The sequence below is a fragment of the Adiantum capillus-veneris genome, chromosome 20 (genome assembly GCF_014529385.1).
Source record: "Adiantum capillus-veneris isolate H3 chromosome 20, ASM1452938v2, whole genome shotgun sequence".
Taxonomy (NCBI): Eukaryota; Viridiplantae; Streptophyta; class Polypodiopsida; order Polypodiales; family Pteridaceae; genus Adiantum; species Adiantum capillus-veneris.
Window position 1 is genome coordinate 15,942,450 of NC_140950.1, and position 144,179 is coordinate 16,086,628.

The following is a 144,179-nucleotide window of genomic DNA, read 5'->3' on the forward strand; positions in this document are numbered from 1 at the left end:
GGTGGAGAGAGCAACAAAAAGCATAACACCTAATTAGATAGCATCGACAATACTTTCAAAAGAGAGAGAAATTAAGCTATTGACAACAGTTGAGGACCGGATTTGCATGGAGCCGGTCCCCCCTCCAAAAGGCTTTGTATTATAGTTTCTCCCATCAAGAGAGACATTGTACAATACAATTCTTTGTGTTCCTTCAAGACTAGCTAGTGCAATGAAGATGGAAGCTTCATACACTAAGCAAAACACTAAATCAAACACAACTTGAATTATCCCCGTTCTCAGACCCAAGACCTCACACACCTTCGAAGATGGTGAGAGCTAGCAGGGTATGAGAGTAGATTGAGAGGAAGAAGGAGTATCTTACGAGAAAGATGTACATCTCCTCACATTATCACTCATATTAGCATAGCTTAGCTTAGTAATTAGCTTGGTAGAGAAGATGAGCATGCATTGAAGCTTGGCTCTTGGTTGGATTTGCATCCACATGCCAAGAGAGTGTTGATGTAGGCTTCTATCTCACAAGCTTGGAGTAGGTGACGAGCTCTCCATTAAAGCTTGGGAGGAGATAGAGTATTCTTCCTTCACACATGGTCAAGTGTGAGTGTGTGTGTGTCAATGCCAAGCAAAAATCATCCCTCCCTCTCTCTTGGGCGAGCCCTAGCTGCTAATTAGGTCTGGCTTTTGCCTCATTGGACCTCCCCAGGTCAAACCAATAGGAATTAAGCAGCATAAGTGATAGCCTTCTGACATGTGTCCCCCTTTCCCCTTTTGTGAGAGCTTTAGGTAATTAAATAATTAAACAAAACTCTCATTGGACCCCTTTGTCTCCTGGCCAATAGAAATCAGGCAAGCCATGAGGCTTCTGAATGCTCATTGGACCCTTTGGGAGACTGCCCAATAGTCTTCTAGGAGACTTAATTCTCATTGGTTTCTTTTATTAAATGTTTTTAAATTAATTAAACTACATTTACTCTAGCTTAATTCTCATTGGTCCACTTCAAGGGTCTTCCAATAGGAATTGGGCACACCTTGTGGGCATCTGGCCTAGGGAGCTGACATGTGTCCCTCATTCCCTTTGTGTAAAGGGAGCCTGTGTGTGTGTGTGTGGCTTTCTCTCTCATCCCCTACCTTTGGGGCTCGCCCCCTCCCATGTAGGGATGTGAAAAGACTTTTAGGGCACACACTAAGCATCCAATTTTCCCTAGGGTTGACCTTTGGACACAACCTTTGAATTTTGGAACCTTAGCATTTTGGAAGTCTTAATGGGCTGAACCTTAGGGTCTTTTTGGCCCATTGTTTCACATGGCTCTTTTGCAGATGGCCCCCCCTTTGGATCCCTATTTTCCCTCCTTTGGATCCCTACTGTGGCCAGTCTGCTAGCTTAACCAATATTCTAGCTTTTTCTCCCTTGGCACTTCCCCACATTAAATGATCAGTTTAATATGAGAAAATCATTTAGGAGAATTAGATATTGATTATTATGACATTACCTCTCTCTTGAAATCATAGTCGTCCTCGACTATGGTGTAGAGAAGATAAAGCATATGCATGAGTCCTTTTCTTAGCGGGTAGAGGATCCCTATGTTACCCTATGACATCATTCCATAATGGATGACTAGTCCATTTGGCGCTTGAGAGCCTGAGGCTGCCGCAAGCATGTCTGCACATTAGTCCTATCAATCTTCCATAGTAGAGTGACAAGCTCTACTTGGTGTTTGGGAGACGTTGTCTCCGCAAACTTGATCTAAGCATGCATACTACTTCATTTTTGTGCACAAAAAAAGAGAAAGAGAGTCTTATAAGACAAAAATTTTGTTAATTTTTAACATTTTGTACATTTGCTTACTCTTGGGAAGCATTGTAAGCATTGACAAGGTTTAGGTTATCCTTTAATTGTATGCCTTGCATCCATCTAGCATCTTCAAAAGGATAATTCTTAAACTTAATAAGATATCGTCGGATAGTCTTACCGCCTCTTAATACCTTGTCTTCATGTCGGAGAATGGACTCGGGCTGCAGCACCTCCTCGTGGTCCTCGATCTCCGGTGGGTCTTCAATAGTTGGTTCTTGAGGTGGCTCTCCTTTGTAAGGCTTTAATAGGCTCACATGAAAAGCATTGTGTATGAGCCAATGATTGGGCAACTTAAGTTGATAGGCCATCTCATTGATTGGCCTAAGAATCTGGAAGGGACCATAATACCTTTTTGCTAGTTTAGCATAGTACTTTTGGTGGCCCGTAGGATTCTTGCCCGTCGTGTGCCTTAATCGAGCCTTGGGAAACTTTAACAAGACCCAATCGTTTTCTTTAAAGGCTTGGGCTCTTCTGTGCTTGTCAGCAGCAGCCTTTTGCCTTTGCTGTGAGATAGAGATAGCATCCTTAATCTTTTGGAAAGATTCTTGTAGGTCTCGGCTATACTCATCTGCAGCGAAGATCTTCCCATGTACCTTAAGTAGCAAGGGACTTTTTGATCTTCCCTCAATTACCTCGAAAGGTGCTTTTCCTGTGGAAGTATGTACAGTGTTATTGTAAGCATACTCTACTAAGGTAAGTACTTCTCCCATTGGGATCTTTGATCTACTTCCGTTACATAGGCTTTTAGTAGATCAAGAATGGTTAGGTTAGCTATTTCACTTTGGCCATCAGTTTGTGGATGATAGGCCGAAGAGAAGTTTAGCCTTGTTCCTAAATTCTCAAAGAGACCCTTCCAAAAATTACTGGTCATTCTAGGATCTCTATCCGACACTATGGACATTGGCAAGCCATGGTACTTGAAAATTTGTGAAATGAAGAGGGTTGCCATTTGATGGGCTTTGATAGTCTTTTTGACAGGTATAAAATGAGCTTGTTTACTGAACCTGTCTACTATCGTCCATATTCCCGTATTCCCATGGATAGACTTAGGCAATCCAAAGATAAAATCCATGGATATGCTCTCCCAAGGTGAATTAGGGATTGGCAAGGGTTGAAGCAATCCAAGTTGCTTCCCTCTATCAAATTTTGTCTTTTGACATACCACACATTTGGAAACATACTCGTGTATGTTCACTTTCATGGTAGGCCAATAGAAATATGTTTCAATTCCCTTTAGGGTAGACTGAATCCCTCTATGCCCCGCATATGGGGGAGCATGAGATTCATACATTACTTTCTCACGTAGTGAGTTAGTAACGCATAGTCTATTGCCATAGAGAAGATAACCATCTTGTAAAGTAAATGGTTCTTCTTTCTTCCCTAATGCAAGGGCTGAAATCACATCTCTAAAATCGGGATCAATAGCATACTCATCTATCATTGAAGATAGATCATTGTGAGTTGCTATGGAAACCGCATTCACTCTCGGTCGTCTTGAGAGTGCATCGGCTACTTGATTATGCTTGCCAGCAATGTGAGCAATATGAAAATGAAATTGCGAAAGGAAATTTGCCCACCTCATTTGTTTGTCGGAAAGCTTGGTCTGCGTCATGAAGTACTTAAGACTTTGGTGATCCGTTCGCAGAATGAAAGGAGTCCCCAATAAATAGTGCTTCCATGAGTCTAAGGCATGTAGAACTGCAAGGAGTTCTTTTTCGTATATGCCTAGAGCTTGCTCAACAGGGTCGAGCCTTCGACTCTCATAGCCTATGGCGTGCCCTTCTTGGAGCAGAACAGCCCCAAGGCAATCACCACAAGCATCACATTGGACCTCAAATGGTTTTGAGAGATCCGGTAGTGTAAGCACAGGTTGAGAGATAAGCTTTTCTTTAAGCTTTTCGAAAGCATTGTTCTCCTTAGCAGACCACGTATACCTAACATTTTTCTTTGTTAGGTCATGTAATGGTCCCGCAATTTGTGAGAACTTTTCTATGAAGCGTCTATAGTATGCACACATACCTATAAAGCTTCTTAGTTCATGAAGATTCCTTGGTTTAGGCCATCCTTTTATTACCTCTAACTTGGATGGATCCATTTGGATTCCATCTTGAGAGATAATGTGACCTAAATATTGAATCTCTTGCAAGAAAAATTCACTTTTCTTTCGATTAACATAAAGTTTATTCTCTCTTAAAACTTGAAATATTACCTGGAGGTGTTGCTTGTGTTCCTCCAATGAATTAGAGTAGATGATAATATCATCAAAGAACACTCCAGTGAAGGTTCGATGAGGCCTGAACAGCTTCTCCATCAAGCGGTTGAATGTGGCTGGTGCATTAGTCAAGCCAAAAGGCATGACAATGTATTCGTAAAGACCAAATGTAGTACGAAATGCGGTCTTTACAATGTCTTGATCAACTATCCTTATTTGATGATAGCCACTTTTTAGGTCAATCCTACTGAAGTAGGTCGATCCTTGTAGCTTATCAAATAGGTCTTCTACCCGTGGAACGGGAAACCTATTCTTGATAGTGATCCTATTTAGTGCTCTATAGTCGACACACATACGATATGTGCCGTCTTTCTTTTGCACTAATAGCACAGGTGAGCAAAATGGAGATGAGCTAGGCCTAACCATGCCCTTCTCAACTAACTCATGCACTTGCCGCATAATCTCCTCTTGTTGAGCTTGAGAAACTCTATAAGGAGGTTTGTTAGGCGGTGAACTTCCTGGAAGAAGTTCAATTGCATGGTCGTCATTACCTCGTTTAGGAGGTAGCTCACAAGGGATGTCGTCAATAAAAACATCTTGAAACCCCTTGAGAAAATTGGATAACTCTAATTCCTTTTGGTTGCTTTTATTTTCTTTTGCTAAAGCATTAGGTTCATTTTGAGAATCTTTAACAAAAATCATGTACACGGAAATAGAGCTCTTTATTGACTTGTTGAAAGCTGGTGTATGTACAATGGGGATGGTGTTACCCATCTCCTTAGCATCTATATACATGTCCTTTTCCCTGAACTTAAAGGAGATTCTCCTTTCAGGAAATTTAACATCGGCAGCCAGGCGGTCAAACCATGGTGCCCCTAGGATTACATCCTCATGCTTGAGAGGAGAGATAAAGAAGTCCTCTTTGTCCACATAGCCTTGGGACATGAAGCCTCAATTTCCCGATTAAGGGAGTGACTGAAGCTTCTTGCCCCTTGAAGGCACTGTCTGCGGGTAGGATATCTCCCATCTCGTAGGATTGTATGCCTAGCTTGGTGGCTAACTCCATAGATATGAAATTGTGGGTAGAACCAGGGTCAAAGAGAATAAAAGCATCATGTTCTCTTACCTTTCCCCAAGCATGGCATAGAGGAGATCCTTTGTGGTGAGTTTGGTGAATCTCCTCCTCTTGGATTTCAACCAAAGAAGCTCTAGGAGGATCTTGGCGGTTGTTCTTTTGGGGACAAGCGCGGTACGCATGCCCTTGTTTGCCGCACTTGAAACACCGGTTATCCTTACGATAACGCTCAAGCTCTTCAGGAGAGAGTTTATTCTTTCCTTTGTAAACTCCCTTCTCTTTAGCTTTGTTGGAATTGCCCTTAGGAGACTTTTGGACATTGTCCTTCCCCTTAGGCTCATTGGAACCCTTGTTTTCCGGGGGCTTATTATTTCTTTTACCCCCCGTTTGGAAATTGATTCGCGAGGCCACCATAGTATGGCGTATTACCGCCGATATGGTACGTGGCCTTTGGGATTTGACATACTCCGCCATTTCTTCGGTTAAGCCCGCACAAAATTGTTGCTTTTGCTCTCCAAAATCCAACTTTTTGAAGACAGTGGCTTTGAGTTGTAGGTCCCAAAACTTGTCTACATATTTGTGGATGGATTCATTGGGAGAGAGCTTTAAGCTTCGCCATTCGGTGAGTACTTTGTCTTTGGCATCGGTGGCCAAAAACTGCTTCATAATGGAAGCTCTTAAAGCCTTCCATGTTCGTGGAGCTTCACCGTTGGCTCGTAGGCTAGACCACCATTGTCTGGCGGACTTTTGAAAGTGCATAGCTACATGGCGTAGCTTAGAGGACTCCGTGAAGCCCTCATCTCCAAACGCCGCATCGAATTGCTGGATAAAGGCCAAAACTTTGTCTGTAGCACCGAAGGTGCCATCATAGGTAAGGAAAGAGATGCTCTTCCCTCCCTCTTTGAATTTCTTCAGCTTGGACGACCTCTTCCATGCGGCATAGGATTTCCTATGGCCTCTTCTTTTTGATGGTTCAAAAGTTGCACCATCACTTTCTTCAGAAGGTGAAGAATTTGAAGAAGGTGGAGAAGAGGGTGACCTCTTTCTCGCCTTTTTCTTGTCTTGATCTTTGTCGTCTTCACCATAGCTTTCATAAGAGGAAGAGGATGAAGAAGATGGAGAAGAGGGTGTCCTCTTTCTCGCCTTTTTCTTCTCTTGTTTTGTTATCATCCCTCTTTGAATTATGGCGTGGAGAAGAGTGTGATGGTCTTCTCCGCTTTGGTGGTGATGGAGAGCGTTTAGCCCGCCGTCTTCGTGGAGCCATCTCCGCCGAGGTGGCGGGAGACTCGCTTCTTTCTCGTTCCTTCGATGGAGGCTCTTGAGTTCTCCTTTGAGAAGGAGATACATCATCAAGAAGTAAATTCTTGAGCCCTTCATATGGATTCTCTTCTTCTTCCCAAATCGGAGAGAGACCTCTTTTGGTAGTCTCACAAGGAGGCTTCCTAGGTGTTCTCTCGTCATGGTGATGAGCTTGGAGAATCCCGTGAGCACGGAGCTGCCGTTGCACTTCACTTTGGAGAGATGGATTGCCCATGGCTTGTTGAAGCCTAGAAACAAGATAGTTAACAAGCATTGAAGCATCATTAGTAGCTTGCTCATGAGCAAAATCAAAGTTATCAACATTAATTTCACTCTCTTTACTATTGTCAGCCATTCTAACAACTTTTAGGTATAAAATTTTTAGGTGTACTTTGGCACTTCAAGCCCTAGTTGCTACTCCTCTTTACCCCTTTAGAAAAAGCACTCAAGCTACTGTACCCGCGGCTCGAATACCATTAATTGCAAGGAATAGAAGAGAGGGTCTTTCGACACCAAGACAGCACCGGCTCCTGTCAAGCTTCTAATAGCTCAATAGTGGTTAAGCCGTAGGCAAGCCCCGTAGGACTCCACTATTAAGACCATAGCTCTCGACGGTGATGCCCCGTTAACTGCACAAAGGCAGGCGCACTGCAAGGCTGAAAAATCCCTATTCTACTTACTCACAGGCAATTAATAATACCAACCATTTGTAGCTAGCTTGAGGACCTCCCTTCTTGAGCAAGAAAAGAGAAACCTTGTGCTCTGATACCAATGTAATATTTAATGGCCTAATAACTTTTGTGTAGCGGAAATCAGCATGAACATAGTGGGCATTTCATTAGAATAGCTTCCTAATGAGAATTACAAGAGTGCTTGGGTGGAGAGAGCAACAAAAAGCATAACACCTAATTAGATAGCATCGACAATACTTTCAAAAGAGAGAGAAATTAAGCTATTGACAACAGTTGAGGACCGGATTTGCATGGAGCCGGTCCCCCCTCCAAAAGGCTTTGTATTATAGTTTCTCCCATCAAGAGAGACATTGTACAATACAATTCTTTGTGTTCCTTCAAGACTAGCTAGTGCAATGAAGATGGAAGCTTCATACACTAAGCAAAACACTAAATCAAACACAACTTGAATTATCCCCGTTCTCAGACCCAAGACCTCACACACCTTCGAAGATGGTGAGAGCTAGCAGGGTATGAGAGTAGATTGAGAGGAAGAAGGAGTATCTTACGAGAAAGATGTACATCTCCTCACATTATCACTCATATTAGCATAGATTAGCTTAGTAATTAGCTTGGTAGAGAAGATGAGCATGCATTGAAGCTTGGCTCTTGGTTGGATTTGCATCCACATGCCAAGAGAGTGTTGATGTAGGCTTCTATCTCACAAGCTTGGAGTAGGTGATGAGCTCTCCATTAAAGCTTGGGAGGAGATAGAGTATTCTTCCTTCACACATGGTCAAGTGTGAGTGTGTGTGTGTCAATGCCAAGCAAAAATCATCCCTCCCTCTCTCTTGGGCGAGCCCTAGCTGCTAATTAGGTCTGGCTTTTGCCTCATTGGACCTCCCCAGGTCAAACCAATAGGAATTAAGCAGCATAAGTGATAGCCTTCTGACATGTGTCCCCCTTTCCCCTTTTGTGAGAGCTTTAGGTAATTAAATAATTAAACAAAACTCTCATTGGACCCCTTTGTCTCCTGGCCAATAGAAATCAGGCAAGCCATGAGGCTTCTGAATGCTCATTGGACCCTTTGGGAGACTGCCCAATAGTCTTCTAGGAGACTTAATTCTCATTGGTTTCTTTTATTAAATGTTTTTAAATTAATTAAACTACATTTACTCTAGCTTAATTCTCATTGGTCCACTTCAAGGGTCTTCCAATAGGAATTGGGCACACCTTGTGGGCATCTGGCCTAGGGAGCTGACATGTGTCCCTCATTCCCTTTGTGTAAAGGGAGCCTGTGTGTGTGTGTGTGGCTTTCTCTCTCATCCCCTACCTTTGGGGCTCGCCCCCTCCCATGTAGGGATGTGAAAAGACTTTTAGGGCACACACTAAGCATCCAATTTTCCCTAGGGTTGACCTTTGGACACAACCTTTGAATTTTGGAACCTTAGCATTTTGGAAGTCTTAATGGGCTGAACCTTAGGGTCTTTTTGGCCCATTGTTTCACATGGCTCTTTTGCAGATGGCCCCCCCTTTGGATCCCTATTTTCCCTCCTTTGGATCCCTACTGTGGCCAGTCTGCTAGCTTAACCAATATTCTAGCTTTTTCTCCCTTGGCACTTCCCCACATTAAATGATCAGTTTAATATGAGAAAATCATTTAGGAGAATTAGATATTGATTATTATGACAAGCAAGGAAGTTGTATGGTTAGCTCACCTAGTGAGAGATCTTGGCATTATTCAGATTCTAGTGTTGCATTGTGATAGTCAAAGTGCAATAGCGTTAGAGAAGAACCCCGTGTTTCACTCCAAGTCAAAACACATAGAAGTTTGTTATCATGTGATACGGAACATATTGGCTCGCAAGTGCATTGAACTTTTCTTGTTCTTCTTTATTAAATTTACCCCATTTTCTAAACAATCTATCCAACTATCTAATGCGTTGGATGTTCTCTAGTGCTCAAAATTCTTTGCACTCACATGTTAGAAGCCCATGTTATGGTGCATTTTTTATGCTTTACTTTTGTTGTTGTGCATAAATTTTTCTACATGGAAACACATTTCACCAAAAAATAGTATTGCAAGTCAACATTTTTTTTCATGTGAGAAGCTTTCATAGTGAGTATAAGATCCATAGAAAACACTTGGGGTGCAGTTGTAGAGTTGCAGGAATGTGGATCCATAAAAAACACTTGGGATGCAGTTGTAGAGTTGCAGGAGTGTCTATATCGATTACAAAGATGGTAAGTAGAAAGTTTACGTGCATCGCAATGAGTTAATTGCTCTACGCTACATGGGACCTGGTCCCCATTGATGTTGCCTCATAGTTTGCTAAGAGCGAGGAGCACCATAAATAGGATTCGGGTGAGGAGCAGCCAACATGCCTCGAAGTCAAGCAACAACAACTGAGGGCCAAGCACAACCATAACACAACATCCAATAGGCAAGGGAGTGCAATTAGGACAATTTTTGACAAGGTTGCAAGGAGGTAGACACCTTCAACATGCTCGTGCAATTTCCATGCTAGTGAAGAACAACACTACAAAGCCAGGCTTGTTGGTGGTTTTTGTGTCAACCATGGAACAAATGGGGGTGTGCTACAATCTCTAGTCTCCTCGAGGCTTTCAACTATGCGATGAGAAACAATCCCGACCCTCCTACAATACCTCCTGCTCGCATTGCCCTAGGACTGGAAGTGAAGTAAGTTTCAGATGTGTCGGGTCTTCAACTCCTCGACGGTTTTAGTTAAGCATCCGGCTCAAAGTTTATCACATAGGCCATTTTGAGAGGCAAAAGTCCAATAACCCAACTTTTCCTATGTGCTTGAAAAAATCTCCTTTGGGAACATCGAAGGGGATTGATCCTAAGGTTAACCTTGGCGGGTGATCTTCTTGGCATAATATGGAATATTTGATTTTGATTACACTCCTGCTAAGGACTAAGAACTTGAATGCGTCATGAGCCTCAAGAAGACACCAGTTGCAAAGCCAGGTGGAAGCAGAGCAGGAAGCCTTTCCGGCAGTTATGCTCTAAGGGCTGCTAAGCAGGCCTCACGATCAACCGACAAAGCAGCAGGCGATCAGAGGCCTTCACTTACTGCTTTGATTGATACCAAATGCAAAATCAACCCCAATGTTCGAGAAGAAGCCATAGCTACACCAGAACGCTCTGCTGCTGCAGGTGTTTCTCCGAAGAGCAATTGCAGAAGACCGCAGCTTCATCCTCCTCAAAACAGCCTATCTCCATTGCCCTGCGAACCACGCTTTATAACTCCATCTCCTCTCCATTTAGAGAGATGGGCTCATGGCCCTGTCGACAGTGCAGGCTCCATCGTGAACCTCTCTGATCGGCCGAGCCTATGTATGAGCTTGATGGGTACGCAGGCTGCCATTGGCTCGTCAGACCATGCTGTCTATATGGTTGATGTCCCCTCTGCCCAATTCCGGAAAGCTTTGTATGGCGGCAACCGAGGCCACACTGAATGGGTCACCTGCATTTCGCACCTGCCGGATGGTCGAATCCTCAGTGGCGGAATGGATAGCAAGCTCTGCCTCTGGGATCGCACAGGTTCCCGCTGTACGGACCTCCTCTCACACACGGCTTCCATCTCAAGTTTGAAAGTAGCACCAAATGGATGCTTGGCATTAAGCTCCAGCTATGACAAGTCAATTTTATTGTGGGATTTGGGCATAGGCAAGGGCAGCAGGGTGAATCAGAAACCGCTTGCCAGCTTGCAGGGGCATAGAGCTCCTGTAATGGCATTTGCATTAGGCTCCTCTCACACCAATAACAATATCAGCAACATAGCAAGTGGCTGCAGGGAGGGTGCTGTTATTCTATGGGATGCATGCACATGCTCTGCAATCCTACAATGCAAGCAAGCTCACACAGGTCATGTCACTGCACTTGAATGCTTAGGAGACAAAGAAACCATTGGGCCCGATGTTTTTTTGAGTGGTGGACAAGATGGGGCGTTGCAAGTTTGGGATTTTAGAGTCAGATATCCTGTTCACAGAGCCGTTTTACACAGGTAAGGAGCTATTGTTTGACACATATTCAAGCCCACAGAAGACATATTGACATTCTATGCCTGGCTGAAATGTGGCCTTCAACAATTTTCACATCAAATTTAACAGACTAAGCTCTTATTGTTGTTGCCGCTGGCGTTGCACACCCCATCAGAGCCGTGCAGATGAAGCTTCAGTACTGAGGTTGCATGGTTTGTTGCAGTTCATCAAAAGGGCAAGGAGCCTTGTCTTGCATTAGTGTCTCCTCAAACTCTGCATGTGGCTGCCCTCTGGTTGTCACAGGAGGAGCGGACAAATTGATGAAGGTTATCGATCCCTGTTTCTCATTTCAAGTAGTCCACACATTGAGTCATCACCGTGATTTCATTTACAGCTTATTTGCATCAGGTACCAATTTCTGGCAAAGAACATGGTTGTATCTATCTCACTCTGTGTTCTAATACACATTTGCATATGAAATGTGTAGTATGCGTTGTGTGTGTTGGTGCATGCCTGAGAAAAGTGCAAGTGCAAAAACTAATTACTCTCGCTAGAAGAGAAATATGTGCATATGTACACATGAGACAAACTCAATCACACTTGTAAGTAGACATTTTATGGGTCATGAGAGAGAGGGTGATGTTACGAGATGGACCCCTTCTCAAAGTAGATGAGGCTAGATTCTTATACACACAAAAACCAAGACTCGAAAATATGCTTTTAGTTAAAAGTTTCACTGCTATATGTGGTGGCTCTCTCCCAGGAGCAGATTAGGGAGTGGGAGCTGTTTTGTGGCTGTGCCCAGCCAAAGCGGTACACCACTATTATGGCTTTGTATTTGGAGGCAAGCTTTGGAAGCCCATCTATCATTTTTCATTGTGCGTGTGTGCATGTACTCATATCTTCGCTAGCCTTGGGTTTTGATCCGAGTTGCTAGGGCCAGATGGGCCCTATGCCCATGTTCAGGGTGCGATATGACATTTTCAGAGTGCCCCCCTGTTTTATGATGTCGTGGTCTGCTTGTGCTGAGTCTGGCAGACGGGAAGGGTCACTATATTGGTGACCCAAAAGCCCCCTCATGTATTTAGCTACTCACTGTAGGGGCGCCAATGTTTTGGGCAGATCTCTCTCTCGCTAGGTGCATGTGGGTGAGATTGAGAGCAGAGACGGGCAGATATCTTTACATTGCTATTTGCTACTTTCCCCCGAGTACGTCAGTTTATGCACCACCCAGAGGACAGTCCCCCTTCTCTATTTTGGATGATGACATATGGGAGTTCTCTAGAGATGGTGACATCATCATTCTAGGGGATTTCAATTGTAGGACTGCCCATCATCAGACAATATTTTATGATACTTCAGAGGAGATGCTGAGAGAGTTGGATGTTGCAGAGACGGGCCTATCCAGACTATCACAGGATGGAGAACACACTGAGTATGGACGACACTTGATAGACATGGGGACTGCACATGGATTGGCCATCTTGAATGGCCTATAGAGATTTCCCGCTGTGGGGGGTTTTACATGCTTTCCACACAGACATGGAGCCAGCACAGTGGATTATGTCATGGTACAGCCTCACCTCACCTCTAGTATCCAGGATCTCACGGTTGGACCCAGACCTGTTGGTGTGGTAGTGGACCATGCTCTTTTGTCGTTGACCATCTCTTTTCAGTTTAGTGTAGCACACACGCTACGGGCAGCAGCCCCTACTCGCTACACCTTCACGCGGGAGACGGACTCTGTATACATAGATGGGATCTACAGACGCCTGTGCACAGAGGAGCCAGGGCGACCTCTGGAGGAGCTTACTACTATACTGACACAGACACTACATGATGCAGCAGCAGAGGCATACCCACATACCCAGCCTGAGCAGAGACGCCGTTTGGGGAGCATGCCCCAGAACAGCTGGTATGATGAGGAATGCCGGGACACTAGAGCTAGACTTCAGAGGGAGGTGCTTTTGGGGGACATCACTCACAGATAGTCACAGATTGACTTCCGATGCCTAGTGCGGCGGAAGAAGAGGGCATTTTTGGCTTGCCTAGAGCAGGATCTATACCAGCTATTCTTGAGTCAGGACTCACGTGAAGCATGGCAGCTCTTTCATGAGCACTCCCCCCCCCTTGCCATCACTTCTACAGAGGCCTAGGGCCAGTATGCATCATCTCTGTACACAGTTCTTGAGCAGCCCCCCCTTCCTGACCCCCCCGATCCATGCCCCCACACACGTGCTTTTTTCACCGCTGAGATGGTGAGGAAGGCCATTGACAGGATGAGGATTGGGAGTGGGCTAGCATTTTCATTGAGGAGGGCAGCAGAGACTAGATTGACCAGAGACCATGCAGCATTGGGTAGATTGGAAAAGATGTGTTCATAGGTTCAGTTTCAGGAGCCTCGGACGAAGCTCTGGCTTCTGCATTGCTTTATGGAGCTGAGATTTGGGGACCTTCACTGGATCATCACGAGAGGACAAGCCGCAGTGATGGATGGCGGGACATGGAGAAGCCTCTGGTCTCTATGATCTCGCGGCTCATTAGAGCCAAGGCTTTAGTACCACGTGCTATTGTACGAGCAGAGCTAGCTGCCCCCCCACTAGTGGTTGAGGCGCTCACCAGATCTGTCTCCTTCAAACATCGCATGTGGGAACTTCCCAGAGACAGATATGCACGCCTTGCTCTCGAGTCCTCTCGGCAGTTAGCCATGCAGGGAGATACAACATGCTGGTATGGGGAGATGACATCATGGTTTCAGGCGCATGGGTTCGGCATAGACAGATTGCCTCCCTTCCAATACTCACTGGATGCGCCCTCTCTGACCATACACAGTCCGAGATCACCAGGCTCATTCGCCAGGACTTGACTCAGCTAGACACCAAGAGGACATGGACACCCACTTGTCTCATGGGATACGATGTGCTATTGGCCAGATACGCACATCTTCACACCAGCTGCGGATCGAGACTGGGAGATACAGCGGAGTACTGGGAGAAGCCAGGACATGCCCCCTGTGTGACATCGAGCCTGAGACAGAGTTGCACTACACATGCCACTGCCCCGTCTACTACGAGATACGAGGCCGCTTCCATTGCTTGTTCAGAGAGGGCTTTGGACCATTCTCTAGAGTCATGCGGTACGAGGATCAGAGATGCCCGAGTTTGTTTTTGCTCGAGCTGCGTAGACACAAAGAGAGCCTGATGAGAGGAGAGACTAGCCAGTCTCAGAGACAGATCACAGACTTGTTTAGAGCTGCCACTGGACACCCGGACGAGTTACTACCACAGCAGAGCTCGTCGCCTTACACCAGAGGCACACTGATCGACCGAGCGACTGAGCTGGGGAGATCCAGACGCCCACGACTGCGGAGGACTACACAACATCGGCGGAGGCTGCATCAAAGGATTCGGATCACTTTGGCTCGACATGCACGACGCCCGGTCAGACTATTGACCATGGAGGAGATTGATCCGCATGCGACCGATGCTGGGATCTCCTGTGATCTAGCTATCCTAGCTAGCTGTTTAGCTGCTTAGTTCACACCTAGCAATTTAGGATTCCATAGTATTTTATTTTGTCATTTTGTCATTCTGTCATTTTGTCATCTTGTTACTCTTGTTACTCTGACTTTGTATCAGATCCACCACATTGTAACTTTCTGGTCTCATAGGTCACTTTGGCCTTTTGAAGACGTTAATATAACATTTCATTTCATCTCTCTCTCTCTCTCTCTCTCTCTCTCTCTCTCTCAAAACTCATCTAAAGCTTGGAGAGGACACTCTAGTTCCTTCTGTCACTCAGATACCATCGTGGGCATGTTGTAGTTTCCCTAGGTGGTTCTCTACTCTTTCCTTGAGTATTGGTGTCATGTTGTGTATTGGATATATTTATTACACAGGTCAATGGTGGGTATATTCTCTTCAGCACAAGTGGAAAGGACAATTTTGGTGAAGATTAAGGAAGCAAGTTACAACAGTGGGAGTATATGTGCTATGCCAAGTCTGTATGCAATTTTGCATACGGTATTGGATTGTACCTATAGGTTTGATCTTTGCAGATGCAGAGAAGTGGCGGACATTAGGTTTGATCTCGAGGAGTTTTTTGGAGTAGCTAGGTCCTTTTGGACCTTGACTTCTTCTTTGGAAAACATGATTCTCAGGTGATGACCTTTTAGGTTTTCCTATTTTTAGGAGTCCGAGTTTACTGATGGTGTGATCCTCTTTGAGTCTAGAGTTCTATGAGATTCAAGTTTTGCTATTCAGTTAGAGAGGAAGCAGTTTTACCCCAGTTTGTCTCATATTTCTTTCTAGTGGCACTCATTCTCTTTTCCTAGGATTGAGCAGGAAGGGGGCTTCCTATCTTGAGGAGAGCTCTCAGCTTTAGCTTTGGAGCTTTCAGTGACAACGTTTGCTACGTTCCAATGTGGGGTTGAGTTGTTTGTTACCTCAAAGCGCACTTTTGAGGATACTTTTCTTTTAGAGGGGGCTTCTAGGTTATTATCTTTAGTTGACAATTGGTATTTAGTGGAGTACTATGCACCGTGTCTTCTTCCTTGCTCATTTCTTGTGGCTTTGGATGGTGTGCTTTAACCCACAATACAATTAGTATCTTGGCGGATGTTTTCTTTAGTCACATTGGTGGTTGCTTTGTCTTTCAGATTTGTGGTGTGACATTTGCTCTTTCCAGTGCATCCGAGCAGTTGTTCCCATGTTTTGTCTTCGACATTGATCCCTGGAGATTGTACCATCGAGGACGTACCTACTTCCCTTATCCTTAGAATAGAGGAGAATAGGAGACCTTGTGTTTGCAGGGGCTAAAACTCACTAACAATATGTGAGCCCCCTTATTCTCTCATGTACATAATGAATAAGTATAGTGGGCGGGCGCCTGGCCTAACCGGCCAATGGGGCTTTATCCCAACAACCTCCCACGTTAAGGCCAATGTGGCCGTGAGAGAAAAGAAAACCATACAAGACCTGTACAAGGCCATCACAAGTATGACCTTAGCCAATGCCCACTGGCTCACTGAATCTGTGTACATCCAGCTCTAATTGTAGAGAAAGTATAGAGCGATCGACACCATACTCCTCACCAAAGCCGCACACATCTCGCAGGTATCTCACCATACGCTGCAAAGTCCCCCTATGCCCAAGGCCAATATCAGCCATTGCATGACTGCTCCACTGTAAATGCACCTAGCGCAAATACAATCTCGGATCTCGAGATCAGTATTTCATACATGAGACTCCCGAATGGTGATGCAACCCTGGCAATCTCTACCAATCTGACCATCTCAGTCAAATCTGACTCACAACTCTACTCATGGCAATCACCCTGACAGCTAAACTTTGATCCTTGGAATCCATCCTCGTCTCTATCGCATGTCACATGCGCACCAAGAGCATCGGTCTGTCCTGAACCCTATGTGGCAAGAGCAATACCTAGCTCTGATACCAGTTGAAGTGCGCGAGCGGGAGTGTGTGTGAGTGTGTGCAACAATGGAGAAGAGAGGAGAAGGCTAAAGTAAGAGCAGTAGACTTGGCCGCCATTAGAGATGGTGAGGTTCCAGTAATTCAGGTTGGAGACCTCGTGTTTGCAGGGGCTAAAACTCACTAGCAATATGTGAGCCCCCTTATTCTCTTATGTACATAATGAATAAGTATACTGGGCGGGCGCCTGGCCTAACCGATCACATGGGGCTTTACCTCAACAACAGGGTCACTAGATCTTGCCGAATTAGCTGCAGTCTCAGTGTTGATGTGTGTTCCTTTCTGCTGTATGTTTGTTCCCTATTCACTCTAAGAGTGGGGTGATATTCTCTTGGGATGTGTTCCAGACTGATGAAGATCAGTGCAGTTTCACTTTCAATTTTGATGAAGTTCCTTCAGATACAGTTTGCAGTTCATCATGATTTATGGTGGTTGGTGTAGTTCTTTGGTTCTTCGTATCGGATAGTTGATTTCTCAGTAGCCTCGGTTTTCCGCATTCTTTGGACGTCCCGTAGTAGCTTAGATTCTGGCATGTGGTATGTGACTGGAGGTGCAGGTTTTCGACTCTTTCCTCGAGGGTGGAGCATTTGATAGTTGGGAAATGATCTGGATTTGAAATAGTTTATGCCTTTACCCCCCAGTTATGATGCATTCTCTTGGAGCGGTCAGTAGTAGTACCTTCTGCAGATGTTGGTTGTGCAACTTGTGACTCGGTTGAGTTGAGGAGATCCTTGTTAGCCGACAACACGTTAATTCCTGAGCGTCTTTCAGGGTTAGTGGTTGGATGGTGTAACGGCCATGTAATATTTGACCTTGGAGTTCTGTTACAAATATCCTTGTCCATGAAACCCTCTCTTTACAGTTGCAGATTGCTTACTCCAGCTTCCTAGTTTGTCTTCCTTTCCAGGAGTTGAGAGGGGGTGTTGAAGTTATGGCATCTCTCTAGATTCGTCCAATTGGTCCCAATTTCTCCCAAGGAAGATGTTAGGGAGTGAGGGCTGTTTTGTGGCTGTGCCCGGCCAGTGTGAGGTAGTTTTCTCATGTGGAGGCATTCGGTTGCATGCCCATATAGGCTCTTGCAGGCTAGGAGTATTTTTCCCCAGCCTTGGCACTCTTTTCCCATGGCCCTACTGCGCATTGGTGCCCGTCTCCAACATTTTTCCCTATTTATGAGGTCGTGGCTGGTGGACAACGGGCCGACCAGCATGCTAGGGATTACTTATGTTGTGCATAGGCAATAGGGAGAGTAGTTGTGCATAGGCCCTTGGGGTGCAGGTTGCCCGTAGGGGGCAGCCCTAGGTGGGTGACATGCGGTGGAGAGGTTATCTTGCTGGCATTTTGTTAAGCATTGCCCAGCGTTTTCCACATTCAGCTCTGGAATTTTTCATCCCCAGTAGTAGGGCAGCACTTCGATAGTTCATGAGCAACATGGGTTCTCTCCTTGAGTTTTTTGTCTGAGAGCATCCAGACAGCGACAATGTGATCATCTTGATGCAGAGCACCACATCCGAGGTGCAGGCAGTGGAGGAGATGCCCCATGCTCTCTAGATGGCACCATGCCACAAGGCATGTTCTTGTTCCTCCATATCAGTTCTCTTGCTAGTAGGAGATCCCACCAGAGCCTTGCTCTTTCAAGAGGCTAGGGCAGCCCATGTGGAGACCGTGTCAGTGGTCTTGTGTGCATGAGTAGATGGCTATAGCAGTCGCAGTTGTGTGTAGCTCAGGTCTATCAATTGGGGCATGTCAGGACCACCCTTGGTCACGTGTATGAGCAGTTGTTAGCAGCATGGAGAGCCTTTCCCAGATCTCTCTCTCTCTCTCTCTCTCTCTCTCATTCTCAGGTGTCTTAGTCTCTTTCTACCTTAGTGATCTCTCTTCTCCACAGGTGCCTTGTTCATGTATGTGGCATTGCAAATGTTATAGATCGAATTCGAGGTGTCCACCAGATCGTGAGCCAGTTCCGTTGCTTCCTTCGACAGGTTCTGATCTTTCATGCACCTCGAAAACCTGCAAGCTAGCACATGCGGCTTCTTCATGGCAAGTATTGTTAGAGTCACTCTGTTGCTTCACATAGGGTAATGGCATGCTTGTATGGCTAGTGTACTCCGGTCATTCACCACGAGCATTAGCATTTAGGCTGCGTCTGGTCCGGGCTGGACCATCTTGGCCAGCCGGACATTCTTTTGTCTAGTGCCCAATCTAGGGGCTATTTTCTTGTGTGCTTTGTTTGTCCAGTTGGGTGTCGTGGGGCTATTGGGGTTGGCCGACTGGGACATAGGTCCTATGTAAGCAGCCCCTCTCTGGTAGTGGTCGGCTGAGGCTGGTATTAGGACACACACAACATGACCAAGCCAAGGTTGGGTTATGGCATGCTTGTATGGCAAGTGTACTCCGGGCATTACACCACTAGCATTAGAATATGTAGGCTGCATCTGGTCGGGGCTGGACCATCTTGGCCAGCAGAACATTCTTTTGTCTAGTGCCCACTTTAGGGGCTATTTTCTTGGGTGCTTTGTTTGTCCAGTTTGGTGTCGTGGGGCTCTTATTGGGAATGGCCGACTGGGACGTAGGGTCCTATATAAGCAGCCCCTCCCCTCACTAGAACATACACGACATGACCAAGCCAAGGTGGTGCCTTTTCATTCGTCCAAGAAAAGAGTATTTCAGGCTGAAGGCCTTGTCAGATGGCTGGCCTCACAAGTTCAACCAACTTTCCAAGGCGATGGCCATCTTCCAAAGTTGACCCGCGAAGATGTGCCATTGGTGTTGAACTTTGATGGCCGGCATGAAAGGTTGAGACCCACGAAGATGGCCATTGGCTGTTGGTTGTGAGAAATGGGCATCTTTTTATATTATGTAACCCACTGTGATAGGAACACATGCGCCTGCTGTAACAGACTTGGACACTCCAAGTCAAGAATCAACCGTGATAGCACCAAATAACCACTTCAAAACAATTCACAGATCACAATAGATTTGCACTGGCCCGGCGGAGTTCCGTGCCTAGAGATATTGGCCCCAAAGACTGGCGCCCCTTTCGGTATTTCTTTTTATATTAATCAGATCAAAGTACAAGAGAGTGGCTAGGGTTTCACTCTGAGACTCTACGTCCAGATGCTCTGAGAAGTGAGGCCCTTAAAGGTTACAAGGGATGCCCAAAAGCAGAGCCCCAAAAGCTTTTAGAATAAAAAGCATCAGTTCTCTCTCTCTCTCTCTCTCTCTTAGAAAGTCTTTTCTCTTTTTTTATTAAAAAAAAGCAAAATTCGCGTCGCTCATCATTTTCCCAAAATTTTTTTTCCAGCCTCCGCGATTTCCGGAAATTAGGGTTTCTGGCAGAAATTAGGGTTTGCAGGAATTTTAGGGTTTCTGGCAGAAATTAGGGTTTCTGCTGTCCGCCACGTCATCACTTTGTGACATACCCCCCTCTTGAAAGCATTGTAATCGACCGCGATTACGCCTGCAAAACCGACAAAAGCCATAAACCGTCTTAGCAGACACTGACTTTTAGTACCTACGTACTAGGAACACACATCTAGCACATGTACAAAATCGACAGTCACATCACACGACATCACCAGACATCACATGACATTCAACATTCATTCGGATCTTAGACCATGATTTATCAGCAATGTAGCTAGCAATCACATCTAGGTCCAATCGGGACCTCATCGATGTCCGATTGACTAACCCCTATTGCAACCATGTCTATTGGAGATCAATCAGACCAAAATGCTGCAGTCATTTCGGCTATCAGTTCCTGCACTCACAAGAAGTCAAGAACAAATCAGTATCATTATTAGGAATTCCATTTCATAAAGTCATCCCGCAGAATACTGTCAGCTCTTAGTATCCCTGAAGCTCAAAGAGACATCAGTGACTTTAGTATCAAAATCAAGGCATCTGTTGACAAAGGAGCGGAGTAACTCCCCTCTTGTGCATCCAAGTGCACCAGATCTTCGGCCAAGCTGAGTTTCTGGGTTCCGTTTGGAGTAGACTATGCTAAACCAAAACATCGAGGTAAAGTTTCACAATCCGAGGAGTATCTGCTAAGTCCTTCTCCTCCATCCACTTCGCATCAAATGTAGGAAATTTCTTGAACCAAACCAAGAACCGCCTTCGGACTTTACCTTTCTTCGTATCATTATGTGCCAAAATCTGTTCAGGAACAAGGATCTCCTCGTTTTCTTCCACTGCGGGTTGCTCATCAGGCTCCCCATCATCACCTTAACAGGGTTCAAGAGACTCACATGCAATGCATTGTGAATCCTCCAAGTATCTAGCAGTTTCAATCGGAAGGAGACATCATTTATCTTTTCAGTAATCTGGAAAGGTCCGTAGTATCACATACTAAGCTTTGGAAAAAGCCTCTCCTTTCCCTTTTTCTTTCTTAGGCGTGCCTTCTCAAAAGTAAGAGCACCCAATTATCCTCCTTCAATTTCAAGTCGCGACGATGGCGATCCGTTGCCTTTTTCTGTCGTTCTTGAGACTTCTGCAAAGTCTCGCGAACCTTGGCAAAAGCCGTATCCAAATCTCGCGAATATTCATCCGCTTCCAATATCTAATCTTTCGTGCTCAGGAAGGATGGAACCTTCGCAGCACTTTCAACAATCTTACATGGCGTCTTCCCCGTCGAAGAGTGTATCGTGTTACTGTAGGCAAATTCCACCAAAGATAGGTTCTTTTCCCATTGAGTCTTCTGATCCGAGATACAAGACTTCAATAAATCTAAAATCATTGAATTGGCAATCTCAAATTGCCCGTCAGTTTGCAAGTGGAACGATGACGAGAACTGCAACTGCGTGCCAATGTTCTCCCAAATTGCCTTTCAAAACAAACTCATAAATTTGGGGTCTCTGTCGGAGACAATCGTTTCAGACGTGCCATGTAATCGGAAAATCATCGTGATCATTCTGTGTTCTTGGGAGATCAAAAATGAAATCCATTGCAATACTTTCCCAGGGGTGGGTGGGTATGGGTAAAGGCTGTAACAATCCCTGTGCCTTATGCCTGTCAAACTTGACCTTCTGGCATACCAAGCAACTGCGCACAAACTCTTCCACATCCTTTTTGAGTCTCGGCCCTAAGAAGTATCTCTCTACCCCCTTCATGGTGGTAGCAATGCCGCGGTGACCCGTAAAAGGTGGACAGTGGCATTCAGTCATAACCTTATCCCTCAACGATTGTGTAACGCACAACATAGTCTTTTTCATCAAGTAGCCTCCCCGAAGGGAGTATCCAGCTACTGTCTCCCCATCCCGTATCTGTGTGAAAATATCTGCAAAATCTGTATCTGTGGCATACTGATCGACCATATCCTCGAAGCTCCTATGATGTATCGCGGAAACAGCCAGAACCAACGTTTCCGAGACAAAGCATCTGCCACCACATTCTTCTGTCCCTGCACATGGACAATCTTGAAGTGAAACTGTGACAAGATGTTCGCCCACCGCATCTGCTTTTCCGAAAGCTGCTTTTGTGACAAGAAGTAGCGCCAACTCTGATGGTCTGTAAAGACAGTGAAATCCGCTCCGAGTAGGTAATGCCGCCACTGAGTAAGAGCATGGATAACCACCAAAAGCTCTTTCTCATAAATATGTGCTGTCATCTCCGGCCTAGAGAACATACGGCTCTCGTAAGCTATGACATGACCTTCTTGCATCAAGACCGCACCCAGACTACAACCACAAGCATCACAATATACTTCAAATGACTTCTGCAAGTCCGGCAAAGTCAAAATAGGTCCCGTAGTCAATTTCTCTTTCAGTGTCTGAAAGGCAGTCACCTCTGTGGGTCCCCACGAGAAAGGTACTCCTTTCTGTGTCAAGGTATGCAAAGGGGAAGCAACCTCTGCAAACTTTCGTATGAACCGCCTGTAGTACGAACACAGTCCCAAGAAGCTTCTAACTTCATGGACATTCCTCAAATCGGGCCAATCACGGATAGCCTCTATCTTGGCTGGGTCCATTTGCACTCCTGCTGCTAACACAATGTGTCCCAAAAAGTGTATCTCTGGTAGGAAAAATTCACTTTTCTTTGCATTAATCACTAACGTGTGATCTCGTAATGCCTGAAAGACTTGAAGAAGACGATCTCTGTGTTCTGCCTCATTCTTGGAGAAAACAATGATGTACTCTCGAAAAATCCTGTCCATCATCCAGTTAAATGTCGCAGGAGCATTGGTTAAGCCAAAAGGCATCACCAAAAACTCAAATAACCCAAAAGTCATCCGAATAGTTGTCTTGTAGACATCCCCTGGCGCTATCCTGATATGATGATATCCACTCTTCAAGTCAATCCTGCTAAAGCACGAGGATCCCTGTAACCTGTCGAGTATATCATCGATCCTAGGAGTCGGAAATCTGTTCTTGATGGTGATTTCGTTGAGCGTGCTATAATCGATGCACATTCTCCAAGATCCGTCTTTCTTCAAAACCAACAACATTGGAGAGCAATACGGTGAAGTACTAGGCTGGACAAGACCCTTTTCCAAGAGGTCTTTCATTGGGTTCATAATCTTTTCATTCTGTACTCGGCTCACACGGTAAGGTGGCCGATTCGGTGGCGTGCTTCCAGGTATCAGATCAATTGTTTGATCTTCAGGCCCTCTGAAAAGTAATCGGCATGAGTGTGGAGAAAAATCTTGGCGTTCTTTTGATCAGGTCAAAACATATTCAACCTTTCTCCATCGTTCAGTTCTCTTCCAAAAGAATGAGTAAGAAACTGAAGTTCATCAAGTACAATCTCTAAGCCCTTCATTTATCAAAGTCGCTTTCTCGGCCCGGCAGTCAACCACGGCGTAGTTCTTGTGGTACCAAGGGATCCTGAGTAGAACGTCACTCGCGTGCCCTGAACACCCTTGTCATTGCAAACAAAGTTTGCCAATGCTCGGTGTAATGGCAATATCCCATCCGGGTGCCAGTCGAACTATCTCTGCCTGTGGCGTCAGTCTATCGGGCGTAATTCCAAATCGAGCCGCCAATTCCAAGTGAAAAGAAGTTGGCCTTGGCTCCTTCAAAAGAGCGTCCTGATCCTTCACTTTGCCCCAAAAGCGGCAAAGTTTGTACTTTCATCATTAGATTCGGTGCAGGTCCCACGCCATGTGGTACCAGTTCTGCTTTTCTATCTGCCTTTTCTGCCACATTCCTCAGCTGCTCTCGAACTCTCAGGCCTGTCGTCGTTCTTATCATTCTGTTCTTTCTGTGCCTTTTTAGAGCACTTCGCGGAGATATGTCCATGTTCCCCGCATCCAAAGCACTTCCCCTCTCTGATGAAGCGAGCTCTCTCCTCGGGAGTAAGCTTGGGTCGTGCATCATTTTTCTCTGGGTTGTTCTTTTTCTTTCTACTTCATTCCCAGAAGTCTGTTCGGCTCGTTGTGTCATGGCCTCATCTGTGGGGTAGGTCAGACTGCCAGAGTGAATGGCAAAGCCCCGCTTCGCATGACTCATCAACTCCTGAATAGAAGCTGACTTCTGTTCCAAGCAGTGATCTCGGATCTCTGTAGGTAGACCCAAGATAAACCGCTCAATCTGTTCTCTGAACGAGATGATCTTGAATGAAGAGACGGGTAGAAAAGAGCTCCAGAATCTTTCACAATAAGCATTGATTGTATCTTTCTTGGTCATCCGAAGATGGTTCCAAGCAGCTCGTATATCTCGTTCATATTCTTGCGTCAACCAAGAAGAAATAAAAAGCTTCTTAAATTTCAGCCATTTAACTGGGGCACTCTTGTTAAGAGAAGCGTGGACCACCAAGTACGAGCATTCCCCTTAAGGTAAGAGGTAGCTCTCCGAATCTTGGAGTCCTCTGAATAGCGTCCTCCCGCGAGAGCGACGTCAAAGTGTTGTATGAAAGACAAAGCCTTCGAAGCATCTGAGTATCCTGAAAAAGTATCAAACTTGATCGAGTGGCCACCTTCCTTAAACTCTCGGACTTTCTTGCTTTTATCTTCGAGAAAGTCATACTGGTTGGCTTTGTAAAAATTCTTCTTGTTCGCATAAAAGTTTCGGTCATCGGAATCTGAGCTGTCTGTAGACGAGTCCTCAGTAGAACTATCAGTCTCTGGGCGAGATGTAGCCTTCTTTGCCTTTTTCTTGCCCTTTCCGAAGCTTTGTTTCTTGCTTCGCTTTTTGCTTTTCCTGTCTTCTTCGCTTGAGTTTGAAGAGCTAGAAGAATTGTCAGAAGAAGAAGAAGAAGAACTGGGTAGGTCTTCAAACTTGACGCGCTTCTTCAGTTTCTTTGCCTTGTCAAATGTCGACCGACGACCCAAATATCCCGGGAAGTCAATGCCTTTCTTCTGCTTTTTGCCATGCTTTTTGTCCTTCTTTTGCACGTCGAAAAGTTGAGCAATCCGTGCATCAATCACGTTCTCCAGTTCCTTCTCCGTATATTTCTTGGAGACAGAAGGTTTCTTGAGAGTGGGTTTCGGGAGTGGTGTTGTGGTTCTTTGCCACTCCATCTGTACCTCTTCCAAAGAGGTCTGGTTCATATATTTTGCCATCTTCGGGTCCTTGGCAAAATTGAGCATCATCTTTGTTGCATCGCCAATCAATTGACGACGCTCCATCTCTCTTTGTTTCGCCTGAGTAGGCCGAGGCGGGCCATACTCTCTGTCTGAATCTTCGTTGTGATCCCAGCCCGCATCTCCAGATGCAGAGGGAATCGACTGATCATTGCCTGAAGCCATAGGTGCCGCGGAAAAAAAAATTCGGGGATCGGATTTCCCGTAGAAGAGAAATCGGCCGTGCTCTGATACCACTGTAACAGACTTGGACACTCCAAGTCAAGAATCAACCGTGACAGCACCAAAATTTTTTTTCTGTTTTCATGCTTCCGATGCATGTGCACATGAGATCTACCCTATCTTGGACCTATGGAACACCCCAGTACATGTCAGGAGGAGCGGACAGGCAATTCGATTTTTGTTGGACATCATCATTTTCAGACCTCTTAGGCGTATTTGTGGGTAGACACCAAGCTCAAAGTTTGCCACCTTGCCTCTCCTATGGTTACCCACTGATAGGACACCATCCAGTATGGGAACAACGGCTTCTTAGAGAAGACACCATCCTTCACTGCTGATGGAAAGAGACTTACCACCATTGGATCTTACTACTTAGTACGCTAGGTACATTGCATATGGAGGAGATTTCTCTCGACCTTGATCTACAGACTGGAGAACTTCAGGTCTTGGAATTGCTTGGGGAGTATATCCACGAGATGTGAGGGATCATAATTGTTTCGATTGCATACGGAGCTGCTTTGAGCAAAGCTTGATCGGTTGTATAGTTGCAATTTTACTCTCCCCTACTCACCCACGAGTAGGGCTTGACTAGCTGTACAATTGTGTACACTCACCCTCTGTAACCTTACCACTTGCACATCCCTTGACGTCGGTAGCTATGCTCTCCCAGCTCGGCAAGAGGATAGGAGGCCGGAGAGATAGGCATGACTTCTCAAACATGTTGTCTAGCCACCCATCTTCTACAGCCCAGACACCTTTGGTTTGGCAATTTCTTAAGGGATGACAACAACAAAGACTGCTCAGTCTTGCTTGGAGTACACTCTATCTATTAACAGGACACCATCCTGTGGTAGTCTGTGCAGTTTAGTAGTGACTGTTGTAGCACACGGTAGAGAGATTGCTGTGCACACTCCATAGTCTAAGCTTCATGGATTTTTTGTGGATTAGCTGCTTGGCCACTGTTAGGTGCAACGGATGGGTTTAAGGATTTTAACTTAGAACTAGTACTTCGTACAAACACAAGCTTCCTTTGAATCACTTGAGAGAAGCTGAACACAATGAAAAAGAGAGGCAGAGAGAGAGAAGAGAGATGACACCGCATATCAGGTCCCAATCACCCTCAAGGGCTCCCTTGCTCTGTTGTCAAAGCAAGTACTTGCTTTAGATTACTTGCACAAATGTTGATACAATGGCTATATGCTGAATGTTGAGTGCTTCATGCCGATGATTGCAAAAATGCTGGGTCCTGATGCTAATGCAAAAATGCAAGGTGTTGAATGCTGGTACTGTGGATGCTGATGTTGAGGCTGAAAATGTTGATGGTAGATGGCTGAAAACGCTGCTGGTAGATGGCTGAAAATGCTTATGCTTGATGGTTAGGTACTACGGGTAATTGTCACAAACTGCTGACGTGTCAAGCCCTGAAGAATGGAGCCAACTTGCAGATCACAGCCGAAGGGCCTAAACCCTAAGAAGAACAAGTAACAGAAGAAGAAGTCCTACCAACTTATGGGGACCCCGTCCGATGGGGCCCCAGTGACATAAAGGAATTAAAATAAAGCAAGACCCACCTACACACACACGCGCAGTTGATGACGTGGCAGTAGTACGGACGCAGACAGTGCTGACGTGGTAGGCGGTACGGATTTTCGCATTTTGCGCTGACATGTTGATGTGGCAAGATGTATGGATTTCCGTAAACCGCTGGCAGTTTTTGGGCATTGCTTTTGGACCAGATGCTTTTGAGTTTGAAGGCTTTTCATGTAAAACTGCTTTTGGGGCCTAGGGCCTTTAAATATGAGGCCATGGGCTCATTCTCTTGTATGCTTCCTGGAGAAGGTGCAGAGTATGGAGTACCGGCTTGTACTGTGTTGATGCGATATAAAGAAATACCGAAAGGGGCGCCAAGGTTTGGGGCCAATACCCTGTGGGGTGGAATTCCGCCACTCCGTGTCGCGTGTTGTCTCTCTCTCAATTTAGTTGTTATTGAAGTGCTAAAAGTCTGTTCAGTTTGTTCTTTTCTATTGGCACGTGGTGCCCGATTTGTGACAGTGGTATCAGAGCATCAGGCGTGTGCTTTTCTGAAAGCATACCGGTCCTACAAAAGAGCAGACAGAGTTACTGGAATTTTATTTGAAGTATCTTCGGGTATCGACCCCGGACTTATTAGCCACTCCCGCCCTTACTTCATCGTGCATTGGGCGTGCTCCTGTCTTCATCGCTCTGTCTTACAGGGCATAAGCCATAAAGAACCCAAGACATGGATTCAACAAAATATTTGCAGTTTCTTCTCAATGAGCTTCACTACATTCTTTCGCGGCATCCTCAACAGAATCTTTCGATATTGCAAAGTTTTCAACAATTTTTTATTACATGTTACTCCCTCTGATGCCACAGGTGGTACCCCCTCCTCCGGCACGAGAAAGTACAAGAGCTTCTAACCGGCAACCTCCCAGCCGTATGTTCTGATCGGGGGAGTCTTCAGGAATATGGTGCAACCATCTGACCGTGATCCAGTGTAATCGCCTTTGCCACCACCATTGCCCCCACCTCCACCACCACCACCGCCACCAGGCTACAACGGTTGGAGCCCATATGGATACCCTTATTATCCATACGTGGGATATGCACCTATCTAACCCAAAGATTTCAAGGATGGCGGCACGACAGTCAAATTTTTCACTTTTTCCGGGGTGAAAGATTGGAAGAAAGCATTGCAGTTTTTACAGCAATTCGACAACATCTATACTTTGGGGAATTATACAGAAGAATCCAAGATTTCTCGAGCAGCGGGATTTCTTGAAGATAATGCTATGCAATGATGGAGTTCAATCGCGACACAACCGCATGCTCCAAGGGCTTGGCAAGCTTTCAAGACATTTTTTGCACGCAGTTACATGACTTCTATAACCGGCCTATACAACGTAGAGGGCGGTACTATTTCAATTACATGTTAACTTTACACAGAGCACTGAGAAGGGAAGAGAACACTGTTGCGTCCAGCGACTAGAATGTCACTGCGCACACGAGACCGACACCCTGTAGGCCCCAGAGACTGGCGCCCCTTTCGGTATTTCTTTAATTTAGAGAGCGGGAATTACAAAAAGAGAGTCCTTGGAAGATAACACCTGCATCTAGCTAGTACGCTCCAGATTCGGCAGAATTTCGGCAGCATAACGGTACCGAAAATTAATCCGAATCAGTTTCCAAGCTCAAGACTCTATCCCACCGGCGTTATCCCTCAGTCGGGAGCACAAAACAGTAAATTCCAGGTCGCTGTAATTTCTGGTTCAGTTCTGTTTTTGACCTGATTTGGGCACACGACGGTCCCTACACTGTTCCCTGCACCTTGGGCTTGGTGCCCCTTGATTCTGGAAGCATCCTTGGCACAAAACAGTCTCAAAACAGAGTAAAAACAGCAAGCAAACAGTGTTGAATTTATTGCGCAATCGAGAGGTTATCACCCTCTCATGGACCTGCTCTGGTGCAGCAGCTAGCTACACCGGTTCCTGTGCAAAGAGGCTCTTGCCTCGGCATGAAAGCATATTTCCCCACAGTTGTACATAGGTCAAATGAGAAGCCCACTAGTGGGGCATAACATACTACTGTACGTAGGGGAGAAAGAGAGCAGTATGTAGCGTGCGGGGCATCACTCGCGTCACCATACTGTGCATAGAGGGCAAGGTAAGCATTCCATAGCTTCTGTACCTGCTACAATCCACCTGAGACTGAAAATGGCGCCCCCTCTGTTGATATGCAGCTCGTTTTTGCCTCCCAGAGTGGCAGAATTGCTCACAGGCTGACACGTCGCCCAGTTTTCGAGTTTGGGCTTTCCCTGCTAAAAATATCTCAACTGGTGCGTCAGTTGACTTGGCAGCAGAGCAATAAAATGTTCCCCTTGTCATTCCAGAGCTAATGACGCGAACACATTTTCCGATCAAAAATAGCAGTTCCCTAAATTTTAGGAGATGCTTCCATGGCGTCCCTATCGGTGTCCTGACCATCATTGAAGACTACCATTTGACCAACATCTACAATGTGGGTTAATTTACTGGCCCCTTTCAACTTATAAAGTTGCAGTGACTTGACGAGTGGCCCAAAATCCAGTTTGGCGCACACGAGCTTCCATAGTCATCAGAATTCAGTGCTAACTGGCCCGGGCAGTCCTTGTCTGACCGACCTAGATTCCCCGATGTGAGAAACCCATTTGGTTGCAGCCGTTTCACACTGGCCATGCAATGTCCACTTGCACCTTTTCAAGGGTTCCGGGACAAACAAGTAAAAATAAAATAAATATATCTAATACTTATTTACGGAAGGCAACAGGAAAAATACACCTCCTGGTGACACACCCCACCCTTGAAATACTGCAAGCGACCTCGCTTGCATGCCAATAATACATGCGGATATCTCCTGATATCACATATATTCTATGATGGGAATCCAAGATATACATGCTTCCGGAAATGTAGCGTTGGACGATTAAACAATCCCACCAACCTGGCTACGACACATATATCAAGCATAGAAGACTTCTAGTGTACTCTTGAGCACAAACTTCTCTAGCTAAATTCTGTATGGAAAGAGTAGATACAATTGCTTAACTACTCTCTTGAGCATCATGAACCATGCTCTTGCCTTGCTCCAAAAAGGCTGCATCAAGTCACTGTGGGTTCCATCTGAAAGGCTTCAAGATACAATTGCAATAGCTGAGGTGAATCAACCAATTCAGAGTCTTCCATCCATTTGGCATCTAACGATGGATAGTTTTTGAACTTCACCAAATAGCGTCTTGCAACTTTTCCTCTAACCTTTCTTTCTTTATGTGCCAATATCTGTTCAGGAACAAGGATTTCATCCAATTCTTCCACTTTGGGTTGTTCCTCATCAAGCATATTCTCTGGCACATCACCAACAAAGGGCCTTAGAAGGCTGACATGAAAAGCATTATGTATTTTCCAGCCTTCTGGTAGCTTTAACCTGTAAGCTACATCGTTGATCTTTTCTGAAATCTGAAAAGGACCATAATATCGCATACTGAGCTTAGGAAACAAGCGTTCCTTGCCTTTCCTTTTCCTTAACCTGGCCTTTTCAAAGCGCAAAAGTACCCAATCACCAAGTGAAAATACAAGTTCACGACGGTGACGATCAGCAGCTTTCTTTTGCTTAGCCTGAGTCTTCTCAAGAGCAATCTTTATCTTCCTGTATGTTTCATCCATATCTTGCACATATTTGTCTGCCTCAAATATCTTGTCCTTAGTCTGCAAAATGGGCGGGACTTTCTTTCCTCCTTCCACTATCTCAAATGGTGCCTTACCTGTTGACGTATGCACAGTGTTATTGTAAGCATATTCAACCAATGGGAGATGGTGTTCCCAAGTTGCCTTGTGCTCTGAGACATAACATTTGAGCAGGTCCAGGACAGTAGAATTTGCCTCTTTTGACTGTCCATTAGTTTGCGGATGAAACGAAGAAGAGAACTTGAGCGTAGTGCCCATGTTCTCAAACAATGCCTTCCAGAAAAGACTCGTCATACGTGGATCCCTGTCACTGACAATTGACTGAGGCATCCCATGATACTTAAAGATATTGCTCATGAATATCTTGACCATGTGTTCTGGCTTTATCTTCTTCCTAACAGGAATGAAATGGGCCTGCTTACTGAACCTACAAATGATAGTCCAAATCCCATCATTTCCTGTTTGCGTCCTTGGAAGATCAAAGATAAAGTCCATTGCTATACTTTCCCATGGCCTATCAGGGATCGACAATGGCTGCAACAATCCCGGTTGCTTTTGTCTGTCAAATTTGACTTTTTGGCATACTAAGCATGATCTTACAAATGTGTCAACATCTTGACGCAAAGCTAGCCAATAGAAGAATGCCTCAATCCCTTTCACTGTCGCATCAATTCCACGATGCCCAGCATAAGGTGGAGCATGACTTTCCATCAAAATCTTTGGCCGTAACTGTTTAGTAATGCATAACTTTCCATGCATCATGAGAAAGTCATTCTTAAGCATATAGTGCTCATGATGTTGCCCATCAACAAGCTGGTCATAGATCCTTGCAAAATCTGAATCTTCAGCATATTGTGTCTTCATTTTGTCTAGTTCACAATGGTACGGAATTGACACTGCTGAAATTTGGGGCTTTCATGACAACACATCAGCCACCACGTTCTTTTTCCCTTGTACATGCACAAACTGAAAATGGAACATTGACAAGATGTTTGCCCATCGCATGTGCTTCTCAGACAACTTCGTCTGTGTGAGAAAATATCGCAAGGTTTGATGATCCGTTTGGACAACAAAATCAGCCCCTAGCAAATAGTGTTTCCAACTAGTGAGAGCATGAATTACTGCCAGCAATTCTTTCTCATAGACTTGCAAGTTCCTTTCAGTCTTCAAAAGAATTCTGCTCTCATATGCGACTACTCGGCCATTCTGCATTAGAACTGCACCAAGACTATGGCCACACGCATCACATTGAACCACAAAAGGTTTAGAAAGATCTAGCAAAATAATTACCGGATCTGAAGTCAGCTTCTCTTTCAAGTGTTTGAACGCTAAAATTTCCTTGGCTGTCCACTTGAAAGTAACTCCTTTTCCTTGCAGTGCATGGAGTGGAGAAGCAATCTCAGCAAAATTTCGGATGAACCTCCTGTAATAGGAACATAAGCCTAGAAAGCTTCGAATGTCATGTACGGACTTCAAGTCTGGCCATGACCTAATTGCTTCCACTTTAGCGGGATCCATGCGTACCCCATCCTTTGAAACAATGTGCCCAAGGAAGTGAATCTCTTGCAAAAAGAACTCACTTTTCTTCGCATTAATGAGTAGCCTATTCTTGCGTAGCTCATTGAAAACTGCGGTCAAGTGATCCCTATGCTCCTCTTCAGACTTTGAGTAGACAATCATGTCAACAAAGAAGGTACCCACGAAGTTTCTATGTGGTCTAAAAATTCTGTCCATCATTCTATTAAATGTGGCAGGAGCATTTGTGAGACCAAATGGCATGACAAGAAACTCATAGAGACCAAATGTTGTCCTGAACGCAGTCTTATGGACATCTTCTGGTCTAATGCGTATCTGATGATACCCGCTCTTTAGGTCTATTCTTGTAAACAATGACGCTCCCTCAAGCCGATCAAGAATGTCATCTATCCTCGGTATGGGGAACCTGTTCTTGATGGTATTCTTATTCAAGGCGCGATAGTCAATGCACATGCGCCATGAACCATCCTTCTTCTTCACTAAGAGTACAGGCGAACAAAAAGGGGATGAACTGGGCTGAATCAGCCCCTTGTCTAAAAGCTCGTTGACCTGACTCATAATCTCTCTCTGCTGGGCTGCACTAACCCTGTATGGTGGTCTATTTGGTGGACTAGAACCTGGCACAAGATCTATGGTATGATCCTCAGGTCTCTCAGGAGGTAACTCCCCTGGTAAAGAGTCCGAAAAATAATCACTGAAACCACTCAAAAAAGTTGACCTGTCTTTATCTAAGGTAGACAAATTAGATACAACTTGAGGTACTTCTTTTGCAAAGATCAAGTACGCAGAAAGATGATTCTTTATTACAGATGAAATAGCAGAAGCAGAAACAACTGGAATAGACTCGCCTTTAAGCTTTACATCAAGGACATGAGTCTTTCCTCTATGTACAAGGGTAATCTTTTTGTTGTAAGTATCCACCATAGCATGCAACCTGTAACACCATGGGATACCCAATAACACATCACAGCCCTCAAGCGGCATAATATGAAATTCTTCCGCATCCACATAGCTCTGAATGTGTAGACGAAGCTTTCCCAGAATGGGAGTAATAGGCTCTGAATGTCCTGGGCATGCCAAACCCGCTTCCCGTGTCATACCCATCTCCTCTGCACGAATGCCCAACTTTGATGCTAATTTTGGTGATATGAAATTTGCACGGGCTCCTGGATCAAAGAAAACCAGCACTGTTTGGTCTCTAACTTTGCCCCAAGCTCTGCACAGCTTCGCGGCATCTGTGTTTGGCTGATCTCCAACCAAATTTGGAACAAGTCCTGCACTCGGCTTTGGCTTCTTCCCTTTATGGTCTGACTTGTCATCCTTATCCTGTGACTTCTTCTGTGGGCACTCATTTGCAAAGTGTCCTTCCTGTTCACAAATGTAGCATTTCTTGGCCTCCCTAAGAGCTTTCCTTTCTTGAAAAGTTTTGCCAGAAAAATGCCTTTTTTGTCCTTGTCCTCGTTCCGAAGAAGATTTAGACTGCTTCTTGGACGTATCAGCTTCTTCAGTGGAGGGCTTCTTTGCAGGAGACTCAGAAGGCTTTGCTGCAACATTGCCCTTGGCTGAAAATTGTTTGCCCTGGGCCTCTTTCTTGTGGCTATTAAATCCATCGGAATCTCCCTTCGACAGATTGTTGGCCACTCTTGCATTCTCTATCAATTGAAACATATTCATGACAGTAGTCTTTGTGTAGTAGTCCCCGATTTTCTTGGGCAATCCGCAACAGTACTTCTCAATTTGTTCTGACAAAGGCACAAACCTGTAAGAGGTGACTGGCAACAGTGCGGCCCAAAACCGTTTATTGTACTCTTCCATATCCGCACACTGTTTAGCATTCAACTCGTGCCATTCCGTCATTACATCCACTTCAAAAGTGTTTGTCAATCATGCAGGCGCAAAAAGTTGTTTGAATTGGACCCACGTTGTTGGGGCTTGACCTTGGTACAACAATGCGGTCCACCATTGAAGCGCATTCCCTTTCAAGAAAGTGGCAGCCTTGCGTATCTTTGAAGATTCCGTGAAGTTGCCTCCAGCATAAGCTGCATCGAACTGCTGTATGAAGGTCAAAGCCTTTAATTGGTCCTCAGTTCCTCTGAAAGTTTCAAACTTCACTCCTTGCCCACCTTCCTTGTAATCCTTAGGTTGACTCAAAGGAGCCACATTATCATAAACAGGTGCCTGTAACAGTGGTGCTCCATGAATGTTCATTCCAGCACTCGCATCAACTGTTTTCCCTGTCATATCTGCATTTTGTACGTATGGCTGCGAAAAACCAGCCATACCAAATTGTGTTCCAGGCACTCGAAACTGGCCATAGGCACCCTGAAAACCTGGTTGGACACCCATGTTCGCGTACATAGGGTTACCCATGCCTGTTTGCATTGTCCCGAACACATTCCCTGGCATATAACCTGTGGAGGTCTAGCCATAGCTTGAAACACTGAACCACCTCCAAAATAACCAGGATAAGTATTAGGTAATGGAAGGGTTTGACGCATAGCCTGTGCATTGCTCCCTTGACCATTCATAAACGGTTCCTGTCCAGCTAAAGCAAGTTTCTTTGGATCATTGGACACCGCTAGTTGCTCAACCACATGGCCTTTCCCTCGAGCATCATGAGTCCTCTGCGCATTGGAAATCTCCTTTTTCTGCAACGGCTCAGTCATGCCCTGTGTAGGAGGCTGAAAACCCTGTGTCGGAGCCTGTAAGAATTCCTGCATCCTTGGGTTGTTAGCCAACTGCTGAAACATGTCCATGCAACAACGCAGTTGAGTTCTAAACAATCTGTCCTCTTCTTGAAGAGTTGAAGGAATTTTCTCTGTGCCATGTGAGGAAGATCCCTCTTCAGATACTTGGTCTCTCTTCTCTGCCATATCGACAAGCTCTGTGTTGCTTTCACCCACAACAATCCACGTTGCACTTTTTGAAGAAAAAGTGACTATCCCGTCGATGGAACCATATAACCGGCCTATACAACGTAGAGGGCGGTACTATTTCAATTACCTGTTAACTTTACGCAGAGCAGTGAGAAGGGAAGAGAACACAGTTGCGTCCAGCGACTAGAATGTCACTGCGCACACGAGACCGACACCCTGTAGGCCCCAAAGACTGGCGCCCCTTTCGGTATTTCTTTAATTTAGAGAGCGGGAATTACAAAAAGAGAGTCCTTGGAAGATAACACCTGCATCCAGCTAGTACGCTCCAGATTCGGCAGAATTTCGGCAGCATAACGGTACCAAAAATTAATCCGAATCAGTTTCCAAGCTCAAGACTCTATCCCACCGGTGTTATCCCTCAGTCGGGAGCACAAAACAGTAAATTCCAGGTCGCTGTAATTTCTGGTTCAGTCCTGTTTTTGACCTGATTTGGGCACACGACGGTCCCTACACTGTTCCTTGCACCCTGGGCTTGGTGCCCCTTGATTCTGGAAGCATCCCGGGCACAAAACAGTCTCAAAACAGAGTAAAAACAGCAAGCAAACAGTGCTGAATTTACTGCGCAATCGAGAGGTTATCACCCTCTCGTGGACCTGCTTTGGTGCAGCAGCTAGCTACACCGTTTCCTGTGCAAAGAGGCTCTTGCCTCGGCATGAAAGCATATTTTCCCACAGCTGTACATAGGTCAAATGAGAAGCCCACTAGTGGGGCATAACATACTGTACGTAGGGGAGAAAGAGAGCAGTATGTAGCGTGCGGGGCATCACTCGCGTCACCATACTGTGCATAGAGGGCAAGGTAAGCATTCCATAGCTTCTGTACCTGCTACAATACACCTGAGACTGAAAATGGCGCCCCCTCTGTTGATATGCAGCTCGTTTTTTCCTCCCAGAGTGGCAGAATCGCTCACAGGCTGACACGTCGCCCAGTTTCCGAGTTTGGGCTTTCCCTGCTAAAAATATCTCAACTGGTGCGTCAGTTGACTTGGCAGCAGAGCAATAAAATGTTCCCCTTGTCATTCCAGAGCTAATGACGCGAACACATTTTCCGGTCAAAAATAGCAGTTCCCTAAATTTTAGGAGATGCTTCCATGGCGTCCCTATCGATCTCCTGACCATCATTGAAGACTACCATTTGACCAACATCTACAATGTGGGTTAATTTACTGGCCCCTTTCAACTTATAAAGTTGCAGTGACTTGACGAGTGGCCCAAAATCCAGTTTGGCGCACACGAGCTTCCATAGTCATCAGAATTCAGTGCTAACTGGCCCGGGCAGTCCTTGTCTGACCGACCTAGATTCCCCGATGTGAGAAACCCATTTGGCTGTAGCCGTTTCACACTGGCCATGCAATGTCCACTTGCACCTTTTCAAGGGTTCCGGGACAAACAAGTAAAAATAAAATAAATATATCTAATACTTATTTACGGAAGGCAACAGGAAAAATACACCTCCTGGTGACAACTTCTATGTTTGAAGTCCGGAGTTTGGCAGAGTGGGGCAACTTGAAAATGCTTGCCACCGAAACCATGGACGACTATAACCAAAGGTTTCTCGACGTGTACCTTCCGGTGTCCTTCTTTAAGTTCATTTCCTTGGAGGACCAGTGCGAGCGCTACACCATTGGACTACTATCACCATTGTAGGAATATTGTCTTTCCAAGCAAAGTCTCTACCATGCAAGATCTTATGGACCATGCCGTGGTCGGCTACAAACTGATGAAGGGAAAGCTAGAGTTTACCACAGAAGAACCTCCGGCCACTAACCACAACTCCGGCCACTAACCACAACTCTCGCCAACAAAGAAGAAATTCTCGAGAGTCTCGTGAAAGCCAACCGCAAAGGCCTCGTTTGACACCTCAACAACGAGATACCTTACTACAAGAAGGCCGATGTTTTGAATGCTTTCGAACAGGACATAAATATTTTGGTTGCGCACTGACAGACTAGCGGAGCCGATGCCTGCGCCGACAGTCGACAGCAACCCAGGACTATTTCCAGCCAAATGAGCTAAACCGGCCATTGGATTAGTACCTGACATCTATGGCATACGCCTTGAAAACTACAAATGAATTGTGTCGAGCATATGGCAAAGTCAACGGTTTGAAAGCCCTAATTTTCTTTGACCCAGGAGCTACAAAGATCTTCATCCGCCCAAAATTCTTGAAGCAGATGCACTTTGATTATGATGCAGAGGATGAAGAAATTGAAGCTGAGCTAGCCACAGGGCAAACTCAGAAAGTGGTACCACTCATTGGTGCTCTTCCAGTGACTATCCAAAATTATCATGGAAAAGCCGATTTCCACATTATGAAGTTGGGCAACTGTGACGTTCTCTTGGGCTTGCCTTGGCATGACAAGAATGATGCGACTCTCCACGTTCGGAACCGAACCATCACCGTGATGCAGAAGGGCAAGCCAGTCGTCCTCAAAGTTCGGTTGTCCGAACAAAACCCTGAATGAACTATCTAGTTGTTTTTATAGTTAGATACTTTTGAACTTTGTTTGAGAAAGTATTGTTTGAAACTTTGTTTGAAATTTGTTTGAAATGGATGGTATCTGTTTTAAACCTGTCTTGGTGCCGATTTGAGTTGTCTGACTCTGGTTTTAATACTGGTTTCAATGATTGGTGATTTTTACTCCCGGCTGGAGTAGTGAGAAACAATGTTTGAGAATGCGTGTTCATACTCATGGCCCGAACCCTTGTTGAAAAGTGTTGTTTTTACTCATGGCCCAAACTTGGATGGTTATTTACGGGGGGAGTATTAAGAAGTCTGAGTAGTCCTTACTCTCAGTACCTCCAAATGACGCAGACTGCGGTCTTGGGGGCGTTTGGTTGTAAAAGGCCTCTATATCTCATGGCCCGGACCTTTTTAGATTATTTGCGGGAGGAGTGATGAGGGAGTCGTTGAACAGCTCATGGCCCGGACCGGGATGGTTATTTGCGGGGGGAGTGTTCATTGGCGACTTTTATGTTTCTATGTCTTGTAACATGCACATGTGAGCATTTGTGTTGCATTGTGATGTGCCATCTGTCGAATGTTCTTGATTGGATGAGATTGCGTGGGTATGTAATTTTAGTGCATCAAAACACTCGTGGAAGATCAATGCGGTCTGGGTGTGATGGCTAAGTTTACTATGCCGGAATATCAAGAGTTCTGATCTGGACGGAAGGAGAAGCCAACTTCTTGATCAAAAGAGCCGAAAGGAGAAGCCGACTCCTTAACAAAAAAAAGAAGAAAAAGAGCAAACTGATTGTTCCTCGGATTGTCCCTCGGAATTTTTTTGAGCTAAACTTGAGTTGTTTTGCAGATGTGCTGTAATCGCGAACGAGTACTTTCTTTCAAGAAGGGGGGATGTCACAAACTGCTGACGTGTCAAGCCTTGAAGAATGGAGCCAACTTGCAGATCACAGCCGAAGGGCCTAAACCCTAAGAAGAACAAGTAACAGAAGAAGAAGTCCTACCAACTTATGGGGACCCCATCCGATGGGGCCCCAGTGACATCAAAGAATTAAAATAAAGCAGGACCCACCCACAAACACACGCACAACTGATGATGTGGCAGCAATACGAATGCTCTGAAAATCACGCTGACATTGTTGACGTGGCAGGCCGTACGGATTTTCGCGTTTTGCACTGACATACTGACATGGTAGGGTGTGGATTTCCATAAATTACGCTAGCAGCTTTTGGGCATTGCTCTTGGACCAGATGCTTTTGAGTTTGAAGGATTTTCATGTAAAACTGCTTTTGGGGCCTAGGCCTTTAAATATAAGGCCATGGGCTCATTCTTTGGTATGCTTCCTGGAGAAGGTGCAGAGTCTGGAGTACCGGCTTGTACTGTGTTGATGCAATATAAAGAAATACCAAAGGGGCGCCAAGGTTTGGGGCAATACTCTGTGGGGTGGAATTCCGCCACTCCGTGTCGTGTGTTCTCTCTCTCTCTCTCTCTCTCTCTCTCTCTCTCTCTCAATTTAGTTGTTATTGAAGTGCTAAAAAGTCTATTCAGTTTGTTCTTTTCTATTGGCACGTGGTGCCCGTTTTGTGACAGTACTGATATACTGATGGCCCTTGCAAGGCCTTGTGCTTATTTGACACCCCACCTGTGAGGTGGTAGGCTTACAAATAGAGGGAGGTCGAGGAGTATCTGGACATCCACGACTCCCCTTAATAAATTAGCCTAAGTGACTTTGGGAACGGTTCATACACCTATATGCTTAAGTGGCTGCACTGTGCAAGTGAGGTATGCAACTATTGACCTGCATGATCATACACGTCCTTCTAGTGGCTCACAAAGTGCGAAGCTAGATCCTAAGCATAGTCACACTGAACGGCGTTTCGGCGGCGGGAACAGGAACGGAGTTTCCCCACCGTTTCGGACGAGCCGAAACGGCCTTCAGGATGTCATTTTTTTAAAGGTGCAATTTGGGGCAAAAATCGTGAGCCTATCTTATGGACCCGATCTTATGTTTGCAGTGATTTTAGTGATATGTATTAGACATATCAAGACTCTCACCTTTGATCGTGTTTTATGACATTGATGTTTTGGATCATGGATACTATTGAGTCATGGCTCTTCACATTTTGACATGTCACATGCTACAAACTTACATGTATCATATGTGATTGTATCTTGGTTTGATTCGTCACACCATGAAGTACTAGGTTCTGGTTTGAAAAGAGTTTATGAAGTGGTAAGTTGTAAACTTGTAACTAGTAGGTTTACCGTTTCTGTGGTTTGAGCATTAAGTTTGAAACTTTTGAATTAGGTCTTCTCATTTTTCAATTCTGAATACACTTATGGCCCCTCCTAGGCTACTTGTTTTATGAAATACATTGTTTACAAATTGAAAAAAAAGTGCCGTTTCTCAATGGTTTCCGCCTCGGGCAAAACTTGGAAACACCGGTTTTTTTCGTTTCCATTTCTTCCGTTTCCGTTTCGAGTGGTGACTATGATCGTAAGCTATACTAACCAAGACTATGCCGACTTGTAGCAGTCGCTTGTCCACGTGACTCATGTGCAATGTGCACGTGACAACCATGTTTGGTTGCGATTTCTTCCAATTTCTTCAAACGAGTGACCACAGAGCGTAATCGGTAGGATCGGACATTTGCATAGCTATTGACACTCCTTTACGGCTGTTGAATCGACAACACGGCTTGTTTCTACACACAAATCGGGACATCTTTCTTGGTCTAGTACACACACTTGGTAGAGGCGGAGTACAACAGTTTCCTACATTGCTAGTGATAGCATCGTTTGGTGCCTGGCGTTCCTTAGACTGCTACTACACTCATGGACTATTGTCCTCTTGTGTACATCGTAGCAGACATCCTCATTCGAGGCCTCACATCTTCGACTTTTGGTGGTTTGTTCAACATCAGGTGCAGAGAGGGGGTGTTAGAGCTACACAACTTTGCTGCTTCACTTCGGGTTATGACATGCTTGTATGCTATCGTGCTCCTGAGGCCGGCTGGCCATCCACTTGCATTCATCTAGATTCTATAGGCTTCATCTAGATCGGACTGGGCCGTCTTGACCGGCTGGACATACTTTTGTCCAGTGCCCACGCTAGGGGCTATTTACTTGGGTGCCCTTATTTTCCAGTTTGGTATTGTGGGGCACTTATTTGAGCTGGCCAACTAAGGCATAGGATCCTAAATAGGCAACCCCTCCTGTGCCAGTGGTGTATGGTGTTGTATCTGTGAGGCGCCCCAAGTGGGGGGTCCTATATAGGCAGCCCCTCCCGTGCCAGTGGTGTATGGTGCTATATCTATGAGGCGCCCCTGGTGGGGGGGTTGCCCCTCACCCGGGTCATGATGGGTTTGCTGCCATTTGCAGTTTGTAGTGTTTTTCTCTCTTGTTGCTCTCTCTCTTCTCCCTTCCGCTTCCGCTCTACCCACTCACAAATGGTGTATTTGATGGGGATCACATTGTTTCACACAGGTGTGCAACATCAGCAATGCTAGAGGGCCGCTATCACCAGGCACACTTACATGAGCCCTGCACAAAGGGTTGGATTGTGGACACTAGTCACCCCTCCTATGACGTATGCAGCAGTTGTCTGGGCACTAAGACTCGTGGCCTCTTGGTGGACATAGATTGAGAATCTTTGGTGGACACGGATTGAGAGTCAGTAGGTTATGTGGATTTTCCACATTATACATAGCAAATCCTTGGTCCTGCATGATATTGTCATATTATAGGTGGCTACACCACCCATGCCAGTGGAGACTCTTCCAGACAGTATGCTTCATCAGAGAATGAGAGAGATACCACAAGATAGACTCTCATCCAACGCCTTTGAGGCATCCAAATAATTGGCGCCGGGGGGGGAGTGGGGGGGAGGCAGATCTTGCTATGCATAGATGGCACAGTGGTTAAGTGCTTATCTTCTTGATAGAGAGCAGCTACCACCCTTCTAGTATGACCATGACCCCCCCATTGATCCACCCTTCTGAATCGGGCAGCTACCACCCTTCTAGTATGACCATGACCCCCCCATTGATCCTCCCTTCCGCTTCCGCTCTACCCACTCACAAATGGTGTATTTGATGGGGATCACATTGTTTCACACAGGTGTGCAACATCAGCAATGCTAGAGGGCCGCTATCACCAGGCACACTTACATGAGCCCTGCACAAAGGGTTGGATTGTGGACACTAGTCACCCCTCCTATGATGTATGCAGCAGTTGTTTGGGCACTAAGACTCGTGGCCTCTTGGTGGACATAGATTGAGAATCTTTGGTGGACACGGATTGAGAGTCAGTAGGTTATGTGGATTTTCCACATTATACATAGCAAATCCTTGGTCCTGCATGATATTGTCATATTATAGGTGGCTACACCACCCATGCCAGTGGAGACTCTTCCAGACAGTATGCTTCATCAGAGAATGAGAGAGATACCACAAGATAGACTCTCATCCAACGCCTTTGAGGCATCCAAATAATTTGCGCGGGGGAGAAGTGGGGGGGAGGCAGATCTTGCTATGCATAGATGGCACAGTGGTTAAGTGCTTATCTTCTTGATAGAGAGCAGCTACCACCCTTCTAGTATGACCATGACCCCCCCATTGATCCACCCTTCTGAATCGGGTTCTTTACGTAAAAATAAGACAATTTACCATAAGAAACCTATGCTTTGGTGAAGGCATCCCAAACCCGAGTTAGTTCTCCCTTCAAGTCAGTTTAAAAGAATTTGGATTCCTAAAGGTTCTCGTTCAGATCCGCCTTCTATCCCTGAAATCAATCCAGTTGTTTTGCACAACACTATTTCTAGTAGAGTACAAGGTCTCCCTAGGGCTTCAATCTCTAGAATTGAGAGTGATGACCCTTCTAACCATAGAATTTTTGCTTAATAGAGATTTCAAACGGAGATTGATTTACTTATCTAGCGCCATGGAATTGGGTTCTTTTTCTTATAAAATATTTGAAAGGTATAATATAAGGATCCTATTTAAGCTCTTGTATACCCTTGAGAACTACTCTTATGAAGATTTGGAGCTAAGAGAGTCTCACAATACTCAACTTCGAGTACTGTTAGGCAAATTTCTGAAGTCCAAATGTCCTAGTCTGAAAAATCCCTTGGTTGGAAAGAAAGATTTGTTGATAACTATCTTTACCTCCCCTGACTTAGACAAGATTGGATTAAGCTCTATTTTGAGATCTCAAGAAGCTTTGGATGCTCTCCCTCCTTGTGTGAGAAAGGTATGGAACCATCCTGCCGTAGCTTTCAAATATGTGAAAACTTTAGGACAAAAAGCTTTCAACTATAGTGACATAGGACGTAATCTTAAAAAGCAAGAGAGGCTTGCAATCTCACGTATTGATTGCCCTTGTAGTAAAATTGCCTTTTCTTCTGACGTAAATGGAGCTTTGGGTCATGTAGTTACTGCCGATTGTTCTATCCTTCCTTCGGATTCTTTGAAAGACCTTTTCTCAAGAGGTACTAAATATAGGCTCCCTTCCTCAAACGACTCTTGCCTTCTCAAAGCCATAGAAAAAGGAATTTCTAGTTTCGTAGTAAAGTTTGAGGAGTCTTTAGGAGTTCAAGGTATTTTTACCCATTGGAAGTCTGTAATCCTCAAGAAAGCTTCTTTGAAATTAGCATCTTGCTCTCGGAACGTTTCTTCAGGAAGGAATAGCTTATCTTCTTCTGATCGTGATGCTCTTAGGAAATTTCATCGCGATTTTGTAATCTCTTATGTAGATAAGTGCTCTAATAACTTTGTTGTTACGTGCAAAAAGTTCTATTTAGAATGCTTGTTAGGTGAAGTAAATTCTCAGACTTACAGTGATTGTGATCTTTCAATGCAAGAGGTTATCTTGAAACATGAAGACTTTTGTAAGTCTTTTGGTTTTAAGTGCCAACCTAAATTACCTTTTTTATATACCGTTTGGAAGTTCCACAAGAACCCTATAAAGCCTAGATTTATAGCTGCTTCTTGTAACACCTCTTTGACCGAGGTTTCCAAATGGCTTAGTTATTGTTTCAAAGCCATTTTACCTAGCGTAAATGAATTGTGGAATAATATGCTAAAGGAAGCAGACGTACCTACCGATTCAAGTTGGATTTTAAATGATTCAGTAGGTGTGATTCCTGTTTTAAAGTTTTTGAACTCTTCAAGAAGCCTTAAGGAGAAATCTTCTCCTTTATGTCTCCAAACTTTTGACTTTACAACGCTATACACGAAGCTAAATTTGGAGGACCTTAAATTTAGAGTCAAGTCTCTTATTTCAAAAGTTTTTGCGTACAAGCTTGAGAAGGATAGGTACAAGGCATTGCTAGTAGAAAAGTCAGCCTTGAACTTTGACTTCTTATGGCTGAAAAATAAGAATGTAGATGTAGACAAAGGAAGAAAGAGATTCACCAGGATTGTAGATGACATTGACATTATATCTTGGTTAGATTTTCTTTTGGACAATTTATATATAACCATCGGCGACTCTCTTTTCAAGCAAACAATTGGTATCCCTATGGGTACCAATTGTGCTGTTTTTCTTGCTAATTTCTATCTTTTTACTTATGAGTTTGATTTTATGGAGCGTCTTGTCCTTGCTAACACTTGCCCAATATTTTTGCACAAGTTATGCAATGTAAGACGCTTTGTAGATGATCTTTTTGTCCCTGACGTTCCTTCTTTTCAAGATTTTATGTACTTGAATTCGAGTTCTGTAGGCGGAGGGATTTATCCCAAGGAGTTTTGTGAACTTAACTGTACCACAAATAGTGATTATTGTGCCTTTTTAGACCTTAAGATTTTTCAGACTCCCTTGGGATTAGAAGTAGATATCTATGATAAGCGCCTTGAACCAGAATATGCCAATCTAAAAATCATCCGCATGCCTCACATTTTTTCGAACATTTCTCTTTTAGCTAAGTACGGTGTCATTTGCTCTCAACTATTTAGATTTTCTCGTCTTTGTTCTAGTAAATCTACTTTTGTTGTTCAATCTTGCCATCTTATTTCTTTACTAGTTGAAAAAGGATACTCATTCAAAAGAATCATGAAAAAAGTTCGTTCATTTTTGCATCGTAGTAAGTTTATTTTTAGTGTTTCTTCCTTTGGAATGTTCAAGATAATCAGTAGTAAATTCAATAGAAGTGGGGAGCTAAAAAGCCGACTTATTGTTTGACTTAATAACACCTTATGTTGTTGTTTTGATCTTTAGCGTTTCTAGTATTTTCACTATAGCTTGACAATTGCTAGCCTTTATCATGGCTGAGTATGCCCATCACCTCCGGAGGGTGATAGAAACTCAGCTCGTTGGTTTTGTAGAGTACGTTCAAAGCATGAATGACCTCTATATAAACCTGCACCTACTCTTGGGCACTGACGACGTGAGTAGGGATGTCATAGCTGTTGTCCAAGCTATGCATGATAAAGGTGATAATCTTATTCTTCCTGTTTGGACAAGCAGTGAAGTTGAGATCACATATTGTCAAGTTTGGTTCTTTGCTCTTTGTAGGTTTGTAGTAGTATTCATTTTTCGATTTCATATTTAGCTTACCTGAGGACTTAAGAATGTGTTCTGTTATAGGTTGTTGTGTGAAGTTTGATTTCGAGGATTAAGTTTTTAAGATGTCTTATCCTTTTTTTTTTTTGCTTAAAGTTGAGTACTTGTTTTAAGCCAAGTAAGTTGCGTCAACTTATTTTACACATACCTTTTTTGAAAACATTTTTAAGTTAATAATGTTTTGTTTCGAAGCAATCAAAGTGATTTAGTTAGTTAGTTTGTTTGTTTTTGTTTTTCTTTTCTTTTCGTGTGTCCCTTGCTTTTATAGTTTTATGAGTGCTTTATTCCCTCTTATAATTCTTGGGTTCAGACTATTCTGAACTTATGAAGGTATATAGAATGTCTAATAGCTACGCCTCAGAGAGACTTGGATCATGCCTAAACAGCCTCTTCTGCTGAGATGTTGTATTGCAGAGATTGCTTCTTGAGTGTCTTGGAGGACGGATGCATCTAGAGACTGCGATACAATGGACAAATACATTCTTAGTGGGCCGGGCCATAGTAGCATCCGTAGGTATGTACGGATCTGTATAGTAGTACGGTACGGTCGTATGCACAGTACAATATTGTACGGCATCACTTGGACAAATTTTTTTTTTTTTGGTGGTTTGGGGGGTCAGGCGTACTGTGGACGCCAGCCATGCGATAAGCTTTAAAGTTATTGAGAGTGTGAAGGCCAGCAGATACAAAAAAAAATAATTTTTAAACGCATCGGCTGCAAAGAGCAGACTTGGGTTGTAGAGAAGTGCACAGAGGCCTGCACACACCTAGAGGAGCCAGTTTTTTCGTTCGAAGAGGTAAGCCTTGCACTTTCTTGTGTGTTCTCCACGCTCTCTATGTCTCTTTGGAGTTTTCTTGCGTTCTGGCGAGTGCCGAGTCTTGTCTCATGTGCGAGCACTTAATCTTCTGTGTACACTCTCCAAGGTTTCATCAAGCTGTGCAAGGCCAACCCAAACTGGGCTCTTCACCCAATGTCTTGAAGCTGGACCCAACCTCTTCTCTGAAAGGCACATGCACACGTGTGTGGCAATGCAAATATTGTGACGAGCAGTACACTAGTACCATTACTCGAGTAATCTGTCACAAGGCGGGCACCACGTGCCAATAGAAAAGAACAGACTGAACAAACTTTTAGCACTTCAACAACAACTAAACTGTAAGAGAGAGAGACGACACGCGACACGGAGTGGCGGAATTCCACCCCAAAGAGTATTGGCCCCAAACCTTGGTGCCCCTTTCGGTGTTTCTTTATATTGCATCATCAAAGTACAAGCCGGTACTCCAGACTTTGCACCTTCTCGAGGAAGCATGCCAGAGAATGAGCCCTAGCCTCATATTTAAAGGCCCTTGGCCTGAAAAGCAATTATAGTAAAAAGCCTTTAAAACTCAGAAGTTTATGGTTCAAAAGCAAAGCCAAAAAGCTGCCAGCGCAATTTATGGAAATCCGTACAGCCTGCCATGTCATCATGTCAGCGCAATTTCCGGAATCTGTCTGCTGCCCTTAGGGTTAGGGTTAGGGTTTCTGCAGTTTTAGGGTTAGGGTTTCCAGAATTAGGGTTTGCAGGTTTTAGGGTTAGGGTTTTCAGAATTAGGGTTTGCAGGTCTTAGGGTTAGGGTTTCCAGCATTAGGGTTTCAGCAGTTAGGGTTTCTAGCAGAAATTAGGGTTTAGGCCCCTCGGCCACATCTGTAAGTTGACTCCATTCTTTAGGCTTTGACTCGTCAGCAGTTTGTTACATAATCAAGCATTTGGGGTTGCACGAATGAATGTGGTCCATGCGATTAAATTCCGCTGCTCTTAAGGGACCTAATGATTGAGGAGTGCTGTCCTGCAATGGATGGTGCAAGTAGTGTGAAAGGTGGTTCTACTGCGCAGGATGCTCTACATGATGCTTTCATTGGTGAGGATAGCCTAGGTACTGAGGCGTTCACGCAACCCTCTAGTGCTCAGAAGAGGGCACGTGTTGGTGGTGATGAAGAGGACCTCTTGCCATGTGAGAGAGGTGCATGGGAGGCACCAAGAGACTACTTTGCCGAATCGTGTCTCAGCTTAGGCTTGGGTCAAGGAGCGTCAAAGGGTGGCAGAGATGGAGATGTGTCGCACTCTAACTGAGTGCAATATACCTTTTAATGTGCTGAGGACAAATCAATGGAAAAGAATGGTCAAGGCAATTGCACAAGTAGGGCCTAGTGAGACTTGGGCAGGGCTTGATTACACAAAGATGAGGACCACCATGTTGGATCAGCAAAAGGCCTTGATTGACAAGGTTCTAACCCCTTTGAGAGCAGGGTGGCAGGAATGGATGGGTAGACATTCATAGGCGGCACATAATCAATATTCTTGTGTCGGCTTGTTTGGGCACCTGTTTCTTGCGTGCTGCAGATGTAGGGAGGGCAGGAGATAGGATCACATGGGAGTTCATTTTTGGGCACATTCAGACAGCTATCAATGAGGTTGGTAAGGAGAATGTAGTGCAGGTTATGACAGACAATGCGAGCAACTGCAAGGTAATGGGTCAGATTGTTGAGACTTCATGTGCTGCCCATTGCTTGGATTTACTCATGGAGGACATTGGGAAACTTCCTTGGGTGCAGCCTACAATTGCAGATGCTACAAAGATTACCACCTTTTTTCGCAAGAAGCATCGGGCTCTTGCTACCTTTCGGAGCCACAATACTTTGGATATGGTGAGACCATCCAAGACCAGGTTTGCCCGCATTTACTTGGTTTTGACGAGGCTCTACAAGGTGAGAGTTCCACTTCTATAGACTGTTGTGGATTCGAAATGGCGAGACATGCACCACTCTCAGCAGGAGCCCACATCCAAGACCAGGTTTGCCTACATTTACTTGGTTTTGACGAGGCTCTACAAGGTGAGAGATCCACTTCTACAGACTGTTGTCGATTCGAAATGGTGAGACATGCACCACTCTCAGCCTACATTTACTTGGTTTTGACGAGGCTCTACAAGGTGAGAGATCCACTCCTACAGATTGTTGTGAATTCGAAATGGCAAGACATGAACCACTCTCAATAGGTGTCAGGAGCCCAGGAAGCATAGACAATGGTTGAGACTTTCTGGCAGGAGGTGCAGGCCCTTTTAGTGGCACTTCAACCGGTGTATGTCCTCCTCCGACTTACAGTTATGGAGGGCTCAACTTTGGGGTTAGTCTATCATCTGTTTATGCAGATGAAAGACCATGTCTCCAAATGCTCTCTTTTGACTGTTGAGCGGTAAGTACGAAGCATTTTTTGTTTCTTTGACATGTGAATCTTATTATCTTTGCGCATGTGTATTATGCAACCTAATACATGCCACGTGTGTCATAAAATTTCAGCCGATCATACATATTGGACTTTGTAGAGAGACGGTGGACGTGTATGAGCCATCCCATTCATGTGATGGCTGCCATGCTCCATCCTCTCTACAGATGCCCAGAGCTATGGAGTAACACTGCCTTGAGCACGCAGTCGGAGTTTGTAGGGAAGATGTTCTCAAAGGAGGACTAGCTGCAGATAGACAGAGATTCACATCGTACATGAATGGCATTGGCCCTTCTTTTGCGAGAGCTGTTGCATCGAGGAAGGAAGCCACGAAGCTTCCTTTGACATGGTGGCACTCTTATGGGAGAGTTGGTCTTTCTTCGTGTTCTCTCTCAGGTCCATGCTTGTTCCTCAATTCTCACGGGTCTTTGATATCCATAACTATAAACATGAAGTATTAAGATCGGTCCACGCTTGCATTGCGCTCTTGCACATGCAGGATTGCTCAACTAGAGCATGTGAGCGTAATTGGAGCTCCTACTCTTTGACACACCAAGATTTGGGATCGCCTTAGTACTTCTCAATTAAAGAAGTTGGTGTATTGTAGAGCTAACATGAGGCTCATGTGGAGTTACCATTGTTTTGGGTCACCCATGCAGGTAAAATTTTAATTTTACACATCTCTCTTCTTTCTCATTGGCCAAGATCAATTTCAATGTTCACATCTCTAATGTGCTATGGGTTGTACCTTTAAAATTTTAATAGGTGGATCCGACGTAGCTAAAGATGGTGGATGATCCTAGCCCATAGGAGGTGGACAGATAGGTCAGAGACGATCAGATGAGATCTTGAGAGACTTACATAGAGAGCTTGAGAGTGTGGATCGTCGTGTGACTCGGTCACGTGCACGAGCTCTCAACATTCCTTTGCGCCTTGCAGGTCCAGATCCAGAGAGAGTGAGATGGGAGAGCATTCGCAGGGGGAAGCTCCCTGTTCGCAACAATCAAAGGCGTGCGAATGAAGCTATCGATCTCATTCGCACCGAGATTCCTGATCCAGATGAGGCGGCTTTACAGGAGCCTGTGCCATATGCCACTGCTGTTGAGCCAGAGTATGATGAGGAGGGCAATGTCCTTGATGATGGAGGCATGCTCTCTTCAAACGATTCATCTTCTGCATCTGATGATGCATTTGACTCTTGAGGCTCCATACTTCTCAAGATGCTTCAGAGAGGATTGAGCAGGCTTTTATTGATTCTAGACTCACCATGATGGACATTGGATTTATTTTGGATGTAGTGTTTCTTGTTTTGTTTGTATGTACTTATGGCAAATGCCATGGACATGGTTGGAACTTTGTAGTTTGTTTTATCATTGATGTAGAAGATGACTTTGTTTGTCTTTTCATGTTGTGTTGTAACTTGTTTAAGTTTCTGCCTTGCTGCTCGAGTTTTCAGTTTAATTTTAAGCATTGTAAAATGTATTCATTATAAGTCTAGCAGGTCATTGGGTTAGAGGTCCATGAATAATTGAATTAATACAGGGTTGTTTACAAACGGCACGTACTGATTACGTACCTAAAAAAGTATTCGTACAAAAGTATGTCCCTTATGTTTGGATACTGTACCGTACCTGACGTACCTTTCCACCTTGCAACATACTGCCAGTGTGGCGATAGGATAGCTCGGGAGTATCCTTACACAAATTAGAGATTGAGAGGACGAACTGCCCACATTCCCAGAGAACAGAGGCTTTGCAGAGGTTGTTCAGATGGGTGGAGGATGAGGAGCATTACACCTAGCCTATTAGAGTATCCGGAGCCGATACACTTCTCTATTTATAGACACAGAGAGATGATGGCATTGAGCAAGTCGGAGGGACCGGAGACAACTGGGCCGCTTTATACTCGAGATCTAGAGACATAAGAGAGATACTCCTCCAATCACTTACTGCCTCTAGTGGAGGGTGATAGTCCTAGGCTCACCTATCTCGATTCTCACCTACTTCTTCAAGATGCCATCCCATCCTCCTCTCCTACCACCCTGAGAGGAGTCAATTCACAGTAGGCAGAGACTGCCCAAGCTACGGACATAGAGACTCAGGCACAACATAAGAGAGCCAGGCAGGAGCAGGTAGAGAGGGCCTTATCAGACCTTTCGGTACCAGGTGGAGCTAGCTAGATACATGCATCTGATGATTGTATTCCCCAAGTATATAGTTCTCATACTCCCAGATTTAAAGCTCCATCCCTCTCATCACTACCCTCCCCACCCATATTTATACCACCCTCATGTCCACAGCTTGAGGATTTTTTCATAGTAGCACTTATTTTCTGTACCTTTTGTCATTTTGCTGGATATCTAGAGGGAATACACATGTTTATGGTTTTGTCTCATAGACCAATTTTGGCATCTAGAAGACATAAATCTCTCTCTCTCTCTCTCTCTCTCTCTCTCTCTCTCTCTCTCTCTCTCTCTCTCATCTCCTCTTTGCTGTGGTTTTTCTTTGGCAGCCCACCGTCGATCTCTCTATTACACTCTCAATCCGCTTCTTGCTTTGAATTTTGGTATTTCGCAAGACGAGGGATTCCTCCTTTGCCACAGGCTGCCCTATTGTTTCCTCCATGGTGTGCTGTTCTTGGGCCGTCACCTCTAAGGAACAGGGCTGTTGCCATTTGGGTGCCTGTTGGTTGTGGCTGATCCAGAGAGAGGTCCACTGCAGGTTGTTTGAGTGTGGCTGTCGGTACTTGAAAACAGAGGTGTCACTGCACTGGTTGTTGTTCCATTCACTTACTCACTTTTCTATCGCCACTCTAACATCAGAGCGATGGTGTGCTAAGTAGTGAGATTGTTGATCATGTTGGAATTAGGGTTGCAGGAAAACACACATAGCTTGGAGAAGACGAAGGAAGCTCAAGGCACACAACAGAGAGTATTACTTAGTGTGCAATGGAAAGATCGATAGCCCTAGAATGAATGGGTGTATATACAATGCACGAGGGAAAAAACCTCCTAGTGAGGGGAAAAAATGCCCCGGCGGTCCGAAGTGTGTTCACACACATCACTACCACATGTATATGGTAACAAATTCCCCCTGGAGTGATGCGGTGAACGAGAGCTAGCACATGAGTAAAGGGAAGTGCCATGCCCTGAGGACATGATCAGTCCACAAAGGGGAGTAAGCCCAAAGCTTTGCGGAAAGCTTCGAACTTCTCACAAGACAATGTCTTTGTGAAAAGGTCTGCAAGGTTGTCCTGTGTTGGCACATATGCCAAGCTGATCTCTCCTGCTGAGAGCCTCTCCCTGACATAGTGGTAATGCACCTCAATGTGCTTTGTGAGAGCATGAAAAACTGGGCTCCTCGCAACTACCAACTTTGACTGTCGTTGGCAGTGTCCTGTCCAACACCCAAATCAACCATAAAGGCGTCTGAGCCATACACACTCAACCGTAGCTGTGAAGACTGCCTGTACTCAACCTCACAACTAGAAGTGGCCACAGTAGGTTGCTTCTTGCTCAACCATGATATACATGAACTGCCAAGCATGAAACAAAAACCACTTGTGGACACTCGCGTGTCAAAACAACCAGCCCAATTTGAGTCCGAAAAAGCACGTAAGTCTGGCGGCAATGATCCCCCTTTGGGATAAAACAAGCCAAGATGTAAAGTGCCACTCAAGTAGCGGAAAATCCTCTTGATAGCTTGCCAATGCTTAGACCCTGGGCTATGAATAAATTTGTTGACCTGTGAGACTGCAAACTGAATATCCGGCCTCGTGTTGCATACATAAATGAGGCATCCAACAACAGTTTGGTAAAGAGTGACATCTGCAAGATCACCAGCATCATGAAGGCTCAATTTCAAACCTGTTTCCGTGGGAGTGGCAATAGGTTTGCAATCCTCAAGTCGAAACTTACATAACAATGTCTGACCGATGTACATCCCAACCAAAATGAGTTGCCAATGCACATAGAAAACGCATAGTAGTCATACGACAAGTGGGAGCAAAGTCTCTTCATAATCTATGCCTTTTTGTTGTGCATAACCCTTTGCAACAAGTCGAGCCTTATAGCGATCAATCTCACCTTCCGGCTTGCGTTTCAACTTGTAAACCTACTTCGTATTAATGGCCTATTTGCGAGCAGGCAAATCACACAAAGTCCATGTGTCATTTTCTATAAGTGCATCGTATTCTGATTGCATGGCAGCCATCCAGTTTTCTGAATTCTGTGCTTCATCAAAAGACAGAGGTTCCTCAACATTTTGTAAGCTAGACCCAACCAAAGCATAACAATCTGATGCATAAGATGCATGGCGAGAACCTGAACGAGTACGACTAGACAAAGGTGTATTCAATTTACTGTCACGCAAAGTATGCACCAGCCATTTAGACATACCTCTAGCCTGCTCATTCTCAGCCCTTTCCTCATCAAGTACATCATGTACATCTGCATCAGTAATAGGCTGATTTGTAACATTTTCAGAAACCCCCATAGGCTATACATTTGCCTCATTGGAATTTACATTCGTACTTCCACCACTGAAAAGAGGCAACAAAGTCTTTCAAATGTCGTGTGAGCTCACATTACTGTCTCTAGTACATGACAGCAAGGGCTGAACAGAATCTTCCACAAACACAACATTCCATAAAACCAAAATACGCTTTGTTTGTGGATGATACAACCTGTAACCTTTGCTTTCAGCACTATAACCAACAAAAATACATTTGACAGCCTTATCATCCAATTTTCTGTGCTGTGTTTGTGGCACCAAAGCATATGCCAAACAACCAAAAACACGCATGTGCTCAATAGAAGGCTTTCTATCATGCAATGCTTCATATGGAGTAATAGACTGCAAAGCGTTCGTAGGACACTTGTTTAGTACATAAGTGGCACACATGATGTGTTAGGTGCAGTGGAATGAATGTTTGCGCTTTGCTCAAGATGAGTGCTCTGAACTGTGCTCAAGGTTCCTTTTGTTCTTATGGAAGGTAGAGCCTTCCGTTCTTAGTGAGAGAATGCTATGATCACAAACAAAGTGAATGGACACTGTGTGTGCATGTGTATGAGACTGAGAGATAGAGAGAGAAGAGAAATACGACACCATAGACGTTGTAAAACCCTCCTCCGAAGGCCCCACTCTCGTCGGCAAGAGTGGTCTACTTATGATTGCACAATCTGGTACAAATGGAATGCATGGGACTGATGCAAGTCTAGGCTATGTTGACGATGACGACGAAGTCGACCTAAGGGCTGAAATCTGCAATCTTTCTACTGCTGTCCAATAACGCTATGGGCTGAAATCTGCGACTAGTCCAAAAACGCTGATTTTAGGGGCTGTTTCTGTGGGTCTTTGTCGCTGAAAATCTGCAGGTTTAGGGTTGAAAACTGATGATCTTCAAGGCTGAAAACTGAGGTCTTTCTGGGGCTGAATCTACTACCTTTTTAGGGCTGGTTCTTGTTGGTCTTTAGGGCTGTAAATCACTGCATGTGCCGGATCTGCAAGGCTGAGGCTGAAACCAAAAACGCTAGGGATGCTGTGTTCCAAAAACGCTAGCTGTAGAAACTTCTGCCGCGGTGGTTGTTGATGCAAAACGCTAGTGCTGAGGTCTTCTTGGCGATGGGACTGCTGAGGAAAACGCCAATCTGATGTTTATGAAAAACGCTAGGACAATGGGGGATCTTACTTGAGGGAATTGCCCCCAAGGAGTTCTTGCTTGAGAAGTTGCCTGTTGAGCGGTGAAGCTCCTGTTGCCTCTTCTGCAAAATAGTGCTAGCTCTAGTTTGCTTATATATTTTCTTACCCAAATTGCCCTACCTACTTTTGTTGGCAAGTCACTTAAATTAATAAGTGAAAAATATCAAAAATAGGGAAAATAGGCTAAAATCACTGGAAAATTCCCCTGATGGAATCTGATGGATTCTGATGATCATGCTGACAATCATGCTGTGTGCAACCAGAGGATATGCATCTACACTAAGTGACTGGGCATGCACGGTCTACGAATAGACTCACAAAAGTGCCAGATCACTTCTAAATCTAGACTGACTGGACTGATTGAACCCTGATCATGCTGTAGCTTGTCCACGGGCACATAGGGTTGGATGTGTCACGTGACATCCCTCCTTTTCAAAGTGAGGTACTGGTACCGAACTGTATGGCGTCGAGGGAGATCACCACTAGCATCCGGAATCCTGGAAGGGACTCTTCGCTGGCCCACTCTGATGTGTGGGTCGTGCGGTACTTGAACTTCATAAAGGTCTTCAAGGCTTGCTTCTTTGGGCTGCGCGGAAAGCGACACAAAGTTTTCCGAGTCTCCTTCAATGCTTCAACTTTGTTGAGAGTCATGTTTCTTTCTTCTTCAAGAATCTCCATGGCTGAAAATTCCTGAAACCACTTCCAACACAAAACCATGAACATACCTATTCCATGTAAAGTGAGTGGAAAAAATCTTGTCATCCTAATAGACTGTACATGCAATGTAGATGAACAAAGAGACGGAGTGCCAATCTGTTCACCACACACATGCAAACAATGAGATCGAATCTTTCTCTTATGATCTAAAGCAATCAACTGTGGCAATTCACAACGGAAATTCCCATGCTTCGTGCTCATATTTTCATGTGCTCTTTCTACAATGTGTCATGCCAAGAGACATGGAATGTGACTTCCTTGAATGCATACTTTTCAGCTTTTCATGAACAATCCGCATACAACTGTGCTCATTCATGAGTGAAACGTGCTCAACGTACAGTATGTCATGCCTAAGAAAAGGGATCACATAAAGACGCTGACGAAAATACAAGAAACGATCATGAATGAAACACTCAAATAATACGTGCGTATCAATCATGCGAACACATAATACTTCCTGTGAGGGTTCTTTGGACCTAGGCTCGACAGCCAAGATCGCTTCTTCCTGAATGATCGAATCGTCCCGTGGGGGTTCTTTGGACCTCGACTCGAAAGCCAAGATCGGTTCTTCGTGATTGATTGAATCTACAACGAGGTGAGCTTCGCTAGAAAAAGCCTCCACTAACTTATCATCCTTGTGAACAATCACATCATCTTCATACAAATCATCATGCTTGTGAGAAATCACATCTTGATCATGCATATCATCATGCTTATCATGAACATCCAAATCATCATGCAAATCATTGTCAATCAAATCATCATGCTTATCATTGTCAATCAAATCATCATGCTTCTCATAATCATGCAAATCCTGTGTGTCATGCTTTGGAGAAGAAGAGACTGAGAGAGTCTCCTTTCCCCAAATCTCTTGCATCTGTGCCTGAACTTGAGAATAGAGTCGCCAGAACTCTTTGTTTTGTCGGTCGCTCTGTTCTTGTATTGCTTTGGCTTCCTTCCTTGCTGCTTCTCGTTCTGCTTCTCTTTCTGTGTGTTTGCGTTCCATTTCTACTATTCTTTCTGCATTTCTGCGATCCATTTCTGCTTTTCTTTTTGCATTTCTTGCTTCGCGTTCTAACTTCCTTTCCAGAAACATCTACTTCAAAGCCTCCATAGGAGTTAGTGCAATCCTTGACGTAGATGTGGAAGGGTCAGAAAAACCTCCTTGTCGGGAAATTTCTTCTTCGCCTCTCTCATGCTCATCACCTCCAAGCGAAGTATCCATTCCGCTTCGAGTGATGACCATTCTGAAGTCGTGGGTTTTGGTGGGTTCTTGTGGTCTTGGGTTCTTAAGTTCACGAGGAACTTGGGTTCTGGGGGGTCTTGGGTCTTGGGGTTCTTGAGGTTCTTGAGGTTTTCTTTTGCTTGCAAACCGCGTTTGAGAAGGATCTTCTCTTCACCCAAGTTCTACTCCTTTCCGTGGGCGCATCCCTTGGCGGCCTTGCGCTCACACCAAGGTTGCTTTTTCCCACCTCACGTCGATTGGCCGGCCGCTAAGTGCACGGTCCGCTCTCAATGAGTGAAAAGAGACACAAGGGGAGGTTGGACAAGCCCTTCTTTCCTGGGATTCCTGGCACTCTTCAAAAACACAATTAGGAATCGACACGGCCAAGCGAACTTGGGTTCGTGCGACCGCAACAAATAAAAAAAAAAATGTGGTTCTTTCCTTGAGTGACACAGAACGCTGCCAAGGCTCTGATACCAATGTTAGGTGCAGCGGAATGAATGTTTGCGCTTTGCTCAAGATGAGTGCTCCGAACTGTGCTCAAGGTTCCTTTTGTTCTTATGGAAGGTAGAGCCTTCCGTTCTTAGTGAGAGAATGCTATGATCACAAACAAAGTGAATCTGGAAAATTCCCCTGATGGAATCTGATGGGAATGCTGATGATCATGCTGTGTGCAACGAGAGGATATGCATCTACACTAAGTGACTGGGCATGCACGGTCTACGAATAGACTCACAAAAGTATTTGTGTTGTTGTCGGCCATGACGAATGCCTGCACCTGATGTGAAAAGTGCCGGAAAAGAGGAGAAACAAAGCGGGAACAACACGTGCTATATAGCACAAACCGTAGAAGATTGTAAGGGACCTGTTATGCTGAAAACGACACTGACAAAATTTCTACACAAAATGACTAAATAGCCTGTGCAGTACTGCCTGTAGTGGAAACGGAGGCCGAAATGAGCCTGAATCAGTAATGTGAGCAGACTAAGCTCTTCGAGCTATCCCGAAATTTTTGTCGACCTGCGAAGCTCGCCAAATCTCACAGAACTCGGAGAAAGTGAGCAGGCATGTGTTGGAGCTGTTGAATTAAGTCCGGGAGGACGTAACCTGTTCTGATACCAATTGTTGGAATTAGGGTTGTAAGAAAACACACACAGCTTGAAGAAGACGAAGGAAGCTCAAGGCACACAACAAAGAGTATTACTTAGTGTGCAACGGAAAGATCGATAGCCCTAGACTGAATGGGTGCATATACATGCACGAGGGGAAAAACCTCCTAGTGAGGGAAAAAATGCCCCGGCGATCCTAAGTGTGTTCACACACATCACCACCACATGTATATGGTAACAAGTCAGTGCTTGTTTTTTCTTGACAAAGAAGATTTGTGTGCTTCTATTGCTGTTTTTCACCAGTTTGGTGCTGGTCTGTGGCTGTTATGGGCTAATTTGGAGATTTGTCTTCATCTCTTCTTGTAATAGCCTCTTCACACACAAATCTCTTCGGATACGATGGAGAAGGGTGAGGATACACTTATGCTACTACTGGAGACAATGCTGGATATAATGGTATCTCAATTGGACGTGTTATCCTTGGATTCCTCTTCATGGACAATCAGAGGTTGAGACATTGCTTGTTTGGGATTCTCTAGATTCTAGATATTGGCACCTCACTTCACATGGCACCTTCAAAGGATCTTATGTCCGACATGTGGAGGTATTGCTATCCCTAGAGTATGTCTAGATTCCTCTCCACGGACAAACGGAGGTTGAGCTGATGCTTATTGTTAGGGGTTGGATGCTAGATAGTGGTGCCTTATGGCATGTGGCACCTTCAAAGGATCTATTGTAGCATGGACTACCACCGGATGGTGTCCTGTCAGTAGGTCCCTAGGATAGTCCAAGATGAGGGGAAAGCCAGACTCAACAGTCTGCGCTGTGAAGGGCGTTTGAGAAGAGGTGTGGTCAGACCAAGCTGTCTGCACCCTGATCATCCTGTATGAAGAAGGGAAGCCAGATGAAGAAGTCTGCATTGTGAAGATCCTCTAAGAAGAGGAAAGGCTAGACCAATCTGTCTGCGTCGTCTTGCCTGTATCTCCTGCCTCCAATCCTCCCGTGTCAACCAAAACAGAATCCATGCCAACAACACCACCAAACCGCATTTCAGTGTGGCTCTCAATGTGAATGAGTTGGGAGTGGCCTGTTGTCCAGGTCGGGGGATAAGTCTGCTGTAGCCTGTAAGGTTACCAAGGGTGAGTGTAAGCAACTCTGAAGGTAGCAATCCAAATGATCAGGAGTGTAGAAGAGCAATTGCACTACCATCCAAGCCAAGCTCCGGGTGACTCCAGATGTATTCGTGTAATGATGCCTGATCTCCCGCATCTCGCGGGTAAACTCTCCAAGAGCGTCCAAAGCACTGTAGTCCCACTCCAGTCTGTAGATCCAAGCAGTGAACTTGTCCAAGAAGAGATCCAAGATCCTCTCCCAAAGTCCATGTAGATGCTCCTGTGTAAGCAAGTGATGTGACGTGTCGAGGTCAAGTGGTAAGTGTTCGTCCACCCAAGATGGTGGTTTCTTCTTTGGGAATGTCGGAATCCCATATGCCATGAGCATGGCCATATCTCGTGTGAACTCCTCTAATGAGTGCATAGGTGTGTCCATAGCAAACCACAAGTCACCACCCCTGTGGAGTGCGCACTCCACCCCGTGTGGAGTGCACAACCACCGAATGATGGTTGGAATAAATAGATCTCCCAAGGATCGTACGCCTGTAGATGATCAAGCCGATCTCGAAGATACCGTGTAATGCAGCAGTCATTGAGAGACCGCATGGGCCACCATCGGATGGTGTCCTGGTAGGAGGTAACTTCATCTTCTGTGAAAAACACAAGCCATATGGCTGATGTCCACCCATAAACGCAACTGCGTGGTGATGAAAACATTGCTGTCCAGCGATTTTCAGTGTGCTCATACACTCTTGTCAGGGTCCGGAGCGGTGCAGAGGGTGTGGGGCACTGGGGAGGGTTTATCTTTGTGTGCACAGCCGTTGGAGGGCTGAAAAGAGAGAAAAAAGAGCAGGTATATATGGCTGAAATCTGTAGTAGATGAAGAGGATTCTCGCGGGCAATGCACCAAATGCAAAACCGGGAAGAAAGGCAAGATCCGAATGGGTATGGCTAGCACTCCCCCTCTGTTGCAAAAACGCTGGCCTGCTGTCCTGAAAACGCAGGTGGAGCAAAGGGTTTTCTGGCGACGGAAATGTCCTAGAAGTTTATCGCTGGCAGCCAGGAAGTGATCGGCAGGTGTAGGAGCAAAAAATCGCAGGTGGAGAAGGTCCTCCGCGATGAAAACTCTCCAAGTTCCATCGCTTGCCTGGCTTTTGCAAAACGCTGGCAGATCTGTAGAAAACGATGTTGATTTGATCCCTTGGAGGAGAACCTCATGCTGATGGGAAGTGCTGGTCCCATGGAGAGCTTGAAGCTGCTAATACCATGCGAGGGTGCACGTGTGGGGAAAAAAGAGAGAGAGAGAGAGAGAGAGAGAGAGAGAGAGAGAGAGAGAGAGAGAGAGAGAAGAACACAAACGCTGCTGTAGGGGAAGAGAGGGCGATCAGCCCCCTTGACTACCAGAGCATAAGACCTGTACAAAGTAATGTCAGACTATGTGAAATGGGTACCCCCCTGGCCTCATATATATGAGTGCCCAAGGGAGTCCATATTGGGTGGCCGGACAAAAGTGCAACCTATACATGGGTGGCCAGCCCGGAGACATACAAGCCGTATAAGTATGCCGTAGACCTATGTGAAGCAGCAGAGTGGTGTAAACCTAACAGGTCTCTCAAGGGCTCTGCTCTAAGAGAGGGGATAAGCTTGGCCTCTTGGGGAGACGAGTCCTCACATAGTCTAGGGGAAACTAGTGACAAAAGCGTCTGCCCTAGGAGTATGGGTGCAATTGAAGTCTTTGTCGTCTCCTTCCCTTTCGCATTTAGTTTGTATATATCTTTTTCTACTTTGTTTTGGGTAGACAACAAAGGTACCCTACTAAAACAAAACAAAAAACTCATGTGCAATCAAAGGGTATGCAACTAGTCTAAAGTGCGTGGACATGCACGGCGTGCGTACAGGCTCACAAAGGTGTTGGAACACTTCCTAGGCTATCCTAAACCCTAGAAGTAGGAGTTAGCTTGTCCACATGCACATAGAGTTAGATGTGCACATGACATCTAATGTCGAACATGTAGAGACGTTGCGGTTCCATCTTTATTGGCGGAAATTATACTTGGTCATAGTGAGGGCTTCTGCCCAAGCAACCTCTACATCAACAACGAGTTCCATAGAACCACCAGAAATTTTGTACAAGCGTCATCTAAGACCTCTTGGTATTCTTGTAGTACTTTGTAGTCCTAGCTGCGGTAGCAAGTGCTACAGCTTCTGAGAGCTAGTGCTTTGCTCACATAGTGTCTTCTCTTGCTGAATCTTTGTCACCAAGCCTTGGAGCTGCAGGTTCTCCAGTGGCTTGGGTGGTAATGAATGCTCTCTCCACCAAGCGGGTAGAGCAGCCAGTAGAAGCATACATTGCAACACATGGCATGGGAATGTATGAATGGAGTGGGACAACTCTTCTTGTGTCCGTCACCATTCTCACCTTTTACAGAAGGAGCCAGTGCCAATTAGGTCTGAGATAGATTTCTTTCACTTCAGCTTTTCATTGTCTCTTGCTGGAGATTGCTATAGGTAATAGAGGAGCAAGAGTGATGAGTCTGGTTGTAGGAAGATGTTGTCAGGCTTCCTATTGCCAATTATCTTTTTGTTCTACAGTTGAAGATGGTTTAGCTCAAAGTTATTCACATAGACCACATTGACATCATTATCACTCTTCGTATGTCTCTTCACAGACTCTCCAGATCACTTAACAGTAGGCTACTAGGTTGTTTTGGCTACATGGTGATTGGAGTGTCTACTCTGGCTTGTCAAGACTAATACAAGTTATTTGGTTCTGTTTCCATCGTGAAGAGTTTCGATGTCTCTATTGGGGAGTGGGTACTTCAGTGTACAATTAAAGACATCCAAGGAAGCAGGGTTGTTCCTGTGTAAATTCATAGAGTTTCCGCAAGCTATTGGCTTTTTGGCTGGATGGACGCAGGATATGGATGGGGGAGAGGATGCTTGAGTGTACAATTGAAGACATCCGATGCTTGAGTGTACAATTAAAGACATCCAAGGAAGCAGGGTTGGTCCTGTGTAAATTCATAGAGTTTCTGCAAGCTATTGGCTTCTTGGCTGGATGAACGGAGGATATGGATGTTCCCCTTGCTTGTAGAATGTAGGAGATCAGAGAGAATGAAGCCTGGAGTAATAGGTCTTTGACTGTCCTGCATATAGGATACACGCTGTTGGAAATTTGTTGATGCTCTTTGTATTTTCGATCATAAGATTTCTGCATGTGTCAGAGAGAGAGAGAGAGAGAGAGAGAGAGAGAGAGAGAGAGAGAGGACTTTTCAGTGACTCAAGAAATCTACAGGATCTTTGGCATGGAGTGGAAGTGGAGATGGGTCTATCTTGGTTCATGATCTGATAAGTGGCAAGTGCTTGTATGGTTTGGGGGCGTCGGCCAACGGAGCTGTTCGCTGCATAGGCATGACCGTGGCTCACCAACAAGACTACCTCATATGCACTGGTGATGATGGAAATGTCATGATGTACACAAAACCATGATACCACACTTTGGACTTCAAACACAGTCAAGGTGAAGAACTTGCTACATAAACAGAGCTGAGCAAGCATTGGTAGCCCTTTTCAAAACAATGAAGAATGCCTCAAAACTTAAAGAAATCAATCTGGCACAAGTTTGCTTGAAAAGTACTACAGGGAAGTGACCAAATCAATTTATCAACCCTTTACTTATCAGGAACATGACCAATGCTATTACGCAATTTGGCTATGCTGGTGTGTGCAAGTGCATTTTAATTTGAGAAGTGTCAATCTATAGAGCAAACAAAAAAATTAGAAGGGTTATGTGATTGCATGACTATCACAAGAGCCAGGCAGTTGGACATAATGCACCTATATAAAGTTTTCAATATGAGCAACACCTCCACTGAGAAATGTTAATGATTCAGTGGACACAAACAAAGTGAATAAACATTGTGAATGGAAGTGCATGAGACTGAGAGATAGAGAAGAGAATACGACACCAGAGACGTTGTAAAACCCTCCTCCGAAGGGCCCACTCTCTATGGCGAGAGCGGTCTACTTATGATTGGACTTGCCGACGAGGTTGACGACGATGAGGACGACGACGAGACGGGCTGAAATCTGAAAACGCCAAGGGCTGAAATCTGCAAATCTTGTATCTGCTGAATTTTGACTCTATGTCGATGACGATGTCGATTTCCCTGCCCACTGACCACACTAACCTTATTCTTCATATACCAAAGAATAAGGAGCTCTTCACATCTTGGAGGGTGGCTTTTGAGGTCGCAATGCAGGGGTTCCATTGTTCAGAGGGTAGCCAAAGCAATAACATTATGGTGACTCTAGAAAAATCATATATTAAAGGAGGATTTGGAAGGTCATCGCCTAATTATGCTCATTGCAAAATTGAAGGACATTGCACATGCATATCTAAAAACCTTGGAGGAAAATGTTTCAAGGACAAAGGTTTCCTTAGCTATAGCTTGTCGGCTTTTTTAGAAAAACTATGAGCGTGGCATTTAGTGTCATTTTCTCATGGAGATGAAATTCTGAAGTTTAGAGTGACCGGCAGGTATGGTATGGCATGGTCTAAGGGTTGCTATGGGTGCTATATAGCACATGCCTCCCTGCCATGCAATAAAGTATGAGCCATATAGCACACATCTTTATAATGTGTGATGTATGTATTATACCTAATGCTATATATCATGTGTGATGTATGTGCTATACCTAATGCTATGTTGTTGCTTGATCTAGGGTGTAGAGTATTTGAGGTATATGTTATATAGGAGAAATCCCAAAATCCGAGCAAACCTAATCGATCAAAACCAAAAAATGGGCAAAACCCCTTATCATTTTTTGAGACTCGTTTGTGGCATAGCCATTGCACATCACTAGGCTTTTTGTAAAATGGGAACACATCCATCGTATAGTTCTCTGACAAAAAGAAATCTAGAGTTGATTGTTTGCTTGCATGATAAGATTAAGTAGGAGAGATTCTTTGCAAACACATATAACGTATGCTAATAGAAACATTTTACGTATGCTCAAACTTCTTTGAGTAGACATGTGTGCATGTAATTTTGATAACTTATTGATTTGAACGCCTTTATGCTCTACAAAAGAAACCCATCACAAATCCTTAACACATGCCTCTAGCCATCCACATTGGTCAAGGACACATGTCCCTAGCCATCCATAGCAGTGTGGATGGCTTATCAGGGGTAGGTGCTTTCAATAATCCCATACCTGTCTCTATCCATCCACACCAACATGGATGGCTAGGGGTAGCTGATGGACCTCAGTAAACTAAAATATATTTTTTGCATGGGAAGGTGCTCACGTGAGTATACAAAAATAAAATTTTCACACACCATCCACGCATAGCTAGGGACCGGTGCTCAACCTCCAAAAAAGGAATTTTCAGTAGGGACAATGTGCTTGATGTGAGTAAACTAAGAATTTTTTTTTGCAAGTCATCCATGCCAGTGTGGATGGCTAGGGGCAACTGATTTTCATAATCCAACAATGCCTTTAACGGTGCCACAAGGAGAGGTGCTTGACATGGGTAAACTAAACGGATTTTTAAAACAACCAATCCATGCTAGGGGCAATTGCTTTCACTAATCCAACAATGCTTTGAACCTACCTTCAACAACCTACCTTTAGCCATACGTGGATGACTAGAAAAGGTGCTTTCAAGGGACCAAATTCCGCATGCTTGTGACAAATTTCTTTTAGAGTTTATTATAGCTCTAACTGCCATCCATGGCATCCGAGAGAGCTACTGCATGCAACTTCAATATCATCGGCTCAGACACAAGAAGATGTAGAAATTTTCTCATGTAGGAAAACAGAGTCTTTTTCAATGTTTTTCATACGATGCATAGCATCATGAGCTTCTGCTCGAGAGGCACCACATACCTAGCTAGGTACGATTGGAGGCAGGGAACCACTGGCCCGACGGTCCTCTGCTTCCAATCATACCTAGCTAGGTATGTAGTGCCTCCCTCAGAGAAGCTCATGATGTTGAGGTAAGTCACAATGTGGGAATTATTGTGAGAATTTGTCCAAAACTTCTTGTGAGAGAGCATGAGTTGTCGTGCACGCACCAACCTAGTACGTACATGAGAGATCAAAGACAGGAAGGGGACCCAGCGGTCCCCTGCCCCCAATCATACTTAGCTAGGTATGCAATGCCTCCCTCACAGAAGCTCATGATGTTGAGGTAAGTCACAATGTGGGAATTTGTCCAAAACTTCTTGTGAGAGCCTGAGTCACCGTGCACGCACCAACCTAGTACGTGTGTGAGAGATCAAAGACAGGAAGGGGGCTCAACGGTCCCCTACCTCCAATCGTACCTAGCTAGTTATGCAGTGCCTCCCTCACAGAAGCTCATGATGTTGAGGTAACTCACAATGTGGGAATTATTGTGAGAATTTGTCGAAAACTTCTTGTGAGAGAGCCTGAGAGACTAAGTCGTCGTGCACGCACCAACCTAGTACGTATGTGAGAGATCAAAGACAGGAAGGGGTTGCTCGTGTTCTTGAAAACCTGACTCCAGCCTTCAGGGCTACAGACGACACAAGTATAAGTACCTCATCAAGGTTCCAATAGACCTCATCAAGGTTCCAAATCTTAGTGATAGTTTGCGTTGCAGCTTCTCAAGAACGGATGCATACAACCCTGCCAATGCATTACCACTGTACGTAGGCTCCACGATTTGCCCGCGCATGGAAGATGCACGTGCCCGTTGCCATTGGCTTGTTATTTTACCTTGCTGAAGGTGGCTACAATAAGTGGTTCTAGTTGTGGCCCTTGGGTCATGCATACTAGCTATTAGAAGGGGTACCTCGTTGGCTCACGCCTTTTCATGAACTACAAAATTCATTTCAACTTTGTTTGGGATTGGTTCAACACTTAAATCTTTTTTTTTTCCGACGCACCATAGGACTCACAAAGGGAGGCGCTTATTTGATCCTTGCAAAAAGCCTCTAGCTCCGCAGGAGAGAGTTTATTTTTACCTTTGTAAATTTCTTTCTCCTTGGTCTTGTTGCTGTTGTTGTTTGAATTACCTTGGGAAGAGTTTTGAACATTGTTCTCCCTCTTGATTCATTTTGTTCTTTGTTTTCTAGGCTTAGCATTCCTTTTAGCCCCTTGTTGGAAATTGATGCGCGAAGCAATCATAGTGTGGTGGATGACTTCGATGATGGTCCTAGGCCTTTGAGAGTTGACATACTCGGCCATTTCTTCAGGTAATCCCGCACAAAATTGTTGTTTTTGCTCAACGAAGTCTATCTTTTGGAAGAATGTAGCCTTGAGATGTAAATTCCAAAACTTGTCCACATACTTGTGGGTAGACTTGTTGGAAAGTAGCTTCAAGCTTCGCCATTCAGTGAGCACTTTATCTTTGGCATTGCTTGCAAGAAATTGCTTCATGATGGAAACTCGTAGAGTTTTCCATAACTTTGGAGCTTCACCATTGCCACGGAGGCTAGCCCACCATTGTCGGGCACACTTTTGGAGTGCATAGCTACATGACGTAGCTTAAAGGATTCTGTGAAGCCCTGATCTTCAAAGGCTGCATCGAATTGCTGGATAAAGGCCAAGACTTTGTCCGTAGCACCAAAGCTGCCATCATAGGTGAGAAAAGAGATGCTCCTTCCTCGCTCCTTGAACTTCTTAAGCTTGTAGGACCTTTTCCAAGCAGCGTAGGATTTGCGATGTCCTCTTCTCTTGTATTCTCTAGAAGAATAGCCACTTTCATTGGAAGAGGAGGAAGATGGAGAAGAGGGTGACCTCTTTTTCACCTTTTTCTTCCTTTGGTTCCTCCCTTTCTTGTTAGGATAATGAGGAGAAGGACTATGCGGCAATAGTTTCCTCTTGGGAGGAGTTGGGGACCGTTGAGACCGCCGTCTTCGTGGAGCCACATCCTCAATGTAACTTGGAGAATTGCTTCTTTCCTTTTCAGTGGTTTCTTCTTCTTCTTCTTCTCGCACCGGAGAGAATCTTCTTTTGGAGGTCTCATTATGAGGCTTCCTAGGCTCTCTCTCATCTTGGGGAGCATGAAGAGTTTCATAGTTGCAAAGTTGTTGGGCAACTTCGGCTTGTAGGACAGGGTTGTTCATAGCTTGTTGCAGCCTAGTGACAAAATAATTCACAAACATGGAGGCATCAGTAGCACCTTCATGTGAAAAATCAAAGTCGTCAACATTCATTCTAGTCTCTTTATTATTGTCTGCCATGCTAATTAAACTTACGTATATGCTACTTTGTGCTTTGGTACCCTCAAAAACCTTAGTCGTTACTCTTCTTTACTTTTGAAAATTAGCTCTCAAGCAGCCACACCCGTGGTTTAGAGACTATTGATTGCAAAGATATGGAGAGGATCTAACATTGCTTGGTTGATTATGGTTCATGTTGAGCTTGCTAGTAGCTAAATAATAGTTAAGCCAAAGGCAAGCCCCGAAAGACTCCGTTATCAAGTCTATAGTTCCCAAAAATGTACCTCGAACTAAGTCCTTTTCAACCAAGATAATAGATCCTGTCCCACTTACTCTCTTGCAATGAACATGTCCAGCCTTTCATGAACAACTTAAGGACCTCTCTTCTTAAGCAAGAAAAGAGAAACCAATAGCTTTTGCTCTTCACACAAGGAGAGAATTAGAGAGTGTGTGAGTGTGGGAGAGGGTGTATATCAACAAGCACACCCCCTTCTTGCTTGGGTTGGCCCCCCCCTTATAGCTCAAGCTTGGACTTGATTGGATCTCCACAAGCCTAGCCAATCAGATGCTTTAGTTATATCAAGCAACAAGGATAGCATTTGGACAAGTGTCCTCCTTACCCCTTTAGGAGAGAGGGCTTGAATATTGCTTGGATAATTATTTAATTGAACTAAATTCTTTTTGGACCTCTTTAAGGACTATCCAATAGGATTTAGGCACATCATGAGGGCAATATGGGTAGGGGCTTGACATGTGTTCTTGTTGCCAAATCTATCCCAATATGAGAGGCCTAACAGGAAATATTATGTAACGGGATATAAAAGACTCATTCCTCAAGAACGACCTAATCTTGGGCAAGATTCCATTCCTCAAGAACGGAATACTCTTGGGAGGTGAGGTGTGGAAGAATGAAGCCATCCTAATCTGCATTCAAATTTACTACTTTTGCTACTTCAGACACATGTGGAAGGTTAGAAACCAATAGGTCTTTGATAAAGACCTCTCAATGACCTTCAAAGAAATTACTCAAGAAAGTAGGAAAGTGATCATTGCTAACGGAAAACATAAAAACTCTGATGACTGGAGTCCAACAATCTTTTCCCTCTTGAGTCTGGCTCCACTAGATTCCAAAATGTAACTCTCTAAACTGTAGCTCTCATTACTCAAGGATTGTGTAGCCTAGTTTTGTATATCTGGTTCCTCAAGGCATCCATCGTGCTTGAGGATTATTGTACATTCCTCTTTTGGTTAATGTAACTCATCCCCTCATAATTGAGAGTATGGCAAATAAAAAATAAAAAAATCTCTCATTGCGTTCACATCTTTGGAAAAATAGAATCAAAGTCAAAAAATCACATAAGGTGGTTGTCACCCAATGCATGATCACACGTGCACCAATTATTTGTCTTCTATGCAAGGATTTTTGTAACTATGCCGATTTTAGCATAGTTGTATCAGTAAGATGCTATTGATAACTATGCTTTGCCTGACCATGTCCTAAGTTGCATGTGAATTGCTAAAGAGTTAGAGAGAAGGGAGCGACACCCCGGGGGGGGGGGGGGGGGGGGGCAAGCTAATTAGACATATCCTCAACGCATGTGCTCTCGAGTGGAAGGAAGAGATTAGGTACTAGAAAGGTATGGCTAGGCATTGGTCTCCATGGGGTCCCATAGTGGAAGGCTTGGGCCTTTGTAACCATTGGGTTGAATTATCGAGGAATCTTAACAACAAGGGCTTGGACACCTTAGATTCTTTGTGGAATTATCAAAAATGGGATTGGAATTCCTTGGAGCATCTGAAGATCTGCAACAATCTCTCGCTCCAAGAAGAAGTCCTCATCGGTTGGGGAAAAGATTTCAAACCTTACCCTTCCTCCCTGCTCCACATCTTCGGTGATCCACACTGCTTGATTGGAAAGCGTGGAAATGGCCTAGAGAAAGACTGTTCTACTCACCCAAGACAAAAACAATCTATGAAAAGCTCTACTCTTTAGAGGTGTGGGTCGAACACCTCAACAGGATCTGGTCCACAAAGTGGGCTGCAAGCAAATGGGGTCAAGTTGTTGGAAACATCTGGAAGGCCAAATGTGAAGAGAGAGGCAAAGTCTTCCTCTAGAGAGTTCTTTTTGATCTCATCCCAAATGGACATAAAGTCAAAGCTAGAAGTATAGTCGTTTGAGGTACATGTGTCAGAAGGCAAGCACCCGAATGAATCCCTCATGATGCACCTATTTTGGGGATGTTTGAGAATAAGAACCTTCACAAGCATAATCTGCACAAGGGTTTTCACACACTTGAGAACTCCCTTCTTTAGAAGCGACCTTGCTGTGGGCTCCAGGCTCATTGAAAATTTGGATCTTCTGATTTATGCATAGTAAGACCTAATGTTTTGAGAGCTATTTGGAAGTCTAGAAATGTTTTACTTTTTTTTGAAGAAGTGTGATCCTCTTGACACAAATGCTTTTTTGGAAACATGCTAGTGGAAACTCTGTTGTATTAGGAACCAAACTGTAAGCTGCACAAGTAAGGTTAGTTGGGGGGGACTTGCCCCCTTTGATAGTTTTTCTCTTGGAAAACATGTGCAAATAATATGCCAAGGATGTTTGTAACCTTTTGGGATTGATGCAATTCAAGCTCAATTGAGCACTTTAATACACACACACACACACACACACACACACACACACACACACACACACACACACACACACACACACACACACACACACACACACACACACACACACACACACACACACACACACACACACACACACACACACATATTAGAAAACCTTAGAAGAATCATCTATCCACAGCAATAGAAAAGATAAGCAACCATTATGGTTCTACCCAACAAACGCCCAACCAGAAACCTTTGGATACTCAACTTTAGTTCTCTCTAAACTTGACAAACTTCTAGAATATATTGACGACATCCAAACCACCATGTGTCACAACACAAGGTTAATTATGAATAATCATCAAAGCCTTACAAATATTGCCAAACAGGTAAAAGAGTTCATCTCTTCACAACAAAAAGAAATCCAGGAACCTATAATTTGAGCTAACAATCTCGTACCACAAAAAGGAGTCTCCATTACAATAATTCTGAATACAAAATTTTAGAATTCTCTCAATGCTATATTAGATATAGGAGCCAGTTTGACTCTCCTAAATGAAAGGTTTGTTCTTGAAAAGTACTAGGAGAAACTAGACGAATCATTTTTGATCAAATGTGCTAACAAATCTGAAGAGCTGATAAAAAATTGGGTCAACTTATGGCTACTGCTTGGAGAAGCCAAAATGCCTATCTTTGCCTATCTCTGTTCTCAGCCAAGTTATGATATGATCATTGGCAATGATATTCTGGACAGATTGCAACCGATATCACCTTCAACCACAAGTAATTCAAATTCCGATGGATGGCAAAAGGTCGTCACGAAACAATCCTACAACAACTTTAGTACACCATTCCTTCACATAAATGGCCAAATGTATATCTTAACGAGTTTAACCTAACTCAAGCAACCACTCCAACTAAAGTTGCAACCCTACCACAAGCAGATCCCTATCTGGCTAACGGATGCACATTATGGCCGACAACGACAAACGCCTATTCTGACAAACCCATCTTGTATCCCTTTGGCGAGCTTGGTTGGTTGGTCTCCTTTGGCGATATAAATATGAGCTTTGTTGCGCTTTTTGAAACCTTTATCCACCACATAAGCCGAGGTCTGTGGTTTTGGTAACCAAAGATTCTTTTGACCCTCATAATAGCCTTGCTCTGCTAAGCTGTAGTGGGAGGCTATCCATCCCATGTTTTTACCTTTCATCAATTGGCTAGGCTCATTTACCCATATTGGGTCCTTGACCTTGATTTCTTTAGCTTTGATGTAGACCTTTGAAGATTTTTGTCGACGATGATCTCGCAGTGTAGGGTATTTTGGTTGAAAAACTTTCTTTGGAGTCTGCCTTGGGCATGGAAGTGTATTGACCGTTGATATAGAAGCATTGTCTTGAACCTGAGTGGGTTGGACCGAAGACTCTGATTTAAGGGGCTGCTTCTCTTGGTAGGACATTTGTGGGCTCATTTTGGCTTTGCCTTTGTCGGAAGCCGATAATCTTAGAGCGGTCGTAGGCTGGCTTTCTTGAGAGCTAGTCGTGATGACCATTGTTGAAAATTCACGTTCTTCTGCCAATGTTTTTGCCCAGTGATTGGACAAAATCAAATGTGTACTCATTTTGGAGGAATCCACCACTAGGAATTTGTCTTTGATTACCTTTGACTGTAGTGTAAGGGTAGCTTTCGCAATCCCTAAACTTGTGACGGCTATTCCATGTGATATAGGAACATGTACCTGAATTTCATATAGTTTTGGCTTACCTAGAAGTAACCACAACCCATAAGACATGACATTAGTCGTGGCAGTGCAATCTTTCTCTGCTGTAAAGTTGAATTTCAGTTCCTCATACACATCCAACAAGAATTTAATCTTCTTGTTGGCTTCCAAGTAGCTGATGTCCTCGTTGCTTTCAGTACTTTTCTTGGACTTTTGTGCTTTGAAGGCTTTGTCATCCTCTTGTATGTTGAACTTCTTTGTCATTTGACTGGTTGTAGCATGTCCCAAGTGCTTACTATCTTCTGCTGTAGTTGCTTGTTGGTGTTCATTGCTAGTTTCTGACTGTGACGCCTTGATTCTTGATTTCAGAAGCTCTCTGTCACTATTTACTTCTTCTAGCACTTGAAGGTCCTTCGATGGTGACTTTTCTTCTTGGAAATGTTTTGAAGCTTGTGTAGCAGGATGTTGAGGTCGACTCTCTTCTTCTGATGCAATGGTCGCCGTGGCTTTTAATTTCCATTGGTCCATGGGTTTTTGTAGAGTCTCTTCTCGAAAATATTCATTCATATCCTGTATTGCTTGTCCTTGGTAGTCAATCTTGGACTCAGTCATTTCCTGTTCTTCTGTGCATTCTATGTCTTCAGTTACATCTTCTTTTAGCTTCTCATACTCTTTGATTTGTTCAATCACCAATGAAGAGTCCATAGTAGAGAATTTATTTGGTAGAATTTCAGCTTCATCCATTGATTCTATTTGCATGTCTTCCACTTGTGACATGGCACTAAGATTTTTTGTTACCTCTGCCACCTCTTTTTGTGTTGGCTCACTATCGTCAGAATCTTGGCTTCTTTTGCTCTCGAACCTTGAACTACGAGCTTCATCTTCATCACCTTGTGGATGCTTTGACTTGTCCTCACCGAGGTTCCTTAAACGATCTTGAATCAGTTGATTCAATTGATCTTTTTTGAAAGCCTGATTCTCTATGATAATGTCGTTGACACCCTTGACTTGAAGCAACTGTGTCTTGAGCCTATCTTTTGTGCTCTGCGATAAGATCTGCTTCTTTTTTGGAGATCTTGTTGGGGATTCTTTCTTCCGTTCCCTTGTTGTCACTGTCTGAACTTTGCTTTTGGCTTGATGCTTCTTCTTTTCCATGTGGAGCTTTGTTGGGCAGTCCTTCACTAAATGACCAATGGCACATTGGTCGCAATATGTTGTTATCTCAACATGTGCACCCTTTGGACGAGGTAGCTCTCCATAATACTGCTGATAATGGTTTCCTGTGGTATCTCGATACAGATATGACCTCTTCTTTGCATGCATGAACCTGTAGATTATGACTGATTTAGGTGTATCCACTGGCTTTGTCTCTTTATCCTTCATCGTCTTGTCCTTGAGAAGCTGAAAATAGCTTCCATTATTGCTTGCATACAAGATTAGATCACTATCCATGCTTTCTAGCAGTTGTAATGCTAATTCTTCCATCAGTATATGGTCTTTGACGTGGGGCTTCTGCATAGCCTTAGGGCTATGTTTCCGAGTTGATTTTGGCGAGTTCTGCACCGAGGGTGAAGGTCGAACCGAATTTTTGTTTTCAGTTTCCCTTGATGGTGCTTTTGGACGGGGTCCAAGTATGTGACTTACAGGTTGCCCACAATTGCTAAACTCATCCATATTTTTTACATCGGCTATTTCATAGTGCTTGTCGTATTTGTCGACCACAATGACGTCTTGACCTGACCTTCTACATTGGGCATTGTGAATTTCCAGTGGTCTCTCCTCCGGCTCGGCATCTTCCAATGCTTCTTGAAATTCCACTTGGACTCCTGAAAAGGACACTGCTTCTTGTAAAGCTGGACTTCTTAATCCCACGCTTGAAGATATAGGGTCTCTTTGTTGAGTTTGAACTCCCCCTATCCTAGAGGGTTCCATATCTGATGTTGGCATCTATTCAATGCCTGATGATATGACTTCTTGTGCTCTGTTAAGTAGCTCTTGAGACCGAGCTAGTTCTTTTTGAAGTTGTGCTATCTTCATAGGTGATACTTCCGACGTATTCCCTGTTTGTGCAATTTGGTGTGTTTGTGCTTTGTCTTGTGCTGGTGCAGTGCACGAGACTTGTACCGTGTCTTTCCATGTTGTGCCTTGTGTTGTGCCACCCATTTGTGCAGTGACTGCTGTAGTTGTTAACTCTTCCAAGTGCGTAGTTAGAGGTAAACCCATGACGAGATGGTATACATTTCCACCTTTAGACATGTAGTCTTCTCCTCTCGAGTCAAATGCTTCTGCTATAAAGTAATGATTGTTTTCTACAGGAACTTCCTGACTTGTGACAGCCCTCTAGTATCGACCGTCTTCGTCTCCATAGAGGGTACCAATTTTCCGTTTTCCATCTTGTGCTTTGTACAGAAAAATACTTGGAGGATATGCGTAGAGTTCTGTAAGTTGATCCTTGTACAACATTTCTATCTCATTGTCGATGTATTTTCCGTGCCTCATGTAAATTGATCCCAGACAGTCTTCCATGAAATCTCGATGTGGGTGTAGTACATTCTTCGTTGTTTCAACTTCCACATATTGAGATGTCCAAGTTTCCTCTGTATCTTTCTTTGTCTTAATGTACAAATTCCGATTGACATCCTCATAGCATGGCAGCCCTTTGTAGTGGCCAATCAGATAGATCCAAATTTGCTCTCTTGTAATTTCTGTGGATGTACTTGAAGCTTCTTCCTGACTGGTCTGATTCCTTTGAGACGCCATTGCGTTTGTCTTGACTCCCTTGTTGTACCTGTTCAGTGATAGCTCTAATTTCTTGCCTCAATGCTAATAAAAATTATTAGCACCCTTGTGTCGATCTTTTTCGCTTGAGGTTCTTCAGCTTTTGTTAATGTCTTAATCTCTGAGTTTTTTGAATTGGGCTTTGCTTGCACTGCTTGAACTTCTTAGCTCCCTTGCTTGCCGAGACTGATACTGTCTTGTCTGAATGCTTGCTTTTCCTAGAGCTTTTTAGCAGGCATCGATCTAGTGGAAGCACTATGATAAATTATGCAACTTACCACTATAGTGCAACGACTTCTTCCTTTATAGCGATTCTTGAGCCGAGCTAACCTGTGTTCACTTTAGCACACAATCTACAAAATTCTATTTAACTGGAAAACGTTTTCACAATGAATGCAAAAATCCTTGATGTACATTTGACGGCCACACTTGTTCCTTGAGCACCTTCCAACGGGTGACCAATCTGCTAACTTAGCAGTCTTCAAAACCGTGATCGTTTTCTCACAATTCTTTCGAACTGTCGGTTTTAGACACTCTTGACTTCCGATGCATTTTGAGGCCTTAAACGATGTTTTTTTCAAAGTTGAACTAAATGGTTGCCATCGGCATACATTTAGTTCAAGTTTTGCTCTAAGATCTGTAGAGTCGCTCTCAAGCTACGTTTTGATATAAAAACTTTTCCGATCCGATACCGTTTGTGAAAGTTATGGCCAAAACAGTGAAATGCAGTTTAGAATGGTCAAAATGAGTCCAAATTCAATTTTGAAAGAAGATTTGGGATCTCTGTGACACTGTGAACACTCCTGTATGGTCAAAAGTACAGTTGGACCCTAAAACTAGCCTAGAGACATCCTACGCGTAGGATGTCTATATGCTCAGAATTTAACAAAATTTGGTCCAGAGACTCCCCTTAAGTCCAGCAACACAATGGTATGCTCAGAGGTTGATTTGGACCCAAAAATGGCCTTGAGACATCCTACGCGTAGGATGTCTTTTTGCTTAGAATGACTTGAAATTTTCACCCCAACTTCTTCTTGATGTGCTGATCATAGGGGTGTGCTCATAAATTGGTTTGGAGTCCTAAATCAAGCTAAAGACATACTACGCTGTCGTGCTGTGACACGTACATAGTGGGAACGCATGCTACAAGATCTATCTTGTAACTTTTTAGATACATAATTATCTTTCCTATAATATACATATGCATATTTAAGTATAATATTAAGCCTTCTATCTCATCCTATTATTTTTCTCAAGGGTAACCTATCCTTACTTTACCATCAGAAAATACTATGGGAAAAGCTCAATAGCTCTGCCTCTTTAACTTGGGGCAAAAAGAATTGATTCTTTATTTCTACTATCTCATTATCATCTCACACCCTAGCTAGATCCTATATCTAGGGTAAACTCCAATATATATATATTCTATATATTTTTTATACTTTTCTTATATTTCTTTTTAAATAGCTACTAGGAGGGAATCAAATCCTAGTGGGACACTAGGTGGCATGATTTCAAAGATACACTTATTTTAATGCATTATTGCAAACATGATTACAAAACTTTGTCAAGGAGCAATGTCATGCTTTCATATGGCATGAGGTGTCCTTTGGAATTAAATGAAAGTCTAAGCTAAGGGGACCACAGGAAGACTTTCGCTGCCAGAAATGGACCCTGCCAGAAATGGACCCTATTTTGATGAATTTTTTACACAAGGTTCCAATCCGAATTGGAAAATGATTTTAAAATGAAAATCGTAGCTAATGAGCTGAAGTTTCTGCCCATATTTTTACTTTTTTATTTGGAGCCACCGTTGAGGAGATATGATCAAAATACTGGACCCCAGTCTGCCCATATCATGCAGGGACATCTCATTTCCAACTTTTCCAATTCCTATTCACACTGGCTCATCTCTTCTTGTGTAAACCCTTGGGGGTTCCCTTCACCTATAAAAGGGAACCTCTTCTTCCTTGAAAAGAACTCAAGCATTCAAGCCATTGATGAGAGGAATTCTTGAGGGAGTGAGTAGTAATGCCTAATTGTACTTAGCCCCATTAACATAAGCCCAAGCTTACACTTTCTCCTAGAGGAAGACTAGCCATTCTTGTACGCTATCCTTGGAAGATCAACTCTAATCAAAGAAGGTGTTGTACTTGGCGTATCAATCAAAGTGGAGTGCTCCCCTCTTCTTCTCTCTCCATCAATAATGGTGCCGAAGGGTTTGTCAAGTAAGATGTGTTCTACATTGATGTTTTCTTGATTTCTTGTTGTTTTCTTTTTCATCTCTAATACGACACACACACACACACACACACACACACACACACCTATATATATATATATATATATATATATATATATATATATATATATATATATATCTAATCTCATCTCCTTAACCAAACCTATCTCTCTCATTCGTAGTAATTCATCCTCTCTGCAAATTCTAGGTTCTCTTTTCTACAGGTACATCTCTCCTCGCAGTATCCTTATTGCCTACGGGCAAGAATAGGGCTTGGAAGGGAAACTTCTCATCTCTTCACTTCTCTCATATCTACATTTCTCACATACTATCCTAGATGAATAACCCACATGATGATCATTTCTATCGCTTTCACTATGTACGATCTATTAGAATTAACGTATGGATTAGCCGAAAAATACACTTTCAACAACGTATAGTGTTTCTCTTTGGCCCAGAAAGGCTTAATGAAATACTTCTATCACCGGATCCCATCATACTACCTCTCATAGACTATAAATTTTATTTTGACGTAAGCGTAGTTATCTTGTTATGAACTTAGAGGATTTGTACACACAATTAATCCCAATCACTAGACAAAATATATATATGATGGTAAGCACAAAACTACAATTCCAAAGAACAATTCGTAGCCTATTTGGTCAGTCAAGATTGAATGCCATTAACTCATCTATTAACCCTTTCATATTACCTATGATACGATATGACCATAGCCTTGATGTTTTCATTTTCGTATTGTTTTGACATTCTCTTTTGTGTTCTTTCTTTGTGTGTGTGAGTGCAAGAGAGAAAGAGTGAGTCTTCTTTGATTGCACTTCTTTCCAAACCCTAGTCTTCATGGCATCCATGGTTTAACTCCTTCATATAGTTTTTGTTGAGTTCTCTCACAAACTCTCACAGCCATAAGCCCGGTGCTTTCCTGGCAAGACCGCTAATTTCTCAACATATTTTTGGTGAACTCGACGCAAATCTGCTAGGGTGAGAGTTTGTGGGTAACCATGGGTGATCATGTTGAGCAACAGGGTATGCATTTTGACCCAGCAACAATGCAAATGTTTCAAGCATTTGCAATGTTCATGCAACAACAACATGCTACTGAAAGAAGGGAGATTTCAGCAACGAAGGCCATACAAGCGGTTGTCAACAGAATGGATCAGTTCAATGGCAAAGATGTAACCAAGTACCTATGCGAGTATGTGAAGGAGATGGAGCTGCATCGCGTGTCAGAAGGTGAGATGATTCAAAGCTTTGAGCTAGTTGTTGCTCCAGAAATTAGGGAGCATGTTAGGGCAATTAAAGATGGGCATGGGAGAAATTGGGAAGAACTCAAAGTAGCTTTAAAGGAGGAATATTTCATGGAGGACTCGGAGAGAGTGACCAAAAGGACATTCTTAGAATGGGTAGTCAAGCCAAAGCAAGGACTATCAATAACAGAGCTACTTAGGGAATTTGAGCGGCGCTATGCACAACTCACTAGGACAGAAAGGGCCACACTAGATGCAGAGAAGACAGATCTTTTCTTACAAGCTGCAGGTAAAGAGTTTCAAGAAAATTTGGAGCTTCTTCTTGAAGATAAAGATGCTGAGCAAGGACTAAAGACCGACTGGAATGAGGTTGAAGGTGCTGTCTCACTGCTTGCAAAACGACAAAGAAGAAGGGACAAGATGGTAGTAAACACTACAAGTCCTTCCACCTCAACTTCTGACAAAATGGTAAAGCCTACTTTTATCTCTCCTAAGTTTGATGAGTCCATGCTAGATGAGCTTGTGAAGGGAATGCGTGACTTGAAGGTGAAGTTTGCAAAGCTTGAAGAAAAAGGCCAACCATCAGGGCCACTTCCTAGGCAAAGACAACAGCCCAAAGAAGGGTTTGTTAATAGATGTATTTGGTGTGATAGTACAGACCATGTAAGAAGGGATTGTGATGATTTTAGTGATGCTTTGTCAAAAGATGTTGTCTTTTTTAAGGATGGTAAAATCCACTTAAGAGAGACAGGTCTACCCTTGAGAACTAACTTTGGGAAGGGGGGAATGCAAACCTTAGTTGAAGATATGGCAACCAAGCATGCCACCTCTTCAGTTGAGGCAACTACTTATGGAGTAAAAATTGAACATTTTTGTGATGAAGAGGTGAGTGACCATCATGGTCAAATTTGGCCAAATGTCATGCAATTAGCTAAAAAGGGAAAGCTTACAAAAGATATTCTACATGAAGCAGGTGATTGCATACGTCTAGAAACAGGATGGAATGATCCGGTGGACTCATTGTCAGTGCATGCCTACATTACAAAATGCCAACAAAATGAGACAATTGTAGAAGAGAAGCGCAGACGTGAGAATGCTGATGAAGGACCATCAAAAAGAGCTTCTAGAAGTGGGGGAAGAAGCGACTCAATGCCTTCTCAAACACCCTCAACACAAGGAGCATCTCCACCTGAAGTACTCATGGAGGAGTCTACAACATGAAAGAAGAAAGAGCCAACAAAAGGTAAGACAAAAGGCCCCACTTATAAACTACAATTTGATATTGAGGTTGCTACAGATTTAAAGAAAGTCTTGGAGGAAAGGATCTTGAATAGCAAGATTGAGTTTACTCTGGGAGAAGTTCTTGGCATTGCACAGCGTGAATTCCATGAGGAGATCATTGACATCATCAAGAGGAAGAGGCAAACCCTTGCTGAAGTTTCACGTCCACAGGTTGAAGCGGAAACCTCAAAGACACAAGGGATGTAACTGCAAAATAAGGAGAATGATGGAGCTGTGGTAGGATGCTACCAATCTAGTGGGAGAGTGAAGCAAGTGCATTTCTCAAATGATGATGAAGAAGTTGACGATATTCCTAGGAGCTACTATTCACGAAGTCACTAGGCAAGGGCTACTACAGAAACTTTGGTCAAGGTAGGTGATCTTGAAGAGCCATTTGTTGCCTTGATTGACCATGGTTCAGAAATAAACATAATGTCACAGAGTCTCTACAACAAGTGCAAATGGCCGATGGACACAGATCATGGCTAGATGGTAAAAGTGGCAAACAATTCATCCGGTGAATTGTATGCAGCATGTCCAGGTGTGAAGGTAACAATAGGTGATGTAAAGATTGACCAAAACTTCTTTGTACAGGATACATCTTCATATCATCTCATCCTTGGACAACCCTACATTGTGGGAGTTCGAATGGAAGCAAAGGTAATGGACGATGGTTCAGCATATGCTAGAATATGCAGCAAAGATGGTAAACGAGCTATCCAATTTCTCACAGTCTGTGTAAACCATGAAAGAAATCGTGACAACCTCAGAGAACATCCTCTACCAAAGGTAAGCAAAGAGTTTCATGATCATAGAGAAATGATGGGTTTTGGCCAAGTACCATTGTAAAGCAGGATTGCAATGGTACAGAAAGAAAAAGGGTCTCGCCTGATCCAAAAATAGGTGAAACTTTCTCGATGAGCTCCTTTGTAACAAGGAATGGATCAGTATGTTTTACAAAACTTGAAGATTTGAAGAGATGTGAGAGGCAATATGTGCATAATGTACAAATAGGCATAAAAAAGAGTGGGTTGCTAGAGCCTACTGAAAATGTTTTGGGTTTGTGTGAACAAGTTTCTTTTGTAGATACTATGGGTGAGCTTGATGCTATAATGGGGTCTAGTTTGCATCTTGAAAATGAAGTTGTGGAAGTTTGCTCTATGGAAATGTATCAAGTAATAGAAGCCTTTAAAGAAAGCCAAACAGTTGGCCCAGAAGTCCATTTTGAAACTAAATACAAGAGTGTAGCAAAGAAGGTGAAACCAGTAGCTTCACCCTTACCACCCAACAACAGGGAAAAGATTGAGTAGGCTTCTTTACAACCAAGTTTGAGGAATCCTAAAAAGATCGGGCATACCTTCACAAAGGAGTCTTTTCAAGAGTTGCAGATTGGTTGCGAGGAGTTTCTAACACAGGAGGAGACAAAGTGCTTCAAAGAAATGCTTTCAAAGCATGGTAAGGCTTTTGCATTTGAGCCACATGAGATAGGATGTGTTGATCCTTCTATTGTAGCTCCTATGGTAATTTTCACAATACCTCATGTGCCTTGGAATTTGCGGCCTATTCCGGTTCCAAAGGCTCATTTGCCAAAGTTAGTAGAGCTACTGAATGAGAAAATCAAAATGGGAATCTTGGAGCCTTCTTGTGCTCCATACTCAAACAGGTGGTTCACAGTTCCGAAGAAGAATGGTTCTCTACGCTTCATCCAAGATATGTAACCAGTGAACAAGGTGACAATTAGAAATGTAGGTACAGGTCCAATTGTGGATGAGTTTACAGAGGCATTTGCAGGGAGGGCAATCTACTCAATGGGGGATCTCTACTCAGGGTATGATCAATTTCAGCTTGCAATAGAAAGCAAAGACTTGACAACCATGAGGACGCCTTTGGGTTTGGTAAGGATGTGTACCTTGCCACAGGGAGCAATCAACTCGAATGCACATATGATGAATGGGATGAATAAGGTCTTACGTGACCTTATTCCTCAAATCACAATGCCTTTCATTGATGATTTGCCTATCAAAGGATGTGAAGAAAGTGACAAAGATGAAGCTTTGGATCTCAAAGGATGTCGCAGGTTTGTGGTAAATCACATAAATGATTGTGATAAAATTTTGTCTAGGTTGGAAGAAGTGAATCTTACATTGTCAGGAAAAAAGTCTGTGTTTGGTGTCAATGAAGTGCTTATTGTGGGGCACATGTGCGGGCCATATGGTAGGAAACCTTGTCCAACAAAGATAGATGCCATCCAAAGAATGAAACAAACGTGCACTAGCATCACTGAGGTTAGAAGGTTTCTGGGACCATGTGTCTTCTATGTTATTTGGATTCCACATTATGCACATGTAGCTGATCCTCTTTATCAGCTGCTTAGAAAGAATCAGAAGTTTAAATGGACAGAAGTACATGTAAAATCCATGAAAAAGCTAAAGGAGTTGCTCCAGTCAGCAACAACTTTGAGAAAGGTAGACTATGAGTGTCAAAGGCCAGTAATTGTGACAGTAGACACCAGTCCTACAGGGATTGGATGGGCAATAGGGCAAGATGACAAAGAAGGACACATGTATGTGGTAAGATTTGGAGCAAAGGTGCTAAGTGCTCGCCAAAGAAACTATCCACAGATAAAGAGAGAGTTATGGGGTATGGTTACAGCCTTGAAAAGTGAGAAAGAGTACCTAATTGGTGCATGTGTGGTTGTAGAAACAGATTGTCTACCACTTCTTGGGATGATTACAAGCTGCTCAACTCCAGACATTGCTATGTTGCGGTGGATTGCCTACATTAAGTCCTTAAATCCTGAGTTTAAGCACATTGCAGGTAAAGACAATACAGTGGCAGATATGCTATCAAGGGCAAGGTATGAAGATGAGCCACAAATGATTAACGAGGGAGATGATGTAGGCACAAAGTTCTATTCTATCTCTCATGTCAAAGGTAACAATGTCTGCATGACTAATCTACTTGATTCATTCTTGAAAGATCTTTATGAAGGTGATTGGCTTCTTATTGGAAGCTACTTGAGTACTCTAACAAAACAGTATGATTGGTCTGAACAAGAATTCAAGAGGATACGCAGGAAAGCATATGGGTACTTTTTGAGGGATGGTTACTTGTGGAAGCATCCTAAACAAAAGGGTGCTACACCACAACGGGTTATAGGTAAAAAAGAGACTCAAGTACAGCTCATGCAAGAGTTTCATGAGAGTCTATGGGCTGGACACAGGGGTGTGTGGGCAACCTTCTCTAAGTTGAAAGAAAAATATTGGTGGAAGGGTATGTATAAAGATGTATCTCAATTTGTAGAGTCATGTGTAACTTGTCAAATGTATTCAAATGTCCGACATCGTGATGGATTGCACCCTACATATCCACTAGCCATGCACTATAAATGGGTTGTGGATCTAGTCACAATGCCTTTAAGACTCTGGCAGATGAGATACTTGGTTCTTGCACGAGAAGACCTAACTAATCAGGTTGAAGGAAGAGCATTAAGAGCTAAAACCACAGAAGCTGTGTGCAAATTTCTTCTTGATGAGGTGATTTGCCGTTATGGTTGTGTGGGAAAAATCACTGCAGATAGAGGTGAGCTGGATACCGAAGAAGCAAGGGAGTTCTTTTCTAGATTAGGAATCAAGCTTTCTCTTACTACAGCTTACAACCCTGAAGGCAATGGAAAGAGTGAAAGAGGGCATCCTCCTATCATCAAAGCTTTTGCCAAGGCTTGTGAAGGAAGAGTTGGTGAGTGGCCAAAACTGTTACCATATGCTTTATGGGCTGATCGTACAACACATAGCTCAGTAAATGGCTACATGCCTGCGGAGCTAATGTATGGTCAAAAGCCAGTGATGCCGATTGAAGATACAATTTCCACATGGGATGTACTACCTTGGCAAGAGGGGCTTAGCAGGGAAGATCTCCTTGCACTGCGTATAAGGAAGCTAGAGAGAAGACCTAGAGACATTGAAGCTGCAAAAGAATGACTCAAAAATGCAAGGTTGAAAAACAAGGAATACTTTGATAAGCGACATCGACTCAGGAGCAAAGCAATTGACAAAGGTGACTGGGTTTTGGTGTATGATAGTAGCCTTGATAACCAGCACACAGTCATGCGTAAGTTTTCAAAAAGATGGTTTGGACCGTATGGTGTAAAGCATGTGCATGAAAATGCTACTTACAGCTTGTCTGAACTAGATGGTACAGAAGTAAAGATTCCAATTGCAGGAAAAAGGATCAAAATGTTTAAGAGAAGAGGAGACAATGATCCAGAAGATGTTGATGAGGAAGAAGAGCAAACCACAGGTAAAGATCAAAGTGAAGATGAAGATTTGGAATCATCCAGTGAAGAAGAAAGCAAGGAAGATGTACAAGAGGGATGATCTTACAAAGAAATAATGTGGCACATACCGGAGGATGTGCAGGTTTAGAGGGGGTGGATGTCGTGTTGTGACACGTACATAGTGGGAACGCATGCTACAAGATCTATCTTGTAACTTTTTAGATACATAATTATCTTTCCTACAATGTACATATGCATATTTAAGTATAATATTAAGCCTTCTATCTCATCCTATTATTTTTCTCAAGGGTAACCTATCCTTACTTTACCATCAGAAAATACTATGGGAAAAGCTCAATAGCTCTGCCTCTTTAACTTGGGGCAAAAAGAATTGATTCTTTATTTCTACTATCTCATTATCATCTCACACCCTAGCTAGATCCTATATCTAGGGTAAACTCCAATATATATATATTCTATGTATTTTTTATACTTTTCTTATATTTCTTTTTAAATAGCTACTAGGAGGAAATCAAATCCTAGTGGGACACTAGGTGGCATGATTTCAAAGATACACTTATTTTAATGCATTATTGCAAACATGATTACAAAACTTTGTCAAGGAGCAATGTCATGCTTTCATATGGCATGAGGTGTCCATTGGAATTAAATGAAAGTTTAGGCTAAGGGGACCACAGGAAGACTTTTGCTGCCAGAAATGGACCCTATTTTGATGAATTTTTTACACAAGGTTCCAATCCGAATTGGAAAATGATTTTAAAATGAAAATCGTAGCTAACGAGCTGAAGTTTTTGCCCATATTTTTACTTTTTTATTTGGAGCCACCGTTGAGGAGATATGATCAAAATACTAAACCCCAGTCTGCCCACATCATGCAGGGACATCTCATTTTCAACTTTTCCAATTCCTATTCACACTGGCTCATCTCTTCTTGTGTAAACCCTTGGGGGTTCCCTTCACCTATAAAAGGGGACCTCTTCTTCCTTGAAAATAACTCAAGCATTCAAGCCATTGATGAGAGGAATTCTTGAGGGAGTGAGTAGTAATGCCTAATTGTACTTAGCCCCATTAACATAAGCCCAAGCCTACACTTTCTCCTAGAGGAAGACTAGCCATTCTTGTACGCTATCCTTGGAAGATCAACTCTAATCAAAGAAGGTGTTGTACTTGGCGTATCAATCAAAGTGGAGTGCTCCCCTCTTCTTCTCTCTCCATCAATAATGGTGCCGAAGGGTTTGTCAAGTAAGATGTGTTCTACATTGATGTTTTCTTGATTTCTTGTTGTTTTCTTTTTCATCTCTAATCCGATATATATATATACATATAAATATATATATATACATATGTATATATGTATATATATATATATATACATATATATATATATACATATATATATATATATATATATATATATATATATATATATATATATATATATATATATATATATATATATATATATATATACATATATATATATATATGTATCTAATCTCATCTCCTTAACCAAACCTATCTCTCTCATTCTTAGTAATTCATCCTCTTTGCAAATTCTAGGTTCTCTTTTCTGCAGGTACATCTCTCCCCGCAGTATCCTTATTGCCTACGGGCAAGAATAGGGCTTGGAAGGGAAACTTCTCATCTCTTCACTTCTCTCATATCTACATTTCTCACATACTATCCTAGATGAATAACCCACACGATGATCATTTCTATCGCTTTCACTCTGTACGATCTATTAGAATTAACGTATGGATTAGTCGAAAAATACACTTTCAACAACGTATAGTGTTTCTCTTTGGCCCAGAAAGGCTTAATGAAATACTTCTATCACCGGATCTCATCATACTACCTCTCATAGACTATAACTTTTCTTTTGACGTAAGCGTAGTTATCTTGCTATGAACCAAGAGGATTTGTACACACAATTAATCCCAATCACTAGACAAAATATATATATGATGGTAAGCACAAAACTACAATTCCAAAGAACAATTCGTAGCCTATTTGGTCAGTCAAGATTGAATGCCATTAACTCATCTATTAACCCTTTCATACTACCCATGATACGATATGACCATAGCCTTGATGTTTTCATTTTCGTATTTTTTTGACATTCTCTTTTGTATTCTTTCGTTGTGTGTGTGAGTGGAAGAGAGAAAGAGTGAGTCTTCTTTGATTGCACTTCTTTCCAAACCCTAGTCTTCATGGCATCTATGGTTTAACTCCTTCATATAGTTTTTGTTGAGTTCTCTCACTAACTCTCACAGCCATAAGCCCGGTGCTTTCCTGGCAAGACCGCTAATTTCTTGACAACGCGTAGGATGTCTAAGTGCCCAAATTTTGTCCAAACTTGATCCCAAGATTCTCCTAGGGCTCAGCAACCCAATGGTATGCTTAGATTTGAATTTGGATGCCAATAGGTCAGGATTTGGGCTGCATAAGCTTCTAGTGCACTCCAAGAATAGGATGTCTGACAATTCTTGTGTTTGCTTGGTAAATAGGCCAAACAAGGTCCAAATTCACTTTTGAAAAAAGTTCTGGAATCCTTGAGACACTGGGAAACTCCCTATATGGACAAAGTAGAATTTTGACCACTTTATGACCCTAGAGACATTCTACGCGTAGGATGTCTTTTTGCTCTGTTTCAGCTCAAACTTGCACTGTAGATTCCCCTTGATGTGCTAAGCTCACAGCTACTTTTACTTTTTGATTCTGACACCTATAGGTTGGTCGAATGATCAAGAATCTGCTCCAGAAGCCTGATGTCTGTTATGATGAATTCCCAAGTCAAATCAACTCCAATTTGGACCAAATTTTCTTAGGAGGTTTATGTAAGGCTATATGACAGCATGGTATGGTCACATGAGAATTTTGGTTTCAGAATTATGCAGTAGACATCCTACGCGTAGGATGTCTTTTTGCTCAGAATGAACCCAAACTTGGACCAAAGATTCCCCTAGTCTTCAGCAGCCCACTGGTATGCTTAGATTTGAGTTTGGATGTCAAAAGACCCCAAAACTAGCTATCCTTGCCTTTTTTCAGTCAAAAATGCTAAAGTCTACTTAAAATCCAATTTTCTCACCCAAATGAGCTGAAAACTCTCACATGCACTCAAAACATCATGTATAACATGCACATGAAGTCACCCTATGGTTTGGTCTCAAAAATTATGCCTTGGGCACAATTTGGGTAGGATGTCTGGCAATTTTCGTCTTTTGGTCTTATCCTGTCAAGATATGGTCAAGTTCCCCTTTCCAGGTGAAGATAGGGTAAAACCTACCTTCTGAACACACTGGTAACCTCAGATTTTCAAAAAAGTGCCCAGATCACCCTGTAGACATCCTACGCGTAGGATGTCTACTGCTTATTTTTTCAGACCGAAGTGTCCTTGATGCTTCCTTATGCTCTTAGCAAGTGCAAGTATGCTTCACAATTGCAAAAACATGCAAAAATCACTCAATTTAAGCCTTTTCTGCAATTTTACGTTTTCTGACTCCGCCTTTTGGCTTTTGGTCAATAAAAATAGGGAAAAACACTCAAGTCAATATGTTACTAGGGTAAAACCTACCCTCTAAACCCACTGGTAACCTCAGTTTCCCCAAATTCCCTGCCAAAAGTGCCTTGGAGACATCCTACGCGTAGGATGTCTACTGTCTTAAAATGCAATTTTTTTCTGGCAGTAGTACTCCCTATGCTCTGTAGAGCTCTCAGCAATAATCACATAAAATTTTGGACTTCAAATCATCTTCCAAACACAATTTACCGTCTTTCCTACTTAGCGTTTCCCACTTCTCTGATGAGCCTAACAATAAATAAGACATGCATAAAGTACTCTAGATCAACAATCAAGATATCCTACTTACCCTACTCCTACTCATCAATGTGAGATGGTGATTTTGATGTCTTGGTTGCTTCCTGGCCTCACACGGACTCTCAAGTCAACCTACCACCACATCTACCACTCCAACTCCTACTCTCTATACCACAACCTACTACTACCTAATACTACCTAAGACGGCCAGACACACGCTCCCTAGACTCCTCCTAAGACCTAGAGAGTCCACCACCCTCTGATACTATCTAAATGTAAAATAGTACTCTGACAAGCCAGAGGGACCTCTATCCTCAAGGACTAGTCTCAGTCACCTACTTAGGGCCCTCGTCCCCGACAACGGCGCCAATGTTGGACGAATACGCCGCGACGGACGTCAGCATAGCGAGAACTCACCTAACATATAATGTCAACTAAGGACGAAGCTCGACCCGCAGGCGCGTGGAAGCAAGCAAAGGGTGTCAACCTCTACTCGACCGACTAATGACTACTTCCTACAGAGATATCAAATCTACATGTCATCAGTTCTGTGAATGTGAGAGTCTCCTATGATGCTACCGCAAGCCAAAAGCCCATTAGACTTTCTCGAAACGTTACGAAACTTGAGGGATATCCTATCAACACCAATAGGCCACTCTCCCTAAGGTCTGTGATTAAAAAACCTACTCAATATCCTCCGTGCAGAAAACACGTAGGATGTCTGGCCGGTTTTTGTAGGTCGATGTTTTCGAAAACTAAAGTGCCTAATGTGTAGCTCTACTCGCTTTGATCGCGTGGATATGCTGAAATGAAAAAACGGACAACAGTTACTCATCGAAACTCTAAAAGTAGCTCGCGGGTGAATCTGCCAAAACACAGACGAACGCGCGTGATGTAAGCATCAACGCGTTGCTCTCCTCGTGGGCAACACACTGCTACTCTACGTTTGCGATTCCGACCACCGTAGCTCCTGTAGCACACACACACTCTCTCTCACTCTCTCACAGTCTCCCAACGACGCAGAAGATCAGTTTATTAGAAGTCTCTTTACAAAGCTTTAGGTTTTGGCTTATATGCTAAGCCTTAGAAAACCTAATGTCCGACCAAAATGACCTGATTTGTCCCTAGGCTTCTATAGAGCTTAATTACAACACTGTGAGATGGCTTTGCTCATCCAACAAGCATCTCTGGCCAAAATACAATTGTCGACTTTAAATATGAAGTTCCCGTAAACATTACAAAAGTGGCTGTAATGGCTGAAAATAATAATAACGGGATATTCGATGATGTCCATGAGTTTGTATCTTCACATTACAACATCCATCTTCGTCTTCATCACTTCATCAACATCTTTATTTGGAATCCTCAGAGAATCTTTGAGGAATCTTTGTGGAAGCGTTGTTGAAAGGTTGACCTTTCAACAAGTACATAGGAAGATTCTACTTTAGTGGAATACACATGTTCACTCTAGTGGAATACACATGTCCACTTTTACTTTAGTGGAATACACATGTTCACTTTTTGGAATAAGATTATTTTCTCTCCACTAACTCCTAGTGACCTAAGCATTGATGTCATCCACAATGCCACGGCTAAGCCAGCACATAGTGACTGGAAAAAAGCATGACCATAATAGAGTACATAGGAAGATTCCACTTTTAGTGGAATACACATGTTCACTCTAGTGGAATACACATGTTCACTCTAGTGGAATACACATGTCCACTTTTACTTTAGTGTAATGGCACCAGAGGGATTTCGGGGGGACTTTGGCTTGTGAATCCTCAATTTTTTATTCTTCCTGAGAAAAAGGGCTGTCAAATTCTATTGGAGGAGATGGAAGGTTGTCAGGAATGATTTCTGCTTGAAGACCATTGTAAATTCTTTCATCTTAGAGAGAATCAACTGATCCTAGTCACTATAGTTAAATCCAGGACCATAATCTTTAATTCCAACTCTGTGTTTTTCCATTGACATATCACATATTAGCTCGAGTGGTCTTCAATCCATTTGTAGTCAATGGATTCTATGGTTACACCTTTAGGGGTTTTAGATGGTGCTTTACCTGTATTATCAATTAGTTTGTTGCGATTTTTGTGGCAACAAGCAAGGGTGTAAAGATCTCTATCATCTTCGTCAGGCAAGCCACTTCGTGGCTGGTAATAAAGCTGCTCTACAACTTTTCAGTCTTCCCACCCCAGTTCAATGTTTGAAGAACTATCTTGGTCTTGGTCAACATTCAAGACATTAAAGAACAAATTTTTTCCAGAGTGACTAGAGCGACGATGTAATGAGGGTTTATAGAAAGAGAAGTAAGATAGCTCTAGGGAAGAGGGGATAATTAAATCTGTATTTCTAGTGGAGAAAAATGTGTCAGAGACAATAAAATCTCTTCCTTCGATCATGAAAACCTGGATAAAGTATGCAGAAGATGATGAGGTAGTATGACTCATTAATCTTAAGCAATGTCTACAAAAGGTCTTGTCTTCATTCTCAAAAGTTTCAGAATGTTGACAATGTTTAATTCTCATTGCTTGAAACTTAGTAGGGGCTTTATGCACAATAAGAGTGGGGATAGGGTTTTGGGAACTATTAACAGAATTAGATGAATCTATAATATCTGTTTGGGAACTGATAATATAATTAGATGAATCATTATTATCAATACTCAAAACTCTATTTTCTAGAGGGTTTTCCTATTTGTACACAACCAAGATGAACAAAAGGATAGCCTTTTTTAAGGGCTTCAAAACTATCATGCTGGGGGATCTTAGTAAGTTCTATAAGATGTAATTGATTATCTGAGGGAATAGATGCAACTGATTTATTATCTAAATAGACAATGGAGGCTTTAAGCTTAAATAAGTTTTTATATTTATATACTTGATCGGGTTTAAGTTATGGGATTTGCCATTGAGCAAAAGGTTCGGCTTCTTCGACTGCCATAGAGAGGTGTGCAAAAAACTTGGTCACTTTTGACAAAGATCTATTCAAGAATGCCATTGAAAGTTTACCTAAAATTGAGTTGAGCGGTAGGAGTTTACTGCGGGAATTTTTGTGGGAATTTACTACGGGAGTTTATCAAGGATTTCTTGCATGTGGCTATACCCAAATGCCTGTGGAGACCACGCGACCACGTGACCTTTCCTCACGACTCAATTTTGGAAACAACAATTGTTTCTTTAGCAGTCTTTGTTAAAAGAGAAAAAGGCTTTGCTAACCTTCTTGGTAGTTAACAAAGATAACCTTCAATGAATTACTTAATAATAGTTTAGACAAGAGTTTAACTAGGCTCTAATACCAAAATACACACACATAAGAGATTGTAAGTGGAAGGAGTATATTAAGATGTATTCAACATACAAAGTATGGATAGGGTGTGGAAAGGATCGCTATAGAAATTACAACATAAGGCTAGGCTTAACTTGAGATGTTCTATATTCACATATGAGAGTTCTTACGCTCACTCTGAGATAATTTACAATGAAGGGGAGTCTCCCTTTTATAGGAGATTGGGTGGCTTCCTCTACAAGTTTCATGTAGTGCGCATTCCTTAAAGTGAACATGTGTATTCCACTAAAGTAAAAGTGGACATGTGTATTCCACTAGAGTGAACATGTGTATTCCACTAAAGTAGAATCTTCCTATGTACTCCATTATGCTCATGCTTTTTTCTAGCCACTATGTGCTGGCACAGTCGTGGCGTTGTGGATGATATCAATGCTTACGTCACTAGGAGTTAGTGGAGAGAAAATAATATTATTCCAAAAAGTGAACATGTGTATTCCATTAAAGTAAAAGTGGACATGTGTATTCCACTAGAGTGAACATGCGTATTTAACTAAAGTAGAATCTTCCTATGTACTCCATTATGCTCACGCTTTTTCAAGTCACTATGTGCTGACACAGTCGTGGCATTGTGGATGACATCATTGCTTAGGTCACTAGGAGTTAGTGGAAAGAAAATAATATTATTCTGGAATAAAATTATTTCCTTTCCATTAACTCAAATAATATTATTTCCTCTTCACTAACTCCTAGTGACCTAAGCACTGATGTCATCCACAATGCCACGGCTAAGCCAGCACATAGTGATGACTGGAAAAAAGCATGAGCATAATGGAGTACATAGGAAGATTCTACTTTTAGTGGGATACACATGTTCACTCTAGTGGAATACACATGTTCACTCTAGTGGAATACATATGTCCACTTTTACTTTAGTGGAATACGCATGTTCACTTTAAGGAATGCGCACTACATGAAACTTGTAAAGGAAGCCACCCAATCTCCTATAAAAGGGAGACTTTCCTTCATTGTAAAGTATTTCAGAGTGAAATTAAGAACTCTCATATGTGAATATAGAACATCTCAAGTGAAGCTTAGCCTTATGTTGTAATTTCTATAGCGATCTTTTGCACACCTTATCCATACTTTGTATGTTGAATACATCTTAATATACTCCTTCCGCTTGCAATCTCTTTTATATATATATATATATATATATATATATATATATATATATATAGAGATACATATATAGATACATATATGGAATTATAACTGCAAGAATGCACACAAAGATGGAAAAGGTGAAGAAGAAGCTCAAGAGGTCATAACATAGGAAGTAGTATTATTGACTATGATAGTACAAAGATAAGGCTTGCCAAAAATGATGGGTATATATACAAGCCCGGGGGGGGGGGGGGGGGGGGGGGGTCCTCCTAGTAGTAGCGAGGGTGAAAAGGGTCTGAACAATCCTAAGAGTGTTCATATACCTCGCTACCATAATATGGTAACAAATCCCTCATGGAAGTAATGCAGTGAACATGAGCTAGCACTCATGTATGGGGAAGTACCAAACTCTACGTGATTAATCTACAAATGAGAGTAAGCCCAAAGATTTTCAAACTTCTCATGAGGAAGAGCCTTTGTGTTGTGTAGGCACACGAGCCAAGCTAACCTTTAGGTAACCTCTCCTGGAGAGAGTCTCTCCCTGACATAATGATAATGCACCTCAATGTGGTTTGCTTGAGCATGTAGCAATACGTTCCTTGCACTCTAGCTCTTAGTGAAGATAGTGGTGGGAAAATGTTATTAGATAGCCTAAGTATTTCTATGAGCTTATATATGTCTTGTTGGTAGATGCTAACAAGGGCTAAACTACATCTTCTTGTTTGTAAATGATACAACCTGTAACCTTTTCTTGCTAGAGTTCAGTGGAAAAAATATTTCACAGCCTTATCATCCCACTTGCTGCTCAAGAACCACCACATAAGCCAAGCAACCAAACACATACAAGTGACCAATGGATGGCTTCTTGCCATGCCAAGTCTCATATGGAGTGATATATTGTAATGCTTTAGTGGGATACCTTAATTTAAAACATATGCATCACCCATGACAACTTCAAGCCAAAATCCATGTGGCAAAGCTTGGCTTTTGACCATACATCATGCCATCTTCATAAGTGATAGGACCCCTACCTCAAGATCAAATCTCTCTCAAAACTCCCTAAGAATATTGCAAAAATTAGTAGTGTGTGTATATCCACCAAACCATTGCTTATATAGTGAAAAAAAATTGCTATATTGGAACATAGGTATGCTTTGCCCTTTGGACTCTACTAGATCTTCCTCGAATAGTCCTTAACATTGAGATACACTCTCACCCCAAGCATACCTAATTTCTTGCCTTATAAGAACCCTCAAGCAAAGGCCAAATTGCTAGCTACTCGCCACAATCCATCGCTAGACTTGGCACCTTTGTCCTTGTGTGGTGTTACAGTCACACATGACATGCCCTAGCCACCAAGCCTACTCTCGCATGTGCCCTTTGGTTATTTTCCAATGTCTAGCCTTATCTAAGGCAATAGCATGGGCCTCTAGGGAGCTTATCCTTGTCCAAATTGACCTTGTTAATTTCCCACCAAATAGATTGGTAACTAGCATTCCGACCCTCTTAACATAGATCATTGAACTCAATCATCATTTTAGAGGTTTAAAAGAAAAGAAACAATTCTTTTTTCAAATTATTTATCCTTGTTACGACCTCATAACAATTTCCCTAGCATCATTGACAATCACTGATCAATCCAACAAATTCCATCACCAATCCTATCATAATTATAGGTGATACCTTGGAATAAATGTCGATCTTGATGTTTAGTGGGTGCCTTTCTTGTTCTCTTAGCTCCACTCCTTCAAAAGAATCATTGACCTCAATGATAAACTAAGAGGTGACAAACCATATGTTTCATCTCCACTATAAGGATCCTCTACAAATGTGTCTCGTACAACACTGTAATGCAGCCCAACCCAAACAGAAAAGTGAATATCTAATTCTAATCAATTTCTCAACATGAACAACAACGGTTTCTAAATCCCACTAAAAATAAATACTTAGATATCTCAATAATCATCTCACATTTCTATGGGATACACGTAAAAATATAATAACAAAGCACATAAAGATAATAATCTTGAGCTCAAGCAAAAAGATATTTCTTGACAACATATATGCTATGGTCTGGGTATAGAGTCAAAATGAATCTGTATAACAAAGTTGCATCATCACCTTAAAATAATTAAACTTTGTTAACGGTGACTGTAGCAAAGTAAATTTTTCCTAGCTTTCTTAGGCTATCTTGCCTTGCACGTCCTTGGCTCATAGCACAAAAATATCGTTGGCCATTTTTCATGTGCAACCCCTTGGCTACATGGCCCTTGATTTGTAAAAGCTTTATGTTTTCACTCATAAGTTGACTTTCTAACATATCCAAAGCATGAGAACTTAGTTATCTAATTACATTTCTCCCAAGCTCCTGTGCACAAGAAACCTAAGTATTTTGTTTTTATTCAAGACATTTAATCTTGTTATGGATCTCCCAACTCCTCTAATCTTATTGTAGTCCTAGTGAATCTTAGGGTTTATGCATCTCAAGAGAATGTGCAATGCGGTCCTAGTTATTGTTTTGTCTTTTAGGTATTTATTTTGCTTATTTGACATGAATCTAGGTAGGCCAATTTCTAATGGGTAGTATATAAGTGCACCTAGGGACCCATTGTATTATCATCAATTCATTGTTGTGGTTGGTTGGTTCAACAACTCTCTCTCTCTCTCTCTCTCTCTCTCTCTCTCTCTCTCTCTCTCTCTCTCTCTTGCGTGCATTCTTTCCCTAACTCTATACCGGTCCACAAGAAGAGAAAGATTCGTGGCAAAAAGACCTTGTGCCAATTGCATTTTGAGATGCATCCTAAAATGCTACATTTTCCTCTACTGGTGCTCTATGAATAGTGTTGTCAAATGCAACAGAGAGGCTTTGTGGATAGGAGGAAAGGTTGGTAGCACCTATGTGGTAGCATTTTGATAAGCAGGTCAAGGGAGTGGCCATAAGTTCATGGCTATTCCTGGAAGGTTTCTAAGACACTAAAATAGGACATTCTTGTGGCGTAGTGTGTGCAACATCTTGGGATAGTGTGTGCAATGTTTTGTCCTTTGCAATGTTTCAAGTGGTAAGAGAGAGAGAGAACTCACATGGTGTTGTGCTTTCCTACAAGAATTTAAAATGCTAGAGAATTGGGCATGTGTTTTGGATGACCAACTAGGGTCATCCAAGATCAATTCTCAGCTATGGATAGAACTTTAACTAGAAATTAATTAGCGGGCTTGACACTCTCAATGTCCTTGAGGGTGCTACAGATCCATTGGTCTTAGGATCTAGAATCCAAAGGTAGATGGAAGACAATAGAAAAGGAAAAAGGCAAATGCGAGCCAGTGCTAGGGACAACAACTATAGTGATTTCATTGAAGAAATTGGTATGGCATATGTGAGAATGGCCTTGGTCCCAGTTTTCTAGCTCAATGGTGGTTGTTGCAACATGCTTCACTCAGAGAGAGACATATAAGTAGTAGAGAGGGGAAAATGAAGCTCTCAATACCTGATTTGGACCTATGTGTTGTTCACTGCATCAATGTTTGAACTCGTGTGTGAGAGTTCCACGCATAGTGCATCTAGCAAGAAACCAACACAATGTACTCTAAACACTATGGATTTGCTGCATAAAATCCATTGTTGTTGGGATTACTGATAGGATGTGTTCCAAAGTTCATTAGCTTGGATGTTATGTGTTGAATAGGGAATCTTGGATGTAGTGTGGTCTTCTTCAACTTTTGATGAGGCAACCAATGCTCAAGATGGCAGTATTTTTAAGTGATAGGTTGGTGATATCAAATTTGAGGTGTATTTATCGGAGGTGTATCTCAAGATGGCATTCTTTTTAGGTGACAGGTTGGTGATAGTGAATTTGAGGTGTATCTAGTAGTGGCCACTACTAGGGTGTCCATGCTAGCTTCTTCATCAACTTGGTCTTCCTACATATTTCCACTATGTGCTACAAAAAGGATGCTAAAGTTTATGTATCTCGAGTGAATGCCCAATGTGATCCTAATTATTATTTTGTCTTTAAGGTATTTATTTTACTTATTTGATATGATTCTAAGGTAGGGAAATTTCTATTGGATAGTATATAATGCACCCAAGCCCCCATTGTATTATCATCAATTCATTGTCGTGGTAATTGGTTGGTTCATCACTCTCTCTCTCTCTCTCTCTCTCTCTCTCACACACACACACACACACACACACACACACACACACACACACACACACACACACACACACACACACACACACACACACACACACACACACACACACACACACACTCACTCATATTTTCTCCCTAGCTCCATGCTTCACATTGTTGACTTTGTCAATGAGAACCTTAAAACAAAATTATCAATTTGAAGGGCATATCTCGCTTATCCAGTGCATGGAGGCTACAAGAGCATGTCATGCTCTTTAGAAACCCAATCACAACATGCTACAATCAAATGCGAATTTAATATGAACCCCAAATTGCTAAAAGTAGCCTACAACCATAAGCCAAATACAAGTATTTCATCGAGCTAAAGGGATCCAATTGGAACCAAACTTGCTACAGTAATAAACAAGACCATCTAGAACCTATCTAGGGTCTCCAGTCCATCATTAAAATCTCAAAGAACAGAAATATATTTTAAACCTGACATAAAGGATGCTTAAATCACAAGTTATGACTAAACATACAAAGTAGAGTGCCACATCCAAAACATGAAAACATTGCAAGAGACTTACATTGTCGTGTAGAGCTTCTACCTGGCAATACAAATATGTGAGTGTTTGAATTTATTGTCTAACAAAACATGAAAACATTGCAAGAGACTTACATGGTCGCGTAGAGCTTCCACTTGACAACACATGTGTGTGTCTCAGAATCTTGCTTGTTTTGCGTTGTGTGGATATATTTTTTTGTCATGCCACAACGCGAGCTAAGTTATGCTATTGGTCAAGATCCCTCCATATCACCTTGTGCCACAACAACCACTTGATTACTAATTTTGCGACACCTCCCCTCCTCCCAGTCACCATGCATATTGATGCCACATGTCCTTCATGCATGTGGTGCACACTTCCCAAGGCAATACATCTCCCACAATGAGCAAAGCTATTAAATGAAGTCACCACCTTTTGAATATCCTGTGATTTGTAAATAATGATGATGTCTACCCACATTTATAACATCTCTACTTTTGTACAGGCCATTGTGGGTAGATCTTTTTCCTTCCCTCTCAAAGCCAAATTTTGCGCTTTTTTCTCTCTTATTGCTCGATTTTCTCCTTTTTATACCAAATTTAACCTATAATATTTTGGATTTTTCATGGCTCGCATGAAGCAGATAGCGAGGAAAGTGTACTCCCAACTTGGTCAACCATTTTCTTCACGTGTTGTAGGAAAAACCTTTCCTAATCTACGTGTAACTATGTGGAGTCAAAGGCATGAGCAGAATCGAGGCATTCTACTTAAGCTCCAAAAACTCCAAAGGCACATTTCACTCACTATCCGTAAGCTCCCTATTTAGAGAGTTGCATGTGAGATCTGTGAAAGATCCAACCTCAATTTTAGGTGGGCTAGAAGCATAATGGATTGCCTTCACGAGGCAGCCAAAGACTTCTTATCGAGTGTCCACCAAGAGAGCATTTGCACAAAAGAAAAACAAGGTTTGGTGTAATATAAATCAATTAAATTATAAAAATTCTTCGCTAAATTCAAGGCTAGTCTTGAAGAAAACTATTAAATTTTTACAATCTCTAACAACGAGAGAGTTTCATGTGTGCCCCTTTTCTTTATTGGTGGTGGTTTTTTTTTTGGGGGGGGGGGGTGGGGTGGGGGGGTGGTTGTTGGTCATATTATTTAAGTAAAGGGGGGAAGAGGACAATGCCTTTACAAACATTGGGTAAGAAACCCACAAGTATTGCAAATAGTCCAAAAATGAAGGCTATAAGTTGAACATCAACCAAAACCAAAAGCAACAATCAATCATAGTGTGATGGTCAGAGGACAATGATTGTCGTTGTTAGTGAGTGGCTAGACATGAAGGCTATATGTATGCTATCAACCAAAACCAAAAGCAACAATCTATCATAGTGTGATGGTCAGAGGACAATGATTGTCGTTGTTAGTGAGTGGCTAGACATGGTTAGTGTTGCAAGCTAACCGGGTGGTAGGTAGGGACTGTCACCATGCTATCCTGGTAGTCAACAAGGGCTCATTCTTCAATAATTAGCATAATCATACGAAACTATTACGAACCTAAAGTAGGTATCCTACTACATATAAGCATGTTTGTTTCTTACAACATTAAAGCAGGTTTCCTTCAAAGTCCTTTTGCTATCTCTTGTTGGGGTTTTTTTCCATGACGATAAAAATCCTCCTCTTCTTCTCAACTTTTGATTCCTTTCATTGTCTCTTGGGATAGATCCCATGACATTAAGACTTGGTCAACTCTTCTTCTTCTTCTTCTTCCCTAGTGGCATGTCTCATTTGACTAATCACTATGTATTATTTCAAAGTAATCAAGATTCTAATGAAGCCAACCTTGACCATTTGAATTACACAATGATTTGTTTTTAGGGAAAAACAATCATGTTTGCAAACATCATATTAATGAAATTGGTGAAATACAAAGACTTTGTCAACTCTTCTTCTTCTTCTTCCCTGCATGAAATTGGTGGCATGCATCTCATATGACTAATCAGTACATTCTACTCAAATTAATCAAGCTCCTAATGAAGCCAATCTTGATCATTTGAATTACAGAATTTTTGCTTCTAGAAAAAAAACATGTGTTAATGCAAACATCCTACTGATAAAATAGGTGAAATAATAATCATTATCAAATCTCCAAGAGCATATCGCTAGCTCTAATACCACTATAGTAGCAAGATACAAAATACCCCTACAAAAATAGAAGCAAAGTACTTATGAAGTAGAAAATACCTGGTGGGGAGTGTTCTACACACTATCCGTCAAAGCACACATGTGCGAAGAGAGGTGAAGAGCAAGAGAAAATGAGGGAATGTGGCATGTACACCTCATAGAGCATAGTGCTATGCATACAAAAAAGAGAGATAGAGGAGAGAGGAGAAGAGCAAAACCTAGGATCTTGGAGCATAATTAAACTTATATAAAAGCTTCTCTCCTCCTCTACTACAACTCTCTCTCTCTCTCTCTCTCTCTCTCTCTCTCATAGCATTTATTTGTCACATCATTGTTAGAGTGTAATCGTGGTGATTAGAAATCATAAATAAGGATTAAGGTAGGGATATTAACACATAGTTATCTAGTTATGATTCTATTGCTACCTTCCTTGCTCTCTACTACAGGGACTTAAGGCTCACTAGTTGGTTGGCCTTTAGAGAAGGGGCTAGGATTATTTTGTTCATGTTTGTAGCATAATTAAGGATGTAATCAGTGTAAATTATGCAAAACTATTAGACTTTAAATTCCATATTAGTTGAGAAAGAGCTCAAATTAGATTGTACATAAGCTTTACTCTCTTTAAACAAGTCCTTTGGGGTCAGCCTTAGTAAATCCAGCCCTGATCAAGTCTCATGTTCTCTCTAATCTTCTACATTTTTCTAATTATTTAAAAGAGGTTTTGTCTCTCTGTTATTTCCTTTGGATGCTACTCAACTACTAATTCATCTTTTACATCAAATTACATATTATACTACTTTGATGACATAAAATACCGTAGAAAATGATTTTCTTTTTGTTGAAGGTTGTTCCAAAAAAATCACACTTAGACTCTTAATAATCTAAAAACACCAAAGCACCCAAAAAATCTTGAAGTGTGTAGGTTTGACCACAAATGATTTAAGTCATGAGCAAAACACTTTTTGAAACTCAGTTTGACACATCTCCTCCCCTCTACCCGTCCACCATAAGCATGGATTTCTTCCCTCTTTTAGATAGAACCTATCTTTCTCTCAATAAAGTTGCCAATTCTCTTTATATGACCCAGGCAGGCTACAACTATTCCTATTTATTGCCATTAGATTTCATGATTTAAGAGAGTGTCTCCCCTAAGGCTTATGAGTTAAAAAAATTAGAGCTGTGCATTATAAGAATTATCCTACATGGGCACACATGCAATCCAAATTAAAAAAACTTGCACATGGTGGCCACGTAGGTGTCATGTGGCTTGCCTACCATGACGGAATCACGACCATGGATTGGTCACATCAATATATAGTGGTGGTGCCATGTGGCACGTGCTACTTTGCATGGGTTGATGTGGGCACCACAAGGAAACATGCTATCCTATATGGAGGTAGCCATCATATTTTTCCTCAAATAGTCTCTCTCTCTCTCTCTCTCTCTCTCTCTCTCTCTCTCTCTCTCTCTCTCTCTCTCTCTCAATTAATTCTAATTGTGCTCTCTCTTACACTCGCTTACCGACACTCTCTTTCCCTCACACACATGCACATGTGAGGCTCAATCGTGTTGATTCACACTTGAAACCAATCACAAGGGCAAGATAATGTGAGGAAATTATGCTTTCTCAGTCTTAGGAAAGAAATTCCTTGCAATTTTCCTTATCAATGGCAAGGTCTTAAGCATCGGTACTCATAGTATTGGTCTTGAGTGACTTGTTTATTCCACGGTTACATATTAATTACAACTTAATTGAAAATTTTAATTGATTAATCTGATAATTGTTTTTGAATTGAACAGTTTATTGATAATGAAAAAAATCAAGACATAAAAAACTAACATCGACACAACATAGAGGGCCATATTTCATGAGGTCGACCCCCCCTTGAAAAGACTTTCCATTATGAATAGAGAAATTACAATCCTCTGCAAAAATAAACCATGAATTTGACGAGATTTCACAAGGTCGAACCCTCCTTGAAAACACTTTCCATTATGGACAGAGAGAATACAATTGTGTGCAAAACTAAACCATGAATCTACTGAGATCTTGGGTGATTATTGTGCTCTATGAAGACTTAAAACTTCACAAAACGGGAAATTAGAAGCTCTATTTTTCTTGATCTTCTCCTGAAATATATAAGAGCTATGGAGAGTTTTGTGGGGAAGAGAGAGAGAGAGAGATAAGTGAGACTTCTAAGAGAGAGAAGTCTTGCTTTGCAGGCTACAATTATATTATATCCACTAGTAATTCATGTTTTTCACCCTCTTCTGCTCCTCTGTGTTTGGAAAGTGTTCAACACAAAAGTTTTAGATCTTGTTGTTTTTGGTCTAGATAGCATGCTTACTTAAGAGATCGTTTCTGTATAGCAAGATAATTTGGAATTGATTTCACTAGGTTTCCTTTTGGCAATTCAACCACTTCTAAAGGAGGTTTGGCCTCATGAAATCTGACCCTCTACGCTATGTCGATGTTGATTTTTTGCTTTTATTGAATATCTTTATCATCCATAAATTGATCAATCAAGAAATCATTACCAAATTAATGAATTGCAAGTTTTAGATTAACTACATTAACTGGTCTTTCTTTCTTGCTAAAGAAGGGACGGTCCAAGGGCAACCATATGTGTCGGTGTTACATGAATGTTCCTCTTCACAAGTGGAATTCTTCATGTCTGACATTCAAGAAATTGACACAAAACATTTTAGGCACAATTTTTAATGATGATGATTTTTCTACACAAGGAATGAATGTAATTAGATATTTCACACAATGGCTACAAAAACGCAAAGAAATTATAACTTTTGAGCAATTTTCCATGCACAATACAGGCTTACAATCTATTTTCTCATGTAGGATGAGCAAAAGATATGGAGATAATTCAAGAGGAAGCAAATCATAGACTTATATATATATATATATATATATATATATATATATATATATATATATATATATATATATATATATATATATATATATAGAGAGAGAGAGAGAGAGAGAGAGAGAGAGAGAGAGAGAGAGAGAGAGAGAGAGAGAGAGAACCTTTTCACTTGAACAGGAGGCAGAGTGCATCACCTCGTGGAAAAGTTTTGGGAATTACATCTCAAAGCCACAATCTACAAGAAATAGACTTCACTAAACAACACCAAAAATAATGTGTGGGGCTTTCTAAAGATATACGTGTTGGGTAAAGTCCATGCAGACAACCTCCCGTACACTCTCCCTACATTTACTAACTCACTAACCCTTTTACATTCTCATATCTACAAACAAATAAAGAGACACACACTAACTCTTGATTGTGTTGCGTGTTTCCCCCAAAGTGCCTACTGTCCTCTTCTTCTTTACCCTTCCTCGTACCCACGTGCACGGCGATCTCAGCCTCACAACTGGTATCAGAGCCAAAATTGAACACTCCCTGAGCTACGTGTGTGCAATCCTTCCAAGCGAAAGAAGGAATCTTGGAAGATTTGGTATTCTCAATAGGAAATTTGAGATCTGCAGGTCAAAAGCAAGCCTAGAGAAGCATTTGAAGCCTTAGAGAGTGGAGGTCTAGAGACATTGTGTGTCTGTGGGAATCCAACAAAGAGTCAAAGGCAATTACCAAAAGGGGTCTACGAGCAAGTCCTTGGAGAAAAATCGGAAAGCAAGCTCTACAAAAATCCAAATCTGCTAGCCATTTGAGTCTAGCATAGCTTGAACTTGGAATGAAGTAGGGAATTGGGCATCTATTGAGCATCGAGAAAATTGATCAATTGCAATCAAGCAAGAATTGAAGCTTTTTGGAGCCAATTTCAATCGACTTAGGAATTGAAAGCAGCAGGTGACAAGGAGTGAGTTGGGAACTTTGGCAATTGAAGGCATGGCAAGAGCAGCGTTGAGCACTTTAGCTTGAAATTTGGGTAGCAAAGCACCTCGTAATCGGCCATAGTAGAGAAATTTGCAGCAAGTGGTAGCAGGCAGCAAGGAAGAATCGACAAGATTGGTTGTGTGTGGTGCTGTACACACGCGCGCATGCACACACACACACATACAATTGGGGGGAATGTCGCTACAGAGTAAGGTTGAGCACATAATCGAACATGGTAAAATTGGGGCGGCTCCTATGTGGAAAGCTTGGCAGAGTTAGAGTGGGAGAGTGTTAGGCAATTTGACGTTCCGTGGAGAGTAAAATTAAGTTTTTTTTTTCTTAAAGGTGTATGTAAAGGTCACACACACACACACACACACACACACACACACACACACACACACACACACACACACACAAATTAAAGCTTACCAGAGAGAATCTTGCAGCAAAGAAGTAGCTAGTAGCAGAATTGAGCAGCCTGAAATTGAGCTTAGGATCCATTGCAAAACTCTCTTTGGCCTTGGCATCCCCTTGAGCAAAAGAACGGATCAGAATCTCTTAGGCAACGACTTCTCCGACTTTAGCGTAGAGAGTGTGAGAGAGCACACTGACTTTCTCAGCGCTCTGCATTGACATTGACAACACTTCTTGACACGTCTCTCGCGAACAAACCATTTCTAGTAGAAAATTCCATTCATGACATGCTGGGGTACCTCTTTTATAGAGGAGTGACACTCGACATCAGCATCGACGACATCGGCTACTTTTTTGGCAAGTTTTTGTTTCGACTGATTTGGTAGTTTTTCGGCTAGCGTAATTCCATCCGGTGGCAAAAATCAGCATCGACTTCCTAGTCTACACTTACAGGTAGATTTGGGGGGGGGGGGGGGGGGGGGGGGTAAGCCCACATACACACAGTTTCTCCAGGTTTTTAGACACACATAGGTACAACAGCTTCACAATCACCCTTGGCAATCATTTTGGCACCAGTTTGCTTTGTAGATGGCTATGTGTTGACAGGTGCATACTTTCTTGAGCACACATAATGCTATTGAGCTCTTTTGAGAGAAGATATCCCTTAGGAACTTTTTTACTGCATGCATCAGTTTTTGGCCCCTGTTTGTGCGTGATTATTCATGTACATTGAGTTGAGGATACTACCCATTGTACACCGTGTGGAGCCATTTCTTGGTGTTTTTTGGCAGTTTCTTGGCCGTTTCTAAGACTCGCACTGGAAGAGCCCTTTCTGAGACTATGGCTAGCCCACTGTGTTTTCTTAGCCTTTTGAGGGTCGTGCGTGAGGTTTTATTGAGCTAAGGTACTCTCGAATTTTGAGATACCTTCAGTGATACAGGTTGTTGTAGTTCCCCACTACGGTATCCTTGCCATAGGCTATGTATTTGGTTGGATATTTTGCTTGACATCAAGTATGACATTCATTGGGCAGTGAGAGTTGACAATCTATGCTCAAATTCACTCTTAGAGCTAGTTTTTATGCGTTTCATGTGTCACATGGGTTGAGTTTTCAATTCCCAAACAAAGGAGACTCTGTCAAACAAAAAATTGTGACTCCGTTCATGCATTTCATGCGTCTTTGAGCACTCTTTTGTCTTGAGATTTTGTCCTCGTTACAAGGGAGGTTTTGTCAAAATCTCGCCACATTTTCTTTTGGCATCCTAACCATAGTGCTCAAGTCTTGCAAACACGGCCTCTTATGTTGACAAGGAAATTAATAAAGTTTGATGGCACGGATTTTTCTATGTGAAAACAACAAGTCCAAGATGTGTTAACCCAAAAAGGTCAATTATAGCCCATCTTTGAGCGTGCAGAGGGAGATGGCTACAAAAAAGCGCAGTGGGAAGATGTTAGATGTAAAAGCAAGGTTGAGTATTTGCTTATATTTGGCCAAATCTATCTATTTCACTATAGTGAATGAAGCTAATGCTAGATCCTTATGGGATAAGCTATGCAATACTTATGAGAGAAAAAGTGCAAGTAACAAAGCATACTTGATGAAGAAGCTTTTCGAGCTTTGCATGAAAGAAGGTGATACAAATTTTGAGAGCTTGACTACATTTAATGTACTTTTCAGTCAATTGACATCTCAGGGACTGGATCTTGATGATGAAGTGTGGTCTATCTTCTTACTGTGCTCTCTACCCTCATTGTGGGATATCTTTTGCACAATGATTGACAATTATACACCTAAATCTAGGTTGGTTTATGATGTTGTGGTTTCTAGTCTACTCAGTGAAGAGATACGCAGGAAGTCTATGGAACCTACAAAGCAAGGTGATGCATATAGTGCCAGTGGAAAGAGTCATAGAGGCCGCACACTCAATACTGTGCCAAAAGTAAGGATTGTGGGAACTCTTGCAACAAATCTAGAGGTTCTTTGTGCAATGTGGAGTACTACCGTTTCCATACATGTAAAGAAAGATTGTTGCATATGGAAAGAAGAAAAGAAAAAGTTTCAAGAAAATAAGAAGTCTAACAGTGAGACAAGGTCAAAGCTAAGATTGAGGAGCTTAATGTGCTAGTGTCTCCCAAAATTGCAAATGTTCCTGAGGTCCATAGTTTCTCAAATGTTCTCATTTTTAAATTAGATCTTAGTCCAGATGCTCTTCTTGCACAAGATACTAGTTTTGATTAGAATTGAGTCATGGATTTTGGAGCCAGTTTCTATGTGATACCTCATAGAGAATGGTTCTCTACGTATGCACATACTAGTGGAAAAGTAAATCTCAATAATGCCTATCAGCTTGAGATACATGGTGTTAGGGACATCAAACTAGTCATGCAAAATGGCAAAAACTTCATAGTAAAAAATGGTAGGCATGTTCCCAAGTTCTTGCACGAGATGTTGATTTTGTTCAAAATCGGGTCATAGATTCTGGATCTTGTTTCCACATGACACCTCATAGAGAACGGTTCTCTACATATGCACACACTAGTGGCAAGTTAAGCTTGGTGATACCTATGAGCTTGAGATACATGGTGTTGAAGACATCAAACTAGCCATGCAAAATGGCACGGACTTCATAGTCAAAACTATCAATCATGTTCTGAAGTTAGCAAAAAGTTTGATATTTGTTGATATCTGCTGGTCAAATTGATGACTTGGGCTACATGACCACCTTTGGCAATGGTTCATGGTCAATCAAGAAGGGAAATCTTGTGATTCTCAGGGGTCAAAAACATGGAACGCTTTACTCTATGTTTGTTTCATATGTAAAAGAGAATTGTGTATTTGTAGCCGAGCTACCATCTACTAAGTTGTAGCATAGCCGGCTAGGCCGTATGAGACCATAAGGGAATGAAAACGCTAGCTCATTTTGGGTAATTGCTTGTGTTGAGTTATTCTAATTTTTCTATTTGTGAACATTGCATCTTGGTTAAGCAAGCAAACTAGGAGACCTCATTGCTACTCAATAGGAAGCTTTTGCAAGCACTGGAGCTTGTCCATAGTGATGTTTGCAATCCTATGCCGACCAAACCTCTAGGGGGAGCTAGCTATTTTGTGAATTTCCCTGATGACTCCACTAGAAAGGTTTGGGTTTATCCTTACGACATAAGGATTGGGTCTTCTCTACTTTTGAGAAATTCTTAGCATTGGTAGAGAATCAATCTAGCAAGAAGATCAAATGCTTAAGGATTGGCAATGGTGGAGAATATGTCTACAAATAGTTTGAGAATTTTTGTAGTAAGAGAGGCATTAAGAGTATCTTACTGCTCCTTACACACCTAATCAAAATGGAATTGCAAAAAGGGTGAATTGAACAATTTAGAGTGATCATTTGCGTGTCTTTGGATGCAAGTCATATGCACATGTTCCCAAAGAGCTTCAAAAAAAGCTAGACCCATAGTCATATAAGTGCATTTTCCTTGGTTATGATGCAGATGGAGAGATGGGCTATCGTCTATTGCACCCAGAATCACACAAAGTAATTCACAGCTCACATGTGATCTTCAATGAATTGAAGATGCATAAGAAACCTTTTAAGGAGGTTGAATATAGAAAGGTCACATTTGAGGACATTGCCTCATATTTTTTGACAACTCAAAAGTCTAGTGATGTACCTTCCATTAGCAACACTCCAATTGATAGGCTAGAGAGAAGTAGTTAGGCTTTTAGAAGATCTACTCGATCGTCACATCCTCCAGCTAACTGCTTTCTTGGTAAGCAAAATTGGACTATGGTGAAACATATCCTTAGATATTTGAAGGGTACAACAAGTAGGTGTTTACAATTTGACAACAACAATGCATCTATTGTTGGTTACATGGATGCAGATTATGAGGGTTGCAGATAGTAGGAGATCTACATTTGGCTACATTTTCATATTTGCAAGAGGAGACATTTCTTGGAGATCATCTCTCAAAGATTGTACGTCTTCTTCCACTACAGAGGCTATGTATGTTGCAGTGTCAGATGCCAACAAGGAAGCTATATGTTTGACACATTTAGTGGGACACTTAGACATTCAACAAGTCAAAGTGTCGTTGCTTTGGCAAGGAATCTTGTGTTTCACTTCAAGTCAAAACACATTGAGGTGAGGTATCATCTCATTGGGGATGTGTTTTCGTATAAGGGTTTGGAGCTTGTCAAGGTCCACACGGATGATAACCGAGTAGATAGTCTTAGAAAGAGCTTAGATACATAGTGATTTGCACATTGCATCGAGTTAATGGGTGTAGATTGAGCATATTTTCACAAGGGTGAAGCTATCATGCTTCACAGTTGTACATACTAGATTTAGTCACCACTTATGACCACTTTGGCCTTTAAGTGGGAGTTTGTTGGGTAAAGGCCATGTGGCTGGCCACCTAAACACTTTCCCTACACTTACTAATTCACTTACCCTTTGACTGTGTTGTGTGTTTCCTCCAAAGTGCCTACCTCTCCTCTTCTTCTTCCCCCTTCCTTGCACGAACGTGCACGGTGATCTTAGTCTCACAATACGAGAATATGTCAATGCACAGAGGCCCAAGACCATATGGAAAGTGATTTGTCCCACTACATTTGTGTCTAGAATTTTTCCTCTGTCTAGGAACAATGCTCACAAGTTCCCTCATAAGGGAGATAAACTTCAAGGAGGAGATAAATCCAACTCAGATTCCAAACCATAAGAAGAGGGAGAAGGGAGTTAACAACGGTAGGAATAAACTCTCTCCTGACAAGCTTGAAAGGCACAAGAAAGAGAATAAATGTCTTTGATGTGGGGAAACCAGTCATAGTTATTGTGATTTTAAAAAATTAACCAAAATGGACAATCCCAAGCTGCTCAAGTTTTGACACATAACAACTCAAGTTAACAAGGAGCTCCATTATGCTATGTGTGGGGAAAGATTTGGTACCAAGTTTCCTTCATCCTATTTGATTGTGGTTATATCCATAACTTTATCGCCCCCGATATGGTTGCCAAGCTAGGTATTCACTTTTGTGAGCCGGGTCCCACCAAAGAAGCAAATGGAGCTTTTGAAGGACAAAAATCCAAGTTACCCCTTTAATTGGTAAACTCCGAGTTCACATCTAAGGACATGTTGATCAGGAAGACTTTTACATTTCCCCTTTAAAGCATGAGGATGTTCTTTTAGGTTCACCCTGGTTTATACGTATGTCAACTAGCCTTCAATTGAGTAATTAAATTTCAACATAGAGGTAGAGAAGTAGTCATTTAGTCTAATATCAATGGTAGCACGATTCCCATTGTATCCTAGGAATATTTTCATGAATCAATGAAGCGGTCTTTTTTTTTTTGCATACATGGTTTATGTTAAAGAGATCTGTGTCTAATGGAAATCTACTCTCTACTCGTAATTCTAATTCTTCTAAAGAAGATTTTTATTTAAAAGAATTTCTTGATAAGCATGCTTCTTTGTTTATTTACACTATTCCAACGGAACTCCCTCCTTCTACATGTGAAGATGCAAATAAAATTGAACTCTTTCCTAAAATTTCTCACCTAACAAACTCCTTTACTGTGTCTCTTATGGTGACAACAAAAAGAGATCATGATGTAGGTCAATTAGTTATTGGAGAAAAAAATGGTTCGACCAAGACATCCCCTTTTTTCTCTCCGATACTTTTAGTGCAAAAAAACAATGGTCATACTGAATGTGTATGGACTATCGTGCGCTAACTAAGATTATCATAAAGAATCAATTTTTGTTCCCAAGGATTGAGGAATTTTTTGACAAGCTGTAAGGCTCTTTCCACTTCAGGATTGACCTTAAAAGTGGTTATCACCAAATCCGAGTATAGCTAGAAGACATTCATAAAATCGCATTCAAAACCACTTTTTGTTTATACAAATACATAGTGATGCCTTTTGGCATCACTAACACACCAACTACATTCAATTAAATGGTAGATACGCTATTTTGTAAGCATGAGCTTACATATGAGGCTTCTTTAATGATATCATAATCTATTAAAAAACTCTTGATGAGCATAAAGATTACCTAAGGGAAATTTGCATGATCATAAGATTTAGATCAATGAAAAACAAAGTGATTTTTCCTTGCAAGAGATATAGTGTTTGGGTCATACTATAAAGATGGTACATAGATGCAAAGTCTTTAGAAAGACTAGCTACGTTCTCTCTCTCTTAAGCTAGTGCAACTTGTAGTTGTCTATTGTCGTCATGGAGGCTCTCAAGATGTTGTTGTAGCTTGGCATTCTCCTTGGCTATTGCATCGGCCTTCTCCTTGGCATCTTGAGCATATAATTCTCTTAGTTGGGACACTGCCCACTGACATTTGAACTGGAATTTGAGTGCTTCAAGATGTTGATCTAGGTCAAATTCTCTCATCAATCTGTCTGTATCTTCAATTACCACTCTCAAATGGGGTGGCATTAGGCCTCTTTCTTGAGCTTTCTATTGTTGTGAGGCTCCAAGCACTAACTCTTTGCTTTGTTGATGGTGGGTTGCATGGTCTTTTCTCTCTTCTATTTTGGTTCGATTAGTCCTTACGGCTCCTTCTTTCTCAGTCTGTTGTAGCTTTGCTATAGCTTTCTCTTGGCCCTCTTGAGTTGTTTCTGTCTTCTCTTGGCCTTCATTAGCTTTCACAAAGTCATTTTTCTTTGGCTGAGCCTACTCTTGATATTCTAAGCTCTTTTCAGTCTCTTCTTTCTCTTCGGCTGTAGGAGGTGGTGTTACCGACTTTTCAGTCTCATGTTGTTGTTCACTAGTAGTGTCCTCCTTTGGTGGTTCCTCTTGAGTAGTGTTTTGGCCCTTTGGAGTGTCTACTAGGGATTCTAGATCATCCACCTTTTGTCATTTTGAATCCTCAGCTTCATGTTGTTGAGATTTCCTTTTAAGCACTTCATGGACGTGTTATCTAAATGTTTTGGTGAGCTCTAGATCCTTGTCAGCTTTTCTTCATATGTATTTCTTTGATTTCTCTAGCTCTTGAAAACTTTTCTTCGACTATATTTCTTGAATTTCCCCATCTGCTTGGCCTTCCTTTTCTTATCCCTCTCTATGTCATCTTCTTCGTCCGCATCAGAGCCTGATTCATCAACTTTCTTCTTTTCCTCTGCCATCTTCTTTCTTCTTTCCTCCTGTCCAACCGTTGAGCTTCTTCCATAGATCTTTGATTCTGCGTTCTTGGTATCTGCTCATCCAATTTGCATCTATTTTTTACTAGAAGAATGGTGATATCTTGTTTATCCTCTTCTTCTTCCGTTGTGGACTGATATTATGAAGGAAATCCCCTATTTCTTGGCTTAATCTCTCCGTTGAGTTCTCGGGGGGTTCATCATTTAGTACCCCCCTATATAATGTGCATTCGTGGGGTATTAAAAAAATCCCTCTTTTAACATGTTTGAATGAATAAAACGACCCCCCATATAAACCCCCCATATTTTAATGTATCTTTGTTAAATTTCTTAAAACCTTTGCATTTCAAAACCCCTCCTTTTGAACTCACATTGGTGTAGCCAAAGTAGGTCCAAGCTGGAAAGTGTGCAATGCCAAGCAAAGACTGCAAGCAGATGTAGTGCAAAAGGCTAGAGCAGGTATGAACAGGCTAGTGGCAGTGGGGATGTATGCTTAATGTGTTTTTTTAGACAAAAAAGGCTTCAAAAATGTTCCAGATGGGATAGCAGTTAGAGGTGCCTGAAGTGCTAATTCAATGATCTAGAATGTAGTGTTCAATTTTCTCTAGAAGCCAGTCTAGATGGCTCGTCAAACAGAGCCCCGATGTGCCAGATATTGCAGCTCAAAGTTAGAAGGTGTTGCAGATCCTCGACGGCGGATAGAGCAACTAGGGACAGATGGCTAGAGTGAATGTCAGCAGGATAGATGTGTATAGCTCAAATTATGGAGCATGCATGTCTTCTTGGATTTCCAATCAGAGCTCTCGATAGCAAGTTATGACCAGTTGAAGTTTTGCCGAGGGCGAGTTAGGGCCAGTTATGGACCGAGTAGACCGCATGGAGAGTCGTGCCATTTGGCATCTTTTGGACCTTGGTGCAATTCTAGAGGGAAGTATGTGTTGTGTGGAGACAACAAGAACTGATAGTTTGTTAATTGGGTTCTAGGGCGGTGAGATATGCCGAGCTCAAGGCGAGTGTAAATACAGAGAAATGATGCCCTATGTTTTTTTGCCTTTTTTGCGGCCCCGGATGACAGTCCTAGAAATCTTGAAATGTGGCAAGAAGTAGGCGATTTGAAGAGGGAAATGGGGAGTTTTAGTGGGTCTTTACAGCTTGGAGATCGGGTCTGTAGGTAAACAATGGGAGCTTGGCCAATTAGGACAAAAAAAATGGGCAAAATGGGAGGTTTTTTTGCAATTTTCTCATGGAAAATGGGGTCCTTGGAGGGCGTTCACCAAATGCTGCCACGTGGCTGGCCCGGTTAACCCACATGGGGAGTGGAGTTTGAACCCAAAGGGTATTTAGGCAAGAAGACACCCCTATTGTAGGCATGAGTTGGAGAATAAGGAGCTTGGAGCTTCGTTGGTTATGGAGCCTGCGATGGTAGCCCCGTATTGGCTCTATTGATGGTGCTTGTGGCCCTGCAGGGGCACATGATGTTGGTCTTTTGGCCAAAGGACGACGGCGGTAATTGCGCTCGCCAGCGGTGATGATCAGCAATAGTACGATGAGATGGCATGGTGCTCGATGGGGGCCGGGTTCACACAGGCGGCAGCCCCGCCAAATTTTTTGAAGCAAAGACAGGCGATATCGCTAGTGGTCCTTAGCATAGAAGGGAGGAGTCCCATGCAATGGAGGAGAGAGAGACAATTCAAAGGAATCCCAAGGGGGCCACCATGTGCAAAGTGTAGGCGAGGCCATTCCAAGGTGGGCACAGCAGATCAAAGGGGCTCCAAGGGAAGCCGGACAAAGCGAGTGCTAGAAGGCCTGGGGATATGGGGTGAGTTCCATAGAGGGGGAGAGAGAGAGTGTCTTTAAAGACAAGAGCCGAGAGGGCATGTGAGGAGAAGGGCTAGGAGAGGTGGCCCTCCAAGTGATAGAGAGAAAGGGTGAGTCCAAGGGCAGCCAAGAAAGGAAAGGGCCGGACAAAAATGGTCAAAGAGGAGGTCAAAAGAGCAATGCATTTTAAGCCTCCCAAAGGGAAAAAATAAAGGAGAAAAAATAAAAAAATAAAAAAATGATGCCAAGGGGCACTAGTGATATCGCTAGTGCACCCCCCCCCCCCCAAGCACAAGCAAAAGAAGAGAGTTAGAGGGCAGATAAAGCCAAAGGTGGCTACCCTTCCACAAAAAAGGGTGCAAGGTGGACCAATCAGCGGGTGATTTCCCAAATTGAAAGGGGCACCCCTATATAAGCCATTTTTTAGCTCTTTGCAACAACGGATAACTCTTTGGTATGCCAACACCATGGCCATTACCACTGCAATGTGTAAATTTGGATTTGTGTAGTGGGGTGGTTTTTGAGATGTTGTGAAATCAATCTTGAGGGCAACTCTATCTCGGTGTAGGTCAGTTCCTTGTATGTGAATTTGTGCCCATTCTACTTGATAACTTCATTATCATTGTCTATAGCCTTGGTCTTGTGGAGAAAATTATGATTCCCCACTAGTATGTGGAGTGCTTGGTTGATGAGTTCATTTGTTATCCGGACCTTAACAGTTTCACTGCCTTTGTTTGTGAGTGTTGCTTCTCCATTGTACTGGATTGAGCTCATGAGCTCAGGTGCTCTCTTGAAGTCTATTCCCCATGGCAGAAGCCGAAAGAATGTATCTAGCTATAGGCAGATTGATCCTTCAATGACCTCTCTTTGCTGGTGCAAGGTCCACAATTCTCTCAAAATTATGGTCACTTTCACTTTGGTACCATTCACTGCTTGAAATTTTTCGATGAATGCTGTTGCTGGTATCTTTGCTAGTTCTTCCTATGAGACGTGTGCATTTTCATTTGACGAGATATCGATGACCTTGTAGAGAGCTGCTTCCCACTTTTCAAAGCTCTTCTTCGAGGCATGTTGCTATCAAAAAACCAATTGATTAGCTCATGTAATTTGTCAGAAAGTTGTTTAGAAAGTTGAGAAAAATGCAAACTTGACCATAATATAAAAAAATGAGCATAGCTTGATCAAAACAACTTCAAATTTGACCAAACTTCACTGGTGCATTTAGGACAACTATATGCAATAGTTCATGTTGTCACATGTCAGATTTTTGTATGAAGTACATGGATTGCGATCCATTTTGGAACACATTTTTTACTTTTGATGATACCACATGATGAAGCATGATATGGGGATGCTATGGTCCAAAACTTTTTGAATTTGAATTATTGGTTTGAGATTTATGCCAATTCTTGGAAAAAATTTGCAAACTTAGAGAAATTTGGCACTTTGGCTAGGGTTTTGAAATCCAAATGGCTTGATACTTTAGGGTTAGGCTTTATTTGGTAGTTGGGACCCGATGACAAGGTTTTGGCTTGGAAAGGTGAAAAAGGTACATGGATTGCGATCCATGCGGCCTTTTCGGGTGAAACTTGGTATACATGTGTAAGATTTGTAGTTGCTGTAACTATGGTAAATATACAAAGCCTATTCAAAGAGTCTTGGTTCTACAAAATCAATGATAACTTGCCCAAATATAGAAAAGGTTGGTATTGTGGAATCTTAAGCACGACAATACTATAGCTAGGAAATTTCAAAACTGAATTCGGATAAAAATCAACCTCGATATTCCCAAAATTTTGTAGAATTACTGTAATTTACTAAAATAATTGAAAGGTTTTAGTAATCATTAAAGCCCAATACTTTTATTTTAACCTACTAGATATTTTCCATAATAAAGCAGAGAATAGGCTTGAAAATTAGCAAAGTTGAAATTAGAGTGGACAAGTGATGGAAAAGGCCATTTGTTAGGGATTGATTTAGAAGTAGTTGGCGCCATCTAGAGTTGGAGGCATGCTTGAGCTGCAAGAAACTGCTAGAAACTGCCCCTATGTGCCAGGAAAAGCTATAAATAGGCTATTAAGCTTCACAATTTCTCTTAGAGTCAGAGTTCTGGCCAAAAATCTCTTGTGTTAGAGAGACACTTCATGAAAATCACTAAGAGAGAAAAATTCTAGTGGTTAAGCAAGGTAATTATTGTTAGCCGCAGTTAATTATTGAATGATATTAATTTATGTCTAATTTTCTACTTATCTTATTAATCAAAGAAGATTAGACCTTTCTCTACTATAAATTACTCTCTTATATACTATTAGACTTTTGATTACTTAATCCTTAATTATGATTGGTAATATAGCTAATTATTAACCTATATTAGGGCTACAATTGATTAATTTTGATCCAAATTAAGGAGAAATATAGTAGTTAATCTTAGTTAATTACAACTTAGTTTTTTTAATAATTACTTTGGCCTTAAAACATTATTTTTGGCTAAAAATTAATAGAGATAATTAGCAAACATGTTTGAAATTTAATGGGATATTCATTAAAAAATATTGAAGTGCTAATAGCTCGAGATAATGAGCTCATAAATAGTTAATTAGTTTTAATCATTATTTTGGCCTAAAAACCTTGTTTTTTGTTGAAAATTAATAGGGATAACTAGCAGACATGTATAAAGTTACTGACATATTTCTAAAAATAATATCTAAGTGATAATAACTTGAGATAATTAGCTGATAAATAGTTAACTAGTTTTACTAATTATATTGGCCCTTTGGCTAAAAAATAATGGGGATAATTAGCAAACATGTTTAAAAGCTAATGAGATATTTATTAAAAAAAGATCTAAGTGTTATTAACCCACAATAATTAGTTCATAAATAGTGAATTAGTTTTAATAATTATCTTGGCCTTAAAATCTTGTTTTTGGCTAAAAATTAATAGAGATAATTAATAAACATGTTTAAAAGTTAATGAGATATTCATTAAAAAATATTGAAGTGTTGATAATTCAAGATAATTATCTTCAAAATAGGTAATTAGTTTTAGTAATAATCTTGGTCTAAAAATCTTATTTTTGACTGAAAATTAATAAGGATAATTAACAAACATGTTTGAAAGTTAATGAGATGTTTATCAGAGAAAGATCTAAGTGTTAATAACCCGATATAACTAGATCATAAAGAGGTAGTTAGTTTTGATAATTATCTTGGCCTAAAAACCTTAGTTTTGACTAAAAATTAATGAGGATAAGTAGCAAACATGTTTAAATGTTAATGAGATATTTATCATAGAAATATTAAAGTGCTAATAACCCAAGATAGTTAGCTCATGAATAGTTAATTGATTTGAATAATTATCTTGACCTAAAACCCTATTTTTGTTGAAAATTAATGGAGATAATTAGCAAACATGTTTAAAAGTTAAAAAGATATTTATCAAAGAAATATCTAAGTGCTAATAACTCGATATAAATAGTTCTTAAAGAGGTAATTAGTTTAAGTAATTATCTTGGTTTAAAAACCTTGTTTTGGTTTAAAATTAATGGGAATAATTAGCAAACATGTTTTAAAGTTTATGAGATGTTTATCAAAAAATTATCTAATTTGAGATAACTATCTCATAAATAGCTAATTAGTTTTAGTAATTATCTTGGCTTAAAAACCTTGTTTTTGGCTAAAAATTAATGGAAAAATTAGTAAATCCATTTAAAAGTTTTTATCATAAATATTGGAGATAGAATACATTGTTAGAAAGTTGAGATAAATATATTTTCATGAGATAATTATTATAATAAATATCAATCCAAAAACAAGCTATTTTTGGAATTAATTAAAAGGGTCAAACTAGGAAAAATGCTCAAAAAAATATGAGATAATTAGTAGGTCCTAGAAACCCTATAATAAATCTAGGATAAAAATATCTTACATATATAAACAATTAGGAAATTACTATGTTAAATAGTTACTAATCTCGACTATAATTTAAAGAAAAAGCTAGCAAGTTAGTTTTCAAAAGTTAATCATGAAGTTCTTATGGCTAAACTAAGGCATAAAGAGTGACGAGAATGATATTAAGCCACAAGAATCTTCTGTAATCACCTATAATACCCCAGAGTTTAGAAACATGTTTAAGAAGTCATGGCTCCCAAGAGGACCCGAGAAAACCAACCAATGGAAGAAGATGGTAGAATTACAAAGACGGCCAAGGCCTCTCATGATCATGAGGTTGGACCAAGCAGTAAGCCTACGGACGGGAGTGTTGTTGGAACTAGGGTTGTAGAGAAACGCACACAGCTTGGAGAAGACGAAGGAAGCTCAAGGCACAAATAGAGAGTGTGTTACTTGGTGTGCAATGGAAATATAGATAGCCCTAGAGTGATGGGCGTATATAGAATGCACGGGGAAAAAAACCACCTAAAGAAGGAAAAAAATGCCCCGGCGGTCCTAGTGTGTTCACACACATCACTACCACATGTATGTGGTAACAAATCCCCCCTGGAGTGATGTGGTGAATGAGAGCTAGCACATGAGTAAAGGGAAGTGCCATGCCCTGAGGACATGATTAGTTTACAAAGGGGAGTAAGCCCAAAGCTTTGTGGAAAGCTTCGAGCTTCTCATGAGACAATGCCTTTGTGAAAAGATCTGCAAGGTTGTCCTCTGTTGGCACATAAGCCAAGCTGATCTCTCCTGCTAAGAGCTTCTCCCTGAGAAAGTGGTAATGCACCTCAATGTGCTTTGTACGAGCATGAAAAAATGGGTTCCTCGCAACTGCCAATGCGCTCTGACTACTATCAGTGTAGATAGTGTTGGCAGTGTCCTGTCCAACACCCAAATCAACCATAAGGCGTCTGACCCATACACACTCAACCGTAGCTGTGAAGATTTCCCTATACTCAACCTCACAAATCGAAGTAGCCACAGTAGGTTGCTTCTTGCTCAACCATGATATACATGAACTGCCAAGCATGAAGCAAAAACCACTTGTGGACACTCGCCTGTCAAAACAACCAACCCAATCTGAGTCTGAAAAAGCATCTAAATCTGGCGGCAATGATCCCCCCTTGGGATAAAACAAGCCAAGATGTAAAGTTCCACTAAGGTAGCAAAAAATCCTCTTGAGAGCCTGCCAATGCTTAGACCCTGAGCTATGCATAAGTCTGCTGATCTGTGAGACTGCAAACTGAATATCTGGCCTCGTGTTGCATATATAAATGAGGCAGCAACGACAGTTTGGTAAAGAGTGACATCAGCAGGATCCCCAACATCATGAAGGCTCAATTTCAAACCTGTTTCCATGGGAGTGGCAATAGGTTTGCAATCCTCAAGTCCAAACTTACATAGCAATGTCTCTATGTAACTTTTCTAACACAAGGCATTACCACCATCACACTACTTAAACTGTATGCCCAAATAATGATGCAACAACCCCAAATCTTTCATCTTGAAAGTAGCATTCAAATCGGGCTTAAATGCAGAAATATGTCTCTCATTTGGTCCAGTGATCAACAAATCATCTACATAAAGAACCACAATGAGAAGTACATCACCCTCACGCTTTACATACAATGTGCTTTTTGTTGGACTGTTACGAAAGCCTTGTTTGACCAAATGAGTGTCACCTTTCTCATACCAAGTACGAGGAGATTGCTTCAACCCATACAAAGCCTTGTTACATTTTCATACTTTGTCCTCTTGTCCTTTCTTGACAAAACCGCGAGGCTGCGTTACATAAACTTTCTCAAATATGTCACCATTCGAGAAAGCAATAACAATGTCTGATTGATGTACATCCCAACCAAAATGAGCTGCCAATGCACATAGAAAACACACAGTAGTCATACGACAAGTGGGAGCAAGAGTCTCTTCATAATCTATGCCTTTTTGTTGTGCATAACCCTTTGCAACAAGTCGAGCCTTATGGCAATCGATCTCACCATCCGGCTTGCGTTTCAACTTGTAAACCCACTTCGTACCAATGGCCTTTTTTCCAGGAGGCAAATCACATAAAGTCCATGTGTCATTTTCTATAAGTGCATCATATTCTGATTGCATATGACAACCATCCAATTTTTTGAATTTTGTGCCTCATCAAAAGACAGAGGCTTCTCAACATCACGTAAGCTAGACACAACCAAAGCATAACAATCTGATGCATAAGATGCATGGTGAGAGCCTGAACGAGTATTACTAGATAAAGGTGCATCCAATTTACTGTCACGCAAAGTGTGCACCAGCCATTTTGGCATACCTCTAGCCTGCTCATTTTCAGCCCTTTCCTCATCAAGTACATCATGTACATCTGCATCAGTAATAGGCTGATCTGTAACATTTTTAGAAACCCCCATAGGCTGTACATTTTCCTCATTGGAAATTAAATTTGTATTTCCACCACTAAAAAGAGGCAACAAAGTGTCATAAATGTCCTGTAAGCTTATATTACTGTCTCTAGTACATGACAGCAAGGGCTGAACAGAATCTTCCAAAAACACTACATCCCGTGAAACCAAAATACATTTTTTTTGCAGATGATACAACCTGTAACCTTTTCTTTCAACACTATAACCAACAAAAATACATTTGACAGCATTATCATCCAATTTCTGCATTGTGTTTGTGGCACCAAAGCATATGCCAAACAACCAAAAACACGCATGTGCTCAATAGAAGGCTTTCTATCATGCCATGCTTCATATGGAGTAATAGTCTGCAAAGCTTTCGTAGGACACCTGTTCAGTTCATAAGTGGCACACATGATGGCCTCAAGCCAAAAAAGAATGCGGCAAAGCTTGACTTTTGACCATAGATCGTGCCATTTCCGTAAGTGACCTATTTTTCCTCTCAGCAACACCATTTTGCTGAGGTGTATAAGGCACTGTATATTGGTGTTTTATCCCATGACTAGCCAGAAATGCATTGAATTCATGAGACATATACTCCCCCCCTCGATCGAAACGGAGGGTGCCCATAGTATATTTCGAGACATTTTCAACCATAGCCAAAAATTGTTTGAAGCACATAAATACTTCGGACTTCGCTTTAAGCAGAAATACCCATGCATTCCTGGAGTAATCATCAACAAAAGTCACGAAGTACAGGTAATTGCCCAAGGACGGGGTTTGCATGGGCCCACAAACATCACTATGCACAAGCTGCAACCTGCATGTGGCACGAATTGAACCATCCTTTGGAAACTTAGAATGTTGCATCTTACCCAAAATACAACCTTCACAAACATGTTTGACAGGTGCTTCAAGAGGCAGCAAAGAAGTAACCATATCAGATTTGTGCAAATGCAGGAAATTGGAAAACTTCACATGACCAAAACGTGCATGCCAAAGTTTTGCATCTGAAATAGCCCTTAAATTTGCAACTGCATTTGCAAAATTTTATCCACACTTGTCATACAAAGTGAGCTTATATAGCCCGCGGCACAAAAGCCCAAATGCAACGATTTCATCACCAAAACTGAGATCATGAACTGTACATTCGTCATCCACAAATTTGACTACAAGTCCAAGTCTAGCAAGTGCAGATACAGACGAAAGATTCTTCTTAATCCCAGGTACATAAAGTGCATCAACAAGTTTGAAAGAACTGCCATTAGCAGCAATAAGCGCAATCTTTCCAACTCCCTGAACTGGATAAGAGGCATTGTTGGCACAAGTGACAGAACTTCCATGAGGGACAGACTCGAGAGAGGTGAACGCTTCATGATGTGAGGTAATGTGCTTTGTAGCACCACTATCGAAATACCACACGTGTGGATCTGCAGTAATTGACATGCATCCATCATGGACAACAGGATTGTAAGTGCACTCTGCACTAAAAGCCCATTTTGCATCAACATCAGTATTACCGTCTCCTTTTATAGAAGACTCAACAATGGCTGCATTTGTAGTGGAACCACCCTCTTTCTTCTTAGCCTCTTTTGCCTTCAACTTAGGACACTGCTTGATCAAGTGATCATTAGCTTTACAATAATGGCAACACATCTTCTTTTTGCCCTTATCACCAGAATTGCCAGACGAAGTGCTGCCAGCAGAAGCATTGGGAATATAAGTTTTTCCACTCGCAACAGAACCATAAGAAGCGGTTGCATTGCTATTACCACCCTTTCTTTGAGAAGCAAGAAAAGCTTGTTCAACTGCACGCTGTCTAATCCTATTTTTTCTGGAAAGTGACTCTTGCAACAACAATGTGCATAATGCATCAAACTTGAAAACTTCAGGATTTCCTTGGGTCATAAGTCTCCAAGTACTAGAAAAAGTCTGGTAAGAATCTAGTACGGCATCAAGAACAGTCTGCACAAGGGAACTGTCTGAAATGACTTCACCTGCAGAAATAATTTGCTCATTGATATCCTTGACACCAGCAAGAAAAGTGTCCATATCATTTGCCTCATGCATAATCTTGGACTCCAGCTCTTTACGTAGCAAAGCAATTTTAGCCTCATTGCAGCTTGCATAAAGACCTGCTAGAATATCCCAAGCCTGTTCTGTAGATTTTGCTGAACGAATGTGAGGAACGATGGTGCACTTTGCAAAGACAACGCAATCAATGCATGAGCCTGCACATCCTTTACATCCCAACGAGATTGTTTTGCCGTAGGCAAAACAACTCTAATAGTAGAAATCCTTGCAGCAAGACCTACAACATTCTCAACATCACCTACATCCTCAGAACCAAGACGTACATCAATGCCCTGCACAATATGCCAGACGCCCTTTGACACAAGAACATGTTGCATCATGTAAGCCCACATAGGGTAATTGTCCCCATCCAACCTGTCCTCAGCAGCAAACATCTTGAACACATCTGTGTTGTTGTCAACCATGGTAAATGTTGGACTTGATATGAAAACTGCCAAAAAAGAGGAGAAACGGAGCGGGAGCAACATGTGCTATATAGCACAAACCGTAGAAGATTGTAAGGCACCTGTTATGCAAAAATGGCAATGAAATTTGTTTTGCACAAAATAAAGAAGTTGCGTGTGCAGAACTGCCTGTAGTGAAAACGAAGACCGAAATGAGCCCGAATAAAAAATCTGAGCAGACTAAGCTCTACAAGCTATCCCAAAATATTTTTTGACCTCGAACGCTAGCCAAACCTCACTAAAATCGGAGAAAGTGAGCAGGCATGTGTTGGAGCAACTGCTCTGATACCAATTGTTGGAATTAGGGTTGCAGAGAAATGCACATAGCTTGGAGAAGACAAAGGAAGCTCAAGGCACACAATAGAGAGTGTGTTACTTGGTGTGCAATGGAAAGATAGATAGCCCTAGAGTGATGGGTGTATATACAATGCACGGGGGAAAAAACCTCCTAAAGAGGGAAAAAATGCCTCGGTGGTCCTAGTGTGTTCACACACATCACTACCACATGTATATGGTAACAAATCCCCCTTGGAGTGATGCCTGACAAATACCTGACCAGTCCCAGGTGAGTCTTCATTGTAAATTTTGAGTCATATTCCTTTTTCATTGATAACACTGTATTTGTTAGAGAGTAGATAAGGACTTACAAAATGATAAAATTGGCCAAAAACTGGAAGTGTATCTTCCAAGAAACCAACGTGCACTTGTTTGTAATCTTGGAAAGAATTGGTTGCATTAGGTTGATTGATGTAGGAAAGAAATGGTTGGGTTAGCTTGATTGATGCAGGAAAGAATTGGTTGGATTAGCTTGATTGATGTAGGAAAGAAATGGTTGATCATTCTTAAAACACCTTGTCTCAAGACACCTCTAATTCCTTGAAATATTTTCACTTCAAGTGATGAGTAATGATGGATTTTCATCCACGAATGAGTCGATTACCCCCATGTATGAGGAGTTTTTACCCCGCACATGTCTATGCTTGTTTATATATCTTATGATACCTTTTTTATCCTAGGGGAATTGCCCAGTGTATGGGCAACTCGTTTTGGCATATGGGCACCCCGAACTTTGGGTGATGATTTTTCCCCCCGGACTATGAATAAGAAAGGGTGCCGTTTTTCACCCATGTATAGGTGTGCTTGGGACAAGTTGAGTACGTGTCAGGTTTTTCAAGGAATATTTAAAGTGACCGTACCTTGTTTTAAGCTTAAAGATGCTTGTTTGCTAAAGACTGTTTTCTAATACTGATTTCAATACCTGTTTTAATGAATGACTCTGCCGAGAAGTTAAAATGAACTATTATTGTAAAGGTTTAAAGAAGGTGATAGTAATCAAATAATAAGAAGCATGTGTGAGTGCGGGATGGTAAGTGGGGATAGACTACGGTTGTTGATCATGGATGGGTGGAACTGATTAGCCAGGTAATTGTCCATTCCCACACACTAAATGTTAGAAGACTTCGTCATTTGGAAGAGGAGTCCACCAATGGTTGTGCCCTCACTCACGTAGGGGGAAAGAACATTGGATGAGGATACATTAGCCCATTTTCAGAGGTTATAGGACCGAAAATGATTTTGAACTTTAGTTTTTTTGTCTCGTTTCCCTTGCAAGACAAGACTGGGTCTCTTTCCAGGGCTATAGTCCTAAGCCATTGCCAATGGCAAAGTTCTATTCCTCGAATTTTTCTTACTTTAAGACTTTAGTTTCTATTAGACCTACAGACCTGTCAAGGACCCAATCTCAACCTTGGTGACGGTGGGTTGGGGACCTCTCAACATGTTCCTATAGCCTATCCTAATACACTCGTACAATCTTTTCAAATTTGGACAAGTTTTTCTCAAGTTTACCCAGTTTCCCAGTTTACAGCCCAATTTGGTCTGGCTTTGCCATATTTGGCTTGTGATCCTATCTTTGATCTCTACTTGTGCTTACACTATTTCAAATTTTACAAATGTAATGATTAAGAGTTGAAGTCTTTGGGGGGGGGGGGGGGGGGGGGGGGGGGGGGGGGTTATTATGTATAAATTGTGTATATCACGTGCATTCAAGGACCATTTATAAGACTCCTTATCTATGAATTCTTTACAAATAAAATACACCCTTTCTCTATTCATTCTGTAATTTTTTTCCCGTACCCTTTTGTATGTGAAATGTGAGAAAAAATAAAATTAGATTACCCCTTTTGATGCACTCATCTGATAGTCACATAAGTATTAAGTGACCCCCACAAGGTTGAACATGACAATTCCAATCCTATCTGTCTGTCCATTTTTGCAGTTGTTAGGCTTTGTTTGGACCTCCCAGGTCTGCTGGCAAGTTTGGCTTATTTTGCAAGCATGTTTTGCATTACCTTTGATACACTCAACTTAACATCTCCTTCAATACAATAACTTTGCCAAATTCACAAGCTTGGCTCCTGCACTTTGGAAATTGCTAAACTTTATCATATGACCCATTTTATGCAACCAACAATGAAATTTTATGCATATCCACGATCGATTTCTTGTACCAACAGTTTGCATTCAAATTCTCGCAGATCTTCTCTTAGGCTACATGGATTGTGATCCATGTTTGGTGACCAATTTTGAACAAACTTCATGGGATGGCTTTGGGCATGTTTCCTATGCTATTTGTCAAATTATTTCTGAATTTTAATCACTTTTTCACCTCATTAGTCAAAATGACCATTTAGAGACAGACTTTCCAATTTCCTTTGGTTTTTGGTTGATTTAACGTCCACTTTGTCCCAAATTTGCATGACACATTTCCCAAGGCTATGTCAAACTGTGTGTGCACTTTTTACCCTTATCTGGCATATTGGGGGGCATAGATTACGATCCATGTTCAACAACAATTTTTGACTGTGATTGCAACAGTGTGTAGGTGCTTTCAAGGGAGTATCTGCACCACAAATATCTAGGTTTGGAAATCCATGTTCCATTACCTTTGGCAACTTTGATCACATGGCCTGATTCTGCCTACTAGTGAGAGAAGCCTTCTGGTGGAAAAGTAATTGAATTTGGACTCCAATTGATGTCCCAAATGACCTTTGATAGTTTAGGGATATCTTGCATTGGATTTGATTGATATAGTCATTGTGATTGTGTTTGTGCACATTTGATGATACACAATTGTTCTTGCACTGATAAGAATCATACCTATAAAATCTAGTGGAGCAAGGGTTTCCTGAATGTCCGTAGCTGGCAGACATTCAGCAAGTAGCCCTAGGTCAACAAGGTCTCTCTCTCTCTCTCTCTCTCTCTCTCTCTCTCTCTCTCTCTCTCTCTCTCTCTCTCTCTCTCTCTCTCTCTCTCTCTCTCTCTCTCTCTCTGTGTGTGTGTGTGTGTGTGTGTGTGTGTGTGTGTGTGTGTGTGTGCACGCGCGCGCACCTGTGTGAATGCAAATGAGGTCTAATTTACCCATTTTTGCCTATATGTGCCCGACTTACCTCAAATGCCCAATGTATACTTACCTTATTTGCTCACATTTCCCATGGTATACCACCTGTGGCTTAGACGGTTCATCATTTAGATGCCCAATCGTTAATTGTTCTCGATTTTGCAATTCTAATCCATCGTAAGTTGGACCAAATTTTGACATGTGCCAAATCCTTCCAAACTTGACATACTCAAAGCTCTTGCTTTGTAGATTTGGCGTTTACTTTCAAAACTTGAGCTTGACTTTTTTGGCTTTGTTTATTAATTTTTTTAACCTTATTAGGTTAGAAAGGAAAGAAAATTAATGAAAATTCTTATTACTTGCCAAAAATTTAGCCAAAATATTCCTTACACTCATATGTACATTTCATTCTAGGCATCTTATCTGCCAAAATTTGTCATTATTGCTCATTATTATTCTTGATAAGTGTCAAATTCTACTAAAAAGGAATAAAAAAGTAAAAATTGAAGCGATCAAACACACTTTATACACTATACAAAATATTTCAGCATCTTGCAGTCTTAGATCTTGCAATAAGCTGCTTCAGCTCTATTGTTACTCCCCCTTCCCATTCTGAGTCAACCCCGACAAAAGTTTGTGCAATGTGCATGGGTGCAAATACCGTGTCTATGAAAGGCCATGAAATGTGGCCCAATTATGCTTGTGGAAGAGATGCAATATATAACACTATGTTGTGCAAGATGTGGGTACTAAACTGACTATTCGGAGGCTTTTGTTGGCGAGGTTCCATCTAAACTACATTTTTTGAACAAAAGATTTTGAAGATGGTACACCCGTTCCTTGATGGTTGGTTTAGTGAGTACAATTGGCGGGTTGTTGATTTGGCTTGGTTGAGCTTTGGTTACCCACTTTTGGTGGGTTTGTGGAGATTGCAAAGGCGGTTGGCATGTTGGTTGTTTTGATCTCCATTGCTAGGTTGTTGTTTTAGAAATCCATCTATATCTAGGTTGGTTTGATGAAGAATTGATCCACTATGTGGGTTCATTCCACCAAGTATAATTGCTCTAAGTGGTTGTTTCTCCTCTTAACTTGGCTAGATTGAGCTAGAAGACTGAGTTGGAAGATTGATTGGAAGTGGTTGGTTCGATAACTATATCTGCTTTGTTTTGGTTTCCATTATAGATTTATTTACACAAACTTGTCTAACTTGTCTCCCATGGATTTTTGCAGATGGTATAGGCTTTGTTGTAAGTTGTGGTGCTTGTGGTTTTGGCTGTAAATTTCACATGTGATCTATTTGTGCCAAGGGAGTGACATACGAGGTGCCCTTAAGGTTGTACTTTAGAGTGTTGTCTTGTCAATCAAGGACTACTTTGTACATGAGCATCCATGAAACTCCCAAGATAATTACTTCCATTAAGATCTGTGTCCGCCATTACGTGAAACTTGTGTGGCCATTGGTTCCCATCAATGTTGATATTTACTTTAGCTTGTCCTAAGCTGACCACTGTCCCTTTGTTGGCTACTTTGAGATCAATTTTGTTTGGCATCACTATCTCATCTAACAAATTTAGGTACATTGAATATTTCATTGCTTTGACTCTTTATGGGATTGGGATTGTGATAGCTAAGGTGGGTGATAGACAAACATTGTGCACGCATTTGAGTGTGTGTAGGTTAGATTGTTACTCAAGCAAATTAGTTTCCAAGATAGATTAGCTTGGACTCATAAACATGATCTTGAGTAGTTGTCCAACCCATCATAACTTCACCATAGACAAGAGATATGTAATGCAGACTTGGTTGGATTTGTTTATTTGTGAAAGGAGCTTTAAGTAGCTCTACATCTTCACACCTTACATGTGGGATAATTCCACCTCTTCTCTCATTCACTCATAACGTTAGTGACTCTAGGACAAATCCCATACCTTATGATCCTCTCATGGGGGTTTGGATTAGGACAATACACTCAAGATTCTATATCCTTTAAGCTTATTGCCCGGATGAGGTGGGAGCAAGAAATTGCACAGTCCAATCATTGGGAGCTAGGAGGAATCGTTAGAGTGGCACCGAACGATGATGGTCATGTACTAGTGGCCGGCGATGGTCCAATCAGACGACCAAAAATCCCTTTTAAGCCCGCTTTACCGCCTGACTAAAATCCTTTTGGGCGTTCCTTGTGTGTGAGCGCACCTTTTTGGGGTTGACCTCCTATTAATAGGAGGTTCTTTACGCAATTCTCTGTAAATGAATAACAAAGATTCTTGGGAACATTAAATGCTTATCAACATGATATGGGCAGCCATTCTGAGCGTATCTCCTCAACCGTGGCTTCAAATAAAAAAGTAAAAATAGGTGCAAAAACTTAAGCTCATGGACTACGATTCCTATTTTATATGTTCTTTCCAATTTGAATAGAAACTATGTGTTAAAAAATCATCAAAATATGTATTGTTGAGAGAGAAAGAGAGAGCACAAAAATAGAACCCCAAAGTTTGTAGAATACATACATGAGATGATGTACATATAGAGGGGACCTGGGTGCCATATATAGAAAAGCTATATATTGAGTAGCTTCACATATAAGCTCAACACCCCCGCTCAAATAAGGGTCCCTAATTGTGGATGAAAAAACCCTTGGGGGATCAAGGGAAAAACCCACAGCTCTATATACACCCACCGTATATTATAAAAATCATTGAATGTACAAATGTTCATGAGGAGCTACATCACTCCTTTTACAATGAATATTTTATGAGGAGCTACATTACTCCTTTTACAATGAATGTTTTATGAGGAGTTACATTACTCCTATCCTATCAAATACAATAATGAATACAAAGGTTCAATAAAGAGGTGTAAAGGCTATCGATTAGCTCGTAATCAAAAGTGTCTCCGTGAATCTGCTGTGTAGCTTGTCATCAATATGGCATCACCAAACATGTCTTCATAAATCTTTTATTGTCACCAAGTTTGTCTTCATGAAATCAATTCTTTGATCAATCCTACATAGATCATAGACTCAAAAAACATAGTCATAAAAATTATTAGCATCGTTAGTGAAATAATTACGTTCACAATGCCATTAGATATGGTTCACGACGCCACTCTTTTGACAACATATATACGCACGACAACGTATGGTACATAAAGTTTGAACGTAAAAGTACAAGATGCGTGATTACGTGATGCAAATGACATGTGTATATACTACATAAAACGACATTTGTCAACGTAGTGATATCAATGAATATCATCAAAGTATTAACAAAACATCATCATTGTATCAATAAAAATGAATAAATCATCATGGTATCAACAAAAAGCATCATGATATCACCGAGAATAATCATTGTATCAACGAAACAACATCATGGTATCACTGAAAATAACCATGGTATCAACGAAACAACATCATGATATCACCGAGAATAATCATTGTATCAACTAAACAACATCATGGTATCACCGAGAATAACCATGGTATCAACGAAACTACATCATGGTATCACTGAGAATAACCATGGTATCAACGAAACAACATCATGGTATCATCGAGAATAACCATGGCATCAACGAAATATCATCATGGTATCACCGAGAATAACCATGGTATCAACGAAACAACATCATGGTATCACCAAGAATAACCATGGTATCAACGAAATATCATCATGGTATCAACAAAAATCACCATGACCAAAGTACTAACAAAACATCATCATGGTACCATCAAAATCACTATGGTATCAACGAGAGATTTATAATAAAATGACATAAAACTATATCTCTAGAAGAATAATTATACGAGAATCAATGAACGAATATATCATATAACAAAAGATCATGTACCATCAGTAGCTCGACAATATTTGGACGATCATCAACAGCTCGACTGAATCGGAACGATGTTCATGACAGATATCCATGACCAGATCTATAGATATTTGATATCTGGAAATATAGGTATCCAAGAAAAAATCGTCAGTAAATGTCTCAAAACGTATTAGACAGCGTGAAATAGTAAAGACTTTTGAGAACATATATCTATAGCACTGATTCGATTTGTAACTGTCTTCTGCAACAAAGCTACATCAGTAACAGATGTATGATTGATGAAGAGAAAATATAATTGATAAGTTTTAATTATGAGGAAAATCAAAATCAAACGGTAAAATTTGCTTTTAAACATGTTCGCAGACCAAGAACAATAACCAAAATCGGTGCAGAATTTAGAGAAAGTTTCTTCTGCAAAGTTGTAGACCACATCGATTCCGTTGGCTCAAGTGAATAGTTTCTGCAAAATTGTTTTCAATTAGGAGAAAGATTAAAAAAACAAAAAACGAAAGCTGCTTTTCAGGCATGTACACAATCCGCGAACGATAACTCTAAATCAGTGCAAAATTTGAAAAAACTTTCTTCTGCAAAGTTGTAGACCACATCAATTTCGTTGCCTTTGAAGGGGCTGTTTCTGCAAAATTGTTTTCAATTAGGAGAAACATCAAAAACAAAAAATAGAAGTTGCTTTTCGAGCATGTACGCAGTCCGCGAACGATAACTCAAAATCAGTGCAGAATTTGAAAAAACTTTCTGCTGCAAAGTTGTAGACCACATTGATTTTGGTGCCTACAACGAGCTATTCCTGCAAAATCGTTTTAAATTAAGAGAAATATCAAAAACAAAAAGCAAAGTTGCTTTTCAGGCATGTACGCAGTCCGCGAATGATAACTCAAAATCAGTATAGAATTTGAAAAAACTTTCTTCTACAAAGTTGTAGACCACATCGATTCCGGTGCGCCGTAGAGGCTGTTTTTGCAAAATTGTTTTCAATTAATAGAAAAATGAAAAACAAAAAACGGAAATTGCTTTTTGGACATGTACGCAGTCCGCAAACAATAACTCAAAGTCGGCGCAGAATTTGAAAAAACTTTCTTCTACAAAGTTGTAAACCACATCAATTCCGATGCCCATCGTGGGTAGTTTCTACAAAATTGTTTTCAATCAAGAGAAAAATCAAAAACAAAAATGTCCTGCTCTGATACCATGTTGAGAGAGAAAGAGAGAGCACAGAAATAGAACCCCAAAGTGTGTAGAAAATACACATGAGATGATGTATATATAGAGGGGACCTGGGTACCATATATAGAGAAGCCATATATTGAGTAGCTTCACATATAAGCTCAACATGTATCTTTCTAGCATCAAAAGTCTACTTGTGGTCCCCTTAGCCTAAACTTCCATTTGATTCCCATGGACACCTCATGCAATATAAAAGCATGACATTGCTCCTTGATAAACTTTTGTAAGCATCCTATTAATAATAGATTAAAATAGGTGCATCTTTGAAAATTATGCAAGCTAAGTGTCCCACTAGGATTTTATACATTCCTAGAAGTTATAAAAAAGAAATATAAGAAAAATATAAAAATTTATTATATATATATATATATATATATATATATATATATATTGGAAATCATACTATGTATAGAATCTAGCTAGAGTGTGAGGTGATAATGGGATAGTAGAAAGAAAGCCCCAATTCTTTTTTCCCCACGTTAAAGAGGCACAGCTATTGACACCTTTATCCACAATACGTTCTAATGGTAAAGTAAAAGTAGATTACCCTTGAGATAAGTACTAGGATGAGATAGGAAGCTTATCACTATACTTATACATGCATATGCACATTATGGTAAATATACCCATGCATCTAAAAAATCATAAAATAAATCTCCTACGGGTTGTTCCCACTATGTGCGTGCCATAGCACAACAACACTTGAGTTGTTCCCTCGTTTGTTGAAGTTGTGTCTCTAAGGTTGTCTTTTCCCTTAGCCTTTTTGCTTTCATTTTATCTCTTTTTGCTTTCCACAACTTTATTTGAGTCCTTACCGCTAAGCTTTCAAACTCTGTTTGTTCAGGAAGTTTTGGCTTGTCAGCTTCCAACATATTTTTGGTTTCTTCCTAAGCTCGCACTCTAGTCAACACATTGAAAAGAATTGTTGGCTCTGATTTAGATTCGCTAGAACAAGGTAAAACCCCAATGACATTCATAGTCGCTTTCTCTTTGTTTCCTAGGTTCTTTGCACAATGTTGGATCAGGTGCTCTTTTCCACAACCCTCACAAAATTTAAATATTTTTGTTCTGTCGTTCTTGTGTGGAAAAACTCATGCCTCATGATTACCTCCACATCCATAGCATGGACCTTCCAACTGAGGAGTTTGTGGTACCCCCATTGGTTGTCCTCTCATAGGAGGATATCGTTTAGGTTTGTAATTTTTGTTTGATATGAACATGAGCATGCTTTTGTTCATACTGTATTGGTTTCTCATTGCTAGAGCTACATATGAAGGTTTCATAGCCTCATATGAGCTAACCCAATAAAAGGATAGTCCTAAGTGGTATATGCTACTCCCTCACGCTCTCTCCCATGCGTTTCCACTGGCTCTTTGTAATAAGCAACTGGTGGCAATATTTGTTGACTTGCGAGTGGTTCTGTCGATTGCATGTATCAAATAATGGTTCGATTGTCTTGAGGTAATAGTGGTTATTGGCCCAACATAGGTTGTGTTTTGTCTCTCCATTGTGCTGCATTGTTGGGTCATATCTGGTACCTCAATGGTGGAAATAAAGGTTGCACCGTTGGAGGTCTATATGGAATTTTCCTCATGTAATTTTGATTCTAAAAACACTCATTTATGTCATGGTTGGTATATTTCTACGTGATTGCACACCACTTCAACGCTCTCAGCACATTGTCTACATGTGGTGGTTGTTGTCGTAGATTCAAATTTTGTTGATAAGCTTGGTTCATTCTCCGAATCACTTCCTTGACCACTTGATCAACATTTTGTGTGATTGAAGTAGGAGCACTTCATTTTGTCGATGACTCTTGCTGATGGTTGAAGAAGCACTATTTGTGGTTGTGTCGTTGTCCTTCGATACCTCTTAGTAGGTTTTGCAGTTTTGTCAACTAGATACAATGCTTCTCTAATGACTTGCTCAAATGTGGTGTATGCCTTTAAGTGCAAATGCTTTTTGAGAGTTTCATTTATCAGACCCTCTATGACGAGGATTGATAGTCATTCATCTTGCTGTAACTCTCGCATAGGAAATATCTCGATATATTGTTTGAAGCAAAGCAAAGCTTCCTTCACTTTTTTGTTTTTCTTTCTCTTAAAGGCATATATTTGGGAAATTGTATTGTGCTTGATCCCTGTTTTTTAGAATTCCTTCACAAAATTTTGTAGGATTTGCTCGACGTTTAGGAAATCCCTACTATTCAATGGGTGGAACCAAGTCAACATTGTTCCTTTCAAGGTCAAATCAAATCCTTCATACCGAGTGTGGAATCCACGACTTGTTCTACTCTTAAAACTTGCTTAAAGAGTGAAACATGTGCGTATGGATCCCCCGACCCATTGTAATTCTTGGCAATACAATTTTCCACTTGAGATGGTCACATTCTTTGTGGTTCAGCTGCCATCCTCATTACTCTATGCTCACCTAATATAACATCTCTTGTTTCATATCCACTAATAGGTACTCTGGTGCGAGTTCAGTCGGTCACTCTCTCATCGGGTCATATGTCTCTAGTTTTGGTCCATGTGTCTGGACCCCTCATAGTGTGATTAGTGTATGGAGCCCCGCTACCCCAATGCATTTAGTGTTGGAACCCTCAAACTTAAGGATCCATCAGTCTAGGTATAGAAAGACGTGGTTTACTAAATGAATCTTCCACTCTAGTTCTCACCAGACTCACTCTCACGGTTTCTAGTTTTGTCTCGGACAGTTGGCCTATAAGTGCTACGATTGACGTAGTATTGATGAATAGGTCCTCCAAAGTACATATATCTCTCTAGCTCCTTGTGGTTTAATGTAGAGTACTGTCATTCATACTCATCAAGCATTATCACATGAATATCTCTACCTTCCTTGGAGTTCTACCAAACATCGAGCGAACTTATCCGAGCAAGCTCAAAACCGAGCAAATTTATTAAGCGACTTGCTCAAGTATATGTATACTTCTTCTCTAGAAAGAGCTTTCTCTAAACTCAAACAATAAACGTCAGCACCATTGCTAGTCTCTTATGGTGCTAACCTCTCTCTCTCTCTCTCTCTCTCTCTCTCTCTCACACACACACACACACACACACACACACACACACACAATAAGTGTTTAATCAATAATTAATTGGTAAACATGAATAGCCATTAAAGCCTACAAACCCTTACTATACATTTGTTTGCTTATTCCTTCGTCAATAACACAACATTGTGGGCAGCAATGCTACTATTCTCTCCTAAGCTATCCACCTTGTCATGGGTACTGGCCTTGATATTAACTACTGAAAAATCTATGCCAAGCAGCTCATAGAAGTTCAACTTTATGGCCTCCTTATGGAGACTCAACTTTGGCCTTCATAATATGAGGTTGGCATCCAAATTGCACATCACATCCCGCTTCATGCATCAATTGAACAACTTCTTTCACAAAGATTGAAGATGTGGCTCCCTTCCATTTTGGATCATTCTTTGAAAAAATCTAGTAGATGTCAGGAAGGTCATATTTTTTTGCGGCAAAATTCAATATCTTTTGAGATTGTGTCTATTCAAGATAAGGTGGTATGGCGATCTTGCTAGCTGGATGAGGGAAAGAATTGCATTGTATCAACAACGCATTGTTTTGCACACCATAGGGACTTTCCAAACCAAGAGCTGCCATGTCCAACCACCAGGAAGAACGCAACCAGTGTTTCTCTCTCTCTCTCTCTCTCTCTCTCTCTCTCTCTCTCTCTATATATATATATATATATATATATATATAGAGAGAGAGAGAGAGAGAGAGAGAGAGAGAGAGAGAGACACTATGACAATCATTAAAACAATAAGCAATCTGTTTTGAGCTAATACAAAACATCTTTACAACAAAATGTCGAGCTTGGAGAATCTCCATAAAAAAAATCTTTGCACTCCGAGAGATCAGAGCTGACTACATCTACTTTTTTCTCCGCCTTATCTTTTTCCGCTTTTTCTTCAACTTGCACATTCTCCCACTTAAATCTTGACTTCAACTCTCTTCGTTGGATAGATCTTTAAGGTCTCTTGGGATAGTTTCCTATGGCATTAAAATTCTCTTCTTCTCGGGCCGGGGGGGGGGGGGGGGGGGGGGGGGGGGGGGGGAGGGGGGGTCATAAAAAGAGGAAAATTCTATAACCTTTATATCACCCGAGTGTGCGAGATTTGTTATTCCATTTCCCTCTTGAATAATAGGTCATGATTTTATTGCTCGTTACCTTCATAGTAATTGCACTCTTTTGCAATATTGTGCCTAATGTGAGCAAAGAAGTGAGCGACAACGTAGGCACTGAGAGGGTGCTTCTCTATATTAAAAAAAACTCTCTGAAGGAGTCCACGCCGGCATGGACTCCTTCAGAGAGTTTTTTTTAGAGAGAGAGAGAGAGAGAGAGAGAGAGAGAGAGAGAGAAAGAGAGAGAGAGAGAGAGAGAGAGAGAGAGAGAAAGAGAGAGAGAGAGAGAGAGAGAGAGAGAGAGAGAGATGTAGCCGCGCGCTCGTCAAGCTTAACCATCATGTAGTTGTAACCATGGCCGACGACAAAACTCATGGCCCTTGTTTATTGCAAAACAAGTTGTACTTTGATTGATGCTCCCGACTGCTTGGCTAAACGCCGCAAGGCTACTTCCAAATAATTAGGCTCCCTCAACAAGGAGCTTGACTTCCTGCCAGCATTTGTCAATTTCAGCTTAAGTGCAGTAGAGCGGTGTCGTCGTCGTTCTTGATGGCCAAGAATGTGTGGGCATGCAGCCTTCGCATTGATGACTTCTCTTGAGAGATGCAACAATAATAATAGAGCTGTTAAATATTGCATATTGACACTCTTTCTATACGGTTTTGTCAGAACTCGCCTATCAGTAATGTAATCACTTTTCCTTTTTAAGCTCTATGCTTATATGAGAGAGAGAGAGAGAGAGAGAGAGAGAGAGAGAGAGAGAGAGAGAGAGAGAGAGAGAGAGAGAGAGAGAGAGAGGACTTCATCTTCATTCTTGCCAAATCCCTCCTTCCATGTGCCTTCACAATCATGTAGGCCCTATCTTCACCCTTCATGTCAGCATTATCTGCATGATCTTCATCACCTCCCCGGCTCGTGCCCATGAAGCCCTCGTTGATAAGGGTCTCCTCTCCGCAACTCGCCTTGAAAACTCAAAAAGAGGACACAAAAAATTCTCAGAAAGAGTCCACTCTGACACGGACTCCTTTATCTGGTTGTTGATGAAAATGACTATACTTGACCTTCTTGCCTTAGCTAGTGTAACTCCAACAGGCTTCTAGCCTTTTCTTGCCCAACCTTGTCGCTATATGACACGTGAAGGCATTAATGGTGGAGGTTTAATTTGTCGTTGATCGAACTTAGTCTTGCAAAAATACTAGCGCTTCCCCTACCAGATGCCCTTCGATCCCTGGACGTCATACCTCGAGGCACTCTATCTTAACCACCTAGGCTAGCACGTGACCCTGAGCTTGATGCGAGGTCATACGTATAAAAGTCTTGGCCCCCTATTGTGGCGATCCAACATCCTGGATCCCGCTTGTCTTGCAGATTGAGGCGCATTTGTTGATCCCTTTACTCCGCCCCCATATCACTTATAGACGTGGCTTGCCAACCAAATCCAATGAATGGAGACACTCATATTTGCCTTTCCTAGCCAACAATGTTGTTTCAAAGCTGTATGTTGTAGCAGTCAACAACCTAGTCACCGCTTGGAGGGGGGTACCCTGTGGGGTGCTCAGACAAGTGCGTAGTAGGATTTCACTTTGTTCAAATTTTACAAAATAGAGTAAAACTTAATAGGGGTGGGACAAATCTACAAGGTAGTGGAGAGGCTCCAGCATGAGGACAACAGACATGTTAAAGGAAGCTAAGGAGTGGATCCTAGTTGTTGCATATAATGGGATCACAATCTTGTAAGAGTCGCACGTGAAGGGAGGGGAAGATGTTGAAGCCCTGTGGGCATGGCTGATTATCCTACGGTCGAGAAGGTAGAGATGTTGACGATGGTGAATGTGTCGATCGAATTACCGTGGATTTTACTGCATCCAGCTCATTGAACCTTTTGATCGCACGCATTGTATGTGCGCTTGTGTCGCTACTGTTGGAGGGCCTCTTCGTTCACTTTTGTAGTAGATCAAAACATTCCTGTAGCATTCACAAAAAATGTGGCACTCTTCTATTTCTTCAAGCCGGGCCATTGATAACTAAGTGAATTGGTAGATGGACTGATGCGGCACTCACCTTCACACACACACACACACACACACACACATACTTGCCCAAGCATCTACCATGGCTTGATTATCTATGACCAGGGGCGTGCTTTGGGGGAGGTGTTTAGGGACAATGATAGATAGATAATATGTAGTTTGATGCTAAATGCTTCCTATTATGATTTAAGTTCATAGTATCTTGTTGGGTTTTGCTCGTTTTTATGATTGCTCGGAAAGGTTTTCTCGGAGTTTGAAATTCCCCCTTCCTTGTATATAAGTATTTCTACTCCATTAATTCCCCCATGTTGGGTTTGTCACATTATAGTAGATCATTTTCACTCCATTCTTGTATTTTTACAAACCCATATGTGTACGATCAGTGTAAACTGGAGTTACCATATTTAGTCGCCTAAGCTTCACATTAGAATGTCTAGCTTTGGCAACTTTTTCTCAGTATCGACATCAACCTTATCCTTGGTGGCTATTAAACCCCACTTGTCCACAATATAGAATTTTGCACAACTAAATACATGGCTCCCTCGTCATTGAAGTATCGATTGCAGCTATAGTTCACAGAAACTATGTCCTTGAACTTGCTCGGTCTCTGTTCTAAAAAATGGGGAATAGTCACTTATGAAACGCACAAAAACTCTATCACTCTCTTTCCACCACAAAATGGTCTGCAAGCACACACATCCGCCGGCATCGACACACACACAAAGAGCAAGAGAGAAGAGGGGGGGAAGGGGAAAAGCAACACTGAGAGGGGAGAATGGCTTGATCTTGCTCAGTATAACACTTTTATAAACACCACAATGCCAAAATAGTGAGCATCACAAAAAACTAGCCCCTAGGGCTCCTCATTTGGCTCTCACAGATCACTAACTGTACAAAAAGGCCCCCAAATGACTAAAAAAGGTTGTTTTATAGGGGTCTTTATCCATTTTTAGCATCTTTAATTTCATTGGACAGTTAGTTGGCAATTCAGACAAGCTTTGAAGCCTCCTTGACCGACTCTCCACCTATTTCCCTTTTTGCCACACTCACACATGACTTCAAGGAGGGGGGCCTAGGCTTCAACTTTGAAAGGGGGACCCCTTTGCATGAATGCAAACTTACAGGCCCATTTTCCACATCAATACACCAGCATCAAAGCCGCCAATGGCATCGGCCCCCACAAAGTCCGCCATTGTGCGCTCAAGAGCACCTCCATAGGCCACACACAGTGCCCACAAGCAAGGCATCGTAGCCCACGCCATGAGGAGCTCCCCCTTTTTTCTTGGATACCTAATGCTATGGAAAAATTCTATATATATGGTGTGCAACTCTAGCTCACCACTCCCCGTGTGGGATCTTGAAGCGGCCACGTGGTGGACCCTTAGCTACTGAGCCCTCCACAATTTTAGAAAACCTCCATAAAACCTCATCAAAAACTAGTTACCTCTCCCAACTTTGGAAATCTCCCAAATTTTAACCACATGCCCAATCACCAACCTGTAAATCCTAGGTGAAATCCCATCATATCGTCTTTGATTCTCAAAAAACTTGCTCTCCTCCGACCCCTTTACAACTTCGAATGACGTGCTCAAATTTAGAAGGAAATCACATGTACACATTCCCCCGTTAATTGCTACTACCTTCAACCTGACGTATCTTAGCAACCGAGAGCCCGATTGACGAGCCATCAATTTGTGATGATTTGACATGTCACATAGTACCCATAGGAATCTTGGCAAGGCTAATAAAGCTCTAGATTGCACGTCTACCAAGGCGGTCGACTTGCCCCAAAACTGGCCCTTTGCAAACCTATTCATCCACAACTTGCCCATCTGAGATCCGATTGAGCATCCAAAAAGACTGACATCAGCTCTAAGAAATTTTCTACAACTGTCCTATCTATCAGGGATATGCAAACCCTTCCACCTTTATACTATGATATCTTTCACTCTAGAGCTCTGTTTGAGGAACTGTTTAGGACCTGCTTGTAGAGCATTTCAATGACCACATTACAAGGCATCATCCTTGTACTTTGAACACCTTTCTATACCATCCTAATTGGCCTATCTTGGAGCCTTCTTGACCTAAGAAACCACATCATGCATTCATCTCATATATCACTTACCTGCCAAAGGTCTTTATACATGCTTCAACACTTTGACATGCACATGTAGCCAAACATAGCATTGCATTGATTGCCAACAACACAAAAGCTATGGAGGTTGGGAGAGATTCAAAAGGAGGATTTATGGTAGGAGATCAACAAGCTACTTGAGGCAAGTTTTATCTATTCGATAAAGGAGTCTGAGTGGGTTTCACCTGTTATTACACCAAAGAAGAATGGGAAGTGGAGAGTGTGTGTAGACTATAAGCCTTTGAATATTGCCATAAAGCGGAATTGCTATCCTTTGCCGAGTAGAAAGGCACAGGGGGTATTCCATCATGGATGGTTTTTAAGGATTTGTTTCGATCGGTACTACTTTGGAGGATCAATTGAAGACCACTTTCATTTCACCATGGGGGTGCTTTGCCTACCACAGGATGCCTTTTGGTTTGGTGAATGCTTATGCAACATTTCAGGAGTGGATGAATAAGGTGTTCGGGCCATACTTGGGTAAGTTCATCAGTAGCGATCCATACCATCTTTGTGAATCTTTGCCCCTTGTTCGTTTTCAGATTGAAATTTTAAGTGCATAAGATTCGTGGTTGGTGCCGGTTGGGATGGTACCGCTCCCATTGTTGTTCCCTCTTTGAAACTCACACTCTTGAATTCGTTAGCCATATAGGTGTATGATCTCTCTAAAGATGTATCAGAAAGAATTTTCTCTATGATGGACTCTAAGGTCGGAAAAGTTCTTTAATTTTAATACTCTCTTCTATTGAAATATGACTAGATTGGTCTCTAATAGTAGGGTTTCTACTCTGGTATAGTCTACGTAATCGCAAAAAAATCAAGAAAACACTCTTGCAAAAACCTTGACCAGTTACCTTATGTGATTCATCCAATCCTCCGATTGATATCACTTTGAGCCACACACTCTAGCTCTTATAATCCATATAAAAAACACTTGGTGGGTATGAGTTTATAGCGGCTCTATTAGTCAAAATCTGAAACCAGCAAAATTTTATCGCACTTTGACAAAAAAAAAATATTTTGCTTGTAAAATAAGCAAATCAACTTCAAATTCAATTTTGAAAAGACCGATATGCTCCTAGGGACTAGTGCTAGCTATGGAACAAGTCCGGACTTAATCTGTGACAAAAGAACACGGATCGCGATCCATGTACCTTTGTGTCAGAAGTAGTTGAAACTTGGTACACAACTTACTGATCCTAGCCTACTGATCCTAGCTATATGATCTTTGTCCAATTTGGATCAGTTTTGGTCACCCAAAAGTCAAATCCTAGGTCTACTTGGCGATTTTTGGTCTTAAAGTGCTTTTACCCCCTTTTGACCCACTTATTGAACTTTTTTGGCTCCCTTGCTATTGAAGTTTTTTTTGTAATGCTCTCTGCTACAAGCTTGTGTGGTCTCTGTTCAAAAAATCAAAAAAGGTACATGGACCCCAGTCCATGTTCCATCAGATCTTGACCCCAAATTTGTCATGACGATTACTTGTAGTTTCAGTGGTCTACTCCACAACTTTGTTTTGAATTTGAATGACTTTTTGTTAACCAAAAGCAAAATTTTGTGTTTGTCTGCATTTTTTGACTGGGTGCTGGTCTGTTCATGATTTGAGTAACTTTTTTTGTAATTTTTGCTCTTTTGCCTTTAGGGAAAGTTGTTTGAAATGATGTTAGCTATCTACTCCTCAAATCTTAGTCTCAGATGTTGAAAAGGTACATAGATTGCATGTTTGACAGCCGTTTGACATGAAACTTAGTCATCAGAATGTTTATACCTATAGAGGTCAATTCTTACCCCTTTTTGAATTTGAATCTCTAAAAGTTGAAAAACCCAAATTTTGGTCAAGTTCCAAAGCTTTTGCAATTTTGGTCCAATTTCTTCATTTTGAGTGTGTTTTCAATGTAGATTTCACTCCAAAATTGTGTATTCAGCTGCTAGGAACCTCCCTTGACCCACTAGTATCAGTCTCTGTTCAATATGCCACAGAGGTACATGGATCGCAATCCATGTTCCTCCACCAAATAGGATAAAACTTTCCAGCTTGCTTCTCTTGGGTTTGGTTATCCCCTGTTTTCACAAATGTTTGGGTTTTGATTAGATTTCAAGCTCTGACCATCAAACTTCTAAATTTTCAGAGTTATGGTCTCACTTACCAAAATATGGTTTTTTGCAATTTTTGCCCTGAACTTTTTAACCCAATTTGATGGTAGTGTTTGATACTTAGCCTACTCCTAAGTGCTAAATCGAGAGGCGCGGGGGGGGGGGGGGGGGGGGGGGGGGGGGGGGGGTCACTCAATAACTATGTGACTATCACGTGAGTGCAGCATAAGCGGTTATTAAATTTCATTTTTCTTTGAGTTTCACATACAGATGGGTACCATAAAATGGAATTGGAAAAAAAATTGCAGATTGAATAGGAAAAGGTGCATTTGATTTGCCAAAATTTCATAGATAAGCAGTTTTTAAAATAGTTCTTGAATGTACATAATATACACATTTCTTACATAGTGATCCCCCCCCCCTGTTGGGGTATAGGCGCCTGTGCCTTGCCCGGCCGCCCAGAGTCTGGGCGCCCACTGACTTGTATACCTTATACATAGCATAAGTGTATAGGGGGCTGCTCACTCTTTTGAGTCTCCCCACCCACATCGTGTCTGTCTCCTTCTCTCTCTCTCACTCTCCGTCTGTGGTGCTCCCCGATCCCCTTCAATTGGTATCAGAGCTATGGTGACCGCGGAGACCACGACGGCTTTGAGAGCTTCGAGGCGATAGCTCGCTCGCTCTCGACGGTGGAGTTCGATCGCGGAGTTTCACGGAGAGCGATTTTAGCTTGAGGAGCATTGTCTTTGGAGCTTAGGAGCTTGGTGTGGTCAAGCTTGGTCGAGGAGGCGGTTGCGGCTTCCTTGGTGAGAGGAGCTTTTGAGCTCAGTGGAGCTCGTTAGAGAAGTGCTCGGCGGAGGAGAGCTTGACATTCGAGTGCTTGGATGCTGTTGTGGCAGAGATCTTGTGTTGGAGCTTGCATTGAGAGGACATTGCATCACGCAGAGTGGAGCAAGAGCAGGTTCAAGACTGTGTGCAGCTCGTTTTTGCCATTTTCGGGCTCTAAAACGCAGTTTTTCGCGTAGCTCCGTCATACAGAGTCAGATCTACATGATCCAGGAGTCTAGGTCAGGGTTTTGGCACGCTCCGGACGCGATGGTGATGTCTATTTGCTGAAATTATGCTTTGAATTACAGCAGGTACAGTAGCAAGTTTATTTGTGCACTTTCGGGTCCCAAAAACACTGTTTTTGGCATAGCTTTCACACCCGGACTCGGATACATATGATCCAGGAGTCTACCTTGGGGTTTTGGCACTCTCCGGACGCACTCGTCATATCAGAATTGTAAAATTCTGAATGCTGAATTTTCTGCAGCAGCAGTTGTTTATTGCGTGTCGAGGATTCCACACATGGTTTGCTCTCAGATGTGAGAGTGATATTTGCTGCAAGTTTCCTCACAGGTGGGAGGATACGATGTATGCCTTATGTGGTTTGATGCTCAGGGAGACTAATGTGATTGCATTTTGAGCTCGGCAATGTATGCCTCGAGCATGTTTTTTGGCAGTCACAGGTAGAGCAGATATTTGTGTACTAGATTTGCAGGTGTTTGCAATGATGTATGCAAAGTGTGGAGATTGGTGCATGCATTTGGAGTATGGTTTGATGCGCTTTGGTTGCTCATGGTTTTGAGCGTGCAGTCAGTTTGGTTACTGGTTTTGTGGCCGTTTTACTGACGAAACTCTGGCGAAATTTTTCCAGGAGTTTTATGCGCATCATTTATGCGATCTAGGTAGAGATTGCGGGTTGCACTCAACATTTGCGTGCGGTGTTCTCTGCATGTGGGAGATTTGTGCGTGTATATGCATCGATACCGCACAGTGTGGGCTTGGTGATTAGCTCACAGATTGCAGTGTGATACTAGAGCAGGCGAGGCTTGTATTGACATTGCGGGAGCTCTATTTTGGAGTGTGTCTCACAGGTTTTACATTGTGTTTCTGGCCATATTGGTAGACAGTTTCCAGGTGTTGTTGGTGAGGTGGTTTTGCTTTCTAGTTTGCTACATTGTGCTCATGACAGAGACAGGTGATCGATCAGATTGTGACCTCTCACAGATACGCATGTTTGATGGGTCAGACTTTGCGGCATGGAGAGAGTGTATGCTTGATGCATTGACACAGCGAGGGTTGCATCGACCATTGAGTGGTGATGCAGGTAGACCTTCAAACATGTCTGACGATCAGTGGCAGGAGCTAGAGGAGATGGCACTATCTACACTCTCTTTGCACCTTGTGGAATCTGTATATGCTCTTGTTATGTATGAGACTACTTCGAGAGCACTTTGGCGCAGATTACATGATATGTATGATAGATCTGAGTCATCAAGGACTCATGTGAGACATGTACATTCACGAGTACGCCGACAGGTGACATGTTGGTATTGTGGTCATTCTGGACACGTTAGACGGCGCTGTTTTCGTCGTATGCGGCATCGTAGGAGACATGGCAGTCTCAGAGATGTATGTAGTGATGCCATGGACTCAGTTGCTTTGACAGTTGATGCAGATGTAGTGTCGGAGTATACTAGTGACGGGGATGTCACTTTTACCTCGAGCTATGCACGAGATGCTATACATGTGGATAGTGCACTCCCTTCGCAGTGGTTGCTAGACGCAGATGCTATGTTTCATGTCACGTCGCATCGTGCATGGTTTTGTAGCTATTCTAGCGGAATGCTTGGCAGTGTACGTTTGACGGATGGATCGGTGCATGCGATAGCAGGTGCAGGAGATGTGAGACTGTCATTACCGAGTGGTGCATCTTACTTGTTACGACATGTGCGCTATGTACCAGATTTGACAGTGAGTTTGATCTCGATTGGTCAGCTAAGAGATTGTGGATGTCAGATTTCGCTACGAGAGCGAGATTTTGTGATGCATTTGGGTTCGCTAGTGATTGCGAGAGGTGCCAGGAGTGGTACACGTTACCCATTGCATGTGGATCACGCGAGAGACGGTGTTGTCTCTGTGATCATGCATCCAGGTAGACAGCGAGAGAGCAGGCGAGTCTCTTTTGCTTGTGGGTTGCAGGATGCTTTGCATGGAGTGCAGAGTAGTGAGCTCGTTGTGCACACAGTTGGGGCACGACTTGAGCAGTCACACAGAGAGGTGACAGAGTCAGACATGCATGCTTTGCTAGTGACTGAGCAAAGCAGAGAGTCAGTTGTGCGAGATACTTCTATGCAGGATAGACAGGTAGAGCGGTCTTGCTCTAGTGAGTCACGACAGGAGGACGTTGTGCAAGAGTCTATACATACGGAGTTAGAGCATGAGAGCTCTAGTGAGTCACAGCAGATTGAGTGGTCATGTTTGTAGTGGATGATTGCAGAGGAGGCTGAGATGTCAGCGGTTATGCAGTCATTCCTTTCTATGCTCGACAGTGAGCATGGGGATATAGTTGTGCAGGATATGTCTTCCAGCAGACACCTAGAGCAGCTGGTTTGCTCTGAGGTTGCACGACAGGTTGATGCGTCTTTTGCGGACAGTCAGGAGATGCATGTGGCTGACACGCCTTGTCAGTCAGAGATGCCTATTGCCAGGGATATATATGTTGATGCATGCTCCGTAGAGCTAGCAGGGCCCGCTAGCATTGCATCGGCATTCGGTGGTCTCATGTATGAGATGTTGATCATGAGACCGGATATCGCAGCTGCAGTGGGAGCATTTGCAGTTGGGGTTGTCAGTCGTTCGATGACTGATCTTGGCATAGAGCATAGGGGAGGTTTGCAGGTATTGCGTACATACTTGCAGTACGTGTGCGGTACGTGTGGTGGTGTATGGACTTACACGGGAGCAGGACAGCCGGATGCACACGATCACAGCCAGCCAGTGGGCATCGGTTGAGAGCGGTTTTCTCTCACCTTTTTTAGTCTTTAGACTAGGTTCCCTTGCTTAAAGGCACAGTCGCCTTTAAGTGGGAGGTTGTTGGGGTATAGGCGCCTGTGCCTTGCCCGGCCGCCCAGAGTCTGGGCGCCCACTGACTTGTATACCTTATACATAGCATAAGTGTATAGGGGGCTGCTCACTCTTTTGAGTCTCCCCACCCACATCGTGTCTGTCTCCTTCTCTCTCTCTCACTCTCCGTCTGTGGTGCTCCCCGATCCCCTTCACCCCCCCCCTGAGGTTGAAATGAATCTAGGAACAAAAACAAACAAACAGTGCAAAATTGAAATTGAAATGGATGATGGAACAATACTTTCAATGCATCAAGAAAAATGCAGAATAAAACGCCTTTCATATCTCACTCAAAACTCTCTATGCCTCTCAAGAGTAGATCTAGTAAGTCCCCGACTTCTAGCCTCTAGTCTACCTGCTTGACTGCTAACGTGTAAACAAAACGGATATCAAAAACTAAAGACAAGAATGCTACAATGGCGACTAGGTCACTCACCACCTAAGGATCACTATCCCTAGCAATGACGCCATTGTAAGTGGGTGGCCACATTCAGATGTCTGCAACATAGTTGTCTGGCACTAACATATTGTCAATACTCAAGGAAGCGACTCAGATGGGACACAAAGACTCTTTGAGGGTGTCAACCTCAAGAAATGAACCTACAAAATAACGCCATCTTTAGCACTAGCAAATCTATCACTTTCTTCTCGAGTAATTTGCCTACGTCATGTCTCACCGCTCTAGGTTGTTGTGCCATTTCGGCACTCGACGGACTCGAAATGCAACAAAACTATAGGAGGAGGTCTAAGAGGTCTAGGGGCACTATCCTACCAAGTCTAGTTGCAATCTAGCAAGGTACCAAAATCAAGATCCATCATGATTTCGACGGACTCAAAATGCAACAAAACTTTAGGAGGAGGTCTAAGAGGTCTAGGGGCACTATCCTACCAAGTCTAGTTGCAATCTAGCAAGGTACCAAAATCAAGATCCATCATGATTAAGATCATGAAAAGTGAAACAGAACTATCCAGAAAGGTCGCCCTATGGTCTAGGAACACTCTTTTATGGTCAAAACGTCAAATAAAAACCATTTATGTACTCAAAATAGCAGATTTAGATCGTAGATAAGCAATTCATGAACCACATCAAAATTGAGAATGATTATACTTAACTTAAAGAGCACAAGACAAGGAACACAATGCAATTGTCGGAATCAAATTTGGATTATCAGAGCTTGAGAATACTCGATTACAAAATTCTTAAGAGTAGCTGCTCTCACTCCTTGCTCAAAAGCTCTCCAAAACTTTAGATAATGATACAAAGGTTATGTTCAAACTTAAAAAATTGAACTTTATACCTAGGGTTCTTTTGGCCAGTGGTCGGCTTACAAGGCTAAACTCAAGACAAGAGACTATAATTCAGATTTTATAGTGATATGGCTCAAGAACCATGTGGCTCAATATCACTGCTTTTTTTAACAAGGATTCCTTGAGGAAAAAATAATAGGATTACAAGAATG

The 144,179-nt window shown here is 42.1% G+C and overlaps 1 protein-coding gene and 1 pseudogene across 5 annotated transcripts; one reads left to right on the forward strand and one right to left on the reverse strand.

Annotated features, from left to right (window-relative positions):
* Positions 1–9,991: 9,991 nt before the first annotated feature.
* Positions 9,992–61,925, forward strand: LOC147432158 (ribosome biogenesis protein YTM1-like). 5 transcript variants are annotated; one of them, XM_086492148.1, is made up of 4 exons: positions 9,994–11,140; positions 11,341–11,525; positions 49,114–49,173; positions 49,288–49,397. In XM_086492148.1, exons 1-3 carry the CDS (start codon positions 10,068–10,070, stop codon positions 49,143–49,145), a joined length of 1,290 nt encoding a protein of 429 aa, XP_086348274.1. In that variant the 5' UTR covers positions 9,994–10,067; the 3' UTR covers positions 49,146–49,173; positions 49,288–49,397. The 5 variants fall into 5 exon arrangements, 4 of the variants coding, with proteins under 4 accessions (XP_086348270.1, XP_086348274.1, XP_086348273.1 ...); XR_015185526.1 differs by lacking the exons at positions 9,994–11,140; positions 11,341–11,525; positions 49,288–49,397 and adding exons at positions 37,542–48,318; positions 48,423–48,744; positions 48,848–49,007 and having other exon boundaries at positions 49,114–49,237; XM_086492144.1 differs by lacking the exon at positions 49,114–49,173 and having other exon boundaries at positions 9,992–11,140; positions 49,288–49,744.
* A 69,585-nt stretch (positions 61,926–131,510) lies between these two features.
* LOC147432159 (2-C-methyl-D-erythritol 2,4-cyclodiphosphate synthase, chloroplastic pseudogene) lies at positions 131,511–132,020 on the reverse strand (annotated as a pseudogene).
* Positions 132,021–144,179: the final 12,159 nt, after the last annotated feature.

Excerpts from the sequence above, each read along its gene's own strand:
- LOC147432158 (XM_086492144.1), top strand. The coding sequence starts at position 10,068 with ATGAGCCTCAAGAAGACACCAGTTGCAAAGCCAGGTGGAAGCAGAGCA. Across the intron at positions 11,141-11,340 it reads CACAGAGCCGTTTTACACAG|TTCATCAAAAGGGCAAGGAG; the intron begins GTAAGGAGCTAT and ends GGTTTGTTGCAG. Across the intron at positions 11,526-49,287 it reads TTACAGCTTATTTGCATCAG|GTCCAGATCCAGAGAGAGTG; the intron begins GTACCAATTTCT and ends TGCGCCTTGCAG.